Genomic DNA, 143528 nt, shown 5'->3' on the forward strand with positions numbered 1-143528 from the left:
CCCAGTTGGTGTCCTGGCATGTGAGGGGGACCAGTGCACTATGAATCCTGGCCCCTCCCATGACCCAATACTTTGGATTTGTTCATTTTTGAGCTGGGCGCCTTCGGTTTCCATTATCGCTGAAAACTGATAGCGCCCAGCTCAAAAATGCCCAAATCCTAGGCCCATCTTTTTTTGAAAATATGGTTTGTCCCGCCCCTTCGCATGACCGCCCACAAAGATGGGCACCCACTTTCGATTATGCCCCTCCACTATGACGCATATTTTCAAAGCACTTAGCCTTCCAAAGTTCCATAGGTTACGTGCTTTGAAAATGAGCCCCAGTGGCATTCTTTTTATGATTTTAATATTTTTGCTGCTGTAATTGCCTATTGCTCATGTTTGAGTTATTCTTGCTGTACACCGCCTTAAGTGAATTCCTTCAAAAAGGTGGTAAATAAATCCTAATAAATAAATAAAATGATCAAACTTTTGTGAACCTGAAATTAATTTAATTGAGGTGTTTTGTATCATTTGCAAATGCCATAGATTTTTTATTTCTCAAGCCTTGATAAAGCAAGTTACAGTAGTCGAGTTTTGAGATTACTAGTGAATGGACAAGATATTGAGTGCTGAGGAATGTGAAAGTGAGCTAATGGAGCAAATCATGTAATACAATTCAAATTCATGTAACAGAATTCAAACATGCGTGGGATAAACATAAAGGAATCCTGTTCAGAAGAAATGGATCCTCAGGAGCTTAGCCGAAATTGGGTGGCAGAGCCAGTGGTAGGAGGTGGGGCTGGTGGTTGGGAGGCAGGGATAGTGCTGGGCAGACATACGGTCTGTGCCAGAGCTGGTGGTGGGAGGCGGGGCTGGTGGTTGGGAGGAGGGGATAGTGCTGGGCAGACTTTTACGGTCATGACAGTTACAAATCAAGGTAAGATATACACAAAAAAATAACACATGAGTTTGTCTTGTTGGGCAGACTGGATGGACCGTGCAGGTCTTTTTTTGCCGTCATCTACTATGTTACATCAGATTTAATACCTCAGACTAATACATTAAAATTTGTGAAAAGGACATCAAAAGAAAGTTTTCAGTTTCCATTGAAATGGAAGATAGTTTGGCTCAGTTCTAATACATTGGGGGAGATAATTTCATATAATAATGGCATGATAAGAGAAGGATTATGTTTATAGTGGTTTACAGCAAAATAATATATTCCTTAAAATAAGTTTAAACCTAAGTGGTGTGTGCAATACAATCATTTAACAGTAGGAAATCTTTAAAATGTATACTATACCCAAGGTGCAGAAGAAAAATGATTGGAACAAAAGTTGAATTAATAAGATCCAGTGAAGACGTATGTAATATATGAAAAACAATGCAGGCAATTTTAAAATTAATTCAAGCTTTTAAAGGAAGCCAATTGAGCTTGTGAAGCTATCCAGAAAATTAATTGAGCTCAGAGGCGCAGCTAGGTGGGTCGCCAGGGGCGCGGCTGCTCTCCCTTTGATCTTTCATGTTTAAGATACACGCCATCAGCAGTCCGCTCCCCTTGCGCCCTCAACCTGGCTACGCTTCTGCTTGAACTGCTATATTCTGTAACAGCTGGAGCTTTCTTCACAGTACTAAGTTTAATCCCACATGTAGTGAGTTACAATAGTCCAATTGGGAAAAAAAAACAACATTTGGATCAGTAGGGCAAAACAGCGGGATATGATAAAGGTCTATAATAATACGTGGAACGGGTAGCCGTGAAGCGTCTGTTTACGCTTTCCAAAAATACTAGGACTAGGGGGCATGCAATGAAGCTACAAAGTAGTAAATTTAAAATGAATTGGAGAAACATTTTCTTCACTTAATGTGTAATTCAACTCTGGAATTCATTGCCAGAAAATGTGGTAAAGGTGGTTAGCTTAGCAGAGTTTAAAAAAAAGGTTTGGATGGCTTCCTAAAGGAAAATGCAACTGGATTTCTTGAAAGGATTATATAAACTTAGGGTGCATGACAAGGGACATAAACATACACTTATTTATTCAATATCACAATTCCTCATGTACGGCCACAAAACAACCTTTTAGGGTGGACAGTGTTCACAATGAGCTTCTTTTATTATCAACCAGATAGAGATATGAGTTTTCAGTTTTGGCACAGTATAAATCATCACAAGAACAAAATATAAGAAAACCAATGGACTGCATTAGGGGCTTATAGCCCATTTATGTTTAAACAAAAGATCTGCATGAAACAAAATATTTTTATTTTGACTTATAAAACCACTTGACCCTGAAGCATGTTCAAAACAGAATAATCTGTTTGTGTATCTAAAAGGTAAACTTCTACAAAACAGATGAAGATGTGATATTCTATCCTCATCCTTCTTGATCTATCTGCCGCTTTTGACACTTGATCACAGCCTACTCCTTGATACGCTGTCTTCATTTGGATTCCAGGGCTTTGTTCTTTCCTGGTTCTCCTCCTACCTCTCACTTCGCACCTTTAGTGTACATTCTGGTGGATCCTCTTCCACTTCTATCCCTCTACCAATAGGTGTACCTCAGGGTTCTGTTCTCGGTCCTCTCCTGTTCTCCATCTACACTTCTTCCCTTGGCTCTCTGATATCATCCCATGGCTTTCAATACCATCTCAATGCTGAAGACTCCCAAATCTACCTCTCTACCCCTAGAAATCAAACAAAATAAAACATGGAAAAGAAAATAAGATGATACCTTTTTTATTGGACATAACTTAATACATTTCTTGATTAGCTTTCGAAGGTTGCCCTTCTTCGTCAGATCGGAAATAAGCAAATGTGCTAGCTGACAGTGTATATAAGTGAAAACATTCAAGCATTACTATGACAGTCTGACAGGGTGGAAGGATGGGGGTGGGTAGGAGGTATGCATGGGGACATCAAAGCATATCATTGATATTCTAACAGGATGGGTGTGGATAGGTGAGGGGTGGGGTGATCAACAGAGAAACACAACTTTATGGTTTATAATGGGCTAGGAACCCCAGATCCTTGTTAAGTCCTTTTTGTTGGGTGTTAAAATATTCAATCATTCTGACTTCAAAGGTCTTACGTTCTTGTATGGTTTTAAAGTTACCTTTTAGGATTCTCACTGTGAAGTCACTGGTACAGTGTCCTGGTCCTGTAAAATGCTGACCAACAGGGGTGGGAGCCCTACTGGCACCAGTATTGTTCATATGATGTCTATGTAAATTGAATCTTGTCTTAAGCATCTGGCCTGTTTCTCCAATATAGCATCCTTCGTTACATTTTTTACACTGAATGATAAATACCACATTGGAAGATGAGCAAGTGAAAGATTCCTTTATGTTGAATATCTTTCCTTTGTGGATGACTGTGGGGTCCTGTGAAATATTTTGGCATAGTTTGCAACTGGATAAATTACAGGGAAGTGTGCCCTTCTGTTCCTTTTCAGTCTGTGATGGAAGTTTACTTCTGATTAGCTTGTGTTTTAAGTTGGGTGGCTGTCGGAAGGCCAGTACTGGTGGGGATGGGAATATCTCTTTCAGTAATTCATCCTCCTGGAGTATAGGTTGTAGATCTCTTATGATTTTCCTCAGTTTTTCCAGCTCTGGATTGTATGTCACTACAAGGGGGATTCTGTCTGTGGATTTAAAGGGGGGAATGGAGAAGAAGGCGTCCTTCAGATCAATGACACTGTACCACTTGGTCTGGGCTGGCACTTGGGCGAGAATGGAATAAGGGTTCGGTACGAGGGCAACTATGTCGGCTACCTGGTTGTTGACCTTTCTCAAGTCTTGGACGGGCCTATACTCCGACGTTCCTGGCTTCTTCACGGGCAATAATGGGGTGTTCCAAGCAGATCTGACAGGTCTCAGGACCCCGTGCTGAAGGAGTTTCTGTAGGTGTTTTTGCATGCTATGCCGGGCTGCATAAGGGATGTGATATTGTCCTTGGTTGACAACTTGGGCATTTGGTTTGAGTTCGATCCAGAGGGGGATGGCGTTGACGGCTAACCCACCAGGGTTCACCTCCGCCCATACGTTGGGCACCTCTTCCATTAGGTCCCTTCTCTGTTGTGCGAAAGGGGTGTCCTGGTAATAGCGGCCGTCGTCAGGGCCTGCAATAAGGGGGGCATATAGTCTCCATTCCTCCCGCACCGGGCAAAGGAGCGTCACTGGGTGGTCTTCGAAATGGGCTTCCACTTCGCCCGTTGGTTTGAACTTCAGGGTGGCTTGGAGTTTACACAGTAGGTCACGGCCAATCAGGGGAACGGGGCACTCGGGGATATGGATGAACTGGTGAGACACCATCGTCCCACCGATCTGGACTTGGCGTTCCCTGAGGAGGGGGGCTGTAAGCGATTTTCCAGAAGCACCGATAATTGGTATGGTTTCTTTTGTGGCCGGGGCGATGGCTGTGGTGATGACAGAACGTTGGGCCCCCGTATCTAGGAGGGCCTTCATCAATTGCGTCCCCACGCGGATCTCCACCAGAGGGTCAGTGGGGACTCTGCCCTCCCGGTCCCTTCATGCCGTATGGTCCCGGGTGGCGTCCAGAGCCATCTGCCATTCCTGCTGTTCGGCCCGTTCCCGGCCGCGGCCCCGTCCTCGTTGTCCTTGTCTGGGGGCCTTTGGGTGGTCGGTATCTTTTCCCCCTCTCTGTTGGTCACGCGGTTTCTCCGGACAATCCGCCCACCAGTGCCCTTCCTCCCGACAGTTTGCGCATTGGTTGCGTCCTAAGGGGGACCGTGTTCCTCTCCCCCCTCGGCCTCTACCCCTGCCCCGTGGCCTGGACCCTAAACGTTCTTCCAGCACTGTGGCCAACACATCCGCATTCTCGCGCATCCGCCTGGTGGACTCCTTCCGGGCTTCGGCCTTCTCTTCTTGGTCGCGGTATCCGAACACGCGATCAGCTATGGCCTTCAGTTGGCTGATGCCCATCCCTTCAAATCCTTCGGTTCTCTGGAGTTTCCTCCGTATGTCGGGTGCTGACTGGCTAACAAAACTCATGACCACTGTGGAGACGTTTTTAGGGTCCTCGGGGTTTATTGGACTATGTCTCCTGAATGCATCCATAAGGCGCTCAAGGAAGTCCCCCGGACTTTCATTCTTCTGTTGAACTATATTGTGAATTTTTCCCATATTTGTAATCTTCTGTTTTCCCTTCTTAAGGGCCGCCAGGTATGCCTGTTGGTACCGGCGGATAACGGCCTGTCCTTCCTCGGTCCGGTAGTCCCATGCAGGGACCGCGGTAGGGGCTTCTGTATCTAGGATGGCCTGTACGTTAGCATTTCCCGGGTTGGCGTCTCGGATCGCTTGTTCCATATTTTGCTGTAGGAGGCGGCGTTCTTCAGTGGTCAGGATGTGGGCGCTCAACTGCCTGAGGTCGGCCCACGTGGGATTATAACTGTAAATGATGCCTTCGACCAGTTCTATCAGTTGTTCGGGTTTCTGATCATAGGATGGTCCGTGCAGCTTCCAGTTATATAGGTCAGCGCTGGAGAAGGGGACGTGGCTATAGACGGTCGACTGAATGGGCTGGGCATCGGCCACTGGGTTAGGGGTGTAGGTCGTAGACAGCCGGACCGGGTATAGGTTAGTCACTTCTGTCCTCCGGGAAGCCGGAAGTGTACTTCTCGGACTCGACTGGGGGTATCGAGTAACGGCTTTCACTACTCTGTGACTCTTCCTGTTAGTTCTGGGGTCCGGGGTTATAGCGTCTCCAGTATCCGACTCGGACTCGGAGGCCTCAGCGTCATCCGGGCCATCCGACAAGTCCGCGAGGTCGGGGTACAGGGGAACATATGGAGGAGGCGCCACATCATCCTCGTAGGTTTCCGTGGTCACAAGAACTGGGGCCTTAGGGGGCACCTTTTCGGGCGGGCCCTGCGCTTTCCCTCGGCCTTTCATGGGTGGTCTAGGTTTGGGAAGCGCACTGGTAGCACGGGGCGTGGCCTTACTATTCTTGGCGGTAGTACGGGGCGTGGCCTCTAGGGCTCTGACGGAAGGGGCGGTGGGCGTTATAGGGGCGGTTCCCCTGGCCTCCGGAACGGCAGCGACTGCCGGAGTTTGGAGAGCGAAGGCCGGGGTTCGTTTGGCTCCCCGCCCCTTCCTCTGTTTTAGCACCATAAGGGCGGCTTTTTCTACTTTATGTTGGGCCCAATCGGGCGGATCTCGGACAACGCTTAACCACGCTTCAATGTAGGGGATGTCCTCTGGGCACCCGGGGTTTCCCCCAACTATAACAATATTCATGACCGCCGCCACCTTCTCGTACTCAAATGACCCTTCCGGGGGCCATTCGGCAATTCCTAGCCCGGGCCACATAAACTGACATCGCTGTATCATCCCGGCCCTACTGCATTTATCTTGGTCGAACACTTCGCTAAAGTGTTCTGTCATTAAGTCTAGCGGTGTGGAACCACCCCCGCCCATCCTAACCTGAGTGCCAAAGGATAGGAGACAGACGAAGGGGAGAGGGATGGTGGAGGAGTAAGGGGTCTCGATCCACCGGACACAGAAGGTTCAACACTCGGCCTGACCAGGACGTGGTCGCCCAGCCTGGAACTGCAGGCCCAATCACACAACTTTCGCACACAACAAGAAACCCTCCCGTACGGTTTCTTCGCCCAGGCCTAGTGAGGTTTCGGGACCTAGTCCGTATTAGTCACTGGCTAAGAGGGTGATCAATCCTCTTCTTCGGCCCTTTACCGAGCCGGTCACTACGTTGAGTATACTCGCCTGTCCGTCGTCCCAGCAGGCCGCGCCGTCGTACGCGTCTCTCCGGAGAGGAAAAAGAAAAATGAGAAAGCTGCTTTGTCGGAGCCACACAGTCCCACTTTCAGCCGGCCGGAATTGATCGGCCCTCCCGCCGTGAAGTGGACGCTGAAGTCAGCGGTGGCCACTAACCACTTTCCCGGTCGGGGGAGTCGGTGAACCGATCCGCCTGCAGTGGGAAGGGGAAAGAATATAATCCGATTTCCCTTTCTACTCCTGTCCCATCTGGGTCGCCAATGTAACGGGTCCGAAAATCAGGAGGCGAAAGACAAATTGGTTTCCAAAACAAACAGCTTTTTATTGCCAGCAATTTCACACAGCCCCGAGTACAATCTCAGAATACTGTGTGTTGAGCGTCATCTGACACTCGTTCTTATACAGATTACTGGTCATGCGCATAAAACGCATCATACGTCACACACACACATGCGCAGTACAGGCACATGCGCAATACATTAGTAGTTCTGTAGTTCTCACAGAGAAAAGATACGTCAGTTTCATAGCTTTCATAGAAATTGTTACTTTGCAAGAAATGTAACTTATTGCAGTGTTCCAGCACATCTACACAATACAGCCTCTATGCATAGATCACGAGACTGGGCTGGCAGGGCCAGCTGCCTTTCTACATTGCTGACTACTACAATTTGTTATCTAGCTGCTGGTTAACAAATACACACTACTAGTAAAAAAGGTCCAAACTGCACAAGTTTTAGTCTTAGTCTAGGCTCATTATATGTAAGGCACAAAAGGTCCAGTGCATTAATAAAGTATGGCTAAAGGCCAAAAGCAGAGGTAGAGTCCATAAGTATAAGTCCATCAGTAGGCACAAAACATGAAGTTGTTCTGGTGGTCAGTAGTATTAGTAGTATTCACAGTATTCAAGTAGTATCCGGCGTTCCACCCCTTCACTTGTACTGTAGCAGATTCTCCCTGGGTGTTTTGAGGGAGGAGGCAATATTCTTGGAGATTATTTTGGGGTTGTAGCCTTTCTGTTTGAAGGATGCAGTCAGGCTAACACGGCTACCACACTCCTCTCTACCCCTGAAATTTCAACCAGCATCCAGACCAAAGTTTCAGCCTGCCTATCTGACATCGCTGCCTGGATGTCTCAACGTCATCTGAAACTTAACAGCCAAAACTGAGCTTCTCATCTTTCCCCCTAAACCTACTTCTCCTCTCCCCCCCCCCCCCCTTACTCTATTTCTGTTGATTGCACTCTCATTCTCCCTGTATCAGCTGCTCGTAACCTTGGGGTCATCTTTGACTCCTCTCGCTCCATCTCTGCTCACATTCAGCAGATTGCCAAAGCCTGTCGGTTCTTTCTCTATAACATCAGCAAAATCTGTCCCTTCATCTCTGAGCACTTTACCGGAACCCTTATCCACACTCTTGTCGCCTCTCGTCTTGATTATTGTAACCTGCTTCTTACCAGCCTCCCTCTTAGCCATCTCTCTCCTCTTCAATTAATCCAAAACTCTGCTGCGTGACTCATTCTCTGCCAAAGTCGCTATGCTCACATTAGCCCTCTCCTTAAGTCACTTCACTGGCTCCCTATCCGTTTCCGCATTCAATTCAAACTTCTCTTATTGACCTATAAGTGCTTTCACTCTACTGCTCCCCAGTACCTCTCCACTCTTGTCTTTCCCTATGCCCCCTCTCGGGTACTCCGTTCTGTTGATAAATCTCTCTTATCTGTTCCCTTCTCCTCTACTGCTAATTCCAGATTCCATTCCTTTTATCTTGCTGTACCTCACGCCTGAAATAAACTTCCCAAGCCTGTACGTCTAGCCCCCCCCCTCTTTGGCCATTTTCAAGTCTAAACTTAAAGCCCACCTCTTTACCACTGCTTTTGACTCCTAACCACTGCTTACTTGCCCTATCCTTTATCCTCACCTCTTTATTCTCCTACCCTTAATTGTTCTGTCTCATGTCTTATCTAGATTGTAAGCTCTTTGAGCAGGGACTGTCTTTTTGTGTATGGTGTGTAGCGCTGCATATGCCTTGTAGCGCTATAGAAATGATAAGTAGTAGTAGTAGTAGTAGTGATTGCATGTACCTGAATGAAAGGAGAGTTCAATTCTTCTTCCATTATCTTTATAACACTAGGCTTCCCAAGGCAGATTACAACAACAATTAAGATGAACCCATCAGGAAACAGGATATTTTAATTGAAATCTGGCCATCTGTATTGAATAGAAGAACCGTGCTGAAAAATTAGCGCAAACTACAGCCTTTATCATTGCTGTTTCTACCAGCTACAATCATTTTTGAAGCTGTTTTAGTGATATTCAGTTGTTGTTCTTTCTTTTCTCCTCCGCCTTTTAAGGCACTGCCTATCCAACTGAAACAGTTTTAGACTTGTTACAGATGGACCAACAATAAAGAACGACAAAATGGATGCAGAAGGTCTAGGTTTGCTTGCTTTGTTTTGAGTGTATGGCAATGACGGCTGCGCGAGGGAGTGGAAACAGATGAACTAAATTGGCTTCCTTGCTTACAGTGGGCTAGATAGACTCACTTCCACCACTCCTGTCTCTTAAACCTTCTTGGGCGTGACCTGAACGCCATCTATGTTAAAGCGTCCCGTACGTGAGATCGACCGTTCCATGTAACCAATTAATACTCAACACTTCTCTGCGGTCTTTGTGGATTGGCAGCTTTCCGATCCTACCAGAGTGTGAGACAAACGAAGGCGGGGCTTGTGGAGCCGGTCGCAAGCCTGTCACAGATGCTGTAATAAGGTGAACAGTTGACTTGGGAGTGGGACGTGGTTACATGTGTGTGGCTAGCTAGTAGCTGAACCGGTATTTTTAGAGCTGCCAGTGAGTGTCCGATCGGACGTAGCAGGTTGCACAAGGGACTTGTTTATGGTCATTACAGATATAAATTTATTGGGGTTTGATATATCTCCACGCGGAGCACCAGCAAAGTCCACAACAAATGTAATGAGGGTAAAAACCCTGGTTAGTCTCTTGAAAAAAAAAAAAAACAACGGATGACGGAATGGTGCAGTATGTCTGCTCTAACGCTAAGTTCAGAGCACCCTTTCCTTTTACCCAGCCCTCCCCTCCCCTCTCCATCTAGCTCATCCATCGCAATGTCTGCTCTGCGATTGTATGAGATGCAGATGTAGCCTTTATTTTCTTCTTATTTAGACATCTGCGTAATGCTTGCAGTACAGATACATTTAAATTGCCGGCTCAGGCTTTCCTTGTCTGCAGTAATAGTGTCTAGAACAGGTTATACCAAGTGATTGACCAGGGGTAGAGGAACGCTTTTGTGGTTGGTGGGTAGGTCAAAAAACCAATGTGTAGCCTCGCCTCCAAGTACTGTAGGTGAAAATGTGGTGGGCAAAATTTTAGGCTATGACCCTAGCTAGTGACCTCCACCTTTCTGCTGACTTTTTGGAGTGACTTTGCAGGGTTTTCTAATCTGCATTGACCTACAGCTGCCCATCATACACCTTTCATTACTCCAGCTTCTTAAGCAGGTTATTTGTGTTTTCATAAGAATTTCCTTCCAAAATGTCTTTTGTGTAGCGCTCTAGTATTTCTGTCTATCCAGGCTAAAACGGAGAAATTAGTGACATGTTTCCCAAGACTGAATAATTTGGTTAGTCTACAACCGTTCACTTAGTTGCTTCTCTCTTTTGTTTTTGCTGCTTTTTGGAGCAACAAAATTATGCCTCTGGATGTTTTTATCCAAAGTAAATTTCTCATGGCTAAAGGATAGAGGCCTAAATTTCCTTGATGGATTATCTGCCAATTATGTTCAATGTAAAGGCGTATTTTAAATTGAAAAGGTTAAAAATATTGTGGACAGGTTGGAAATTAAGAGCCTGGAACCCTCTCTAGACAGGACAATTAGATTTTCCCTGGAGAAAACATGTAAATATGCTTTGGTTGTTGCAGCAAATGGGAATTTCTTTTGCAGATTAAAAAAAAAAAGGCACAACTCCTTTGCAGTACCCAAGGCAGTGACTGGGCCTGTAGAGTGAGGTGTGCATGTGGACAAGTATCTCTGCCGTTTTTTATAGCTGTGTGAGCTTACTAAGGATAAACTGGGTTTCTGGTTTTGCTCGTTCTTTCTATAATACACAGTTCAAAAGATGTAAGAAACACTATGCCTTTTGTACACTTAAGAAATATTATGCCTGTATCTGTAAATTGCTGGGGGGTCCAGAATAGAATAAACAGTCAGGGATTGCATGACTGGTTATGTATACGTGTTCCTTCTTGCTTTTATTTTTGTTACATTTGTACCCTGTGGTTTCCCACTCATGGCAGGCTCAATGTGGCTTACATATTGTATACAGGTACTTATTTGTACCTGGGGCAATGGAGGGTTAAGTGACTTGCCCAGAGTCACAAGGAGCTGCCTGTGCCTGAAGTGGGAATCAAACTCAGCTCCTCAGTTCCCCAGGACCAAAGTCCACCACCCTAACCACTAGGCCACTCCTCCACTGTTGCTACTATTTGAGATTCTACATGGAATGTTGCTATTCCACTAGCAACATTCCATGTAGAAGTCGGCCCTTGCAGATCACCAATGTGGCCGCGCAGGCTTCTGCTTCTGTGAGTCTGACGTCCTGCACATATGTGCAGGACGTTAGACTCACAGAAACAGAAGCTTGCGCAGCCTTCTACATGGAATGTTGCTAGTGGAATAGCAACATTCCATGTGGAATCTCCAATAATAGCAACATTCCATGTAGAATCTCCAATAGTATCTATTTTACTTTTGTTACATTTGTACCCTGCGCTTTCCCACTCATGGCAGGCTCAATGCGGCTTACATGGGGCAATGGAGGGTTAAGTGACTTGCCCAGAGTCACAAGGAGCTGCCTGTGCCTGAAGTGGGAATCAAACTCAGTTCCTCAGGACCAAAGTCCACCACCCTAACCACTAGGCCACTCCTCGTTCATTAATTTTACTGTTTAAAATAAAAAGTTGTTAAGATACTTCTCTTTTTTTTTTTAATGTACTTTTGAAGAGGAGATATTAATGTTTAAAGATTGAGTGCTTTGCCCATCTCATTTTCCCAACTCTGAACTTTAGTGGGGTGATACGCTGTGTGCTGACCTCTTCATCAGAATGCTAAGCAGAACAGCATCACGCAGATGCATGCCAAGTGTGGATATAGTCTGAACAGCTGAGGAGTGGGCTCGGGTAACAGCGTGTCATTCTAAAAATAGTAGTAAAACATAAGAAATTTAAACAAGGAAGGAATTGAAAACCCATCCATATGTATGGATTGTTTAGGTCTTATCAGTGTTACATGTAAAATGACCTGTCTTTCTTTAGATTCTGGACATCAATAATGTGAATTGTAAGAACATGATGGACCTCCGTTCCCAACCCAAAGGCTGAACCCCATGTCATTTTGCTCAGGTTCAGGATGAGATTTTGAACATTAAGATTTGCAGCCTCAACACAGGGGCTATAAAACTTTTAGCAGTGCTCCCACTGAAAGCCTGGTTACCTTGCCTGACTACCAGCAGCGTGACTGGATCTAGTTACATGCAGGCAGCCTGCTTTTCTTGTGCATAGAGCAGGATTGAGGCACTGGGCAGGGGAACATGAAGACTGCTCCATAGGACAGGGGGTTATCAGAACTCTAATTCAGGTATAAGAATATGTTGCTTGAAAGGAGTGACTGTGCTGTGTAAGAACGTATTGTCTCTCTGTTCACTGTGTGGCAGATCTATTACTCTGTTCCTTCCCCCATATTCTAATGGCTAGCGTATGAAGTTGGAGCTGTGTTGCTAAAATCCCATTTCCCAAGTCTGTATGTGCTGAGCAGTTTCAGAGCCTCAGTTTGAAAGACTGAATTTGGATACACTCAAATAATGACTAGGTTTACCTTATTTACTCATGGTAATATAGGAGACAAATTAAGACTGAAATAGCCCATCTAGCCTGCTAGTAAGGTTCTTAGGGTTCTGGCTGCTGCCTCAGTGCATGTTACCCAACCCCACACCTAGCTTTCTTAATAAGTGCTGTGTTGAACTAAGGTGCTTAACGGCTTGGTTTTCCATCCTTTTGCCTTTTAGGGATCCTCTGTGTATATATCCTCACTTTTTTTTATTTATCATCATTTTTGTCCGCACCACCTTCTAGGAGAGGGCTTTTCAGGCGTCCTTCACCTTTCCTGATGTTTCTCCTGAAGCTTCGTTTCATGTTCTCTAACTCTACAGCTTCCTTTCCTTTGGAGCAGTTACACTAGGAGTGAATATTTGTCAGTCATCCACTCTGAATCCCTCTTGTCTTCCTGATAGCATTTCATGCGGTAAGGGTAGTCCAGAATTTATTTGAGATTTTTACATTTCCTAATTCTTAATGTGATGTACAAAATATATTGTAGAGCACAGAGGAGCTCAGGTGTGTGTTTGTTGTCATTTCAGCTGGTGAAGCAGAGCTGTTATTGCCTAAGATCCAAGTTTCAAAGTGCCTCACGCATTCCATTTAATATTGCAGCTTCGTTCTCTGTGTGCTTTTAGAAATTCTGTGGTGTGTGAGACTTATGTGTAGCACTGAAGTCAGAGTGAGTCACCTCGCTTTGCCACGCCTCTCCCATCCCCTTTCACTCTCCTTTCTGAAACACTGTTCCAGATTTATTCTCGGAAAGTATTGATCCTGTTATGTCCTGTGCTGTCAGGGCTGATCGGAGAATTACTGGGTGTAGTTCTGGGCCTCTCATTGCCTTGCTTAATGCACAAACATTTTTTGTCACAAACTGCCATTTTCTTTCTTGCCACAGGATGAAGAATTTATAACCACAAGAGTTAACTGGATTAATCATTCTCCAAAAAAAAAAACACAACACAGGTGTAAGTGGAATAAGGATAAATAGACTTCAGTAAGGCTCCCAAGTCGGCAAAATTTTGCAGTCCCTGGACAGGATTTCTGCCTGACTGGAGGGGGTTTAGGATTTCCAGCCTGCAGCACTCCAGTGGACAACCTGTATATGCTTCTCTGCACAGTTTACCATTCAGAGTCTGCTGCTGTATTCTAACACCGAGGCTTGGCAGTTGGCATCAATACACACTGAGGATTCTGATCTTTTGTCTTTACCATGGCGAAGAAGGGGTATGGCTATTACCGAACAGTCATCTTCACAGCAATGTTTGTTGGATACACACTTTATTACTTCAACAGAAAAACATTCTCATTTGTCATGCCATCTATTATAAAAGAAATTGAACTAGACAAGGATGATTTGGGTAAGAATGGTGGAGCTGTGTATATGCGCTATGGATTTCTGTGTAGGAAGCAATGTTCTGTCTGTATGCTTTGTGAATTGCTGTGAAGGGGACAGTGGTCTGTGTATTCTCTCAAATCCTTTTCTTAACTTTGATTTTTAATTCTGCCTACACTCTAAAGTAGTGCTATACAGATGCTGACTGAATTTCGGTTTTAGCCCCAGAATTGGCCTGAAATCAAATTCAGCTTTGTTGCGACCAAAAATGCTGGTGCATTTACATCCAAAATCAAAATTCAGTGTGGTGTACCTGTAGCACTTCCACCCCTATAAACAGGAGTGGGCTTGACCCCTCTTCTCTCCTACCCACCTATAGGCCCCCAGGCCTACAGTAGAGTCCCTGGTGGTCTAGTCAGGGCAGGAGCAATCTCCAGTTCTTCATACCCATGCCATCTCTGTTAGCAAAATGGTTGCTGTGAACCTCAGCGGTAGTCTCACGAGACTGCCACTTGAGGTCATGGCAGCCATTTTGAGATTGAAATTGATAAAGGCAGGCGTGATCAGTCACTTCCCGAACATACCACTAGACCATCAGAGACTCCAGAGATAGGTGAGTGGGGGGGGGGAGGGGGATGATGAGGAGGGCATGAAGATTGATACAGCTTAGGGGTAGTGCCACTTTTGGTTTCAGCTGAAAAAGAAACAACAACAAAGAAGTTTTGGTCACCCTCTACTGCTATAATTTTTATATAGCTGCAGAGAGCAAAGACTGTGTTTCTGTAATGTGGAAGAGTTTGTGACGACTTGTAGTTTGCTCTGTTGAACAGTGCTTCTCAACCCTGTCACATAGCCAGTTGGAGTTTCAAGTGTACCACAATGATTGTACATGAAATAGATTTGCACACAGTAGATCTTAGTATATTCAAGTCTATATCATGCATATAGGTAGTGGTAATAGTGAAAACCTGACTGGCTATGTGTGTCTCTAGGAAATGGTTGAGAAGTACAGCTGTAGAGAGTCTTTAGACCCTTGGAAGCATATTTTCAAAGCACTTAGCCTTCCAAAGTTCCATAGGTTTCTATGGAACTTTGGAAGGCTAAGTGCTTTGAAAACATGCCTCTTGGTCTTCACTCCCAGTCCTCAAAGGCTACCAACAGATCAGATTTTCAGAATACCCCCTAATGAATATGCTTAAGGGATCTGCATACAGCAGAGGTTTGGAAGTAAAGATCAAGACTTCAGTTGGAACTCATGAGCTTGGCCACATGGAGTGCTGCTAGAGTGCTACTGATTCACCTCAGAGCTATGTGGAATGGTAGCTGGCTAGTGTTTTATTTCCCAAAAGTAGGTGGTGTATCTGCCCTCATTACTTAAGAGTTGTTCTTGCAACCCTGCCATTACATGGACTTGTCTAACTGACCCTGAGGAATGCTGCTGCCCAAACAATAACTGTGTATCAGTGACACCTGGATAGAAAGGAATGTATTAGAACTGTGGGCCATGGAGGATGCTAGCTGTGTATATTTGAGAAGGTTCATCAGCACACACACGTTCATACAGTATATAGTACTGATTTGACATCAGCGAGTTATGGGAGTTCTTTGTATTTTATTTAATATTTGTTCTGTTGGGATGTGTGTTCCTTAGATTCTTATGCACGAGCCATGTGAATGGACTTATAAACTGCAGGGGGTATGTGGCCGGAGCAGACTAGGGAGAAGCAGCCTAGTTAAGTGCTGTGGGATTTGTTATGAGGGAGGTAATTGGAGGGGGGGGGTGGGGAAAGAAGGGGGTGCCCAAGCAGGTCCATTAGGCAAGACTAGGCAGTTGCCTAGGACAGCAATAAAGAAGCTGCAGATGAAAGAAGAAGTCCTAACAGTTGCACAAATTCAGATAACCAGCAGTTGCACACTTGTACCTGCAAAGAAAAGCTTAATATTTAAAAGTACAATTTCTAGTTATGGACTCCTTTTTTTTTTTTTTTACTAAGGTGCATTACAGATTAGTGTGCGCGAAATGCTAAGACGCTCATTTTATTCCTATGGGCGTCTTAGCATTTAGTGTATGCTAATCATTAGCGCACCTTAGTAAAAAGAACCCTATGCGTTTTTATCGAATTGTAGGATGATCATGACTATAGAGTTTAAGTGTCAAAATTTTTGAGAGGGAAGCCAGCGGTTTAGGTATCTGAGATTTAATGGAGGAGCGTGTAAGACTGTGGTGCTTACAAAAAGGACAAATAATTGAATTAGGGAGTTTAATTTGTTAAGAGAATGATTAAAAACAAACTGTTCATAGTCATGTTAAGACTGAAACTCAACTGGCTATGGATTTCCCAAGACAAAATTGGGAAGCTCTACTTTAAGGACATTTCACCTTCACACACGTTCCCTCTCTGAGAGAGAGTAACTATATCTGCATGAGCCTGCACTCTCTGAGAGCTCAGTTTTATATGCCCCAGTTTTCCAAGGAGAGACACCTGTCCATATTGTGATTAAAAACTGGTTCTGCATACTTGTGTGTTGTCAATAAAATCTATTATGTAGTATGAGTTACTGGTTATGGGATGTTGCATTATTCTGTGCTCTTTCTGTCTTGTGGGGAAGAGTAAATTCTCTGGGTTTTGTACTGTCACAGGTCTGATCACCAGCAGCCAGTCTGCAGCCTATGCCATCAGTAAATTTATCAGCGGTGTTCTCTCGGATCAGATCAGCGCCCGCTGGCTCTTCTCTTCTGGCCTTCTCCTTGTAGGGATCGTCAATGTCATTTTCTCCTGGAGTTCAACTGTGGCAATCTTCTCCTTGCTCTGGTTTTTTAATGGATTGGCACAAGGCTTTGGCTGGCCACCATGTGGGAAAATACTGCGCAAAGTAAATATGTTTTACACTCTCTTCTTTAGCAGCTGGTGAGTTAATGAACTGTTCAAAAATGAGAGTGCCTAGACGTTAACGTGAAAGCTCTGTTTATGGATGAGTTACAAGAAATGGTGCAGAAGGGTTAATTGCAGGAAATGGTGCAGGACTTCAGACTATAGATGGAGCTGTAGGGAATGGTGTTGGAGCATTGGATATGGGGGTGGGGGAATGTAGAGAGTAGCAGAAAAGCATTGGCCTTGGGATGGGAGCTCTTAGATGTGTTAAATTTGTCTCTGTTTGCAGTGGTTTGAACCATCCCAGTTTGGAACATGGTGGGCCGTCCTCTCTACCAGCATGAATTTGGCTGGCAGCGTAGGTCCCATCATTGCCACTATGACTGCCAGTTACAGCTGGCGCAGCACACTGGCTGTCTCTGGATTAATCTGCGTCGGTGCTGCCTTTCTCTGTCTTATCCTCATTCAGAATGAGCCAGCAGATGTTGGGCTCAGCAACATTGAGCCAGAGCCCAAGAAAGAGAAGAAGGGTGAGTATTTTTATATACCACTCCCCATGCTTAGTGTCAAAATGTATCAAGGAGGCCCCAGTAGACCCCAGCCTGAAGGAAACATGCCTTATGTTGCTTGGTGACCTTGGAGTCTTTCATGATCATCCCAGATGTGTCTCTGATATACTGTTCTCCTAAGTTTCTGCTCCTTTGATACATGATGCTGTTCTGTGATATGTGTTGATTTTCCATTGGTTGGGCCTCTACTTTTGCACTATTAGATTATTCCAAGTGTGAGTGGATTGGGGAATCTGACAACATGACAGAACTTCTCTGGTCTGATTAAAGATTAAAGGCTGACCAGCCCTGTACATGGAGAAATAGTAAATCATAGGCCAGCTCTTCTACCTTGCTATACACACTGCGAGTAGCCTGCCTTACATCATCCAACTAATGTCCAACTACTTTACTTTAGTGTACAGTGCCTGGGTGAATACAGAACAGGGAGTAATTGTACAGGCCAAAGTCCAGGGCATGTGTTCTAAATATACAGGAGTTGGAAAACAAGTTCTACGTATCTTTGTCAGGATTTCCAGGTTTGAAAGTAGCAGATTTTCTAGGGGGTGGAACTGAGGCTTGGTCTGTTTGCACTGTTCTGATGTTGCTTTCTGTACTGCTGGTATCAGCACTCCATACTGAGGTCAGTCCACACACACGCACACACTGAGGTGCTGTCCCTCCTCTGGCTAAAGGATGCTGTCTCCTAAGCTGCAGATCAGGGGCACAGTGGACTCTGCCCTTCACCTGGGGATCTGAATATCACTTAGTTAATAAATGTTGAATCAGGTTCAAACCATCAGAAACATTTTTCAGCCCCAAGAGGGAGGCAAAGGGTAAAGAGAGCAGAAAAGGTATGTGTGGAAGGAATATTAAAGTAGATGCATATGGCATATCTTGATTTCCAGTTTAATGTTCCCAGTTGTTCAAGCTAATTTTTGTCATAAATGAAGTTTAGCCTATTACCTTTAGCTCTTATCATAAGACAAACTCCTCCTGTAACCTAACCCAATCTGTCCCTGTACCTCAACTATGTATTTCTCCTATCCGGAACTGGTAATCACCAGTTACGGAACTATGTAAGCCACATTGAGCCTGCAAATAGGTGGGGAAATGTGGGATACAAATGTTATAAATAAATAAATAAATAAATGGTATGTATGTGGAGGAGGACAACTGTAATTTGGAAGTGTATGTTTGTGACACTATGATTGTAGCATCCTCGCATCAAGTTAATTTCACCCCCTCCCTCAACCATTGTGTCTTAGGAGAAAAGCCTTGTTAATTTTATAATCAATTTCTGTAACCTAATAGTCTTCCTGCATTCTGCCTTGTCTTCCTTCCCCTATATGTGTTTGTTCCTTTATTGTACACCACATAGATAATCTTATTTTAAGTGAGATATAAAATAAACCTAACCATAACAGCAAACACAGCATGGGACAAAGGTGCTCTGAGGGATGCAGTGTAGCAATTGATTAGTCATGTCTGGACAGAGGATTCCATACTGTATAATGTGTTTTTCCTTTTCTGACCAATTTTAGGCTCTGCCACAGATGACAGCACACTGAAAGAGTTCCTGTTTTCGCCATATCTCTGGGTCTTGTCTGGGGCATACCTGGTAGTGTTTGGGGTGAAGACATGTTGCACAGACTGGGGTCAGCTCTTTCTGATCCAGGAGAAAGGACAGTCTGCACTTGTGGGTGAGACTTATATTGAGGAAGATTTGACATATCCTTTCAGAAAGATGTACTTTTTTGAGCTGTGTGACTATCTCTGCAGAGAGCTCTTTATTCACTAAAGTAGTCCTGCCTTCAAACATAGAAATATAGAATAGACCAGAACTCTCCAGCGTCTGCAGCCAGCAGCAGTATTTCAGAGCTGCTGCTGTCCCCACCCCTCACCCCTGCCTACCCAGCTTTGACGAATGCATGAAAACCGAACATGCATGGTGGTTGGGGGGGGCGGGGAGGGCAGCAGTGACAGCTCAAGGATACTACCATCAGCTGCAGAGCTTGGGGATTTCTGGCTGCCAGACAGGAAGAGGCAGTCTTCTGTTAGTGGGGCTTGGGAATCTCTGCCAGCTCAGGTATTTATATTTTCCGTTCAGGTGGGAAGAAAATGTGGTGCCTACCCATTTTGGGCTGAAGCCCCCCCCCCCCCCACCCACCATCTGTCTATGCCACTGAATACAGTACAAATACATCTGTGATGCAGGTATCCCAAAGCTAACATATTCCAGTTAATAAAGTTAAAATAACACACTTGTTTTCTATCTTTGTTGTCTGGACATTTTGTTTTTCCATTTCTCTTTCCAGTGTCTATTTTCCTTTTCTCCTCTCATCTCTCTTGTTTCACTCCCTCACTATGCCTGTCTCTAACACATTGAATTTTTCCCTTTCAGCTCTTTCCTCCCTGTTTTCTCTTTTCTGTCTCTGTCCACTCAAATGTCACCCTCTTTCTCACCCTTCTTCTTTTTAATTTTCAGCTACCTTTCAATTCTCCATCTCCTCTTAGTCCGTAGCTCTTCTATTTCCCAGTGTCCTATTTCCTTCCATCTATTCCCCATTACCACATTTTCTACCTCTGTACTTGCTAATCTCTCGCTCAACTTCTTGCCACTCCCACATGGTTCCACCTTTTCCGAATCCTGTCTCCACCCACCTCACTCTCATTGCCTGACATCTCCGTGTCCCTTTCCCTCCACCCCCTAGCATCTTCCTTTCCCACCTCTCTTGCCCACCATGGGTCCATCTCTCCTCCACTCATTTCCCACCCCCCCATGGTTCAACATTACTCCTTCTGTTGTTCTTCTTCCCTCTCCCCTTGATGCAGCATCTCTTTCCTCCTTCCATCCCATTGTTCAGCATTTCTCCCCTTCAGCATTTCTCCATCTCTTCCCTCCATCCCCAGGTCCAACTTCTCTCTTTCTTCCCGACTGACTGCTCTCCCTCCCTTCCATTCCCAGGTCCAACTTCTCTCTTTTCCAGATTGCCCTTCCATCCAGCATATCTCCCTCCCCTCACCCTCAGGTCCACTATCTCTCCCCCCCACCCCAATCTCCAAGTCCACTATCTCTCCTTTTCACAACTGCTGTCCTATCCCATATTCATTCATTCTCATTCTCTCTATATAATATTTCTCTTTGTCCAACTTCTTTCCTTTTCTATTCCCTCCCTCCATCACATTGTCCACCATCTCTCTCCCTCTCCTCTGTTTCTGGGCCTATCATTTCTTCCCCTTTACCTCCCCCCCCATCCTGATCTGGCATTCTCCCTCTCTTTGAGCCCCTCCCCTAGTCTACTTTAAAATCAGCTGCTCCGGGGGACCCCTTGGGCCGGCATGTCCTTTCCCTTCTCTCCACCCCTTTCTGACATCTCCCTCACCTTCCCAGACTACCCTGTGGGCCGGTATCTCTTCCTCCCCATCCAACCTCTCCCTCACCTGCACAGAATACCTTTAAAATGCATTGCACTTCACAGGGAGTTGCTGGCATGGCGGTGATTCAGATATGCTGCTCACAGCCTCCTCACTCTGTACTGGACAGAGGGGGGTGAACCATGGCAGAGGATAAAGGCTGAGGAGGCCATGGGCAGCATATCAGAATTGCTGCAGTGCCAGCAACCTCCTGTGAAGAACAGTGCATTTTAAAGGTATTCTGTGCAGGTGAGGGAGAGGTTGGTTGGAGAGGAAGAGATACCGGCCCACAGGGGGGCCCCCTGGAGCTATGGGGCCCAGGGCAGCTGTCTTGTGCCTCCCCCCCCCCCCCCAATGCTGGCCCTGAAAGGCAGATAAAGACCATGTGGCCCATCTAGTCTGTTCATCCATGCCATCTACTATGCCTTCCTGTCCCTTAGAGATCCTATGTACCTGTCCTAGAAATAACCTGTTCAGTAGATCTTCAGGAGCCAGGAAAAGGCAGGCTGTAACAGTCAAGACTGTACAGTAGGATGTCATGAACATGAATCTGTATTGCTGTATCCCAATTCCATTGCTCAGCCAGCTGACTTGGGGGTAACACAGCTCCTATATGTGTGATGCCAATAAAAGTAGGTGACTGACATATTGGGGCTAGGAAAATGACAATACCATTTCCTGTAGTTACCATAATGCTTTCTTTGCTTCTCTGCTGTAACCCACAGTTATTCTGATGCATTCATGTCCTCTTCTTTTAACAGGCAGCTCTTACATGAGTGCCCTGGAGGTAGGCGGATTGGTGGGCAGCATTGCAGCTGGGTACTTGTCAGATAGAGCAGTGGCACGGGTAAGTCTGTTTTGTTAGTGATGGCACACAGGATCCTCTCAGATCGGCAGGTTCCTTCCAGCTTCTTGCCTGCTGCTGTACTAAGTATGGTTCCAGAGATATTCTATTTTGTGGATACCTGGTAGCATAAGTCGCAGTAACCAGGCTTTGTGGCTGGCATTGGAGTGCCCATGTAGGAAAAGAGAGGGTCCAAAAGTACACAAACAGAAGCAACAAAACAAAAGCACAAATGGGCCTTCAAGATTGGAACAATAAAGAATGCTTTAATTGGATAGACCTAACGCGGGCTGCGTTTGGTGCCAAACTGCACCTGCTTCAGGGACCTTACAAAAAATAACATTAAAAAACAATATAAGAAAATATAAAATAAATCAAAATGTTATACATTAAAATACAATGTATACAAATATAAAACAAAAATGTTATACAGAGGACAAAATGTGCTAGTGTCCATGCAATTAGTGAAAAAACATCAAAGGCTGGTTTATATATCCTAAGGTCTTCCTGCAATATTTTAGTCCGCACGTGTTTTAACGACCTTGAATAGTTTTGTATCATCAGCAAATCTGATCACTCGTCGTTCCGATTTCCATATCATTTATAAATATTTTAAATAGCACCGGTCCCAGTACAGATCCCTGTGGCACTCCACTGTTCACTCCACTCCATTGAGAGAAATGACCATTTAACGCTACCCTCTGTTTTCTGTTCAATAACCAATTCCTAATCCACACCAGAACACTGCCTCCTATCCCATAACTCTTTAATTTTTTCAGGAGTCTCTCATGAGGAACTTTATCAAAAGCTTTCTGAAAATCGAGATTCACTACATCAACTGGCTCACCTTTATCCACATGTTTATTTATGCTTTCAAAGAAATGAAGCAAATTGGTGAGGCAAGACTTCCCTCAGCTGAACCCATGTTGACTTTGTCTGTTTACGTGAGCCCCTAGCATCTCTGGCCTCCCCCGGTGGCCAAGAGATACAGTTGATTCGTCCAATGCCAATATCCCGGGGGATCCGACAGTGTCCAATACTGGAGAATACACTTACGGCCCACCAAGCACAATTTACAAAACAATAGGGTTTCCCCCTTGTCTGACTCCCCTGAATGCCCCTGGTTTATATAGTAAAAGTTGTTCCACTGATCCAAGCACCGCACTGCCCAACAACCCGGGTTAATCTGGATCCAAAATTCTGTATCAGGAGCAAGACCAAAAAAAGTGAAAAAGGACCCAATATCTCACCCACATTTAAGACAAAGGGAGGAGGAACTGCCATCTAAATGACTGAGTTGTTTCTGGGTAAAATAGGCTCTGTGTAAAACTCAAAAATAATATTCCCGAAGTCTCGCACATGGGGTAAGGGTGGTTATATGCTTAATATTAGTCAAAAGCTCTCAGTCTGCCAAAGAGATTTGCAAGATGCCTGCCCACCTCTGTTGAACTGCTCCAAAATCCTTCCCAGGCTCCCATTTAAACAGGGCTTTATGTAGCCCAGAGACTAATAAAGCAGAGTCAGAAATATCCTGGAAGAAATTTTGAATTAAGGCTCCCGTATGTTGGCTCAATTTGCAGCTATCCAAGGAGGCAACATAGTGTTTCACCTGGCAGTATGCAAACTGATTGCCCCAAGCAACACCTATACGGTGTTGTAAAACCTCAGAGGAGAGTAGCGTTCTTAGCTAGAAGATGTTCCAACAAAACTATACCCTTGCGTTCCCATAGGACAAATTCGCTGTTATCCTTCCTGGGCTCAAAAGCCATATTGCCTCAAATGGGGAGTTGATCTGTAAGATATGGGTCACCCCCAAAGTGTGTAACGACCACATTCCACATCTCCCACAGTGGACGAAGCAGAACACTACGTCTAAGGCGCCAAGAAAGGCTAGAATGGCAATAATGCAGCAGGGAGAAAATTTTTTTTAAGGAGTATAAAATGTCTGCTCCATCTCCAAAGGGGTGTAAAAGTGACGGTGAAACATCCAATCGCCAACATGACACAGCAAGCATGCCTGATTATACAGCTTCATGTTAGGCAAAACAAAACCTCCTTGACCCCAACCTCCCAGCAAAAATTGAAATCTTAATTTGGGCTTCTTTTCCGCCCAACAGAATCTAGATATTAGGCGGTTAAGGCTTGTCTGGTCTTTCTACAACAAAGTAAAGGTAGCATTTGTAAAACGTATAACTAACATTTTGTTTTATATTTGCTTACATTGTATTTTAATGTTGTTTTTTTACGTAAAACCCCTGAGGCAGGCGCAGATTGGCGCCGAAACACGGCCCATGTCATGTCTATCCAGTTAAAATACTTTTTGTTTCAGTCTTGAAGGCCCATTTGTTCTTTTGTTTTGTTGCGATGCAGTGCCTATGTGGTACATGCTTGTGAAGGAACAGCACATACATGCGCGTAGCTTTGGAAGGAAAGCACAAGTAACACGTCTTTGAAAAGAGAGCATGAATAGTGCACACAGTACATGCATGTAAAAGGGCAGCACATACATGTATTGTACCCTTGCTTTGAATAGTTCCCAATGGGATCATAGGGAACTCCAGGTATGAAAGGTTGGCATTAAACCAGGGCTACACAATGAATACACATGAAGAGAGACTTGCATGCAGTGCCTCCTTGGTATGCAAATCTCTCTCGTGCATATTCATTGTGGTTATCCTGAAAACCTGGCCTGCCTGTGGACCTTGAGGATCGGGATTGAGTAGTCCTGCATTAAACAGTGTACTGCATGTTAGCAGGCACAAGAAACTGAGCTGCAGTTTGATCGGGCACTGGAGCAGAGAGGTTCCTAGAGAGGGTTATTTCAGAAAAAGGAATCTTCACGTGTGTGGGATTGCCAACCCCATGAGAAGCAATGGACAGAGGATCAGAGCAAGGAAGGGAGAGTATGGGAAGAATTCACATCTAAAGAGCAATGACACACCGAAGGAGACAAAATAGATGATGTCAAAAAACTTCTGCTGGACTCACGAAAGTTTATTGATGAATCCTGGACTCGACACGAGTCGTGTTTTGGCCACTATGGCCTGCCTCAGGAGTCCCTAAAACAGTATATAACATATACATAATAAAGTAATTAAATTGTACATGACTAAAAAATCAAAATAAGACACAAACTTATACGTATATAAAGTAAAAGTATTTAAAAAATGTCTTACATATTTACAAATATGTGCACGATTATGAAATCTGTTTAATGTACAGTTTTAATAAACACAAGTTTTAATTAAAAAAATTTTGTTATAAAACATTAATAAACCCATTAAATTATAAATTTCAAATTAAGAATATCATATTAAAAATATATCAAGGAATGACATGGTTCCTGTTTAGGAATGTACTCTATCTCACATTATGTTGAACCTGAGATGATATGCAAACCCATATGGGATATTTAAAAGGGTATTTAAAATGATATATATTCTTTTGGCATATAAATTTACAGTATTGTTTTAGAAAACGCTTTTCCTTGTTGGTTTCTACATTAATCTCTGAGTATTTCCCTTAAGTTATATCCTCTCTGTTGCACTTTACATTTGCACGTTTTTTCCCCACCGTTTGTTGTCGTTACCTTTCGTCACTGCAGCCGTGATTGCTCTATCACGGGTCCTCCCCGCTATCTCTGTTACAATAGATCACAGACATTTGCGCTCCATTTAGGGAGCTTATTTCAGAATTCCCACTAATATTTATTTAGTTTCTGAATGTATATCGATACCGGCCTTATTTCATCTGGCTGCTTGTACAAAACACAAATGGATACCAGTCTCGTCTAGATTCTCTGTTTTTTATATATAAATATATATATTTTCTTAGATTCATCCATTATTTTATTACTTTTTATCCTCTTATATCTGTTAATTGTTTGGCTTGCTAGTCCTTAGACTTGTTTGGTTTGTCAGTTGTATACTTTGAGAAGTTTGGGTTTTTTGCAAGGAATTACTACATCAATAATATACAGGTACCTTCTCTATATTAAATTATTTTATGGAATTCCTTTACATTTTGTTTTTTTTACAGTTAGTTTTTTACAGTTCCTCACGATACATTTTTTAATAAGCCATTTATAGTTAATCTTTTATATAATATCATTTTGAATATTTGTCTAAATATCATATTGGTATTAACCATGCTTCCTTTTAAATATCCCATGGGTTTACATAATATCTCAGGTTCAACATAATGTGAGCTATAAAGCATGCACTCTTACCATTCCTAAACAGGAACCATAATGTCATTCCTAGATACATTTTTAATATGATATTCTTAATTTCAAATTTATCATTTAATGGGTTTATTTGTTTTATAATTTTTTTAAATTTTTTTAATTAAAACGTTTATTTATTAAAACTAAATTAAACAGATTTCATAATCGTGCACATATTTGTAAATATATATGTAAGACGTTTTTGAAATACTTTTACTTTATATACGTATAAGTTTGTATCTTATTTTGATTTTTATTTAGATTTTTTAGTCATGTATGATTTAATTACTTTATTATGTATATGTTATATACTGTTTTAGGGACGCCTGAGGCAGGCCAGAGTGGCCGAAACACGACTCGTGTCGAGTCCAGGATTCATCAATAAACTTTTGCTATGAACTTTCATGAGTCCAGTAGAAGTTTTTTGACATAATCTATTTTGTCTGCTTCACTGTGACATTGCTCTTTGTTTTGACTAGTGCGAAGGTTTGTTTTCTTCTGTTATTGTCTAAGAATTCACATCTACAATCTGCACTGTCCCTGCTTGCCAGTCTTTTAGATGTGTGCATTTCTTGTATTAACTCATCTCCTCTCTGTCCCTAGGTAGGTCTGAGGATATATGGGAACCCTCGGCATGGACTGTTGATCTCCATGATGGCTGGAATGGCCATGTCCATGTACCTCTTTCGGATCACAGTCACCCCAGATTCTTCAAAGGTAATCCACTTGGCGAGAGAAAAAGAGGAGGTTTAGATTCTGATAAAACCGGATCATTTTGTGTGCAGAAGGGATATAACTAAGCATGGTGATGTGTTTACCTGTGCTCTGTAAAGCAAGACTGCCAGTCTGTGAGAGCTAAAGCAATCTCATGTGACGAGCTAGGTGTTCTTCGTTAATAAGACAGTATTTATGTATGTATTTGGATTTTGCTCGCACTTTTTTAGTAGTAGCTCAAGGTGAGTTACATTTATGTACCCTGAGAGGTTCTCAACCCAGTTTTGAGACACTCTAGCCAGTCAGGATGCTCACAGTGAATATGCATGAGATAGATTTGCATACTGTGGAGGCAGTGCATGCAAATTTATCTCATGCATATTCATTACAGATATTTTGAAAACCAGACTGGCTTGGGGTTCCCGGAGGACTGGGTTGACGAACCTCCTACTAGTGGGCGGCGACCCAAGGAAGCCGAGCCCCAACCTTATTTTTCTCGTGGTCACTCCTTGTAACCTTAGGCGAGTCCTTTGTCTCGCATTGCTTCAGGTACTTGCTCAGTAAACTGATGGGACAGGGACATTCATCGTAATTGCACAGAGGTGCAGACATGTAGCAGCACTGTAATATAGTGCTCTGTCCATTCCCTGCTTCAGCTGGTTCTAGACCTGCGGACCTGGAAGGGGAGGAGAAACGGGTGGGGTGGGGTGAGAAAGCAGGCAAGGGCTTTGCAAGGAACCACTTATATACAGTGATTGATGTTGGAGGAAAAACTTTGCACATGAGAGCTGGTACTGAATGGGAAAGACATGTGCTCACACAGCTTGAACACGGCATTTGCTATGATTCTAGATGAAAAAATAATCCCAGGTTTTCCTTGTTCTTTCTCTTAACTTTCCCTCTCCTCAGGAAGGTGGTCTCTGGACTGTTGCTGTCCACCCTTTTGCTGCTGTCCTCGGGTTACCGGAGCAAGAGGTTCCTATTCTCTTCCTTTCTCCTTTCCGTCTTCTTTCTCTGTCCTTGCTAGTTCCATAGGATTTCTAATATGTCTCTAAAGAATAATGTAAGTTTTTTAAAAGAAATTCATGGCTTTCTCTCAGTTCACTGTCTGCCAGTGTATATCTACCTACTTTGTTCTCACAGGCTGGACTCCATTTCTGGTCTCTTCTCTCCCTCCTCCTGTTGCTAAGATCCTTTTTGTGTCTGTCTTGTGCATGCCTGAATTCTACCACTGTTTTGGATCCCATAAGGCCCTTGATCTCTTGCTATTCCAGGACTGGTGGAAGTGGCACAAAATTGTGACCTTACTGTGGGAGACCATGGGTCAGTTCAAACCAGAGCCCATAGTATAGTCTGTGCTTCTCTGTCCTTCCCAGTCCTGTGCTGATCCCTGTTCTGTAGATGGTGATCAGGGGAGGACAAGGGTGGCTACTCAGGCCAGAATATTTAAACCTCTGCTCCAGGCAGCAGAGGAAAACAACTTAGAACCATGCCACAGTTTTGTTTTTTTTCTGACAACCCAAGCCCAGATAAATTGGGGAGAGTTTCCTCAAGTAGGATGGGAAGAGTGAATTAGCAGTGTGTGTGTGTGTGGGGGGGGGGGGAAATATAAGATTCATGTGTAGGATGATTAAGGGGATTAAAAGGAGGGGGGTGAGAGAGAGAGAGACAGGATTAACATTGGAAGTAAAGCGTGTAAGAGTGGATCCACTCTCTTCCTCTCCTGGAGTCAAGGAGAACACTTGGGCCACTAATGTGATGGGGGTGGGGGTGGGGGGGGGGGAATCTGGAGCTGGGGAGCCCACTAGGGCAGCGGTGTGGGTTGTTTGAATTGTGGGACGGAAAGAAAAGAAGTCTGGAGTCTTTTTTTTTTCTTCTTTTATTTTTGTTTCAATAGATGTTTTGATTAATATTTCAAAAATAAAACAAAATACAAACTTCCATAACTGTGCACAATAAGGCCAATGCAGGTAAATCATGGCCCAACAGCGCAGTATGGTGAGATGAGTCTTAAGCAAAGATTTAAATTTTTTGAATGACATTTTTGCTTAGGCTTTTAATCTGCAGGCCTCAGATGAGGGCACAGTCATCTGCCTAGAATTTATTAGATAGACTGTGTCCTGCATTTTTTAATTTGTGGTTGTTTGCTCCGAGTGTTTGACCTATTTTAATTTTAATTGGTGTTCTTTTCTGATACTATAATTTTGAGTTTTGTACACGATTTTGACCTTGTTTAATATAGGTGGTATATCAAGCATTCATTAAACATAACGAAAACCATAAACCCCCAACTTCCTTACCCCCTCCCCCAACCTGTGGGGTTTATTTCCCTTCCTGCCTGTACATGAGCAGGGATTGGCTCACACATACTGAAAGAAAGAAACATATTTACTCGCAATGCAGCAAAAAGCTGCATATTCTGTGTTTTTTCTAACAGCTTTCACCACAGGAGAATTTGCATGCCAGTAGTTTACTGCAGTGTTTGAGTGTGTGTAGCCGCCACACCCCACCCCCTTACCTTCCTGCTGGTCTTTCACTCTCCTGCTCCTGTGTGTCAGGACCCGGGTTATCATGTTAACGCAATCACCCAGGTTCCGACACACAGGAGCGGGAGAGAGACAGACCCTGGCACCGGCCTGCCCTTGCCCCACCCCACCCCCCTTTTTGGCAGCCCTGAGGCCATGCACTGGAGCTTTTTGGAGCATTCTTACAGCACTTTCTGTATCGAGACTTTTGAGGCGTGCATCATAAGTCATATGGAGGGGCATAATCGAACAGGGCGCCCAAGTTTTCCTGAGGACATCCTCGCAGGACTTTCCCGCGAAAGAGCGGAGAAACCCGTATTATTGAAACAAGAAGATGGGCGGCCATCTTTCGTTTTGATAAGACGGTTGGGGTCGACCTTAGAGATGGTCATCCTTAGAGATGGTCGTCCCCGGTTTTCGGCGATAATGGAAACCGAGGACGCCCATCTCAGAAGTGACCAAATCCAAGCCATTTGGTCGTGGGAGGAGCCAGCATTCATACTGCACTGGTCCCCCTGACATGCCAGGACATCAACCGGGTACCCTAGGGGGCAGTGCAGTGGACTTCAGAAAAAGCTCCCAGATGCATAGCTCCCTTACCTTGTGTGCTGAGCCCCCCAAAACCCACTCCCCACAACTGTACACTACTACCATAGCCCTTAGGATGAAGGGGGGCACCTAGATGTGGGTACAGTGGGTTTGTGGTGGGTTTTGGAGGGCTCACATTTACCACCACAAGTATAACAGGTAGGAGGGGATGGGCCAGGGTCCGCCTGCCTGAAGTACCCACTAAAACTGTTCCAGGGACTTGTATACTGCTGTCATGGAGCTGGGTATGATATTTGAGGCTCGAAAATTTTTTTTTTTTTTTTTTAGGGTGGGAGGGTGTTAGTGACCACTGGGGGAGTAAGGGGAGGTCATCCCTGATTCCCTCCAGTGGTCATCTGGTCATTTAGGGCACATTTTTGTGGCTTGGTCGTAAAAAAAAAAAAAAAAAAAAAGACCAAGTAAAGTCAGCTAAGTGTTCGTCAGGGACGCCCTTCTTTTTTCCATTATCGGACGAGGACGCCCATGTGTTAAGCATGCCCCAGTCCCGCCTTCGCTATGCTTCCGACATGCCCCCGTGAACTTTGGTCGTCCCTGCGACAGAAAGCAGTTGAGGACGCCCAAAATCAGCTTTTGATTATGCCGATTTGGGCGACCCTGGAGAAGGACGCCCATCTCCCGATTTGTGTTGAAAGATGGGTGCCCTTCTCTTTTGAAAATAAGCCTGATGGTTTACTATAGTGCAGCCCATGTACTGCATCTGTAGTGAGATTTAAGAGAGGATGCATATCTTCCGTTCAATGAGTTCACCAGTGAAACTTTTTGTCATTTTTAGGAAAGGCCTGATGCACTGGATCATGAGTAGGGAGAGAAAGTAGTACCTTAAAAAAAAAAAAAAATTAGTCTTACTGCTTTGTAAAATTATACATTTTGTATAGTTTTTTATTCTTCCAAAACCAGTAGAATTTGGAAAGAAATATACAAAAGGGATTGAGAATGTCCTTTGGTCTGGGGGCAAAATAATTCTCCAGAAAGTTAATGGAATGGGATGAAACTTGGCACATCAGAAATGGTTGTGTCTGGAATCTCAATAAAATTTTCTATAAATTAAAAAAAAAAAGGTCAAAATTGGATTGGGGTTCTAGAGACCCCCCCCTCCCAAAAAAAAAAAAAAAAATTACCTAATGCATTTGTGTGGGAGCAGTCGGGGGAACAAAATAATGGAAAAAACTGATTAAAAAACCCTCCAAAAAACTACCTCCTATTCAAAAATGGACTGAGGGTTCAAGAGAAATTTGCGCAGTGTGTTATCTATGGGAGCAGTTCCAGCTTCTGTGGCATAGAAACTCTCATATAGTGAAACATAGCAGTCAGGGAATTCTTCCTTTCAAACTTCTTTCCCTGTTCTCTACTCTCCCAGCACCAAGCATTATCCCTCTGCAACTGCTCCACCACCCTACAAACTGCCCCCCACCACCAAACCTACTCCCTGAAACTTGCTCCAAGCCCTAGAGACTGCTGTTTGCAGCTTTAGCACGATTCTACAAATTATCCACACTAATTCTGTATCACCCCGTAAACTGCCCCACCACCTCCTGCTACCCTGCACAGGTACAGCACATGCAGTGTGTGCGCACACAGGTTGGAAAGGATGTCATGAGCCATGCTTTGCATGCTTTCACCACATGTTTTCATTTAGTAAAACACTTGACCACTCATTTAGTCCTAGTGCTTTCCTGGCTACCTTGGGGAAACTGGTGAGACTGAATCAGCGTAGGAGGTTTAGCATCTGAATATTGCTCTCGTTTCACAGCTTTGGATCTTAACACTCGGAGCCATCTTTGGGTTTTCCTCTTATGGACCAATCGCACTTTTTGGAGTGATAGCCAATGAGAGTGCACCAGCTAACCTCTGTGGCACCTCTCATGCCATTGTTGCACTTTCAGCTAATAGTGAGTATGCCAACCTCTTCCTAATCCGTGTCAGAATTATTCAGTGCTCCCTCTGTGTTACAGTGCCCTGTAAGGCCAATAGAGGTGGGAGGTTAGACTTAATGGGGAACAGAAAAAGGAGGACCAGTCTATTTCTTTCTTTGGACCAGCAGCCTGAGAACCAGGGAAGCCAGGATTCAATCCCGCTTCTCACGCTGATGCTCCTTGGGACTGTCACTTCACTCTCCAAGACCTTAGGTACAACTTAGAATCAAGGCTACTTGGCTGAGGAAAGGGAACTAATTAACAGCCAAATTCAAGTGTGCAGAAGAAGGTTGATGCTTTATTTTCACTTATTTTAGCAACTACATCTATTTATTGGGAGAGATTTATTAAAGCTGGGGGGTAGAGGTTTTCTTTCTAAAATCATTCCAAAGCATTCCTTCAGAGTCACTATTCGGAGCCTACTGTCACATTTGCTGTCTTTGACAGATTTCAGCTACCCAGCCAGTATTTACCTGCATATATATTAAAGCTCTCATTATAGACCTGAAGCTATGCTGTACATAAATTTGATGGTGAAATCAGCCTGAGCAGATGCCTGCGTACACTGTTTTCCCCGAAGTTTCAGTTCAACAGGGGAATCCATCCAAAATACTGAGCCATGAGAGGTGAATATGGCAGATCTCTGCAGTATGAAGGATATGGAGAAATTAGGTCTTGCTTGATAAATGTTCTTTCCATTAGTCCTTCCCACTATTCCAGAACCTGTGGGATAGTTGTGACAATCAACCAGCAGGTGGAGATAGAGAACCGAAAACTGACCTGAGACACATCTGTCTTGGCATCCAGTCCAGCCCCTCAGTATTTACATAGACAAGCAGTAAGGATAAATTCAGGATAAACACAACTTAAAACAACTCGCTAACTAGACTAGCAAACGTGTGGACCTCTCTCATCTCTGGATAACTTATAGAGAACAGGAGCTATGCAAGATGACAGTTATTTGACCCATTACTTTGCACTGATTAAACATCTCAGAAACCTCGGGCGGGCCTCTGGAATAATGGAAAGAAAATGATTAGGTAAGACCTAATTTCTCCTTCTATTATGTAGCTTCCCGCTATTCCAGAACCTGTGTGCGATGTTTAAAAGCAAACCACTAGAGTGAGTGGAATCATGGTGCCACTGTCCTGAGGACCGAAGCCCCAAAACTGGCTTCCAACTGCCGCAACATCCACCCTGTAGTGCTTGGCAAAGGTATGCAGTGTAGACTACGTCACTGCCTTGCAAACATCCGCTGGAGATAGTAAGGTAGTCTCCACCCATGATGTCTCTTTATAGAATGAGCCCGGAACCAATGGGTAGAAGTGAGCCATGGTTCTTTCCACTCTCAGCCCCGTGGTAACCATAAGGTCCTCTAATAATTGACAAAAGGTAGAACTCCTGATGCTGAAGGAGGAGTGGCCTAGTGGTTAGGGTGGTGGACTTTGGTCCTAGGATACTGAGTTTGATTCCCACTTCAGTCACTTAACTCTCCATTGCCGCGTTGAGCCTGCCATGAGTGGGAAAGCGCGGGGTACAAATGTAACAAAAATAAAATAGATACTATTGGAGAATCTACATGGAATGTTGCTATTATTGGAGATTCCACATGGAATGTTGCTATTCCACTAGCAACATTCCATGTAGAAGGCTGCGCAGACTCACAGAAGCAGAAGCCTGCGCGGCCACATTGGTGATCTGCAAGGGCTGACTTCTACATGGAATGTTGCTAGTGGAATAGCAACATTCCATGTAGAATCTCAAATAGTAGCAACAGTGGAGGAGTGGCCTAGTGGTTAGGGTGGTGGACTTTGGTCCTGGGGAACTGAGGAACTGAGGCAGCTCCTTGTGACTCTGGGCAAGTCACTTAACCCTCCATTGTAAGCCGCATTGAGCCTGCCATGAGTGGGAAAGCGCGGGGTACAAATGCAAAAAAAAAAGACTCCTCAATAGAAAGCACCAGTACTGCCTCAGAAATAAGAGTACTGAGCTACTCTTTATGAAACTACCTCAGTACTTTCGGGTCATCTCCCTCCTCTAACAGCTCCTCTGAATAGACCGATGAGGGAGTACAGACCTCCAGGAGCAGACAGATGAGGCTAAATGAGATCTCTTAGAAGTCGGAGGGGCAGCAGTGTGAGATACTGAAGCACCTTGTAGCAGCTCTGATTGTCCCTGCTTCAGCAAATAGGCCTGGTGTCAGAGCAACATAAATGCCAGAGAAAATGAAGATCATGATGCAGCTGAATTCTCTGTCGGGCCCTGAGGTTGTTTAATGGTGGCTGTGATCCACGTGTGATCAGACAGAAGCTGTTCCTCACTGCCAGTTAACTCTAACAAAGTGGCGCCTGTTCTCATGCACTCCTGCATCAAACTGCACACCGGCTTTGCTGGAGAGCTCTAAGTCCCCAGCATATTGGGATGCTGCACCAAATCTGAAGACGTGCTGCTGCTATTTCCCCCCACGTCCCGTGGAATTTCTGACTTGCACACACTGCAATACCCCAACGTCGGCCTGTGGGTTCCACATTGGGAAAACCGCTTAACTGCCTCCACGGGAGTCTGCCCCTCTCAAGCGCAGCACAATACAGTCCTAAGCGGCTAGTCAGGATCCCTCCCCTGAACCGAGTAGAACTTGCAGTCCTCCAAGTGGTTCCGAGTCAAACTTTAATCAGACTTACCAGTGCCAGCTGCTCCCCTTAAGCTCAGTCGCCACAATTCTTACCCCAGATGACAGAGGTTCAGGACTGACGTTTTGTCATATGCTCTCCAGTAAATCTTTCCTTTTTTTTTTTAAAGGTGGTTGTGGTGGAAAAGGAGAGCTCCACAGAACGTAGGGGAGAGGTGAAGGGAGGGAAGAAGTAAATTCATGGGGCCCCTAAGACAGAGATCTGAAGACCTCCAGATATGACTCTGCAAACTCAAGCCACCTGCAAAGCTCAGTTGGGGCCCAGTTAACCAACTGGACCAGGAGCAACTCACTCAGAAGCAGAGGCTGAAAAGAATGTCCATTTACCTGCTAGAGAGAGAAAATACTGAGGAGCTAGAATGAATCCCAAGAGCAATATGTATCAGCTCAGTTTTCAGTTCTCTGTCTCTACTTGCTGGTTGATGAACACAACTGTCCCACAGGTTCTGGAAATAGTGGGAAGCTATGTAATGGAAAGTGCAATTTGTGCTCCATGTGTGGTGATGGGGACTCCCCGCACTGGGTTAGACTGAGGAAGCAAGTCATTGTGGGGGTTGTGGCTGAGCTCCTCTAGGAAGCAGAGCATTGTAAGGGCCACAGCTTGAGCAGGACTGCCCCTGAGCAGTACTGAAAGGTATGGATTTGAGCTGCATCCAAAAGAGACAGGTGGGGGGTGGGGTGGGGGAGAAGCGCTATCTGGAAGTCACTGAAGCAATTGCATCTGACCTGAGCTGGAGCACAGTAGGGCACTCTTAAGATCACAGTGGCCTGAGCTGTCCTATTGCGCAATCAGGGAAGCTGGTTACTTTCAGGAAGTGACTGATGAAACCACAGTTGTCCCAGTTTTAGAACAGACTACTGAAATGTGTGTTTTGTTTTCTCTTTAGTTGGAGGATTCCTGGCTGGATTACCTTTCAGCACCATTGCAAAGTACTACAGCTGGGACATTGCCTTCTGGGTAGCAGAAGTGACATGTGTGATAACCACACTAGTGTTTTTCCTGTGTCGGAACATCTGTACTAAGATGGGACGAGTGCCTAAAAAGGAAGACTGAGATCAGGAGGAAGCGCAAGTGATGGAGAATGATCTGACCTAATTGTGAAATGGCAGAGACATGCAAACTGTTCTAAATCTGGGCTCTCTCTCTGCTACTCATTAGAACCAGTGAAGCGATCATTAGGATCGTGCTTTGGAATCACTGCACAACTTTAAGGCCAGGCTTCTCTGGATGGGCAATGCAGCTAGTTAAGTGGCTTCACGTTGTATGTGCGATAGTTTGCCAGTTTTATTTTTAAAGTGCTAATGCACAATATCCAGATTTTTGCTCCAGGACAGGAAACCTGGGATTGAGGGCCAGAAATAGATTCATTTAGCCCTTTTTTCAGTTAGCCTTCAGCCCTATATGTCCTTTTAATTATGCTTCCCACTCAGGGCGCTGCCCGCATTGTTTTTTTGTAGGTGGCAGTGGGCATTTTCATTTTTGAACATTTGGCTACTGCTGGTTTAATGAAACCTAGGTCTTGGGTTCCAAACTGAATATCCAGGTCTGGGGCAGGCACTGGGAGTTACCCAGGTACCGCTGCTTAAAGTGGAACAGCCTTTTTGCTTTAAGTTAAGCAGGTACCCATCTGAGTACTGGTACCGACTAGTAACAGTGCCTGGATCGTGCCGGACTTTGCCCCTCCACTAACTGGAGAATATGGTAGGGATTGGTGCAGATATTTAGTGGCACTCTCCAGTTAAGTGCAGGTCAATATCTGCTTCGGGCCTGGTTCACCTTCAATTTCCACAGGATACTTATGAGCCCAAATGGCAGCAAATGCAGTACCGTAATTGAATGTTCGAGAGAGTGCGAGTTCTTGCTTTATGCATTTCATTCAATGCACCTAGCTACAGTGTTACCGCTGTTGTTGCTTCCCGTCTGTTCCAGACAGCCTTCAGTTTTGTGTTACTAACTCTGCTATTAGACGATGGTAGATATTCACTACAGCTGCAGGTTTTTTTTTTCTGTGCCTCCAGTCATTCTACCTTCATATCTTACCCCCTCATTGCTGAGGTGTTTTATTGGGGGGAGAGGGAGAAAGAAATCTTGGTGTATCCTGTGGAAATCCCCAAATATTTAAAGCTTTTCTCATCTCTCCCTTTTCCTCTGGCAGAAAAAAAACCCCACATAATTGTATAATAAACCTTCTCAGTAGTGAAAGAGCTGATCCTCAAATACACCTGTTCAGTTATAAGTTAAAGAGATACAGCTGTGTTGCATCTTCTAAGAGATGGGAAAATTAATACAGTAAAAAGTTTTATCTTGCAGGAGTCAAGCTAGAGGTCAGAAAGAGCCAAGCAATGACCTCTTACAAATAAACTGTCATTAAAAAGTTAAAGCTGCAACTTTAGATTCTGTCCTGAGGAGCTGGCAGAAGCTATAGCTCCTTGTATGGGAGGAGAAGCATAGCTAAGAAGTGTCTGCCCATCTAATACCAGAGCCACTGTAGCAGTGCTGAGGTTGCTAATTGCAGCTGTTACTAAGATGATTATACCAAACACTACTAGCAGACAGACTTCCAGAAGGCTGGTCTGCCTTATTCCAGCAAGCTGCCACAGTGTAATTATAGGGAGAGGCTGGGTTATCAGTGTGGATTATAGGTTGCAATTCCCCTTATGTTTATTACTGACCCTGTACTTTATGGGAAAGCTCATTGAACTGTACACAGAGCAAACCCTGTCTGACTATCCTAACCATGTATACCAGGCAAGACTGCACTTAGAAGAGCGAGATGAATATGTACCATAAAACATACATATGTATTGAGTGGGAGGCCCACCCATGTGCACATTGCACTGGTTGTGCCTGTTTGGTTTTTAACCACTGCACGATAGTACTGGAACTGCAGGCTAAGGCTAGTGCCCTGTCCACCATCTTTCTACCTCAGGCACCAGAGCTTGTTTCAGTGTCCCACAGGACTGTTTACGAGGCTGAGCCTATGGAAGCTAAACTTTCATTGTGCTTTGATTCTGGGTTAAAGTATGTGAGCCTGGGCCTGTTTTCTTAAATATAATTTAATTACTGCATTAGATGTAGCATTTAATCTGCACCACTGCTTTGATTACTAAAGTTGATATTAAGCACAGGCCTGCCTGCCTGTTGTGCACTAACCCCTCCTCCCCTACCAGGGTCAGTTGCTACCAGAGCCTAGAAGTCTTCCATTGTTCAGAGAAAGAAGTGAAAATGCCAACCACTGGTAGAGCACATAGCATATCTGCCAAGCTCTAGCAAAGCAAGTAGTTAATATTCATATCCCAGGAACTAGCCAGAGATTAATGGTGCTTTTAATAAGGGGTAAATTAGGTCTTGTTTACAGCCTGTGAAACAATAAAACTGGATAAGACCTAGATCTGACTAATGACTGAGATACCTCCATCAGTGAAGCATGAGATTGTTCCTGGAGTTTGAAAGGTGGCCTGCAGCAGCAACAGATTCTCTGACAGGGTATTGCATGAAAAATGGTGGGTGCTATTTCCTCTCTGCTCGTAAGGCTTCAAATAAAGCCTCACCTTCTGTGTGCATGAGTTGTATTCTTAGTGAACCAGGAGCTGAACCTGGCTGTAGACTTACACAGCACATTCAATACAAGCCCTGCCAGGCTCCCCTGTAATAAATTACACAATGCACTAGAATGTTTAATATTTATAGAACCCTCAAGCAAGAACACAACCTTCATAACTTAAGTATAGATTATATACAATCAGGAAGAAGACGGCCCAGCACATCCTCACTCTTAAGGTGATCCAACTAAGCGAAGCAGCCTGGGTGTGCTATTGCCTTAACTTGCTGTAACAGTGCTTGTGCCCCCCCCCCCCCAAACTCTTCTCATTGTTTCTACTTGTGTCACAACACTGGTCTGTTTGGGGAAAGGAGGGAACAGCCATAGCAGCCTCGAACAGTCAACATGTATCACGTGATTAGATGCACTTCCTGCTGCCACCAGAAGTCCATCAGTGCATTATGATCCCGGTCCAAAAGTTCCAGCTTTCTCAGCCACTTCCAGTGCAAGTTTCAGGTTCTGATCAAAGAGCTCACACCTGCAATCAAGCACAGCTGTCAGTACTTAAGTAACAGAGTAAGTGACAGGAGCAGATCCTGTCTGTCCATCAAGGTGTTTAATGTTATAACTATTTTCAGTGCAGGTGCCCTCCCATGCCTTCTGTTAAGGGGGACCGTAGCATAGTAGCTACTGATTGATTTGGATTTATTAACTGTCTTAATGAAGCGATTCACCCAAGGCAGTGTACAACTGTTTAAACATAAAACTTACAATTTTGTTAACTCCGTAACAATAGTAAAAAGGAATACAGCATAAATACAGTTGAGGTAAACCTGGAACTGGCAAATTGTAACTTAGCAAGAGTACCAACACGATACAGTTTCAGAAATATATACATTTAACAGCACTGTAGAACAATCATATAGAAAACATGATATATGGCAGGAGAATGGCAATCACTGCTGCAAAGTGGAGTGGAGGAGTGGTTAGAGTGGTGGACTTTGGTCCTGGGGAACTGGGTTCGATTCCCACTGCAGGCACAGGCAGCTCCTTGTGACTCTGGGCAAGTCACTTAACCCTCCATTGGCCCAGGTACAAATAAGTACCTGTATATACTATGTATACCCCACAGAAAGGCAGCATATCAAGTCCCAGTTCCCAATTTCAGATTCTACATGGAATGTTGCTACTATTGGAGATTCTAGATGGAATGTTAATGTTGCTATTCCACTAGCAGCATTCCATGTAGAAGCCTGTCCTTGCAGCCTTCTGTTTCTGTGAGTCTGACATCCTGCACGTACGTGCAGGACGTCAGACTCACAGAAACAGAAGCCTGCGCGGCTGCAAGGGCAGGCTTCTACATGGAATGCTGCTAGTGGAGGAGTCGCCTAGTGGTTAGTGTGGTGGACTTTGGTCCTGGGGAACTGGGTTCGATTCCCACTGCAGGCACAGGCAGCTCCTTGTGACTCTGGGCAAGTCACTTAACCCTCCAAACTCACCTCACTTACCAAACCTAAGCAGAGATTATCTTCTTTAGCAAATAATTCCTTACCTGTAACAGCACTTAAAGAAGCTTTTTAAGTCACTGAAAAAAAGGGCACAGCACAGTCTTGAAACAGACTGTATAATTGTTACTTAAGGACATAAAAAGCACAAAGGTTTCAGCCATTTCATATTTACCTGATTGGCATCTCCAAGGAGTAGAAAGGGTTCTTCAGAGCAAAGTCAGAATAAAGCTCATAGATCTTGCGAAGAAGGGAATCGATACCAGCCTGTCGTGGATCTGCCAGTACCACAAACTTGATGCCTGGAAGTGATAATTGCCATTAGATTGTGATGAATAGAAATGTTTTACATAAGTAAAGAAAGAAAGATTGATTTTGGAAGGGTGGGAGGCAGCCAGGGCACACAAGAGTCAGTATTCTGTCTTCTGGAGCAAGAGTAGAAGGGAAATAAAACTGAAAGTGGCACCTTTATTTTAAAATAAACAAAACATTGGGTACTAAAAAAACAAATAAGAGAATCAAGAGACAGCATGAGTGTTTGCTCAATAATTTGAAACTCTAGAGCCAAAAAGGGAAATGGGCAGTGGGCAGAGTGATGGTACAACAGCTTCCAATGAGACTGGGGGAATCATATTTAGGGGGGAGGGGGTATAGATATTTATTTTATTGCATTTGTATCCCACATTTTCCCACCTATTTGGGGGCTCAGTGTGGCTTACAATACATTGTAATGATGGAAGTACAATTTGTTACAACACAATTATGGTTACATTGTGAGGAGTTAAGTTAAAACAAGGTCCCGGTATCGTTAAGGGGAATGAAACAGTGGGGAAGACAACCACCTCAAGTTGTTGGTGACAAAGTGGACTGCAACAGGGCTTGGTAATGGGACATGGAATCAGGGGGCTTTTGGGAATCATAGCAGCGAGAGAGAGAAAAAAAAAAAGTCAACTGACCCATCCAGTCTGTCCATTTGATGCTGTCCATTCTGCCAAGGACAGAACATTACATCACACCTATTCCAAGATGGTTACCATCTTTTTCCCTCTGTACCCCACTATCATGGGTAGATATGCATACAAGATCCTGTCATACTGCTAAATTAAAAAGGGGCCCTCTTAAAAAAAAAAAGCACCAAAATATAGACGTAGAATGTTTTAATGCAGGACTTTCTCACACCGCAGTAGATTGCCCCCCCCCCCCCAAAAAAAAAGTCAATTCCCATGCAAATTTTCCATTAGAGCATGGAACTTCCAAAAAAATAATGCGGGAGCACTTAGTGCCTCCTATCTAGAAAGTGCTAAATGCTCCTGCGTTAAAGCCACATTATTAGTTTGTGTGCGCTAATCAGAATGTGCTGGCTTCCACACCCATTCCTCCCAAAAATTAGAAACAATTATATATTAGCACATGCCACTCCCCCGCCCCTTGTTAACCACATGTTAACTTTTTTACTAAACTGTGTTAAGCGCTAACAAACAAAAAAAAGTGGTGATTTTTCAGATCACTTGGAAACAGTCACAGACCCTGTCTTTTTTTCCTCTAAAATGGGTGCTTGAACAATAAAGTATTTCAGCAGGATGGGTTTACATAAAACAATTTAAAAAAAAGATGATGAGGCCTGCTGCCACTGGTGACCAAGGCTGGATAAGCATTTTCGTATGCTCGCAACAGATGGAGGGAGGCACATGAGAGAAATGGTATTGGTTTGCTTATGAAAATGTGTGTGTTCATCTACCCAAGGTGGTAGACAACCAGAGAGGAAGTTGAAGAAATATATGGTCTTTATCTTCCATAATTCACTACGGTGCCCTTTGTTAATATATGGCCTTTCCCACTGGCAACGTTATCTTGCCTGCCGGAAACGCTACGGTACTTGCAACTACTTCTGTACTTGCCTCCACTCCTGCTCCGCCACCTACTACAGCAACCTACACAAAGCTCCACCAGTACACCCCATACATTTCGATATAGATCAACCCCATTGCCACCAGTCATCCCACCCCCTGGGCAGACACATCTGCCACAACAGACTTTTCAACTGGCAATCCTCCAGAGCCCATTAAAACCTCTGCGACTACTCCTTTTCTCACTGATCCTCCTGTTTTGTATTCTACAATTGTTTCCACTCCTATTAGTAGCTCGGTCCATATTGTCCCCAATCGTACAAGTACTTTTGAGGATAATATTGCCTTGCTTGATTTACGACCCACCCCTTCTCCTTATTCTTTGGTTCCTGCTAGTGACGCTCCTCTTCCCACGAATACTACTGTAGTTACGCCAAACATCACCGTCCCAGTCACTCGTCCTCATAGATAGCTCAACGCCTAACTGACCATCCATATATGTCCCAGATTTTACCAGACACTCTGCCTTCTCCACCAGATTCTCCCCCACCGTCGCCTTTAAATTTAAGTGCACACTTGATCCCTGAACCCCCAGAATATCTAAGAGAATTACTTCATCCTCATTGGGACCCTGCTCCAGAAGACGATCCCAATTGGGACCCCTTCACCCGATACCACATACTGTGTGAGCCTTTGTTTGACAGTTGGACATTAGGTCCTAGCCGTACGGTTATACACACTCAGGTACTGTTTGGAGGCACCTTAGGCTTACACCTTGAACAAACAGACGACCTCCTAATAAGACCACAGACTGGTGACGTCGTAGATTTTTGGGTAATTGCATACACCGTATTGGGCACTGCTGAGATTCCCATCCTGTTCATCAGAGAGGTTGGATTGGAACCCTTGGAAATATATGGTCTTTTCGAAATCCCAGATCCTACTGAAATAGGGGCTATTAGAATTTACCCCCCATACCCATACATCTCTCGCTAAAACACTAGGGATGTCACCTACCAACATGAAGTGCTTAGCCCTCCTGATATGTGTGCTCACCACACCCATGCTACCTGGAACTCAGTACCTAGCAAATTCTCTACCCCAATTTACAACCACTTATGAAATAACATTACCCACAACTAAGGACACAACCACAATCATCCTTGATGTGTGTGCTTACACAACGTGTGGGGAACAACCTGTGCAGCAATATTTGTCTGCTTATGAAGTATACCTGTGTCCCTTCCCCACTTGCGGAAGTTGGGCTCAGGTATGGTGGTACACAGGTTCATGGGTTCCCTACTCCGGTAGTGAGAGCCCAGATCTCAAAAAGAGTATTTCCATCATGAAATTGCGAGTCACTGGCCTTTGCCATATGACCAAATGTAATCAAGTGGCTATCACTTTCAGAGGAGTAACGATTGTTACATACAGAACCTATTCCATAGGAATAGATGCCACAGGTAGAGACCCTATTGGAAAATTCAAAATTGTTCCACCCCCAGCCCAACCTACAGCGACCAATCCCTTGGTCCCAACAAAGATCCCAGAAATAAAAATTCCTTACCAGATTGTACCAATTAATAATTCTAAAGATTTGGTGGCACTAGAAACAGGATTTGGAGAGACAAACTTATGGCTTGAATGGGCACATTATACTACAAAGAGTTTGAACGTCTCTAACTGTTATTTTTGTTCCCATGCCAGAGCAGAACCAACAGTAGTTCCTTTCCCTTTAGATCTCCACAATGATCCAGATGGATTTTGGTGTATGTTACAGTTATTGCAGGTTAAAGACGACATAAATCAGTCTTGTCAACATCTTGACGAGCACCACCCCTACTTACCCCCACGGATGAGGGTTCCACCTGCATTCAGGGTTCCACATCCTGCTACCAAATATCATACATGTCTGGAGCGCCATGGGGTTAAAAAGACACGGTTTTTAGGTAACTTAACCAATTGTAACACAACTTTAGGAAAGGGGACTCTACATAACATGAACCTAACACGGTTCTCACAAGCTAGAGCAGACATATGGTGGTACTGTGGAACCCGTACTATCCTCCATACACTTCCTAACAATTGGACAGGCAGATGTGCCCTAGTCAAATTGGTCATTCCAATTATTATAGCATCCTTGCTTCCCCCTCACAGCAGCTCTTCCTCACGAGTGAGGAGAAATGCAATGCCTGGATCTTTTGATGATCGGGTCTATATAGATGCTATTGGAGTTCCAAGAGGGGTCCCCGATGAGTTTAAAGCCAGAAACCAAATAGCTGCAGGATTTGAATCAGTTTTCTTTTGGTGGGCGACTATCAATAAGAATCTTGACTGGATCAACTATATATATTACAACCAGCAGAGGTTTGTGAACTACACTAGGGATGCAGTTCGAGGCATTGCAACACAATTAGATGCCACTAGCCGGATGACGTTGGAAAATAGATTAGTTCTTGACCAACTTCTAGCAGCCGATGGAGGGGTGTGCCACAAGATCGGTACCCAGTGTTGCACCTTTATCCCCAACAATACCGCTCCGGATGGATCAATTACCAGAGCTTTGGAAGGCTTAACCTCGCTGTCACAAGAATTGGCAGAAAACTCTGGTGTTGATACATCCTGGACAGGTTGGATGGACAGAGCTTTTGGTACATGGAAGACATTTATCATTTCAGCAGCCACGACTATACTCATAGTGGTAGCAATTTTTGTTTTAGTAGGATGTTGCATAATCCCTTGTGCTAGAGGTTTAGTAGAACGCTTAATTGAAACAGCAATAATGAAAAAGACAACAGCAGGACAATATGCCCTGTACGAGAATCTCCTTCCTAACACCACAGGAGCTAACAAATTGGACTATCTCCCTCTGAGAAGGACCAATCCCTATGCAACTGTTAGAAACACTGGAGAGATGTCTACAACTGTATAATTAGATAATAGCACATAGGGAAATAATATAACTATATAAAGCTTTATAAGTGATAAATTGTGCAAATGTATGCAAATGAATAATTAAGATACAATCAGTATATAACCAAAGATTTTTGATTTATAGCAATGTATTTACAATCATATAGATAAGAATAAAATAGAACCTGCATATTAAAAGGTTGAAAAAAATATTGTTGTAGTAACTATAAGTTTTAGTAGGATTGGCATAATAGAAGTACTGCCAAGATGATAATTTCACACCGAAAACGAACCACATTGTGCCAGTTGACCTTAAGACTCAGATAATTTGATGGCCTCATAGAATACCTTCTGGAATGGATGGTACCACGGTATGTTAACCCTGGTGTCACCCTATGGGATAGGGTGAAGAGGGGAATGTTAATATATGGCCTAGCTTTGGATCTACCACTGGAATAGTGGGAGCCAAAGCTATGAAGCCTAAAATAAATGAAGAAGTACCGACTAGGCCAAATAACAAGTACATGATTTAATATTTCAGAATCTGTAAAAAGCAGGTCTGAACCATGAGTTCTGACACAAACTGGTACAACTGTCACTTTAAATCAGATGAACAAAATGGAGTCTATTAGTTTTGTATAGAAGGCTACAGAGGTTATACAGGGTTCTTAAGATGGTGTGAAAAGTATTGCGACACAGACAGATGTGGAACTGTTATCTCAAAGCTTCTCAAAACATGCTGATAAGACTGCATGGGAAAGTATCATCTCAGAAATTGAGAGCTAGGTATCTCACCATTGACTTCTATGGAGAGTTTGTGTATAAAAGAGGGGACAATTTGCCATAGCTTTGGTATCCGCCCCAACGCTTATCTCAGACGGCGAAGCTCTGTCCGGTTGTACCCAGAATCTATCTGCTGAATGTACCTGATTAAAGTCTGATGTCTGTATTTGTACCAACTTGAAGACTTGTCTTTGGGTAAGAAATAAAATGTATCTATCTATTTAAACCTATCTCTGTCTTTATTCTATCTTCTCTTTACCTTACATTTAGCTTACAAGGCAAATCACATACACTCACTCTCTGGAGAAACTTAGACAGAATTTTAATAGGCATTATCTGGGAACATAAATGGCCCAGAGTATACCTAGATCTAGGAAGACAGAAAGCAGTAGTTACGGGAATTAGAATTCGATTACAGCCCCTAATGCAAACCCAGAGCAGACTTCCTTGTGATTGGGTGACAATGGAGGTTGGAGAAACCATACAGAACCTGTTAGGTAAAATAGGTATCTTTAGTCCCCCGTGTGATCTGGAGTCAGAAAGAGGTCCAAGAGGGGGAAAATTAAAACACCTTTATACTAAAGCTTAGCGCAGGCACAAGTGCCATGGCCCATAGGTATAAAATAGAATTCACAGCACTTAGCATGCGCTAAGGTTTTAGTAAAAGGGCCACTGTGTTAAAAAAATTCTAAAACTACCCACATCGATTGATCTGTGTGTGTGTCATATAAGTTCCAGCACTGTGAAAACCTCAAAAGTAAGGCTCAAGAGAGAATTTTCAGTATGAAGGGAGCACTTCAAGGACTGCACAAGCTTGTCCTGGTGACCGACTCCTGCAGTCAGATTCTGTACATGCATGAGATTAATTTGCATATACTAGGTTTCCAAGATACACACTTTTTTTCTGGATATCCTGAAAACCCAATTGCTGTGCGGTTGCAAGGTAAGGTTTGGGAAGCCCCGACTTAGAAGGTAAAATCTTACCTGTGAGAGTCTGGAAACAGTGCAGTTTAAATGTATCTGTTTCTAACATTTCAATGCCAGAACTGCCCAGTTCAGGAGACAGTTGAGACCCAATGGCAAATAACCTTCATAAAACAAAAATATAAATTACACACAGGGCACCTTGCGGTGAACAGAATCTATGCAGCCACCTTCTCAAGGAAAAGACCTCGTCTGCTCTGCACAGGAAGATGCAAATCCTTGAGAAATAGTCTGGGGAGCATCGGAGAGGCAATTTATACACTCCTAATCTTGCATTAGAGTGGAAATGAGGCTTCGTGCACTGCTACAAACCAGCAGCTGTCTTCCAGAATCCATAGAACATTCTCAGCAATTGCATGCTGTGCTGCTAGAGAAGCTTTCACAAGGGGAATGGAAACAAACTCGGAAGCCTTCTTGTTAGGTGGGAAAGGCTACAGCGGCTAGGGCTCTTCAGCTTGGAGAAAAGACAGAGGTCTATAAAATAATGAGTAGAGTGGAATGGGTAGACGTGAATTGCTTGTTTACGCTTTCCAAAAATACTAGGACTAGGGGGCATGAGATGAAGCTACAAAGTAGTAAATTTAAAGGAAATCGGATAGAATATTTCTTCACTCATCATGTAATTAAACTCTGGAATTTGTTGCCAGAGAATGTGGTAAAAGCAATTAGCTTAGCAAAGGTTTGGAAACTTCCTAAAAGAAAAGTCCATAAGCCATTATTAAGATGGACTTGGGGTAAATCTACTGCTTATTTCTAGGATAAGCAGTATGAAATGTATTGTACTACTTTGGGATCTTGTCAGGTACTTGTAACCTGGATTGGCCACTGTTGGAAACAGGATGCTGGGCTTGATGGGCCTTCAGTCTGTCCCAGTATGTCAACGCTTATGTTCTTACATTAGGCAGACTGGATGAAATATGCAGGTCTTTATCTGCCATCATCTACTATGATACATGGAGCACAAGAACACAGCCTTTTTTAAGGGGGCGTGTTCTAGGCATGGTTTGAGTGTATTCTGTTTTTAGACGGCAAATGTGTTCTATAGAAAATTCCCACAACTGTTAGCTAACTTTTCAGCTGGGCCAGGGCTTTGAAGGAGACCTGTGTGTAGCCTCGGGTGTTCAATAAGAACTACCACGAAAAACCTAAAGTTTGCATTTTGGATGTTGGCTCCTTAATTAGCTCTATGCGGAGTTTTTTAAATTTTACATGGGGAAGTACCACTGCTAACACCATAAAGTCCCAAGTGATACTGCTTTTTTTTAACTAGCTTTTTAATAAAGCTTTACACAAAACTGTTGTCTCAGTGTCTCATCTATCTATATAAATGCAGATATACATTCCCCTTGCTACTTTACTATCCTCTTTACAAGCTCTCCAGTGCACAGCTGCCCTTTTCCCAATAACATGTTTGTAAACCGCTTTAATGCATAATTTTTAGGTGAATAGCGGTACATTTACAAATAAAAGACTTTTTAAAGATTTGCTTTTGTAAAATGGCTTCTTCTAATGCAGGTCCTGACAAATACCGTATATACTCTACTATAAGCCAAGATTTATGGGCCCCCCAAAAAAGGCAAAAAATTGGAGTCTTGGCTTATAGTCGAGTCCAGTGCTTTTCAAGCCATCTGTTTAAAAAATGTTTTAATTAAATTTAAAAATTAAATTAAAAATGTTTTAATTAAATTAAAAAAAACAATTTTTTAATGCAGACCTGCCGTGCTTTCTCTGCCTGCGTTTACCTCTAGGCAGGGCTCAGGCTCTGGATTTTTAATTCTTCCTTGACGCAGCCTCAAACTCCTTATCTTCTCCTGCAGGGCAGGACTTGAACCCAGCCATTACATGTCACCCTTAAAAACTACAACACCCCCCAACTATCCTCAGGAGCTCAAACACTACCCTCTGCAGCATCTCAGCCAACCCAGGGTGCTGAAACCCAATTCAAGAATGGAACTGGGGAGCCTCTGCATTACAGTGTATCATGCTACCACTGAGCCATCAGACTGACCCAGCAGTGCCATGTCAAAGTGATTACTTGTAGTGCAGTGGTTCTCAAACCTGGTCCTCAGAGACATTTGCACGTAGTGGGGCACTGCATGCAAATTTCTCTCATGAACATTCATTGTGGATATGCTGAAAAGCTGACTGGCTGGCGTACCTCCAGGACCAGGTTTGGGAATCACTGCTGTAATGTGAAATATGTAGCTCTGAGCAGGGATACTGAATAAAAGACAAATTGACAATGAGTACACTCACGAATGGAACATGGAGGCCAGCATAAGCTTCTCGTTGGAGGTAAGACGAGGCCGCCCAAAGCGGATGGACACAGGGTAATTGGAGGAATTATTCAGATACTCCAGCACCTCCTTCCCATCAGCAGTGTATTTCCCATTCACATCAATGCCATTGATGGACAGCACAGCATGCCCAACTAGATCAATAAGACCACAACAGTTACCCAACAGATGCTGTAAGGACAGTTATTTATCTAAAACCTTACACACTACATTCCTGCATCTCTTAAGAATCTGCCCAAGGAAGCATACAATACAGTGTTGCAATACATTAAAAATACAAATGCACAAGAACAAACGACATAGCAGAAAGCAAATACTGCCACAAAGATGCAGCCATCCACCACCACTCTGTGTCTCAGAACACAGTATAATTATAATAATACTTGGATGGGGAGAACTGTGCAGATGTGACCCTGAAGCATCTATTCCTAGTGTACCATCCCTCAGCCTTACAGTTGCTCACAATAGTTGTCCTAAACAATACTCCTACATAAAGCAGGTTATTGTAACATGTCCCCACTAAAAACCTCTTTAACCTGTACAAGCAGAAAGCAGATTATAAACCCAGAAAACACATTAACAAAGACCAATTTTTCAACAAGTATTTCTCAACTGCTCGAAGAATTACTGACTGTCGGTGCCAGTGATAGTAGGAGCCAACTTTCCAAAATAATTGGGGGTATTAAACCCAAAAGAAGTTACCCTTCCTTGGACGCAGTCAAGGAACTTTTTCAATACTGGGGATGTTCAACCTATGCCAGGGATTATTCCTTTTCCAATTATTAAAAGACCAGTGGTGTGGAAACATCTCAACAGTACCCTGGAGAATTTTCCTACCAGATTCTATTGGGGGAGGGGGGATTATTTGTCCCAGTTCTATCAATTTGCCTCATGTATTTGTAGAGCACCATTACTAAAAATTACTTTACAGTACCACTGGCAGTATGTGCCAGCAGTAGTACAATAGATACTGAACACCCCTAATATTAACGAAGCTACTTCAGTGCGTCCAAGGAGAGTAATTTGTGACACTCGTCTGTGGGTCAAGGATTGACCACATTAGTCTTCACTGGACCCACAGATAAGGGCAATCTTTGAAAGTCAATTAAGTTGCTGCTGAGTATTAATATCGTTTGTATAGTAGTAGTATACAAGACATGACTATACACTGCACGTACAGTTTATATGAAAGCTCTACTACATCTCTCATAGGAGCCAACTTTTCAAAATGATTGGGGGTGTAAACTCCAAACAAATTGCCCCTTATTGATCACTATGTATGCATCTGCTCCATGCTAGGGGTGCTCGAGCGCCCCCAGAGTTGGCTCCTAGGTTCCCTCTCCCTGTCTTTCCTGCAGGTACACAGCTGGGCTGCTCTCACCCACCGCGGATCCCATCCCGTTGTCCGAATGACACCACCACGCGCTCGTCGTGCACCTTCAGCACTAGGTCCAGCGGGAAGCTGAAGGTCTTCTCGGTCTCGGAACGGGGCGAATAACTGTCCAGCTGATAGATGAGTCCGCCCGCCTTATTAACCACATACACACTAAAGATCGCCATCTCGCCCCGCCCTGGCGCCTCACGGGAAGTGTAGTTTGCAGCTGCAGCAGCAGCGGGAGCTACAACTGGCTCTCCCCCCCCCGTTTCATTATGGGTAGTGTAGTCCCTGGGTGTTAAATAAGCAATAAACTACTAGGGCAAACGTGGCTTGAGCGTGCCCAGGGAGGCGTCATGGACCTCCTTGGACGGAAGAATCTGTATTATAACCAAAGGAGGTTTAACAGACCCTCCTTGCTGTAACCCAAAGAGGTAGCGCTTTAGACATGTTAAGTAGTAGTAGTAGTAGTTTAACCTCCTTGGTCTAACCCGGAATGACTTTCAACTGCTTCCTGACGAGCTCCTAAATTAACAAATTTGTTTTCTTCAAACTTCATTGATGCAACACGTGTGATGCATATCCGCTAAAAGGTGTAAAATCGACCGCACGAAAGAGACATCGCTAAGCAATTATTTGAATAAGCTAAACTAAAACGGCCGAGAAAACGACTGTTGCATCCTGGGATTTGTGGTCCTCGATTCCGGAAGCTGTAGTTCTGCGCAGCGGAAACTGCTCGTCGCCGGCACGGGGTTTACTAGTTACAAGCGAAGGGGCTCTTCCTTTCTGTCCGACATCTTGCAGGAGAGGCGGTGATTGCACCATGGTGAGATCCTGGATGGTTGGGTTTGTGGGGGAGTTGTAGTTGCGGAAAGAGCTCGAGGACCGAGAAGGAAGGGAGTGAGGACAGAATGGCCGGGGGGTGGTAGCAGGGCGGTATGGAGGGAGGTAGGGAGCAGCAGCAGCTGTGGTACCTTTGGACCATGTGCATGGTTCTACGTCCTGTATATATGCTGCATGTTCTTTATACTGATCCCATACACGTGCCTTTTCCCTGTTCCTGGTCTCTTATATTCTTGGTTATAGGCCTCTATATTATACCTGGCGTTCCAGGGCACATGACAACACTGTTCTCCTTAAATGTACCTCCTGCCTTTTCTTACTAGTGTAAAGGCGAGTTACATCAAGGTACTTAAAGCATTTTACTAGTCCCTGAAGGGCTTACAATCTAAGTTCCAACCCACGGTAATGCAGGCTGTTTTCAAATCAAAACCCACTTCTTTACCACTGCTTTTGACTCCTAACTTAGTTGCCCTGTCCCTTAGCCTCACCTCTCTATTCCCTTACCCTTAATTGTTCTGTCTGTGTACTGTCTTATCTAGATTGTAAGCTCTTTGAGCAGGGACTGGCTTTGTGTATGGTGTACAGCGCTGCGTATGCCTTGTAGCGCTATATAAATGATAAGTAGTAGTAGAGTTAAGTGACTTACCCACAAGGCTAGTGGAACACCATAAGCCTAAGCGTAGAAGCATAAATTCTTATCTTCCGTTCTAAAAAGCTTAAAAAACTTAACTGTTTAAATAATGTTTCTCCATTAGCTGTTAACTAGAAACTTCCGTCTATTATATGTAAACTGTTATATTATTGTTTGTTGTAAAGCCACATTGAACTGAAACTTGTTTAGGATAATGTGGGATATAAGAATAAATAAAATTGGAGGAATATAGGCGACTGATAAACTTGGGGCCTTGTTTACTAAGCTGCACTTTTTAGCGCGTGCTAGAGAGGTGTGGTAGCTGTGTTAGTCCACTTTTAAAGGTAATCAATAGAAATAAAACAAAATAAAACATGGAAAAGAAAATATACCTTTTTTTTATTGGATATAACTTAATACATTTCTTGATTAGCTTTCGAAGGTTGCCCTTCGTCAGATCAGCAATAAGCAAATGTTGGTAGATGACAGTAATATATGAGCAAAACATCAAAGCATTTCAGTGACAGTCTAACAGGATGGGGGGTGGGTACGTGAGAGTCAGGGAGACAGTGCGTGCTAAAAATTAGCGCACACTAATGATAGAGATACTTATTATATTCCTATATTATATACCAGGAATGTTTCCCAACCCTTCAGGTGCCTTTTCCTGTTGGTGCTTTCTAGCAGCTGTTTCTGTAATATTGCTCTGTGGTCCAAGATCCTGTAGCCATGCTATGGTCGACATGTTGCTTCTCTGCTTGGGTGCCAGCAAACTAAAATTACATTACTGAAAACATGACTCTGCCCACACTGGGGTAATACTCTATCCCTAGGGACCCCCTGTTGCCATCTTTTGATTGGACCATTCAGACTGCCCTGTTCTTCCCTAATCCTTAAACCTCTCCCCTGCTGCCTAGGCTGTACTAATTGACAGCATCAAGGGTTATGTGACCCATTCCATTCACTTAACTGTGCCTTCTTTGGTAAAGGGGAAAGAATCTCATACTCTGGGTATGTAAAACTATCCTGTCCTTTGTGTTCTAAACTCAGCCACCCAAAGATGACAAGAAGAAGAAGGATGCAGGCAAGTCCACCAAGAAGGACAAAGACCCAGTGAACAAATCTGGTGGAAAAGCCAAAAAGAAGGTAAGATACATTTGCTTGTAATGAAGCAATTACTCAGCAGGCTGCATGGCTCATTATGCTGAATGAGACTACTATGAATAAACCTGTTAATGTTTCAGTAGAGATGAATTTTAGGTCAGACGCAGTTCAAAGTGATATTTTTTTTTTTTTTTTGGGGGGGGGGGGGTTGGTTAATATTATGTGAGACTGCTGCTCCCTGAATGTCTCTTGCTGTCACTCCCTCAGTTGATCCTTCATATAGCACAGGGGGTCCCTGTTACTGTTCCTGGGTCACTGCCCCATTTTGAATGTGGGAGCTGACAAGACAATAGAATGGGAATGATTTGCAAGTGTAAATTCTTTAGAAGGCTATGGAGGGTGAGGTACACAGCTTCTTAGATTCTTCCCTCCCCTCCAATATCTCTGCAGTATATTTATAAAGGCCTGTTTAAGTTTGCTGAGCCTGCTCAAACGAACGCAGTATTATGTACTGCTTTCCATTCAGAGACCTGAAATATTTCAGATGAATACAGATAATGTAGATGTAGATATATATCTACATATCCTTTAAGTTTTGGGAGATGTATAAACTAAAAATGTAAAGGTTTATTTTTCTGAACTTGTAATTTGAACCTAAACACGATGCAAATACAATCTTGTTGATTTATTTCTGATTTATTTAAAACTGATGTTAGGGCATGGATATGATACCTATGTGTGTAACTGGGCTTGTCTCCTCATCTTTTTGAGTAGAAGTGGTCCAAGGGGAAAGTGAGGGACAAGCTGAACAACTTGGTCCTCTTTGACAAAGCTACATATGAGAAACTGTGTAAAGAAGTTCCAAACTACAAGCTCATCACACCTGCTGTGGTCTCAGAGAGGCTGAAAATCAGGGGCTCTCTGGCCAGAGCTGCTCTTCAAGAGCTGCTTAACAAAGGTAAGCTGACTTGTGCCTAGCTTTAACGGTTGCATGAAATTCACCGGAGACTGAGATACTGGTATTGACAGAGTTCCAGCTGGAGCAGTTGAATCTAGCTGGGGCAGGTAGTGCCCTGGTCATGTTAGTTACAGGCAGCTACTGTGTTTCTGTGGAGTTGGCACCTGATAATAATCATGAGCGCCAAGAATTGCAGTTTTTTTTTACTAATGGAAAGATGCTGGAAAGGAAACCCAGGCTGTCAGCTGCATATATAAATAATGTTTCTCCATTAGCTGTTAACTAGAAACTTCCGTCTATTATATGTAAACTGTTATATTATTGTTTGTTGTAAAGCCACATTGAACTGAAACTTGTTAATGTGGCCATGTGAAACTATGGCCATTCTGAACAAAGCAGTAAATAGGTCAGAGGTGTAGCCTAGTGGTTAGTGCAGTGGACTGTGAATGAAGAGACTGAGGTTTAAGTCCCAGGTCAACTCTTTCTGTTTAAAAATATCTATATAACTATGACACCTGCAAGCTTGAAGGCTATTGAAGTGGTATACATTCAGGTACAGTAGGTATTTTTCAGGTCTCGGAGGGATCATGTTTACAAAAAATTGTCCCTTGGTTTAGTCTACTGCACTACCCACTAGGCTATTCCACTGTTCTGCAGTCTGATGCCAGACAAGATGTCCATGTTTTTTTGTTAAAAAATTGGATGCCCCTCCGTTTGTCGCATGATCCTTTTGTAGTTCTACCATAGGCGTGTTTGAGCCAATTTTTATTTTATATCCATTTTTTTTTTTACAAAGAAAAATAAAAGGGGTCCCATTTTTTTAAACATGATGTAACTGTATGCAGATGTGAAGCTTGATATGCTTAACTCATTCAGATTCTCCATTTTAGTTCTGCATCAGCATGCGTGGAATATAAATAACTTTTTCCATGAGTTTAAATACATAAGCATATTTAATAAAATGTTTCTCCCTGCCTTTTAGGGTTAATTAAACTAGTATCCAAGCACCGAGCCCAGGTGATTTACACAAGAAACACCAAGGGAGGAGATGCCCCAGCTACTACGGAGGAATCATAGAGGTGAATTTCTCTAGAACACAGCTCTCAACTTAACTCTCCATCACATATTTATGGGAGCGAGTTTGGAAATACTGTATTAATTTTACTTTCACTTGGGTTGTGTAGCTGAACAAGGACCATTGCTTTGTGACACGAGTTAATGGAAGTGTTCTGCTCTGGTGGTAGTTGTAGTTCCATATTGATTATCTGCTATGTCTTCAGCCAGTTTTACCTTTTTGTAAACTCTGCTGCTTGTGGGATATCTGACTAGGGCTGCTGAGAGTCGGGGGGGGGGGGGGGGGGGGGGGGGGGGGGGGCTTGCCCAGTGTTAGCATTACTCTCCTGTTCCTATGCACAGCAGTGCCGCAGAGTACTTCCTTCTTGCCAGTGCTGCGTCCAAACAGCCTCTTTGGACGCAGCAGGAAGGAAGGACTCTGCTCTGTGGCGCTGCCATGAACAGGAGAGCAATGCTAGCACCGGCCCCTGGGGAAGTTTGCTGTGCAGTGACAGCCTGGAGCAAGAGTGCAGGACAAGTAAGCTGAGCGAGTGGTGGGTCCAGAAGGGGGCGGGCCCAGGGGGTGTTTTCCCCAGGCCTGGCTGTCTCTCGGCGGCCCTGTATCTGACTCTTGTACTTTTGCTGGGCAGATAGACCGTGTGGGTCTTTCTTTGTGTGTTGCCTTGCTAATAGGGAAGTGGGTGGTGTAGCTTATTGGTATAATTGATTTTGAGCAAATATTTTCTAACAAATCCTTTCCTTTTTTTTTTTTTTTTTAGGCTCTGCTGGTGTTCACTGATGGCTTTTTTTGTAAACATATGAAAAAATAAAAAACAAAAATGGCTGTATTGTCTGTGATATACTGAGCTGTATAAATATTTTTGGGTAAGGGCTTTAGACAGGGTTTTACTAGTGGTACAGAAAATGTCTTCTATGCTTAGCAGTGAAATATAGGATTTATTAAATGGGTTTGACCTTCCCAGCAGTGAGCTGAGAAACTGGCTCCATGTCTCAACATTGTTTACTGCACCTTACTGACAAACTCACCAATTTCTTAGAGTAGCCAAGTGCCTTTATCAAAACGTGCTAGCGGTCCCCGGTATGGTAATGCTGACAAAGCCTATTCACTTTGCATGAGCTTCGTGGGAACTGCTAGCGTGGCTTGATGGAAGAGGCCCTAAGGTAGTAATTTCAGCAAACTTGGTAGAAAATGCATACGACACTCTCAAGGTCATACTTAAATCCAAGTAAAATTAGTTATTGGGACCTCCTGTAGGATGGGTGTTAGAAGGGGTGTGGACCACATCACCCTGTTTTGTAACCTTCACTGGCTAGCAGTACAATACCAGGCTAAATTTTCAAATTCTAGCTGATCTTCAAGGCCCTTAAAGGAAATGGGCCAGATTACTTGAAAAACAGGCTCTCTAAAGGGCCCTTTGCTTGTGGTGGTGGTGGTTAACTGCAGCAGGTAAAAAGGCCAAAAAAAAAAAAAAAAAAGAAATGGCCATGCATTGTTTGCACTTGCTGTGTGGCCATTTTGGGGAGAGCGGTTACTGCTGCCCAGTGAGATGGTGGTAAGGGCTCCCACATTAACCTGGTGCTGCCTGATTACAGTGAGGTAGCCCTGTGGTATTGTACAAAGATTATGGTGGCATCGGGCATGCTGTGTGTTGGGCCAGCAGTAGTTCCATGTTGCTGTGCTTTAGTAAAAGGGCCCTAAGGTCCTTCCTAAGGAGGATCATTTTTTTTTTGTTACATTTGTACCCCGCGCTTTCCCACTCATGGCAGGCTCAATGCGGCTTACATATTTGAAGGATGTCATTACACAATGTGACAGCTGTCAGCAAGCCTGTTCTGGCATTCACTCCCTGAAAGGCTTTGCTCAAGGAAAATTACTGCAGGAAGCAGGTGAATGCTTGGCTCTTCTTCCAAACCTTTAAGGAACGAGGCAACACTGGTCTGCAGTGCTTTAACTCCTACCCGCTTTATTTTCTAACTCCATATTGCTCGATCTATATGTTCCACATTAACTTACATCTGATGCTGTTAAGATGAAAAAGTGATGCATGTGGGAAAGAGGAACCCAAACTATAGCTATGTGATACAAGGTTCCACATTAGGAGTCACCGACCAGGAAAGGGATCATCATTGATAATACATTGAAACTGCTCAGTGTGCAGCAGGGCGGCTAAGAAAGCAAATCGAATGTTAGGTATTATTAGGAAAGGAATGAAAAACAAACGACGTTATAATGCCTTTGTATTGTGCCATGGTGTGACCACATCTCAAATATGTGCAAATTTGGTCACTGCATCTCAAAAAAGATAGAGTGGAAATAGAAAAGGTACAGAGAAGGGCAACAAAAATGATAAAGGGGATGAGACAACTTCTCTATGAGGAAAGGCTAAAAGCAGCTAGGGCTCTTGAGCTTGGAGAAAAGGCATATGAGGGGAAGATATGATAGAAGGCCATAAAATGTGGAATGGAGTGCACTAGGTAGATGTGAATTGTTTACTCTTTCCAAAAATACTAGGACTAGAGGGCACGCAATGAAGCTCCAAAGTAATAAATTTTAAAATATTTTTTTCACTCAACATGTAATTAAACTTTGGAATTCATAGTAAAAGCAGCAGGGTTTACAAAAAGGCTTGGATAGCTTCCTAAATGAAAAGTCCATAATCCACTGCTTATTTGTAGGATAAGCAGCATAAAATGTATTATACTGTTTTGGGATCTTGCTAGGTATTTGTAACCTGGATTGGCCAGTGTTAGAAACAGGATACTGGGTGTGAAGGACCTTCAGTCTGTCCCAATATGGCAATACTCTTGTAGATTCTTGTGTTGACATAATGAGCACACTGTGCTGTTGAATTTTTTTTTTACTGATGTAACTGTCTCTTGCCTATAATCAACTTGTTCTTGCTGCATACCATCTTAAGTGAATTTCTTAAAAAAAAAAAAAAGCAGTAACCATAACTCCTAAAACAAATATATAGTTCCGTACAATTTTTCCAGAACAGAAAATAGCTACAACTGTAGACCTGTTAATAGGCTGTGCAAATACCTAGGAATGCATCTTTTGAAAATTGCACTTTCTGTGGACTGTAGTTGAGGTAGACATGTTTATCTGTAGCCCCTCTTGAGCCACATTCTAATACAGCTTTTGAGAACATGAGGACAGCTGCATAAAACCCTTTTTTTTTTTTTTGTTACATTTGTACCCCGCGCTTTCCCACTCATGGCAGGCGCAATACGGCTTACATATTGAATACAGGTACTTATTTGTACCTGGGGCAATGTTGGTACCATTTTTAAAATAAATATTTCCATTTGAGAACTGATTAAAAAGACTTAATGGCTAGGTCATAGTATAGTATTTTTAATAATTTTTACAGACTTATGAACAAAAGTATTTAGCAAGTGCTATCTTGGTTAAGCCATCATGGAGGCAACAGCCACAACCCTCCTTAAAGCTACTGGAAAACATTTAAGTTTTTCTTCCACAATACAAATAGTGTTGCATTTGCAATTTCAGGGACACATCAGCATGTGGTAAGGAACAAGCAAACATAGTTCAGAGTTATCATGAGAGAGACTCGAGCTAAACTCCAACTAACAGCTTGGTAGGACACATAGTAAAAGGTTCAGCTGTAGTGAGTTAAAAAAAAAAAAAAAGGGGAGGGGGGAATAGGCAGACTACATGTGGAATGTTTAGCCTTGTACCCAAGGGAATATCAAAATTCAGTAAGGCCTGCACAAAAATCCTTGCGACCTGAAACAACCCAAATTTTTCAAATATGAATAAGGCATTCAAATACTTAGCTAGGTACTTTCAATGCTGAAGCTACAAGCAATTTTCAGAGAATAAGACTTTCAAAAAGATCATTAGAAAGGGAGTAGGCTCAATAATAATCAGAAAATATTACTGGACCATACACAGATGGAACAGCTTTCTGCAGAAAAGGAAGCAAGACATGTTTTTGTTTATATGGGATCCTGATATCAAACTGCTATTGTGTCAGTACAAGTACAGTGGTGGAAATAAGTATTTGATCCCTTGCTGATTTTGTAAGTTTGCCCACTGACAAAGACATGAGCAGCCCATAATTGAAGGGTAGGTTATTGGTAACAGTGAGAGATAGCACATCACAAATTAAATCCGGAAAATCACATTGTGGAAAGTATATGAATTTATTGCATTCTGCAGAGGGAAATAAGTATTTGATCCCCCACCAACCAGTAAGAGATCTGGCCCCTACAGACCAGGTAGATGCTCCAAATCAACTCGTTACCTGTATGACAGACAGCTGTCGGCAATGGTCACCTGTATGAAAGACACCTGTCCACAGACTCAGTGAATCAGTCAGACTCTAACCTCTACAAAATGGCCAAGAGCAAGGAGCTGTCTAAGGATGTCAGGGACAAGATCATACACCTGCACAAGGCTGGAATGGGCTACAAAACCATCAGTAAGACGCTGGGCGAGAAGGAGACAACTGTTGGTGCCATAGTAAGAAAATGGAAGAAGTACAAAATGACTGTCAATCGACAAAGATCTGGGGCTCCACGCAAAATCTCACCTCGTGGGGTATCCTTGATCATGAGGAAGGTTAGAAATCAGCCTACAACTACAAGGGGGGAACTTGTCAATGATCTCAAGGCAGCTGGGACCACTCTCACCACGAAAACCATTGGTAACACATTACGACATAACGGATTGCAATCCTGCAGTGCCCGCAAGGTCCCCCTGCTCCGGAAGGCACATGTGACGGCCCATCTGAAGTTTGCCAGTGAACACCTGGATGATGCCGAGAGTGATTGGGAGAAGGTGCTGTGGTCAGATGAGACAAAAATTGAGCTCTTTGGCATGAACTCAACTCGCCGTGTTTGGAGGAAGAGAAATGCTGCCTATGACCCAAAGAACACCGTCCCCACTGTCAAGCATGGAGGTGGAAATGTTATGTTTTGGGGGTGTTTCTCTGCTAAGGGCACAGGACTACTTCACCGCATCAATGGGAGAATGGATGGGGCCATGTACCGTACAATTCTGAGTGACAACCTCCTTCCCTCCGCCAGGGCCTTAAAAATGGTGGCTGGGTCTTCCAGCATGACAATGACCCAAAACATACAGCCAAGGCAACAAAGGAGTGGCTCAGGAAGAAGCACATTAGGGTCATGGAGTGGCCTAGCCAGTCACCAGACCTTAATCCCATTGAAAACTTATGGAGGGAGCTGAAGCTGCGAGTTGCCAAGCGACAGCCCAGAACTCTTAATGATTTAGAGATGATCTGCAAAGAGGAGTGGACCAAAATTCCTCCTGACATGTGTGCAAACCTCATCATCAACTACAGAAGACGTCTGACCGCTGTGCTTGCCAACAAGGGTTTTGCCACCAAGTATTAGGTCTTGTTTGCCAGAGGGATCAAATACTTATTTCCCTCTGCAGAATGCAAATAAATTCATATACTTTCCACAATGTGATTTTCCGGATTTAATTTGTGATGTGCTATCTCTCACTGTTACCAATAACCTACCCTTCAATTATGGGCTGCTCATGTCTTTGTCAGTGGGCAAACTTACAAAATCAGCAAGGGATCAAATACTTATTTCCCCCACTGTATATGATCTAGGAATCCGAGTAGCAGTACTCAATGCCGCTTAGTAACTTGTCTAGGCATGATGGGAGAGATTTGCACTGTTTGCTTCTCCAACAACATATGAGCCCAAAATGCTGAAATACAAGCAAGAATTTGTAAACTGTCGGTGTATCTAAAATTGAAAAAGTATTTCCAAAACTTCACTATTATAGGTATAAGTGGGTGTCTTGTGCTGGCAGTTGATTCTTGATCCTTTTGCAAAGGGAAGGAGTTTTGTATCCTTAAGGAAGGTCATCCATTCGACTCTTCTTACCCTTTTTCCAGTATTTGCCCCCTTTTCTTCTCACAGCTCTCTTCTCATCATTTTCTCTTCTGAATTGGTGCCTGATTTAGGAACAAAGCATGAAACCTAAGTAAAATGGCCCATTCATCACACAGTCTGGATGCAAGTACCATCTAAAACCCATCAGACGTGTTAGATAAGTGCACAGCATCATGCGAGCACATTGTATGCAAGAATTCTTATCCCAGCAGCTCTCCTGTATGAATTTGTACAGAAAAGACACTATTACAGATCAATCTTCTACAAATTAAAGCACTTCTGTAATACTTTCTATAGCCAGCTTACCCAAACTACCCAGGTCACATCATCTTTCCATCTGGCAGGGAAAACAGCAGTTGCCAACATTGGTAACCAGAAATGTTATCCCTGACATGACTATGTGAATGTAACAGAAAAAGTAAGGGTCAATTTGGACTTACCTTTAAATGTCAGCCTGCCTGTCTCAGCGCCATCTGAAACTAAACATGACCAAGACTGAGCTTCTTATCTTTCCCCCTAAACCAACCTCTCCTCCTCCCCATTCTCTATTTCTGTGGATAACACTCTCATCCTTCCTGTCTCATCAGCTCATAACCTTAGGGTCATCTTCGACTCCTCCCTCTTCTTCTCTGCACATATTCAGCAGACTGCTGTTTCTTTCTCTATATTATCACCAAAATTCACCCTTTCCTTTCTGAGCACACTACCAGAACCCTCTTCCACACTCTTATCACCTCTCGCTTAGACTATTGCAACTTGCTTCTCACAGGTCTCCCACTTAGCCATCTCTCTCCTCTTCACTCTGTTAAATTCTGCTGCACGACTAATATTCCGCCAGTGTCGTTATGCTCATATTAGCCCTCTCCTCAAGTCACTTCACTTGCTTCCTATCCGTTTCCGCATACAGTTCAAACTCCTCTTATCGACCTATAAGTGCATTCACTCTGCAGCTCCTCAGTACCTCTCCACTCTCATCCCTCCCCAGGAACTCCGTTCACTGGGTAAATTTCTCTTATCTGCACCCTTCTCCTCCACTGCTAACTTCAGACTCCGTTCCTTTTATCTTACTGCACCATATGCCTGGAATAGACTGCCTGAGCCGGTACGTCAAGCTCCATCTCTGGCTGTCTTCAAATCTAAGCTAAAAGCCCACCTTTTTGATGCTGCTTTTAACTCCTAACCCTTATTCACTTGTTCAGAACCCTTATCATCCTCACTTTAATATTCCCTTATCTGTTGTTTGTCCTGTCTGTTCTAATTAGATTGTAAGCTCTGTTGAGCAGGGACTGTCTCTTCATGTTCAAGTGTACAGCGCTGCGTATGTTTAAGTAGTAGTTATGGAGTCCTGCAGAATCAGTCCAAACAAATGGATCACACATCAGATTGAGCCAGGGGGAAAAAAAAAGAAGCCCACCTCGAGCTGATTTCATTTGGGTGGGGGTGCTGCTGCTGCTGCTGCCTTCAACTCCTCAGTATCCTATATGAAAGCTAAGACTACTGGTTTGGTGTAGTGAAATCATCCTTTTATGGTCATTAACCCAGAAATTAATTCCATACACTAAGGCAGTGGTTTCCAAACCTGGTCCTGGAGGTACCCCAGTCAGTCAGTTTTTCAGCATATCTGCAATGAATATTCATTGGAGGGATTTGCATGTAGTGGAGGCAGTGTGTGCAAATCTCTCTTGTGGATATCATGAAAACCTGACTGGCTGGGGTGCCTCCAGGAACAGGTTTGGGCTTCCCTGCACTAAGGAAACAACTATCTTCAGAGTGGGCTACAACATACTTTTTGCTAGCTTTCTGAATTCAGACCAAGAATCTTTGACTGTCATGACTTCCACTGGTAGAATTTAGACTGGGCTGGTAGGACTCAAGGAAAATAAATTGAAAGGTTAAGTCTAAATTTCCTCTTATCATCCAAGCCAGACCAGTGGGATGTACCCAAGTTCTACCCAGACTGGGCAGGAAGAAGCCACAATGGCTCACAGAACTCCTACACCTAAATGTGTCAAACCTGCATACCCATTCTTAGGTACTTAAAGAAAGGTGAAATTAGATCTTACCTGCTAATTTTCTTTCCTCTAGACCGGTCAAGACGCGTGGGTTATGTCCTCCTACCAGCAGAGGGAGACTGAGAAAACACTAAGCTTTTGAAGCCTGTATATATAACCTGTGCAGAACCTCCACTAGCCAGTATACCCCTGACAAAGCAGAGAAACAAAAAACACTAACAACAACTAGCAACCCTGTACGTGGTCACAGTAAACTGCAAAAACAAGAAACATCTTCCGCTTGCTCTTACGGAAACATGTTCCTTTGCCTTTGATAAAACAGTTGGGCTTCTACAGGTGGACTATCAAAGAAGAGCCCCACCTGTCCCGGACTCCTATCACAAAACAGAAATAAACAGTCTGCAATTAGAGAAACAACAATTTACAGCAGCCAAGAATTATCCAACAAACACACCTCCTGGCCTCCAATACAGACAGGGCGGGCTCTTGACCGGTCTGGAGGGTCTAGAGGAAAGAAAATTAGCAGGTAAGATCTAATTTCACCTTCCTCAGCGACCCTCCAGACCGGTCAAGACGCGTGGGACGTACCAGAGCAGTAACTAACTTATGGAGGGACCTACTAAGGCCAGAGGTCAAATTGCTGCCCCAAAGCGCACCTCGTCCTTTGCATGCACAGGAATCCTATAATGCTTCACAAAGGAATGCAACGAAAACCAAACCGCAGGCCCGACAAATATCTAACAGAGAAATCATACTATTCTCTGCCCACGAGGCTGCCATTCCCTAGTGGAATGAGCAGACCAGCCCCTAGGCACCACAGGACCCTTCACCAAGTAAGCAGATGCAACCGCCTCCTTCAACCACCGTGCTATGGTCACCTTAGGAGCCGCTGCACCCTTCTTTGGGCCACCATGAAGAACGAACAAACGGTCAGAGGCTCTGAAGTCCTGAGTTCCAGAGAGATAACAACTCAAAACTCTCCTGACATCCAGCTTGGCAATACCACGCTGCTCCGAATCTCCAGCCATATCACCCAACACTGGCAGAGAGATGACCTGATTAACATGGAACTCGGAAACCACCTTGGGCAAAAAAGGAAAGCACCGTCCGCAACGAAACCTTTCCCTCAGAAAGGACAAAAATGGTTCCCTAAAAGACAAAGCCTGAAGCTCTGAAACACTCCGTGCTGAAGTAATCGCCACCAACAAGACCGCCTTTAAAGATAAATCCTTACAAGATGCCGATACCAGAGGCACAAACGGAGGCCTGATCAAAGCATCCAAAACTAGCTTCAAATCCCACGGAGGCACCATCCGTCACTGAGGCGGACGCAGCAACTTAACACCCTTCAAAAAACGCACTACCTCAGGCACAGACGCGAAGGACTTTCACTGAAGCTTCCCACGAAAACATGACAAAGCTGCCACCTGAACTTTCAGTGTAGACAAGGCCAGACCACTATCAACACCATCGTGCAAAAATTCCAAAACTTCCGCCACCGAAGAGTGAAACGGCCGAACTCGATGGTCTTCACACCAGTGCTCAAAGATTCTCCAAACCCGGACATACGCCAAGGAAGTGGATCATCTACGGCAACTCAACATCGTAGCAAAGCCACTGGACGAAAGCCCCTTCTTCTTCAACTTGTGCCGCTCAAGAGCCAAGCCATAGCGAAAACGAGCCGGATCCGGCATGATTATCGGGCCTTGACACAGAACTGATCCCAACAAAGGCAGGGCCGCCGCCCCTGGCAACCGCACCAGGTCTCCATACCATGGTCGACGCTGCCAATCCGAAGCTACCAGAATCACCCGACCGGAGTGATGTTCGATGCGCTATATTACTCGACCGACTAACAGCCACAGAGGAAACACATACAGTCACTCCCGAAGCCAAGGCAACAGAAGAGTGTCGATTCCTCCGCTCAAGGGTCTCTTCAGCGACTGAAAAAAAAAAATCTCTGAACTTGCGCATAGCGAGCCGTTGCCCTAAGATCACCGAAAGTCCCCAGACCGACACAACTCACTGGAACACTGACCGAAGAAAAGACCACTCTCTGGGATCTAGAGTGTGCCTGCTGAGATAATCTGCATCTATGTGACCTACCCCGGCCACATGCGCTGCCAAGAGAGCCTGAAGATGAGTTCAACTGCGCCGCCAAGGCTCTTTGTTCCCCCCTTGACGGTTGACATATGCTACTGCCATGGCATTGTCACAGAGCACTCGGACTGCCTTGTGGCGAACCACCGACGTCAAGGCCTGGAGCGCCACCCGAATGGCCCGAGTTTCCAGCCGGTTGATGGACCACTCTGCTTCTGCCCGAGACCACCGGCCTTGAGCTACCTGACTGAGACAATGTGCCCCCCAACCTTGCAGACTGGCATCCGTGACCATTACCAGCCCCTGTGGGACTCCAACGGCATTCCTTTCCCAAATTGCGCGGACTGAGCCACCAGCGGAGACTGAGACGAGGGGCCACCGACAGCGGACAACACATTTCCAAGTCCTGCGCAGAGGGGACCAACGACTGAGCAGAGCTGACTGTACCTGACGCATGTGCGCCCTGGCCCACGGAACTACCTCTATGGTCGCCGCCATCAGGCCCAGGACCTGACGATAAGTACGGGCCGTCGGCGCCTTCTCTGCAAGGAACCGACGAATCGGACCCTGTAACTTGGAACCAAAAGGCTGCACAAAGGAAAGTGAAGATAAGCTTCCGTCAAATCCAGGGAAGTGAGAAACTCTCCTTTCCTGACCGCACCAGTGACCGACCGCAACGTCTCCATCCGGAAAGAGGGCACCTTGAGTGCCGCATTGACCCTTTTGAGATCTAAAATGTGACGAAAAGTGTCCTCTTTCTTGTGGACCACAAAATAGATCAAATAGCACCCTGAGCGTTGCTGATCTGAAGGAACAGGAACCACGGCTCCCAACGCGAGCAGCCACCGCAGAGTGTCCCTCACTGCTGCCCTCTTGCTCCAAGACCGACAGAGGGATTCCAGAAACACTTCGGGAGAACAGCTTTCGAATTCCAGCGCACATCCGCCTCGAAACACCTTGAGAACCCACTGATCTGACCTGATTTGGGCCCAACTCTGGTAAAACAGACTCAGCCGAGCCCCAACATGCACCAGAGCCTGAGCCCGCACACCTTCATTGGGAATTGTGGCCTGAATACTAACCTCCCGCGGAAAAGCCACGCCCTCCGCGACGACTCTCACGAAAGAACTGTGTGCGCTGGAAAAACCGACCCCTAGAGGTCCTACTACTATTAAACATTTCTATAGCACTACTAGACTTATGCAGCGCTGTACAAATTAACATGAAAAGACAGTCCCTGCTCAACAGAGCTTACAATCTAAATTGGACAAACAGACAGCTAGGGGTAGGTCCCACTCGATCTGCCCGGCCTATACCGCTGAGCCTCCCTAAACCGTCCCCGAGAGGAACTAGTTCTGGCCCCTGCCTTGAACCGAAAATCTGGAAGCCATAGAACCTTGGTATCACTAAGACCTCACACTAACTTGTCCAAATCTTCTCCAAAGAGCATAGCTCCCTTAAGTGGCAGAGACCCACAACCATAGCCATATTTTTGTCTGAAGTAGGCAACAAATCATAAAAGCCTCAGACAAAAAGGATGAACCCATGTCCAAGTCGGCTAACTCCTGACCCCCAGAAGAACCAACATCTACCGAATCATCCAGGAGCTTCTCGGCCCAACGAAAACATGCCCGAGCTACCAGACCCCCACAAACCGAGGCCTGCAGGGCTAGAGCCGACAAAACAAAACTACGCTTGAGAAAAGATCCCAACTTCCTATCCTGAGGATCACGGAGAGCCGTTCCTCCATCAACCGGGATAGCCGTAGCTATAATTACTGCCGTCACTACTGCATCTACCGTGGGAGCCTTAAAGGAATCCATATCATCCTGAGGGAGGGGATAAAGCCCCGCCATTGCCTTTGCCACCTTACACGGCAAATCCCATTCCTGACAAATCATCTCCCGGAGATCCTTGTTCATAGGGAAGGCTCACGCCTGACGCTGAATGCCCTTCACCAACGGATCCTGGACAGTTTCCCCCAACGCCACCTCAGGACCAAACTGAAGGGTGGACGACACCTGATCTATGAGTTCTGACAGCTCATCTCTATGGAAAATCCGCACTACTGAAGGATCCTCTCCAGGAATCCAACAATCCTGCTCCTGAGAGCCGTCAATTCCATCTGACTCCCCCAGATCACTAAGCGCAGCTTCTGCAGCTACAGGAGAAAAACATTGCCTGTCCTCTGACCACTCTAACCGTGGTCTCTCAGCCAAGATGGAAATAGCCCCCTCTTCCAATTGGGGGGGGGGGGGGGGAGGGAGGGGGTCCCGATCTCCAGGCCTGATACCGCGTCCAGACAAAATCTGGAGGAAAGCCCACCATTCCTGGACCGTCATTAGGCCCTTTTGTGCCAAAAACGGAGGCCGCAGGCCCAAAACCAGCCGGCTCCATGGGCCGCGTCAGACTCAAGATGGCGGCTGTTCCCGCCGAAACTGTTCCCGCTGACAGCGGCCCTGCCTACGCTCCCGCTGACCCGGAGACTCCCGACACCATCGATCCCTCCGCGGTCAAGTCGGGGGGTGCCGCAGCCACCTTTATAGGTGCACCGCAAAGCTACACTGAGCGCCCGGCGCCTCTACCCCTCGCCACGAGCACGCGCAACATCGGAGGAGCTGGGCCGCCATAAACCACGAGGGAAGGGAAAAGCTGTTCCGCAAACGCGCCAAACCAAAAACTCACTCACACTGCAAAAGCACTGGAGAAAGCGCTGCTCTCTCGTTCCAGCAAGGAATCAAAACCCCCGTTCGGTCCGCTGAAAATAAAGAAATAAATGCCCTTAAAGGCACAGTACTCCAACTCTGGCAGCTGGAAATTGTAAGGCACTCAAGGCTACAATACTGAGAAAGCAGCCGAGGCACAAAGCTGCCAAGCAAAACGAAATAGAATAACTGACCTTAAAGGCACAGTACTCTAATTCTGGCATCTGGAAATTGTAAGGCACTCAAGGCTACAATACTGAGAAAGCAGCCGAGGCACAAAGCTGCCAAGCTAACAGGGGGAGGGACCCAAACATAGGTGTAACACCCCAGGGGGAAAAACTGGGCCCCACCAGACCCAGGGCCCCAAAGCACTTTTTTTTTTTTTTTTTTTTTTTTTTACACACACGTACAGGGTACTGCAACAGAATAAAGTTTGGAAGGAAAAAATCCTACGACCCAATGACAAACTACCTCACCAGATTATTGGAGACTGCACAGGCTGTCAACTGCTACCTCTGCTGAGACTGAGAAAATACTGGCTAGTGGAGGTTCTGCACAGGTTATATATACAGGCTTCAAAAGCTTAGTGTTTTCTCAGTCTCCCTCTGCTGGTAGGAGGACATAACCCACGCGTCTTGACCGGTCTGGAGGGTCGCTGAGGAATGGTGCAATAAAGTTCAGGGCACTGTCCTACCAGGATCCGCTGGAAGACAGGGTCTAACTGTACCTATGAGGATTCTCATGCTCTCACTGATTTGGCTAGGCAGCCCTCTAGGCCTTGCCAACTCTTGTTGGTGCTGTCCAAAGTAATCAGCTCTGACTCTTTTTGGAATCAATGTCTTAAAAGACCACTGTGCCTTAGTAGGACCTATTTAGCAATGGTGCCTGTAAGTATCTGAAGCTCATCCCATTCACTGATATCAGAGCTAAATTAGTTCTTATTGGCAATATTTCATTCTACACAACTTATAATTTAAGTTTGTCTCTGAAAATGGAAAAATTTGTGGTAAATGTGTTTAATATATTTGGTGACAAGGAACAGTTTTGTGTGTCCCAGAGGGTGAATGGTCACCATTTTCAAATGAGATAAATTACTGCTTGAACAGTGGTGGGGTCCACAGTAATGCCGTTGGTTACTCAGCCTTTAATCTGGTACATTCCCCCAAGCCCAACTGAAGTTCTGACTCAGAAGGATGACAGTCAAACCTTGAGTTTTAGGAAACCCACCAACATGAAATATAGACAGAAAAGAAATCTTAAGCAGATAAAGATAGAATGATAACCCCCAACTTCCTATCTATGCCCCTGCTATTATTTTAATGCCCGATCTGGTCAACAAAGCCGTAGTTATCAGGGATTGGTTGGAGGACCCGGGCTTAGTATTTGTAACAGAGACTTGGTTACACAATTCTGCAAACTGCTGAGAGCCCTTTTATTTGAAAACCACATCTTACGAAACATATGCTAACTAATGATTGCAAATATTTAGTTTATCCAATGATATTTAAGCTTTTTCTCTATTTCTTGTAAACGTCGCTAATTCCAAAGAATGTACTTTTTCTTGATGTAAGTCGCATTGAACTCTTATTAAATGCGATATAAACATAAGGAACTCGATTAGCATGATAGAAGAGCCTAAAACACTCAACCCAAGAATCAGTCACACAACATAAAAACATCATCTTCCATAAAAATTGTATTATGCAGAACAGCTAATATACTCTATCATCATCTTTCAAATTATCAAAAGCCTTATAAAAAAGTTTTCAATAAAATCTTAAACTTAGTAATATTCACTTCCACACAATATAATAATGGCGATGCCAAGGCAGTTCTGTTTTTCAGTTGGCGGAGACAGTACAGAATGGCAGGCTAGATGTCTTTCTACAAAGCTGGCTCAGTTCAGAAGTGTTGTATGCTTCCTCCTTGGCAGATGCTGCAAAAGATAATATCCTACCCAGGCTTAGCTATATTAGTGATGCAAAATAGGCCCTGTTGTCTTCGGTATGCAGGTTCGGTTCTTCTTCAAATGGACAGCTTAGCGCTCCCTGAGAAGGAAGGTTATTCAATAGCCTTGGACAACCTGTCTCCATTTTGTCTTATGGTTCAATTTAAGAGGACACATCTGAGGTGTAAGGGTTACACAGAGGGGTTAATTACAATTCTCTTGCTGGCAAGGAAATCATCTACTTCACTATCTTATGCTGGAGAGTCTGAGGCACGATGTGCAGAGACAGAATGGGCTCTGTTTTGAGAGGAGGAGTGGCCTAGTGGTTAGGGTGGTGGACTCTGGTCCTGGGGAACTGAGTTCGATTCCCACTTCAGGCATAGGCAGCTCCTTGTGACTCTGGGCAAGTCACTTAACCCTCCAATGCCCCAGGTACAAATAAGTACCTGTATATGTAAGCCGCATTGAGCCTGCCACGAGTGGGAAAGCGCGGGGTACAAATGTAACAAAAATAAACTTTTAAACACATTTTGGCCTTTTTACAAGAAGGCCTTTGCCTTCGCTTTCTTGGAAGGTTCAAAAGGTGCAGTGTTGTCTTGCTTTCTCAGTCATTTGGAAGAAACCTCACGGGGTCCATCTGACAGGATGCATTTTATAAAGGCACAGCACATTGGCCCCCTTTGAACTATTCAAGAGAACATCTTAAAGGATTTGACTTTGAAGACAATGTTCTTGGTAGCAATTTGTCCAGCTAGAAGGGTTTCAGAGTTACAAGCCTCTCCTGTGAGGAATCTTTTTTACATTTTATGGCGGTAGGGTTTTTTTTTTTTTTGTTATTTTTGTACCCCGCGCTTTCCCACTCATGGCAGGCTCAATGCGGCTTACATATTATATACAGGTACTTATTTGTACCTGGGGCAATGGAGGGTTAAGTGACTTGCCCAGAGGCACAAGGAGCTGCCTGTGCCTGAAGTGGGAATAGAAATCAGTTCTTCAGTTCCCCAGGACCAGAGTCCACCACCCTAACCACTAGGCCACTCCTCCACTCAAAACAGAGCCTATTCTGTCTCTGCACATCATGCCTCAGACTCTCCAGCATAAGATAGTGAAGTAGATGATTTTCCTGAAGATACCTCTTTTCTCTGCAAGGTGATTTCAGACTACCACGTCAATCAGGAAGTGTTAACTACCAGCCTTCCATCGAGAGGTTTGGGGGCTGCATAGGGCCCTTTGATGTGCAGAGTATGCTCTTGCTTATTTAGAGGTAACAACTGAGTTTTCCTGGTTGGATCATTTATTTGTTCTGTTCAAAGGGAAGTGGCTACCAAGGCAACTGTTGCGTGCTGGTTAAAAGGAAGCAATTGGTTCAAGGGACAAACACCTCCTCAGGGGCTCAGGCCACTTCTTGAGCAGAATAGCAGTTGAGTTCTCTGGTTGAAACATTTGTAGAGTAGCTACGTTGTTGTTTTGTCGCTCCTTCTCCAACATTACATGTCCAGGCTAGGAAGGATGCACTCTTTGGGGGCCACTTAAGTGTCGGAAGAGGTTTCACCTTTCTGCCCGGATTGACTGTTTTGTTATATCTTATGAGTTCTGGACTAGTCTAGTGGACAATAAGGATGGGAAAAAAACTTAGTCTTACCTGCTAATTTTCTTTCTTTGAGTCCAGGCAGCCCAGTCTAGAGCCCCACTCAGTGGTTTCAAAGGTACCATATAAGGTAAAATTATGTATCATACCTGATAATTTTCTTTCCATTAATCATAGCTGATCAATCCATAGACTGGTGGGTTGTGTCCATCTACCAGCAGGTGGAGATAGAGAGCAAACTTTTGCCTCCCTATATGTGGTCATGTGCTGCCGGAAACTCCTCAGTATGTCGATATCAAAGCTCCATCCGCAGGACTCAGCACTTAGAGAATTACACCCACAAAGGGACACTCTGCCCAGCTCACCACCGCCGAAACGGGGGAGGGGAATTAACCCAGCTCATCCCCACACAAGTGGGGGAGGGGAATCCGTCCAGTTCATCCCCGCGGAGCGGGGGAGGGACACCACACCCGCCGATGCGGGGGGATCTGGCTTATCCTGCAACCGCGGGAGGAGCTGACTGACCCTAACATCGCCGAAGCGGGAGGGGTACAAAGCTGCCCTACAGCCGCACGAAGCGGGAGGGAGTGCCGGCAGAATTTTAAGTCTCAATCCAGCCCCGTAAAACGGAGGGGAGAGGAATGCAGCAGCTCACTGTAACACAAACTCGTCTCAACTCTTGAAGAATCCAAGTGAAAAAACTTGAACACGAAGTCTTTCTGAAGTAACTGAAGACTAAACTTGAACCTGAAATGCAACCAGAATAAAAACAGCACAGATATCTGGGAGGGGCTATGGATTGATCAGCTATGATTAATGGAAAGAAAATTATCAGGTATGATACATAATTTTACCTTCCATATCATCATGCTGATCAATCCATAGACTGGTGGGATGTACCGAAGCAGTACTCACCCAGGGCGGGACATTGAAATCCCTGAACTCAACACTGAAGCTCCAAACCGGGCCTCCGCCCGTGCAGCCACAGTCAAGCGGTAATGCTTGGAGAATGTATGGGCCGATGCCCAAGTTGCCCCGCGGCCACATAAGCCGCTGCAATGGCTTCCTTGACCCATCTTGCCACTGTAGGCTTAGCAGCCTGCAGACCCTTATAAGGACCTGCAAACAGGACAAACAGATGATCCGATTTCCGGAAATCATTGGTCACTTCCAAGTATCTGAAGATGACTCGTCTCACATCCAGATATTTAAGAGCAGAGTACTCCTCTGGGTAGTCCTCCCTACGAAAGGAAGGGAGACAGAGCTGCTGATTCACATGGAAGCGAGAAACAATCTTGGGCAGGAAAGAAGGCACTGTGCAAATAGCCACTCCTGCCTCAGTGAACTGCAGAAAAAACTCTCGACATGAGAGTGCCTGGAGCTCGGAAACTCTTCTGGCTGAAGTGATAGCCACCAAAAAGACTGCTTTCAACGTCAGGTCTTTCAGAGATGCCCTCAACAAGGGTTCAAAAGGCGGCTTCTGTAATGCTCTTAGCACCAGGTTGAGATTCCATGCAGGCACCACTGAGTGCAGAGGAGGGCGCAGGTGCTTAACTCCCTTGAGAAAACGCACCACATCTGGCTGCGAAGCCAGGGAAGCACCCTTCAGGCGGCCCCTGAAGCAAGCCAGGGCCGCTACCTGGACTTTAAGGGAACTGAGCGACAGGCCTTTCTCCAGACCTTCTGCAGGAATGCCAACACTGAAGAAATTGGAGCAGTGAATGAAGAAAATGAGCCTGCTTCACCACGCTGCAAAGGTACGCCAAACCCTGGCGTAAGCAGTAAAAGTAGAGCGCTTCCTCGCTCTCAGCATAGTGGCGATGCCTTGTCTGAGAAGCCCTTCTTCCTCAGACGCTGCCGCTCAATAGCCAGGCCGAAAGACCAAAGGGGGAGGGATCCTCCATCACCACGGGACCCTTATGCAACAGGCCCTGCTCCACTGGCAGCCGCAGAGGATGGTCCACTGAGAGCCTGATCAAGTCCGCATACCAGAGACGTCTGGGCCAGACTGGACCCACCAGGATTATCCGGCCTGGATGCTTTGCCACCTGGTCTATCACCCTGCCCAACATGGGCCAGGGCGGGAACACACAGAGAAGCTCTTGTGCCGGCCACTGTTGGAGAAGAGCATCTACTTCCAGGGAGCGAGGGTCCCGTCCTCTGCTGAAAGAGCGCGGCACTTGGCAATTGGCCGATGACGCCATCAGGTCTAGGCTCGGCTGGCCCCAGCGCTTCGTGATGCTCAAGAACGCCTGAGCAAATAGCTGCCACTCTCCGGGCTCCAAGGTATGGCGACTGAGAAAGTCCGCCTTGACATTCATGACTCCGGCAAAGAGAGCCGCTGACAGCTGTTCCAGGTTCACTTCCGCCCACTGGCATAAATTCATGGCCTTCTTGGCTAGAGGGGCGCTCTTGGTACCTCCCTGGTGGTTGACATAGGCCACAGCCGTGGCATTGTCCGACAGGACCCGTACTGGCTTCAATGCCAGTACCGGGATGAACTCCAACAACACCAACCGAATGGCTCTGAGTTCCAGGAGGTTGATAGACCACTTGCCTCTGCAGGAGACCAGAGCCCCTGCGCTGTCCTTCCCAAGCAGTGGGCTCCCCAGCCCATCAAAGAGGCGTCTGTCGTGACGACAATCCACTCCGGGGTCACCAGAGGCATTCCTGCAGACAACTTGTCTGTCTGCGTCCACCAGCTCAGCGCCTTGCGCACTGCTGGGTCCAAGGGAAGGCGCACAGCATAATCCTCCGACATCGGAGTCCAGCGCAGCAGCAGAGATTGTTGTAGTGGTCTCATATGAGCCCTGGCCCAGGGCACTACTTCCATCGTGGCCGTCATAGAGCCCAACAGCTGCACGTAGTCCCAAGCCCGAATAGGAGAGGCTACTAGGAACTAGTCCACCTGAGCCTGAAGCTTGACAATCCGATTGTCTGGCAGGAACACTCTGCCCACTTGGGTGTCGAATCGAACTCCCAGAAACTCCAGGGACTGAGTCGGGCGCAGCTGGCTTTTCTCCCAGTTGATGATCCACCCCAGGGAGCTCAAAAGAGCAACCACCCGGTTCACAGCTTTGCCGCACTCTGCATAAGAGGGGGCTAGGATCAACCAGTCGTCCAGATAAGGATGGACTTGAACTCCTTCCTTCCTCAGGAAGGCCGCGATGACCACCATTACTTTGGAGAAGGTCCGCGGAGCAGTAGCCAACCCGAACGGGAGGGCTCTGAACTGGAAGTGTCGGCCCAGTACTGCAAAACGCAGAAAGCGTTGATGAGGAGGCCAGATGGGAATATGCAAGTAAGCTTCCTTGATGTCCAAGGATGCCAGGAATTCTCCTGCCTTCACTGCCGCTATAAAAGAGCGGAGGGTCTCCATGCGAAAGTGCCGAACTTTCAAGGCCCAATTGACCCCTTTGAGGTCGAGGATAGGCCGTACAGAAACTCCTTTCTTTGGTATCACAAAGAAAAAGGAGTAACGTCCCTTGCCAAGCTGATTTTCTGGCACCGGAACGACCGCCCCCCAGGCGGATCAGATTGTCCAAGGTCTGCTGCACTGCCACAGCTTTGACCGGAGACTTGCAGGGAGAGAGTACAAACCCGTCTTTTAAGGGTCGGCAGAACTCTAGCTTGTAGCCGTCTCTGATGACTTCCAGCACCCAAGCGTCTGAAGTTATTGTGGTCCACTCGCCCATAAACGAGGACAGCCGTCCTCCAATCTGCACTGGGGCGTGGACCAAGGCCCCGTCATTGGGTACGAGACCCTGGGGGAGAACCGGAGGGAGCACCTCCGGGACGGCGGTCTCTGCGAAAGGAATGCTGCTTGGGGGAGAAGTTCCTCTTGAAGGAAGAGGGGGCAGAGGAGCCCGACCTGCCCGGGTGGTACCGACGGGCTTCCTGAAACCGTCCTCTGGAGGTACCAGGGCGAGTACTAGCCCGAGCCCTGACCTCTGGTAACTTCTTGCCCTTATACGTGCCGAGATCGGTCACGATTTTGTCCAGCTCGACCCCAAAGAGCAGCTTGCCTTTAAAAGGCAATCTAGCCAGGCGGGATTTAGAGGCGTGGTCAGCAGACCAATGCTTCAGCCAAAGCCACCGCCGCACAGAGATTGTCTGAGCCATGCCTTTAGCTGAGGCTCTCAAGACGTCATACAGCAAGTCTGTCAAATAGGCTAAGCCCGATTCCAGGGCCGGCCAATCAGCCCTCAAGGAATGATCCGAGGGGGAAGCCCGCTGCACCATAGTCAGGCACGCCCTGGCCACATAGGAGCCGCAAACTGAGGCCTGCAAACTTAAAGCAGCCGCCTCAAATGACGACCTTAAGGCCGCCTCCAATCTTCTGTCTTGGGCGTCCTTTAGGGCCGTGCCACCTTCCACCGGCAATGCCGTTTTCTTAGTCACCGCAGTGATTAAAGAATCCACGGTAGGCCACAGAAAGGCCTCACGTTCACTTACAGGCAAAGGATAGAGGCGGGACATAGCCCTAGCCACTTTAAGGCTCGCTTCCGGGACATCCCATTGAGCCGAAATTAAGGTGTGCATGGCATCATGCACGTGGAAGGTTCTAGGCGGGCGTTTCGTCCCCAGCATAATGGCAGAGCCAACAGGGGCTGAGGGAGAGACGTCCTCCGGAGAGGAAATCTTCAAAATGCCCATGGCCTGCACAAACAGGTTGGGCAAATCCTCTGAGCCAAAGAGTCGCGCTGCAGAGGGGTCATCCGCTCCATCCGAGCGGGGATCCGTCTCCTCCAAGGAATCCGCAAAGGACCGTTGGGAGAACTCAGATACGCTGCCCTCATCTACATCGGAGGAGACAAAGTCCTCCAAGGCCTGGGAATCAACCCGAGGGCGTTTACCTCCGGGGGCCTCAACCTCTTTACCTGACGAGGGAGCAGGGGCAGCGTTCTGCATAAGGAAGGCCTGATGCAGCAGCAAAATAAACTCGGGGGAGAAACCCCCCAGACTGTGCACTTCCGCAGCCTGGGCAACAGCCCTAGACGCACCCTCAACCGGCGCTCGCAAGAGCGGGGGAGAGACATGCTGCGCATCCAAGATGGCGTCCAGCGCGACACTCCGCGAAGGAGCCGCGCGGGAAAAACGGCGCTTAATTTTAGCCGCCTTTGTGCCGTCGCCCAAATTAAGGGCATTCATGGCATTAATGTCTCCTACCTCAAGGGCGGCCCAAGAAGAAGCCATCCGAGCTGCGTGGCCGGCCAAGATGGCGGAGGCGAGGAGCGGGGGATGGGCGTTTATGGCGGGAAAAACCGCCACACCGGAGGAAGGACCGGGACACTCATCGGTCACAAAACTGTCACCCAACAAGGGCGAATCAGACTTTAAGACCCCCGCATCCCCTCTAGAAGCGCCCAAGCGATCCGGGGAGCGACTCTTTATGCCCTCGCCCTCCGACGCCATATGCCACGTGGAGATAAATCGGGGAACCCCCTGCCCGCTATAAAAAGGTAAAAATTACCTGCTTTCCGCTCCGAGCTGTAACGACCTGGTGTCCCAGTGAGTAGCTGCAATGAACGTTTAAATAAACGTCGAAATAAACGCCTTTAAGGACGTTCAAAAAATTTTTTTTTTTTTTAACGGAGCCAGCGGGAGGGGGGAGAAAAGGAGGGACCTGGCACCACCAGGTTTGCACTTGCTCAAAAGAGCCCTCAACCCCAGGCACTCAACAAAACCTAAAAATTAGGCTTGGAGGCCTAGCCAGAGCTGCTGCTGTGTGTGACCACCACCTGCTGAGATAGAGAACATACTGAGGAGTTTCCGGCAGCACATGACCACATATAGGGAGGCAAAAGTTTGCTCTCTATCTCCACCTGCTGGTAGATGGACACAACCCACCAGTCTATGGATTGATCAGCATGATGATATGGAAATTCCAGATTAACACAATGGTTGCCATTTCCATGTTTGTGTAGCTAGTCACAACATTACAAAAAACATTCCTAGCATCCAGGGACTTGGTATGCCATAATTTGCTCATTTCATTTCGGACATGGTCTGAACACTAGCTTACCTGGACTGCCACCTCCTGCCATTATTCCACACCCGTCCAAAAGAAGGAAGCCAGCCTTCATCTGTCTGAGAGCTGTGATCAAAATTGGCACCTACTCGGTTTGGGGGTAGTTTCCTTAGTTTCTCCTTTTCTTCTGTTCACAATAAGACCATTTACAAAGCAAGGTTAAAATATCCATATGAAGCCTACTATGTACATACAAATAGGCCTCCATATTAAACTTCTAGATTTTAGTTACCTTAGCACAGCTGCAGTCTGCTTCAGGCAGAATAAATTCAAATGGGCTTTCATAATGTTAGCCAACATATTCTATGCAGACTGCTCTCAGACAGCCTGCAAGTTTCTACATGCTTTTAGAAATGGCCAACATTCACCCTCTAAAACCATCACTGCTTTCTATCCCCACCCTAAGATTGAATTTCTCATATTTGCTTTAAAAAAAATGTCCAAAGGTCAGGACCTTTTATTTCTGAGTTGAAGCTGCCACCACAAAAAAAAAAAAAAATCACCTCCCAAGCCAATATTATACGTTTCTCCTTGTAGTTCACTGTACAAGAGACTCAAAAGCTACATACGTTGTTTTTGGAATTCCTCAAAAGAAGGGCCAATCTCTTGCAATCTGCTTTCAGTCGCCTCAGCATCATCCTGCATTAACCAAGGAGGGGTTGCTCCTAGAAGTAGTGAGAGAACATTTTGTTTATGCAGTGGCTCTGGCACAAGCACAGACTACCACTACTAAAATGGTGAGACTTGTTAACACTGTTACTTGTGTGATGCTGGGCTCAAAGAAATCTTTGCTGCCTCAAAGCCTTCTTGACCGAGTTCCCAGGCAGAAGACAGTCTTTGAGCTCAAGTACATTGAGTACTATAGAATGCTTCTATAAAGTAACTAACTTCTATGGGACTAATGTTTCATGAATGTCACCTATTACATGACATCAGTATGTAGAGAGCAGTTTTTAGCTTAATCCTCTAGCATGTAACAGAAGCCTCCACATCGAGTTGACTGTGTTTCTCCCCACTCCAATACCTCTTAATCTTTCTACCTGGATGTTACCACCCACTAGTTAGGAATATAATCTGTTTAATCTCACCCAACACTGAATGCTCTTCTGCACTCAAGAGTGCAAGAATGAAAGTCAAGCCCTGAGCTGCAAATGTCTACACAGCAAACAAATACAAGTCTTTTCAAGAAAGTGTCTGGGACCAGAAGAGGCAATTCTTTCTGCCTTTCTTTCTTTTTTTTAATTTATATTCCACACATTCTAAAATTCTAGGTGGATTACAAACTAATGCATGCATAATCATTAATATATCATACTACCTTAAGACAATGAAATGAGAGAAGCAACATCCACATCACTAAACTGTTGCTCTGAGCTTCAGCCCTCAAAGATCATTTACCTGAGTGAACATTTCCATTGACAGATGGTTCCTAATTTCCAGAAAATAAGAAAGTCAGAGTTAAACAAAATTCCATGCCATCAGTAGTCTATAGCAGAGTCTGAGATAACCCTAGCCAGGAAGGAGAGGGAACACTACAACTTGTGGTAAGCTAGGGATCAGAATTGAAGTCTTGTAACCCTGACCTCAGTACCAAGAAAACAAAATTAAAAAATTTTAAAAAGGAGGAGGACAGACACCTCCACATTAAGAGAACCATTTCTTATGCTCCTCCTGCTGATGGAATGATGTACATCAAACATGAACCAATCATCAGCACAGCATAAAATACAAACACTTTCACCAGAACATCCCCAGATACACGTACACATGGATAAGGGAGAGTAGAGAGATTTCAGTCTCTTCTTTCACAAGAGAACTGTTTAATTTCAATAAATTTCTAGATTGGAGTTTGAGAATGAACCATGAACCATAAACACAAATTTTGAGGGGCAAGCTTGCCTCATTAAAAGATAACATTGTAAATCTAGATGGAAAGGTGATGTAAAAAAAAAAAAAAGATCCTTTTTACAGAGAAGACATTTCTGATGACCCCTTGCCACACCTGGTGACCGATAAAGGTCAAGCTCTGCCCAGCTTCCATCCAATCAAGTTCTGGGGCTACGTGAACATCAGCTGCCCAAGGGTCTTCTGGTTCTGCATCAAAAGTTAAGCCACTGGAAATGGAGGAAACAGAACAAAAACTGAAAAGGTTTCAGTAACCAGGAACTCTTTGTTTATACCTAGGAGAATCTGGACAATATCAGAATGTTTTACTAAATTGTTTCTGCCTGAGAAAGAATTCACTTAGGTGTTGTAACAAATCATATATGCAAAAAGATGTGGGACTCAAAACAATGCTACTGTATAAAAGCACGTGGTTTTTACAACTGAGAGAATTTACTGAAATAACCTAGAATTCTCAGTAGTTCCCCTGGCTGAGCTGGTAAGACATCCCCTGTGAATGCAGCTTGGTTGCTTATTTATTTTTCCAAGCATTTCACTGTGTCCCATTGCCTTAGTAGGAAAAATAGAATATGCGATTAAAGTGACAAGTTTCTTACCTTCCTGAGTTTACTGGGACTCCACTTGCAGAAGGTCTTTCACTGTCTTCGATCTCTGACTGTGGCTGAGTTTGATTCAGGAAAAGCATACATCTTTCTGGTTTCCAATAATACAAATTCTCCTAACACACTACGTTTGTGCATATAGACAATTATCAATTTTCAATGGACTGCTCCTGCAGCCATGAGAGCATGTAAGAAGACTGATGAAACATGTCCCTCACTCTTATAGTTTCTTAACCTTAAAGTCAACTCTGTAATTCAGCTCCTTAAGAGGTCCTTGAATAGAAACACTGATCTAATGTCCATGGTGGGAGTCTATCAAAGGCTTCCTGATATCAATTTCAGAATCATACAACACATGAGCTTAAGGAGCTTTAGTACCTTCCATGGGGTGACAGAAGTCCATGGAGATGCACCACCCTCTTAAGAACAGACAGAAGCAGTTCAATTCTACAGGCTTCTCTCTGTCCCTAAAGTGTAAAACCATAAGAATGCTCAGTCTTCTACACACAAATGCTCTTTGCTAATCGCAACAGTTAGCTTTCCAAGTTATTGCAGCATCTGAATAACATGAATCCTCAACTCTATATTGAAATTTGGGCCCTTTTTAATGTTCTCGTTTATTTTTTTTTAAGCTAGTAGATCTGGTTCTAAACCTAGGAAAAATCTATACCATTTTATTAATGTGTCCATATCTCCCTACTTTTTACCTGCAAGCACATTTCTTTTCTAAAGACAAACGTAACAATTTCTAAGGACTGTGAATAAGAGCATGCAGCAAAAACGTTAAAGCTATGGATACTGTTCAGGTGCATCCTGGGAAAACAAACCTCCAAAATGCCCTGCACCATTTCAAGCCTACTCTGCTCCACCTTCCGGATATGGGCTGCCACCTATCAAAACGAATGAAAGCTGTATAAGAACCAACCAGAGGAGAGGCTATGACACATCAATGAGCTTTGTTAGGCTCTTAGTTACCTCTTTAATGTGCACATCCTCCATTTCTTCATAGTTCTCTAAAGCTGTGGTGACTGACAGCTTGAACCTACAACAGATTATTTTAGCCATGTTAGCATTTTACAATGACCAATGTTAATCACACCTGGCACATCACAGAAATTGTCACATACTGTTTACCTTTCATAATCCTCAGACAAAACCAGAAATCTCTGTTTTAATTTGACATCTGCTTTGTTTTCCCACCAAAATTTGTTGGTTTCCTTTCTGTGCTCAGGACTAAAAGGAAAGAAAAATCAAACTTTTAACACCAGCAAAAGCTGCACAAGTGCCAGTCTTTGGAAGAAAGGACCATTCATGCTGATAGCTGAGCAACCTGCATATGCTCATCCATGATCTAAATCTCTCATTCAAACACTGAGCTGTAAATCAGAGCTTAAGCTAACAAGCTAAAATGTGCCATGGCAGGTCACACCAAAGATATAGCAAGTTCAGTAATCAGTTACCAACCTACAATAAGACATTTTCATTTTCTCAAGAGTTTCCCATGAGGAACTTTTGGCAAACGACTTCTGACAATCTAGAACCAACTAGCTCACCTGGATAGAGTGGAGGAGTAGCAGGCTGAGAACCAGGGAAGCCAGGGTTCAAATCTCACCAACTCTCCCTGTGATCTTGGCAAGTCACTTAACCTTCCATTGCATTAGGTACAAACTTAGATTATAAGCCCTCTAGGGACTCAAAAGCCTACTGTATCTAAATGGAACTCAACTTGAGATAATACTGAAAAAGGTGTGAACTAAATCCAAAGCCTGCTCGTCTACATGTTTAGTAACACCTTCAAAAAAACTGAATAAGAGTGGTAAGAAAGGCCTTGCCTTCCCTAAATCCAGTCAGGTTTTCAGGATATCCACAATGAACATTAATGAGAGAAATTTGCATGCTGGAGGCAGTGCATGTAAAAATCTCTCATGAATATTCATTGTGGATATCCTGAAAACCTGACTGGCTGGGGTGCTTCCAAGACCAGGTTTGGGAACCACTGCATTAAGCTATTGTTTTAAAGTAGTTTCTTCCATTTTTGCCTGGAATGGACGTGGGGCTCAATAGGTTTGTTGGCTCCCAGATCCTTGGCGTTACATTGGCTTATCCTCCAGTCCTCTGGTACTGAAGATGATCTAATGATATTCCACAGAATACTAATAAGAGGTCTGAAATTTCAGTGTTTGACCCTTTCAGAATTTTAGGGTAAGTATTATGCAGTCCTGGTGATTCGTTACCCTTTATTTTTTCAATTTGCTATTACATTTTCCCCACTGGCCTCACCTCTGCAGGCAGCAATAGCTGTAGGTATTCCCCTTCTCCCCAATACTCTTCTTTTGGCCAGCAGCTAACTTACGAAGCCAAAAATTGCCTTGGGAACCACCATCAAAGAATATTTCCGTCATAGGTTCTCTCTCATCAAAGACTAAGGCCAAAAAAGTTCTAGAAAAACCTTGGCTTGTAATGCTGAATTTTTTTTTCAATTTTTGGAAATTAGGAACCAGTCCTGCGCTGAACCAGGGTGGGGGGGGGGGGGGAGTCAACCCCTTTTCAAAACAGAGCTCCTCACCTGACCTGATAAGGCAACCCTTTCCCCATCCATCTACATGCAAAAGTCTGGTTGATGAGTGCCATTCTTACCTGGCCAGGTGCTCTAGTAACCCTCCATATATTACAGTCAGGTTGCCATTGCTCATGTGCTTCTTCACCTCCACCTGACAGCAGTAACACCAGATATTCTGTTCATGCTCAATGAAATTATACTTCACAACTTCTGCACTGTTAATCATTTTACAAGCTGCTTCCACCTGCCAAAAAATGCATCAATGATCAGGCACCCAGAACTGTTAGGACTTCCTATGTCTTTAGGCTTTTCTGTAGATGATTCCTTTCATTTGGCTACTCTAATTCATGATGATATCATTAGAAAAATACTGGCTAGTGACAACCCTACAGAAAAGAACATTAACATTTCCATTATAAATGCAAACATTTTTGAGTTTACATCATCTGTGAACAAAATTTCAAATAAAAAAACAAGGTCAGCCTTTTTTTTTTAAAGGCCTTGTGCTATCTGGTATGAGAACCACAAGCATGAAAGTGACAAATTTGTGCTTAATGAATCAAACAAAATAAAACATGGAAAAGAAAATAAGATGATACCTTTTTTATTGGACATAACTTAATACATTTCTTGATTAGCTTTCAAAGGTTGCCCTTCTTCGTCAGATCGGAAATAAGCAATTGTGGTAGATGACAGTATAATTGAAACATCAAAGCATTTCAGTGACAGTCTAACAGGGTGGGGGTGGATAGGTGAGAGGAGGGTGACAAACAGAGCAATACAACTTTATGGTTTATAATGGGCTAGAAAACCCAGATCTTTGTTAAGTCCTGTCTGTTGGGTTTCAAAATATTCAATCATTCTGACTTCAAAGGTCTTACATTCCTGTATTGTTTTAAAGTTACCTTTCAGGATTCTTACTATGAAATTACTGGTACAGTGTTCTGGTTTTGTAAAGTGCTGCCCTGGGACTGTCACTGAAATGCTTTGATGTTTCAGTTATATATACTGTCATCTACCACATTTGCTTATTTCCGATCTGACAAAGAAGGGCAACCTTCGAAAGCTAATCAAGAAATGTATTAAGTTATGTCCAATAAAAAAAGGTATCATCTTATTTTCTTTTCCATGTTTTATTTTGTTTGATTTCTATTGATAACCTTAAGAGTGGACTAACACGGCTACCACACTCCTCTGCTTAATGAAGGAAATCAACAAAGAATGGAGACACCAATAGTTCAAGTTTTTGTAAAAATACAAAGTGGTGAAAAGAATAAAGGGCAGGTTATCTTAGTGCTACTAGTTTGTGACAAGGATTGTTAGACGTTTTGTGCATAGAATACAGCCCCGAAACAGCACAGATACAGTTGTGTCATGTCACTTTCAAAATGATAAGAAAAACTTTAAATCCTTTTTTTTTGGGGGGGGGGGGGGGGGGGAGAGGGGGTTCACTTCTGATAATAGAATGTATTATTCTTTTATTCTTTTTCAGCACACATAATGAAAAGAATACTTGAAATTAAACACTTTTAAAAGCAAAAACAGGAAAAATATCTGAAGACTTTTTTTTCAATGAAATATTTTCCAATGCACACTCCTATGACACATCAGTGAGATGACCTCGAATTACAAGAAACTGGCCAAGCAAACCCTTTTACTAAAGCTTAGTGTGCGTTAAACACTGCGTGTCCTATTTTATACCTACGGGCCACATGGTACTCAGCGAAAGGTAATGTCTGTTATTTATTTAAAACTTAGATTCCACACAATTCAAATGTTCTTGGTGGAGAACAATATTAACAGTCATAAAATTAAACAACTTACAGTAAAACATACATCTTGACATATACACTGATCTCACAAAATAACTATGGCATTAAAACACCTTCACATTTCAGTATGTGCGATATCCTGAATGTATTGCATCTATTTCTTTAACTTTCTTCTCACCATATCCCTGAACAAACAAGTAGGTCTTTAAATCCTTCTTGAACTGCTTTATATTCTGAATTTTTCTCAATCTCAGTGATAACATTTTTCCATATTGAGGGAACTGCTACATAAAAAATTGAGGATCTGAACTCATTTAATCTCACCAAATGGTGTGATAGAGCATCCAGTATAAACTGATCAACAGATCTTAAAGCTCTCAGGGACTGATACACATTTAACTTCATAGCCAACACTGCTGACATTTGGCCCATTTACAATCTTAAAAACTAAACATAAAAACTTAAACTCGATATGATACTCTATAGGAAGCCAATGCAAACTCTTCAGGACCGGTGATTATGTTCATATTGATTGTAACCAGCCAAGACTCTTGCAATAGCATTTTGTGCAATCTGCAAGGCCTTAAATTGGGATTTAGACATTCCTAGCAGCAGACTACTGCAATAGTTAAAGCATGGCACAATCAGATTTTTGACAACTAGTCTAAAATTATGAGGAGTCAATAGACTCTTCAAGTGCCAGACTAATTTCAACTTAAAAAATATATTTTTTGCAATTTTGCGCACTAAGCTTTAGTAAAGGGGCTTCTTAGAGCTAGCTGGTATTTTTGCTTGATATTTCACTACACCGAGGTCGATGTAATAAAGTGTGGTAGGCTTTGCCCACATAAGTTAACTGCACCTAAATTTGGGCTTCTTTTACACAGCCACACTAGCGATTCCTGCATGGTAAATGAGAGGAAGCCCATTCAATTTCTATGGGCTTCCTCTCATTTACCATGTGGGAATCGCTAGTGAGGCTTTGTAAAAGAAGCCCTTTGTGTGCAACTATGGAGACTAAGTTCAAAGCGTGTTGTGCACAAGCTGTGTGCAAATATTCGTGTGGATATCAGTGAATAGGTCATTTTGATTTCATAGTAATGAAGAAAATATTAGCTAAAAAAAGCCTAATGCACAAGACCCAAAGGCTAGGGTAGGATTTATTTATTTATTTATTTATTTTTGGTACATCAGGCTTTAATGCCGGGTCTGAAGAGATGCAAAGGGTTAGCTTGTTCTTCCATGATCAGCATTAGTGAGGATTTCATGCCTGTTTCTTTTCATTGTGAGCATGAAGCACCCGCAACTTTTATTCTGGTTTTGTCAAAGGAGAGCTTAGGAGGAAGTGTGCTGGGACAGACAGTAAGGTGCTGGGCTGCTGACCTTGTAACACAAAACAATATTAATTCTGCACAGAATATTGATGGTTATGCACAGCCATTTCCCATTACCAAGCATAGTTATGCACTAAATAGCATTCCAGCACATACACATATGTACCCTTGAACTCAAGTGAAGATACAATTTTTTTTTGTACGCAAAACATAGCTACTGCTAGCACATGACCCCCCCCCCCAAAAAAAAAAAAAAAAATCTCTGCTTGCTTCCAGCATACTCTGCCATGTTAGCCGAGCTGCCAACTTGCCCAGTTCCAGGAGGGAGTATAGACCAGGACTGGATTTCTGGCAGCCATATCCTGTTGCCTTATTGGATCTGCAGGCCTGATTTCAATGAGTAGATTCAGAGACTACAAATACCACTATGCACTATGATGCAAGTTCAAAACAAGGGATGGCTAAAACATCTCTCTCCTGGGACTGGGTATTGACAGCTCTGCATTAGTTTACATTTTTAACCCACTACGTATCTGCATACTATTTGGCTACTATACTTGGGAGCAAAATTTCTTGTTTACGCTTGCATTAGGAAACCATAAGCTGAGCTACAGCACATGGCTCAGACACAAGGTCACATTAGCCCCAGAATTAACAAAACACAATCACACCACTAGTAGCTGATCAGTAGTTGCTGATGCTCATGATGAACGCATTTTTCTTTAATTAATTTTTCCCAAAAACAAAAATTACACTAGTTACGTTTAGGGCAGGATTAAAGTACTGGCAAACTAGGCAAGTAGCTAAGGACTACATTTTCAGGAGGGGTCCTCTCAAAAGTGCTAATTCAATGGCTCCTACGGCAGATTTTAGTTTGATAAATTAGCTGGTGGCCGAAAGAGTACGTGGGAGTGGTGGTACCTGTATGGGTACAGGTAGAAGGCGGATCCCCCAGAGCATCCGGATCCTCCAAGTACTAACTTAAGAGTGGACCGCTATTCTGTTTTGTCTGTGCTGCTGCTTTCGGAATGCAGTGAGCCCCCACGCTGATAGAGCACGTCAGCAAGGAGGCTTGCCAAAACAGAAGTCCTCTGTTGAGATCGTACTCAGATGGTCCAGAACATAACAGTTGCCATACTGGAACAGACCGAAGGTCCATCAAGCCCAGCATCCTGTTAAAAGTGGCCAATCCAGGTCACAAGTACCTGGCAAGATCCCAGAACAGTACATTTCATGCTGCTTATCCTAGAAATAAGCAGTGGATTTTCCCCAAGTACATGTTAATAATGGCTTATGGACTTTTCTTTAGGAAGCTATCCAAACCATTTTTAAACCTCGCTAAGCTAACTGCTTTTACCACATTCTCTGGCAACAAATTCCAGAATTAATTACATGCTGAGTGAAGAAATATTTTCTCTGATTTGTTTTAAACTTACTACTTTGTAGCTTCATTGCGTGCCCCCTAGTCCTAGCATTTTTGGAAAGAGTAAACAAGCGATTCACATATACCTGTTCCACTCCACTCATTATTTTATAGACCTCTATCATAGCTCCCCTCAGCTGTCTTTCCTCATATGGAAGTCGTCCCATCTCCTTTATCATTTTCATCACCCTTCTGTGTACCTTTTCTAATCCCACTACATCTTTTTGAGATGCGGTGACTAGAATTGCACATAGTATTCAAGGTACGGTCGCACCATAAGCGCGATAGAAAGGCATTATAACATCCTCATTTTTGTTTTCTATTCCTTTCCTAATAATACCTAACATTCTAGGAGTACCAGGAGGATCCAGGGGTCTCCCGAAAGATGCGGAACGGCTACAGCAGTGAAACTTTATGGCTGTCCTCCATATTTAGAGGATTTGAAGGTATTAAAATTAGGATCCGTGAAGATTTAAAACAGCATCGAAGGGATCAGTTCTTTACCTTGTTCCCTTTTTACTTGTTGCTGTCTCTTCTTTTTTACCCCTGCATTTATTTTCCAGGACCCCGTTCATGGGGGAGTGTTAACATATATTTAAATTAAGATGGGGGAGCACCATCTGCTTAGGATCTAATAAATGGCTAATCCCGCCCTGGTTATATATATCTTCATTCTGTCATACAAGATATCTAAGAATACTAATCACACCTAACTCCGGGAAAAACCTTTTTATTTTTTAATATTAATTAAGCCACACTGATAACCTCCTCCCCCCGCTCATCGGTCAACGAGATAAGACTGATCACAACCCTCTGTATTCTACCCTGCGGCTGAACTCCCTTCATTCCCAACAAGCCCTTAGCCACCTTTTTCAGATAGGTGCCCAGCACCGCCTTCAACCGCTGCTGATGTTTCTTCTCATAGCTGTGGCTTTTGCCAGAGAAAAAGGTCTGCCTACAGATTTGGCAATAAAAGACACCCATTATTCAGAAAAGCTCGACATCAACACCGTCCCCAAATCGGCCGCCATCTTACTATACGAGTAAATGAAGAAGGCGAGGCGCCGCATGATCGCGCATGCGCGAAAGCACAGCAGTGCGTCACGACGTACGCACGAATCACTCATAGGCTGATTGCGGACGAATCAGCGCGAGAGCTCAGCTCAGCTAGGACAGGGACGAACCTACCTGAGCTGGAAAATGGGAATAACACGGTTTGGTGTAGGCCGTGCTATATAGCGCCCCTCCCAACCGAATGCCTTCTTACTTAGCCTAAACCAGTGACTCCCAGCCTAATCCTGGGCCTCAGCCAGTCAGATTGTCAGTCTATCCATAATGAGATAGCATTGCAAATCTAGAGTTACCAGTCATCATCTCTGATTTTCAGGGGATGTTTCCAGACTATTCCTTGTTTTGCAACCGTCTGTTCCCAATTTCCACAATGAGGAGAGAGGTGCTTTACTGTGCACATAAAAGTCAACTTTTCAAAATTATTGGGAGTGCTAAGCCCACTGGAAATAACCCTTCCTTGGACACTTACAAAGAATTTTCTCAATATTGGGGGTGCTCAAGCACCCACAGAGTCGGCTCCTATAACTGTGCATATCCCCTCTGACTGCCTTCCCTCTTGCCACCTTGCAGCTGATGTAGCCCCTCCCCTCAAACTGCCCTTTATAGTTCCTTCCCTCTGATGGCAGCATAGAAATACAGCACTACAGTGGGGGAAAGGACCCAGCTGCGATGCACAGTGTGTTTGAGGAAACTTTGTGGTACTTTGTGGTGCAACTGGAAGAAAGGAGCCAGGAGCTGTAAAGGGAGATCTGAGGGGGTGGAGGATGAGAGGAAGAGGAGAGAATTAGATGCTGGGCCAGAAGGGGGAAGAGAGAGGTGGAGATGGATGGACTGGAAAGGGGAGGGGGACAGAGAGAGGTGGCGATGGCTGGACATGATGAGAAGGGTGGAGTTGGCTGGATTGGGAGGGGGGGGCAGATAGAGGTGGAGATGGCTGGACTGGAAAGGGGGGCTGAGAGAGGTGGAGATGGCTGAACTGAAAGGGTGGGGGCAAGAGAGGTTAAGATTATAATTTTTCTGGTGAAAAAATAGCCATTGCAAAGCAACCCCACCCTGCCCATCCTGGCCCTACCTAGGTGTCCCGGATTTGCAAGCCTTAACAAATCTATCTCATGTATATTCATTGTGGATATCCTGAAAACCTCACTGGCTGAGCGTGTCTAGAGGACTCAGTTGAGAACACCTGGTTTAAGCTAGACTAGAGTCAAAATATAGCCATTGTTTCTGCCACTGGCAAATGAAGTTTAACATGGAGGTGAGCATTCCTTCAGGGGTCATTTAGGGCACCTTTTGCTCATGATTGAAACAGATCTAGCCAAAAGTGTCTTAATTCTGTCCCTAGACGTTTCATTTTGTTTCATTACTCCCGAAAAATGTCTAGAGATTCGTGCCATTGTGATGGAGGAGGCGATAGCATTTTTAGTAGACTGGTCCTCCAGACATCCCAGGAGAGCAATGGGACATCCTAGAGGGCACTTCTGTGCATTTCATAAAAATGCTCATGTATACATCTCACCTTTTCTCCCTTATCTTGTCTCCTGAGCCCTCCATTAGAAAATGCTGATCCTTCCCCTGTAAAAATTGCAGCTACCGCATTTTATAGTCTTGTGTTAAGTTGTGGTAGCTACAAATTTTATTACAGTTTAGTAAAATGGCCTCATAACGTGGTATGATTAAAATAATGTGCATCCACAGCCAACCTAGTGACTCAGTAGCAGTGCTGTACACTGCCATAGAAAGTACCTCAGTTCAATTCCTAGGCCTATTCTTCTGCTCCCTTGGCCAATCAGGACTTGGGATGCTCTGGAGACCATCTTAGCATCCCTTGAGAAGGGCATTGCATTCCTGCACTCATGTCTAATGGCTGGATTTAGGAGCCGTGATTGCAGCATGGTAGCCAGCTGTGAACTGTTACTGTAGGATAGGTGAGTTACTACTAATCATTTCTATAGTACTAATAGACATAGGCAGTGCTGTACACCAGAAGCGGAGCCAGGTTGATGGCGTGGGGGGGGGGGGGGGGGGGGGGGGAGCAAAAGCGGACTTCCTCCAGTGCACATTTTCTATGCAACACGATAGGCGCCAGCAGAACTCCGTTTGGAGGAGCGGCCGCTCCCCTGGCGCCCCACCTAGCTACGCCACTGCTGTACACATTATATGCAGGTACTTTCTCTGTCCCTAGAGGGCGCACAATCTAAGTTTTTGTACCTGGGGCAATGAAGGGATAAGTGACTTGCCCAAGGTCACAAGGAGCTGCAGTGGGAATCAAACCCAGGTAGTCAGGATCAAAGCCTACTGCACTAACCATTAGACCACAGTTAGAAGAAGATAGCAACAGGGGGGAAACTCCCCAGGCATTTGTGGATGAAGGCTAATGGCACCAGTTCTGACTGAGCTGGATGCTCAAAGGAGCAGGAATATACATTTGGATAGATTGGCAGTTCTATCCCATCCCCCACAAAAAATAGTTTAGTTTATTTCAATATTTGCTATGTTACCCTTCATAAGGGGAATGTCAAAGTGGTTTATAACATATTTATTTATTTATTTGTGACATTTATATCCCACATTATCCCAAACAAGTTTGAGTTCAATGTGGCTTACAATAAACAGTATAGGACACATAACAAAGAATAATACATAAGAAAATAATTTGTTGTAAGAATCCAGTTGTACAATACAGTATCATAAACATACTGGGATAACTATGGAAGTTTAACATTTAGAAAATCTATTATGAAATTGTACATGAAGCAAAGAGAAAGTTAATGGTAAACAGAGTAATAACCAATTCAGGTAATAATTAATTGTTTGAGATATGGTTGTTCTTTGTTAATATCAATTAACGTATTCTCAACTTTCTTCTTGTTCATTTTTTTAGTATTAATGCCTCTGTTGGCTAGATGGACTGGAAAGTTTTCTTGGTTTTGTGTATGTGGGAAACATGCTTGGTATGTCTGGTCCTGAGTGACCACACTGGAGCATTATCTTGAAGTCTTCAGCAATCCATTGTTTGGGAATTTCTGGTTTTGTAACACAAAAACACAATCTTACATAATCATTCAAGTCAGAGGTGCTGTTCAGACTTTAGAGTTTGTACACATTGCTTCAGTAGCAGTCAGGCAGAGCAGGGGCATAGCTACGTGGGGGCATGGGCCCCCGTAGATTTGGCCCTGGCCTCCCCCCGCTGCCAACCCCTTCGACCCCCCCTCCTGCCGCCAACCCGTCGCCGTCGGGTACCTTTGCTGGCGGGGGTTGGGGACGTGCAGGACGTCAGACTCACAGACACAGAAGCCTTGCAGATCAGCAACGCAGCCACGCCGGAGAAGAGGACTTCGGCTGGCGAGGGTTGGGGACCCCCGCCAGCAAAGGTACCCAACGGCAACGGCGGGAAGGGGACGGTCGAAAGTGTTAGCACCCGGGAGGGGGGATCAAAGGTGGTGCTGGGCAATGGGGGTCAAAATAGCGGGGGGGGGGGGGGGGGTTGGCGGCACTAGGGGGGGCTAAAATGTGCCTCCTCATCTTGGGCTCTGGACCCCCCTCCCGCCACAATTTTCTTTCTGGTTACCATTTCACCCAGGTGTGTATGACCTGTGTATGTAGGTCCTTCAGTGATGATGGCGAGATAATAAAAGCTAACAGCTGTTGTGGGCCAGATGCTGTGAACTTTGTGAAGCAATATCAAAAACATGCATTCACAGTTTTTATTTTATGGTTTTTAACCACTTCCATAAATAAATTGTGTAAAAGGAGGAAAAAGATCTCAGCGGGTCAGTGGCAACTGGATGAAAAAAACACTATTGCAAGCATTTAAACCTCCAGTTATAATCACTGGTCAAAAAACCTCCTCTGTTCTTGTTTTGAAGTTCAAGTGAGCATATGATAGTTGATCTGTGATGCTGATCATTTTTATGAACTGCACATTATGTCAGCCTGCAATACTTGTATGAGCCGAAATTTTGGATTGTAGTCTATGGAGTTAAAATTACGATTATGAAATATGGACATATTTTGAATTTTGTACTGTGAATCCCATACACATATATATTTTTAGAGGAGGTTTTTGACTTAGTGATTATAATTGGGGGTCTAAATACATGCAATAGTGGCCTTTTTGTCCATTTGCCGCTGGCCTGCTGAGGTCCTTTTCCTCCTGTTGCACAATTTATGTACATAAGAACATAAAAGTAGTCATACTGGGTCAGACCAATGGTCCATCTAGCCCAGTATCCTGTTTTCCAAACAGTGGCCAAGCCAGGTCGCAAGTATCTGGCAGAAACCAAAATCATGGCAACACTCCATACTACAAATCCCAGGGTAAGCAGTTGCTTCCCCTGTGTGTCTCAATAGCAGACTATGGACTTTTCCTCCAGGAATTTGTCCAAACCTTTTTTAAACCCAGATACACTAACCGCTGTTACCACATCCTCCAGCAAAGAGTTCCAGAAGTTAACTATTTGTTGAGTAAAAAAAATATTTCCTCCTATTTGTTTTTAAAATATTTCTATGTAACTTCCTCGAGTGTCCCCTAGTCTTTGTACTTTTGGAACAAGTAAAAAAAAATCAATTTACTTCTACTCGTTCTACACCACTCAGGATTTTGTAGATCTTAATCATATCGCCCCTCATCAAATCATAAAATAAAAACTACGCGTATTTTTTATATTGTTTGGCAATATTGATCCACTTTTAGTTAATTTTGTGTTACACATCTTTTGGAGTTAGTGGAGATTTTTCTACTGCCTTTTGTTTTCTGTGTACTTTTGTGAGCCATGATCGTGCCTATGTGCCTTTCGGTCACTGTACTGTATTATTTCTCTTTGGTCACGCTCCCATCCCGGAATGCCTAGAGTTTGTCATTTTAGATAACAGTATTGAAAATGATTTCCTTAGCCTCAGTTAGTGCTTTGGACACAGATGTGACATGGGTGGGTTGGCAGATCCAGAATGGGTCAGTGGGGCATTGTGCCAGAAATGCATAGTTGCCGAGACGGTGCATCTGTTACATCATCGCAATAACTGCACTTTGTCAGTTGAGCTTCTAAAGCTCTCACAGTGCCAGTTTTAAGACCGAAGCAAATATGCATTAATTGTGAAATGTCTTCCGTTTCTTTATAAAGCTGTTGCAGTTGCTGCAGCACACTGACAAGGTGAAGGAGAACAGAGATTAAACAAAATGAAAAGGAAACTGCCTATTGACGAGAAAGAGACTTTTGAAGGCTGCAAGTAACTAATACATTTTCAAGTCAGTCAGGAATTATGCCTCTTTTGAGAAACTATAAACTGTTGTTCATTGGCGCTTGTTCATCACTAGTGTGACAATGAGCCCAACAGTGAGGACGGCCATGGCGATTGACAACAGGACAGTAATGACCACCATTCCCCCACTGCGTGCCATTGACGTGTTGATAGATTGGTATGATGTAGCTGAGAAGAAAACACAGGAAATTAAGCATAAGCTAAAGTATTTAAGTAAATACACTTTCCCTTGGTCCATGCAGCTTCTCCTTCCTCTGACTCTGCAGGCAGCAGCACTTCCAAGCACTGCCTGTTTGTCAGGGCTGGCCCAAGGGTAAATGATGCCCTAGTAACATAGTAGATGATGGCAGATAAAGACCTGTATGGTCCATCCAGCCTGCCCAACAAGACAAACTGATGGCTAACCTTTAGCTGTGCCTGCACCCCCTTCCCCAAGGTGGATCAATCCTCTTCCCCCTCCCCCTCCCCCAGGGTGGGTCAAGGCCCTATCCTGCAGCCCAGCATCTTCCCCTTGTTATCACTCCATCTAGGTGGCCAGCATATCCCTTTACCATCCCTATTCCCCATTCTCCTTCCTACACCCTCCAGGTGGCCAGCATCTCCCCTTCCCCTCCCCCAGATGGCCAGCATCTCCTCTTCCTAACCCTTCCTCCCACTCAGGTGTCTAGAAACCCAGCTCTTCTCCTCCTTCCCTTTCCCCTGCCAATGCCGATGTAGCCATCCTTGGCTGCTGCCCTGATAAAACTCAGCATGGGGCAGGGCCTTGGAACACAGGCCCACAACTGCTGCCACATCCCACCCCTTGAGATGCAGACTTCCTGTCAGAGGGGACCAGGACCTGGCTGTACTTGAGTGCAGCGGGCCTGTGCTTAAAGGCCCTGCACCAGACTGAGAGCAGCTGTAAAGTCCTGCTGTCCTTCTGCTCAAGAGCCATGCTTCTGTCCCCAAATTCTGCCAGTCCTGCCCTCTTTGCAAGTTAGGTTACAGGCTGGTATGAAGTAAGCTACCAGTGTTATCTCTTGTTCAGAGACTATACAAAAGATGACATTCACAACTTTGTCCCCATTTGAACAGTTTAGGGCAATAGTTGTTAAGGATTGTTCAGGAAAATGTTTTAAGGATGGACCAGTACATTTTTTTTCTCCAAATCCTTAAGACATGTTTGTTGTTAAAATTCAAACATAATATGAAATTATACATGCATACAGTTCAGATATGTTAAACCTTCGCTTTCAAGAATATCTATCCCTGTGGCATTTACTTATCATGGAAAGCATACATAGAAAAATGTTTATAGCCAGCATTCTACAAGTTCTGCTAAGGGTTGCCAACTGGCCAGTTTTCAGACCCTTAAAACTAGCAATAGAAAAGCCTGTTTTTTTCTCCCTGCTCCCGCAGTCCAGCAGCTCTCTCTCCCTTCCATTCCTATCTTCCTGTGAGTCCAGCATCTCTCCCTCTACCTCTTCCCGAGCTTCCACGAGTCCAATATCTCTCCCTGTACTTTTCCCCTCCCCTCAGAATCCTGTGGGTCCAGCGCCTCTTCTCCACCCTTCTCTCATCCTGGCTCTCCCTTTTATGGTAGTGAAGCCCTGCCCAGTGCATCCCAGGATACAATGGGCAGGGCGCCACCATTTTGAAGGCAGCGCTTGCAGAGGGAGGGAGTGCTACTCCCTTCTCCTGCTTCAAAGTACGCGGGGGATTTGGGAGGGCACTAGAGTACTAGGCGGGGGGACAGCTATTGGGGGTCCCACTGGACCACCAGGTATATTTTGAGTGCTTGGAGGGGAGGCCTTACTGTGTGGGGGCTGGCGGCCGGGGGGTGTGTGGGAGTGAGGGACTAGAGGATCCTTATGGGGGGTTTGGGGGTCCACTGGACCCTCAGCACTGATGGTAGCAGCCCAGGCTGCCTGGCCTGGATTGGGGGGGGGGGGGGGAGAAAATGGGGAGCCTTAACCCTAACACCAGCCTCAAGCAGGTGTAGGGTTAATCAGTAGGAGCACTGTACGATCAGAGCGCAGTGGTCTGATCTTGTGGGCGGAATACTGAAGAGCTCATTAAAAATATTTAAATGAGTTCTGCGGTATTCCTTGGCGTGCTCATTGTTTACTGCTCCAGACTCCACTGATCATTTGGTGCAGGTACATGCGGATGCTAGTGTCCTCTAGCACCCGCATTTACCTTTGATCATTGGCCTGCTGATGCAGACAGTTGTAGAGGAGTGGGACTGCAAAGGGTGCAGCAGTAGGTGTGGCAAAGGACTTGGGGTGGAGCATGGGGATGGGACAAGGGAGGTGTATGGAGCAGGGCAGATGTAGAGTTTTTCATTGTTAAAAAGTTGGCAACCCCTAGTTCTGCTATGATGGAATATTTCCCTTAGCCACAGGGAAAGAAAGGAAATATAATTAGAGGCCATTAAGCAATCTTTTTGCAGCAAGAAAAATGTTACTTACGATTCAAAGTTGTAGCATGTAAGTTATTGCTTGATGCATTATCAACTTTATAGGTAATGCTGCAAAGGGGGAAAAAAAACTAAAGGTTTATGTGTTTCCTGAGTCTCTCCCCCCAAAATAAACAAGTATCTTTACCATTTTCTAGAGGAAAACATTTGTCATCCCTTATCAGCAATATCAGGGCAGGATTAATCCTTTAGGGTGTAATTTTAGAAAACCTGTCCTTCCTGTAAAGCCTGACTTACATACAAAAATGAGTTTAATTTAATTGGGACATTTATATTCTGCTTAACCATTCAAGGCGGAGTACAAAAAAGAGGCACCCAATCAACAATCAGAACAGTAATCTAACAATTCCATACATTCCCATAAATTACAGCATCAATGAACAACATACCCCCATTTTTCACTGCTGAGAGTAATTCCCAAAATCCAATATGATAACATAACAACATTCAAACGCCCAAGTTTTTAAGGCTGTATGATACAGGCCTATGAAGACTCAACCCCCCCCCCCCCCCCCCCACAATTCAAAGGGATTTAAACAGACAGGAGAGGCTCTTGCCCACTTAAATTCCCTGGGGCCACCTAACTCCTGATATTCAGTGGCACTAAACTGGGCAATGGCACTGAATATCGCTTCTGACTGCCCCCCCCCCCCCCCCCACACACACACAAAAAATAAACTGTGGGACGGTCAGGGGCAGTACAGGGGGTGGCGTTGGGAAGGAGCTCAGGGTTATGCGGGTGCCGGCATTATTCAGTGCCGGTACCTGAATAGCTAAGCGGCCTAATATAGGTCAGCTGAAAGGCTGAGTAGAGGAGGGCTGGGAGCAATTTTTAGTCCTCTTTGTATTTGTGTCCGTATGGCACTGCCCACTGTTCCTTCTAAGCTTAGCGGGAGTCCTCCAATTTCATTGCTGCCAATGGGGGATGGTGCTTCAATATTGTGTCTGCAATCGCTAGAGACAGGCAGGTTCCCTGGAGACCTGCAGAGCTTGACTGTCCCTCACTATTGAAAATGTGATAGTGAAACAGCTCCCCCCACTGGCAGAACTGTAGGCGGAGGACTACTGATCAGCTTAGAAAGAAAGTGCTGTCCCTTTGAGCAGGTATAAAATGTGCATGCCTACTTTGTGGCAGGGTAGGTGCATACATTCCAGCCCTGGATTAACCATTAAGCAAAATAAGCATGTGCTTAGGGCACCAAGGGAAGGGGGGCACCACAGAGTGTTTGCCCTAGCTATCATGCCCTTAACTCTTTCACTGCCGTCTGTCCACCCATTATCCAACATGAATTTCAGTGTTTTTCTAATCATTACAAATATATGTTATATTTTGTTTCATACAATGAAATTGCTCAGCACTTATTGAGTCTTAATGTCTTGTCAATTAAGCAATGGAAGCGCCGAGGGGCACCATTGTCGGTCTGTGTTTAGAGCATTAGTTGGCCTTAATCCGGCCCTGATTCATTCCCTTTTTAAAATAGGCACACCATAAGCATCTGTGTGCCTTGACATCCTAAGTGCCCTGTTACAGAATTATCCTGTATGTGTATTTGTGTTGCTGGTTACCTGTAAGATGTGTTGGGTGACAGGTTGGTAATTTGGTATCCAATGTTCTTAGTGACTGTGAAACTACTGCCGCTGTCCACCACATTGATCACATCACGCCTAAGCCTGCATGCGGGGACATCAAAGGTGCCTGTAGGTGAGAAACAGAAATGGTGACTTACATTTTAAAATTAAGTCTGTGCTCCTTACCACTCTTTGCTACCAACAAGGACTCCTTACAGAACCTTACAAAACGGTTCCAGGAAGCCTTCAGCCACCAGACAGTACTGGATTCTCACACCTCTTCTCTTTTGTATCTTATAGAGGAAACCACCCCACTACCAAATAACACTGAACTATTGAGACTGTAGAATATAAAATATAGAGCAGTAAAATTGTTTTCACCCGTTATGCCAAATACTTTATAAAACAGGACTAGGCAGGTTTTCGGGATATCCACAGTAAGGGGTCCTTTTACCAAGCTGTGTTAAGCACCTTTGCATGCTTACTGCATCTTAAAAGGGCTTACAGTGGGGCTTGCTCTGGTGTCCTGCGGTAAGTTCCTGGTTAGCACATGCATACCATACGCTAAAAAAATGATTGCATTTTTACCATGAAGGGAGCATGTCTGTGGCTGAGAGGGTCAAATACAAGAAGATCTTCACTTCGTCTTTCCAATACTCCTGTGCCAAGAATTGGAATGTTTTGCCGAAATACTTAAAACTGCAAATGGATCACCAACTGTTCAAGAGGCTGCTGAAAACCCACCTATTTGGAATGGTCTACTCCCCTCACACTCTTACCGATCAATAGTCCCACTTACTTACCCCTGAAACTGTTATGCCCCCTTCCTGCCTAATTTTTGTCTTTTACCATTTCTCTTATTGTATTGTCATTTTTACTTATCCCTTGTTAGCCACCTTGTGCCTGCATGTGTGGGAAAATGTGGGGTAGAAATGTACTATAAATAAATCAGCGCAGCTACTCTGCCGCGCACTGACTGATAGCGTGTGATTAGCACATGAGTCCTTAATGCCTACAAAATATGTGGCAGGTCAGGGTTCACGTACTAATGGCAACATCAGCGCATGGTCATTAATACAGAAATCTGAAAATTGACCAGTTTACTGCTGTGTAAAAACTGGCCTTAGCTTGCCGGAGAGACTCTCATAAGGGCTTGCTAAGGCCACTTTTTGCACTGCTTTTTTAGAAGGCCTCCTAAATATGGCATGACATAAATTTGCATATATTGGAGATCCAGTATATCTAATCTAATCTGAGGCTTTTAGACTACACTAGTCCATGGCAGTTAACTTAATCCAGAACTCTTAACAACGCAAGGAGCTACAAAAAAAAAAACCAATACAAAAAAGAACAAACAATCAAATTTATCACATTAAAAAGTTTTTTATTTTTTTATGCAGGTGCATATAACTAGCCTCAGACTGAATTGATAAAGAAAGCACATTCCAAATTGTAATAGCTCAAGAGGAAAAACTTCACCAGAAAATGATGTTTCAAGCGAACACTGTTAAATGCGGGAAATTTTAATATGAAATTTTCTCCCAACCGAGAAGAAAAGAGAAAAAGATCAGAAAAACATATGATTAACAACTCAAAGGTACTACCATTTAGAACATGGAAAATCATAGAAACTGATTTAAAAATAATACATGCCCTTAAAGGGAAATGGGACTTGATATACCACCTTTCTGAGGTTTTTGCAACTACATTCAAAGTGGTTAACATATATTCAGGTGCTTATTTTGTACCAGGGGCAATGGAGGGTTAAGTGACTTGCCCAGAGTCACAAGGAGCTGCAGTGGGAATTGAACTTAGTTCCCCAGGATCAAAGTCCACTGCACTAACCACTAGGCTACTCCTTAAAGAAAGCCAATGTAATTTTCTAGCATATTGAGAAACAGTGTCATATTTTTTCAGCCGAAAAACCAGACTTACAGCTGTGTTTTGGATCATCCGTAACTTATATAAAAGTTTAGCACTCAACCCCACACAGAGAGAATCGCAGAGGTCCAAGTGGGACAAAACCAACATTTGGACTGATACTGCAAAATGTGAACCAGAAAAATAAGACCTGATTAATCACAATGATCTCATTCGGAAAAAAAAAATGTTAGTTTCCATAAATTCTTTTGAGATTTGTAAGTAAGCAAAGAATCCAGAATTAATCCTAAAGCCCTAGACTCTCTTTTTCCACTTTTAAATTCTTATCATCCGACAGTGGTATGGATCAGGAATATGGAACTGTATCTCATTCATATTCCTTTTGCATATTTTGAAAACCTGATTGGCTATGAGGTAACCAGGAGAGATTTGGGAAGCAGGATTCTAAAATGTTTTTCCAGAATTTGGAGCTATTGATTAATGAGGCAGTAACAGTTGAACATAGAAAGTGACTATTTTGGTTAAACGTAGCAGTCAGTATATATGTACTCTTTCCTAGTCAAAATAATTTATTGTCTTCTGCTATTTATTATGATTCATTAATCACCATTATGAAGAGATTCACCCAAGACCATGTACCACAGGTGAAGCTGGACTTAAACATCTTAAATTATAGTAAGTGTTAGCACAATTTAGGGGGTTGTTATCAAGCTGCACTACGGTTATAACATGCAATATTTGTCTCAACACGTGTCAAAGGGTACTAGTGCAAATTATATTACCACTAGGAAAAAATGCCCGTTTCTGAGGGCAATGAAACGGGCGCTAGCAAGGGGCCCCCACCCTCCGTCCGTCCGAGCTACTTGCCTTGTTAGTTCGCTGTGGCGTTTCAGTTTCGGGCCTCGAGTGTCATAGCTCCATCCTCGACGTCATGACTTTTTGACGCGAGGGTGGTGCAGACACTCCAGGGCACACCGGATATCTCAGGCGCCTCAACTTCCGTGGAGGCTTCAGAACGTTGGGGTTGCCTTTTATATAGAGAGATATGCAGTGTATTTAATGTTACTGTGGGTTACGTGAAGGGGCATAATCGAACGGAAACGTCTATCTCCATGGGCGTTTATCTCCGAGAACGGGTCCGTGAAGGGGCGGATCGAAGCGTATTTTCAAAAAACATGGACGTTTATCTTTTTTTGAGCTGGGCGTTTTTGTTTTTCAGCGATAATGGAAACCAAAAGCGCCCAGCTCAAAAACGAATAACTCCAAGACATTTATTCGTGGGAGGGGCCAGGATTCGTAGTGCACTGGTCCCCCTCACATGTCAGGACACCAACCGGGCACTCTAGGGGGCACTTTTACAAAAAAAAAAAAACAAGGTAAAACAGCTCCTAGGTGCATAGCACCCTTCCCTTGGGTGTTGAGCCCCCCAAATCCCCCTCAAAACCCACTGCCCACAAGTCTACACCATTACTATAGCCCTAAGGGGTGAAGGGGGGCACCTACATGTGGGTACAGTGGGTTTGGGGGGCGGTTTGGAGGGCTCCCATTTACCAGCACGTATAACAGGTGGGGGTGGGGGGGTGGGCCTGGGTCCACCTGCCTGAAGTCCACTGCACCCCCTAATAACTGCTCCAGTGACCTGCATACTGCTGCAAGGGAGGTGGGTATGACATTTGAGGGTGAAAATAAAAAGTTGTGAAACGGCATATTTTGTGGTGGGAGGGGGTTTGTGACCACTGGGGGAGTCAGGGGAGGTCATCCCCGATTCCCTCCAGTGGTCATCTGGTCATTTAGGGCACTTTTTGGGGCCTTATTCATGGAAAAACAGGGTCCAGGAAAAGTGCCCTAAATTCTTGCTAAAAACGCATATTTTTTTTCCATTATCGGCGAAAGGCGCCCATCTCTGATCGCCCGATAACCACGCCCCAGTTCTGCCTTCACCACGCCTTCGACACGCCCCCATCAACTTTGTCCGCATCCGCGACGGAGTGCAGTTGAAAACGTCCAAATTCGGCTTTCGATTATACCGCTTTATTCGTTTTTGTGAGATAAACGTCTATCTCCCGATTTGGGTCACAATATAGGCGTTTTTCTATTTCGATTATAAGCAGGATAGTGAATCGCTGGTATTATGGTTCTCATTCACAACTTCCTGGTGTTTTTTCCCCTTATTTTATATCCACTACCCCCAAGGTACTCAGTGATTGTAGCGATATCCTGGGCTGGAGACCATGTACCAACCCTGGATCCCTGCAATTTTGGCCTCTATATCTGGCTATTAGGGGTCACCCTTTGGTAGTGACCTCAGCTCCCTCACCTGGGGGTTTGGGGCTGTGAATTGCATGTGGACATAACCTGGTCCCCATCACCACCTGTTCCCAGTCAGTTTTGGATCCATCTCCACCCCATTCCTGGCATTGATGGACCTTTTGTCACCAATACCGTGGATTCCTGCAGATTTCCCATGGTCACCTCTACTGCTTCACAACATCCCCAGTCTGACTCAGGGATCAATCCACATTAAATTTTCAATACCATACAAAAGGCCGTTTGCTTACTGGTCTGTGCTCTGTCGGCATTTGCACTAGGTGTAGCTGTTAGACTGGCTTTCTTCCCAATATATTCACATGATGGCAAGGTGACAACCACACTTTTGGAAAATATGCTGGTAACCAGGTTGGAAGCCAGACTGACATTGAAATCTGGAGGCAAAATAAATGCAGTTAAGAGAGTACAACAAAAAGCATCCAGTAAAAGCACGTACATACACAGTTATCATCCCTGTTCTATGCACTTGGTTAATACAGAATGCAATACGTGCAAATCTCATGTTATCACATGATAATGAATAGTCACTAGTCTGGTGTTGTGAATGGGGAGAAAAAAGCCTTCTGGTCAGTATTCAGGCCATGGAAGTCAACGTTTTTTTTTTAAATGTTGACTGCCATGGGCAGAATTATTCCCAGATATACAGTGCAAGGCATCATCCGGGCACCGGAACTGAGTATCTGGGGCTACTTTCTACTGAGTTGGCTGTAAGACCTTATGCGGATCCCGGCTGATATTCAGCTGAGACTCATATAAGACAGTTATGTGGGCTCTGACTGAATATTGGCCAAGACTCACATAGCTGGAAAGAGGTTCCTCAGCCCCTCTGATCCCCTCCTTTCCTCCTTCCCAATCCTGATCCCCCTCCTTTAGAAGCAAACGTTAGACTTAGCCCCCATCCCTCCCAACCCCCTCATGTCAGTAGGTCTCCCTGGACCTACCTTGAAGCTCCCTAGTAGTCTAGGGGGTCATATGAGCAGGACCGTTTGATTCAGGGGTGAGAGGGGAATCAGGAGGGGGCATCTGAAACACATCTGGTGTTCCCTGGAGGTTAACCGGACACCGGTCAATATTCATATGAGTACCCAGTTACCTCTGCAGCTATAGTCAGGTCAACCTTTGTGCTGGCCTAAATATAACCACTTATTTAACTGGCTAGCTGTGTGAATATCGCTGCTAACTGGTTAAGTACCGGCTTTTCCCAAGCGCCGCCCACAGACCACCCTGGCATCAACTGGACAGTGCAGGGGCAGCTGGTGATGATACTCAGTGTCTGGTTAAGTGTCGCTGAATATCAACACTTAGGTGGACACAAGCGATTTATCTTCTCCTGCCGGTTAAATCAAGGCAGGAAATAGACTATGATGTTACCAGGGACTGTTCCTAGACCCAAACTGGGAAAAAAAAAAAATCTGGAATCTTGCAATGAACATGTCAGTTCTGGTGCTTGACCACTGGGTGGCAGATGTGAGCTGACCTGATCCAGGCACACTAGAGGAGATGCTTTCTGTGAACAAGTCAACAGTGAAACTTTTCATAGTGAATTGTGCTACCTACGAAGTAATGAGATGCAAAAATATTGTGTTGTAGTTTTTACTATATTTTGTGATATGATAGGTGGCCTTATGTAATAATTTATCTTAATGTAAAAGAAAAAAATACTACCCATGTTTTGACCAAGCAAGACTTACAAATTATTATCAACTCCTCCTCCTCAAAACAAAACATACAAGCCAGACCTTCTCAGCAACATTCCCTCTAAGCCAGTGGTTCTCAACCTTTTTCTATTGTGACACACCTGATAGAAAATGTTCTTGTATACGACACACCGAACACTAAAATTCACAGCTGAATAAAACAAGCCTAAATATTTAATTAATTACAAGATTAGTATGAATTTGCTAACCCCATATCAAAAAGCTATATGCAACACACCAGTCCCAGTTTTCTCATTTGTTATACAACAGACCAAAATATATATTCAAATACTAGTGTCACCTCTGTAACAGCAACACAAAATCACTCTACTGCCGTACTGTGAAGCAACACAAAAACCTGCAAATATGCTACTCAGAAATTATATAGCAAACAGAGCATATGGATAGGAGACCTGCAATGCATTCAATTGGGTTGAAGGCAGCAGTTATTGTTGGGGATTGTAGGGAAGCAGAAATAGGGACCAGTTACAGGGACTTCAAGAACCTGACTCTAAAGATTGCTGGTCTTCCCCGCTTGCAGGCAGTGATAGTTGTAAAGGAAACATAGGCTTGCTGTGTATGCCAAATGTTCTGTGATACATCTCCCATCTGTTGGGGACACACGGAGAACAACTGGTCTAAGCTAAGAAGGAGTTGCTGTCCCATTCCTACCATTAGGGGTGGTGTTGCAATCTTGCAGTTTCAATCACTTGGGGGCAGACAGATCCCTGGAGGGGTCCTGCAGAACTTGCCTGTCTCACACAATTGAAACCTCAAGATTGCTGCACCATCCCTGACAGTTGGATCACATTGAGGGCGGGGGTGGAAGGAGGCAGTTGCACTCTTGCATAGCTTAGAAGGAATGTTGCTTCAACAGACACTCCATGTTGTGAGGAAGCTGCTGAAACTGTTGGAGCCAGACTTTGAGGATAGGTTCCTCTTTATAAAGAGAGGGAGAGGAAATGTCATATTCTGACTGTGCTGTTCTTAATGTGTGCTTATTACGCGACTAAACTGATAGCAGAGTCATGTGTGACGTGCAAAGCTTCAAGATCACCAGGCAGACTGTGAGTGGACATGCATTCACATTATGTTCCATGGTTTGCTTGGCCCCACAAGGGCATTGTGAATCACCACTGAAGTCCCAATGGCATTCGTTGAATGTGCACTAGCCATAGCCTGACCAAAATCAGTTTAGCTATGACTACAATCAGTGTGCAAGGTTGAAACCCATATCTTGTACAAGCTCAGAGTTGTGTGTGTTCATTAATGACCATCTCTTGCACCATAAACTCTCTGCAGTCAGATCAGGGAGTGGAAGGTGAGCCCAGATCAGATGCCTCAACAACAGGTGTCATGGAGGGGGGTTATAAATGTCACGGTGAAGTGGAAGTTCTGGGATTTCTTGGGTTTGTGCTGCTCCAACAATAAAGGTTTGGTAAAACAATATTGCTCAGCACTGCCACCAGTGGATCAGTATATCACAGAGTGCCACTACTGATCCACATTATAGAATTTAGCCTTGTGTCCACCAGGGCTATATAGAATCAGAGTCAGAGATGGAAGCAATTTTGGGTGGTCGGTAAAAATGTATCGACTCCGACTCCAGCTTCAAAATAAAAACAAAACATGATAAATGGTAAATTTATCATTTTATACTTTTATAAACATATCTTTGCCATGGTTCTAAAGTCATATTTACCAGTACTTTAGATCCAGAACAAAAAAGTTAAAGCCTAATATCAGTCAGAGTCAGACAGTAGAAAAATAGAGGAGTCATAGTTGAAGGTTTGGTTTACCAACTCCACAGCTCTGGTGTCCACCAAATGCACATGTGTAAATTGGTTCCAGGCTGGCCAGAGTACACACCATTTGCATGCTAAGATTGTAGAACACTAGCACTTACATGCGTGAATACTATAAGTTACATGTTAAAAGTGCAACATGGCCTAGGTGATAGCACCTAAATGTTGACATGCAAATGACAACTTATGCTCTATTCTATAATGGAATCTGGATGCCCTATATTTTAGCGCCCAAATTTGGTTACCTTTAAAGAATTGTCCAACCACCCCAAGTATGCTGTGTACGCTTTGTCTGCTCCTTTATTGTTTCCTTTCCTTTTGTCCTGACTTTGTAGGTTGTTGTGCTTGAGTGTGTGAAAATCTCTTGGTTTGTCTTCATCTGTCTCGATGGCCTTTTTTTGCCTTTGAGGATGTGTGCTAGAATGGAGTGTGTGTATATATATATATAGCTGGTGTAAGAATGGAGCATGAGAGTGTACTTGAAAGAAGTTGGAGGGGGGGGGGGAATGAGGATCACCGAAGCAGTGTATGAAGAGGGAGTGCAGGAATGAGGAGAGGTAGAAGAGATGGAGACGAGCAAGAGGCAAGACTGAGGGAGAGCAGAAGAAGATGGAGTAGAAGGGGGGAACTAAACTAAAATGGGGGGGGAAAGCTGACAATTGCCCAGGAGTGCATAGTTCAGTGTGGAATATCCTCAAAGGATATATTGAAACAGGATCTTTAGGGAATCCCAACGGAGAGGTTTCAATAATGGTGAAAGAAAGCCAGGAGTGTTTAATGGGAGAACAGAGTAAAGGATGCAAATTATCCCCATCAATTTCAAAGCAGCTTGTAGATGCTAGGAAAAAACACAATTTGAAGTGTCTATATACAATGATAGAAGCCTAAAAAAATAAGATGGGAGAGTTGGAATATATAGCACTAAATGAAGAGGTAGATATAAGCATCTCAGAGACCTGGTGGAAGGAGGACAATCAATGGGACACTTTGTTATCAAAGTACAAATTATATCGCAATGATAAAGTGCATCAAATTGGAGAGGAGGTTGCGATAAATGTTAAAGAGGGAATTGAGTCAAACAAAATAAATATTCTGTGTGAAACAGATAGCAGCGTGGAATCCTTGTGTGAAGGGAAAGAGTATTCTTGTAGGACTGCATTACCGTCCACCAGGACAGAACGAGACAGATGAACAAATGTTTACAGAAATTAGGAAAGCTGGCAAATTGAGCAATATTATAATAATGGGTGATTTCAGTTATCCCAATATTGACTGGATAAATGCTACATCAGGGAGCACTAGGAAGGTAAAATCCTTAGATGTAAGAAATGACTGCTTCTTGGATCTTGGAGCAACTGCTCCAAGAACTGACAGGTGGGGGAGATATTTTGGATCTAGTCCTTAGTAGATTGCAGGGTATCGTATGAGAGGTAACGGTGTTGGATCTGCTGGGAAAAAGCGATCATAACATGGTGCAGCGAAGGGCGACTAAAATGATAGCGGGGATGGGACGACTTCCCTATGAAGAAAGACTAAGGAGGCTAGGGCTATTCAGCTTGGAGAAGAGACAGCTGAGGGGAGACATGATAGAGGTATATAAAATAATGAGTGGAGTGGAACAGGTGGATGTGAAGCGTCTGTTCACGCTTTCCAAAAATACTAGGACTAGGAGGCATGCGATTAAACTACAGTGTAGTAAATTTAAAACAAATCAGAGAAACTTTTTTTCACCCAACGTGTAATTAAACTCTGGAATTCGTTGCCGGAGAAAGTGGTGAAGGCGGTTAGCTTAGCAGAGTTTAAAAAGGGGTTGGACGGTTTCCTAAAGGACAAGTCCATAAACCGCTACTAAACGGACTTGGGAAAAATCCAAAATTCCAGGAATAACATGTATAGAATGTTTGTATGTTTGGGAAGCTTGCCAGGTGCCCTTGGCCTGGATTGGCCGCTGTCGTGGACAGGATGCTGGGCTCGATGGACCCTTGGTCTTTTCCCAGTATGGCATTACTTATGTACTTATGTACTTATGATCAAATTTGAGCTGATATCTGTAACGAAGTCACTAAAGAAATCTACTGTAGCAGCATTTAATTTTCAAAAGGGTGACTATGACAAAATGAGGAAAATGGTTACAAAGAAGCTGAAAGGGTCAGCAGCAAAGGTTAGGACTTTAAATCAGGCATAGACTTGGACATTGTTTAAAAATACCATCGTAGAAGCCCAGACCAGATGTATTCCATATATTAACAAAGGCAGAAAGAAGAGCAAATGACAGCTAGCATGGTTAAAAGGTAAGTGAAAAGGATCCAAATGAAGAAAATAAGAAGCAACATAAGCAGTGTCGAGCTAGATCTAAATCATTGATAAAGAAAGCTAAAAGAGAATATGAAGAAAAACTTGCTGGGGAGACAAAAACTCACAGTAATGCCTTTATCAGTGTTTGATTAAGGAGAGTGAATGGCCTCACATTCCCTGTTATTGCTTTGTACCATGATGGCAGAAAAATGTCCAAGTTTGGGGAACGCTCAAATCCCACCCCTAACACGCCCCTAACACTCCTCCTTGTGATTTGCATACAGTGCAGAAAAAAAAAGTCTCAAATCCAAGTTTTGAAAAAACGTCCAAAGACAACTTTGTGTCGTTTTTGAGACATTTTTCACTTTGGAAATGAGCCCCTTAATACGGTACCTCAGAAGAAGCTGAGTTTAGAATTAAGAAACATCTACAGTAAATTAAGATTAGCATTTGCAAGTAAGTTAAGAGCTGGGAGATTGCAGATGGTCACATGTAATTGCATATTTTCTATTTGGAATAAGGGGCAATTGGGGTTCCAGAGCATTTTGTGCTGTGGAGCCATCGTTAGTATTTATTATGCTTATCAGTGATCTAAATTTAGGATTAAACTTCAGTATGGCCATTTTTGCAGGTTAGCACCAATCTCTGTTACATTGTAAATGCCCAAGATTCCCTGATTTTATAGGACATACTTCTGTTAAATGAGATGCAGTGTGGACAAGTGGAGGGTAATATTTCTAGGATACAAGAACTTTAAACATGGCAGTACTTGCTAACACTAACCAGAAAGGAGATTTGGGGATATTAGGGTTCATGCAGAATCAGGGCTGGGGTCTGCTGCCATAACTTTCTATTCGGATTTCTGAGACTTCCACTTTTGCGGATCATTTCCCTCGCTTCTGCCAGGGAGCCAGGATCTCCCGCTGAACATCCTTTCTTTCCAGTGACTGCAGGAAATGCCTTCATAAAATGCCATGTCCTGCTTCTGGTCTCAACGGCAGATGATGTTTTACGAAGGCGTCTCCTGCTGCCACTGGAAAGGGAGGCTACTTCTGGTGCCCCGGCCCAGCTGTGGGCAGGGCTGGGAAGAGCTATGGGCGGGTTGGGTGGACCTATAAGCAGAGTAGAGCGGAGCTATGGGAGGGTCCTACATCTCCCATTCGGAAGGTCGGCCCCCTTGACAGCTCTAGATCTGCTAGGTTCTTCCAAGCAGCCCAGATTGGTCACTGTCAGAGGCATGATGTCTCTGCCCAGACTACCAAATAAGGGAAAAATTCCATTGTTTGGCAGACTGACCCTGCTCAGTGTGTCCCAGGATGCACTCCACTGGTGGCACAGATGCAGGAGCAAATGGGCATTACTCCTACCTCTTCAAGGTATACCCTGTGGGGGGGGGGGGGGTGCTGATAGACACCAGGGATTTTTAAAGTTGGGGACGGAAGTCACATGGAGGGTTTTGCTAGACACCAGAAAATTTTAAGCTAGCGGGTGAGGGTTGGCAGTTTGGAGTATTCCTCATTTTTGACAGGCTGTTCGTATATGGTTGTTACTCCCTCTTCCACATCTGCTGTCTATGACCTTCATTGCGGTGCCCCTCAAGGGTCTGTTCTTTCACCTGTCTTGTTTAACATTTACCTTAGTCCTATGGCGGCTATGGCTCAGAATTTTGTGGTTGGTGCCTTTTTCTATGTGGATTACATCCTTTTGTTTTTTCTGGTCAACGAAAGTGCTCCAAACCTTCAACCCTTGCAAATCTGTGTTGATTCAGTGGCATTGTGGCTGGTTGACAATAGATTAGTCTTAACCACGATAAAATGGTGACGTGTTGGATAACTGGCAGTTCTGTTCAGCCTTCTCTGGTTCCTGATTTGTTTAATGTTCCACTTCCTGCATTTGGGTCTTTTCATTATTTGGGGGTAATTTTCGACACTGCGCTTTTATTTCATTCTGAGGTCTCCAAGGTAGAATTTCGTTTAAACTCTTGTTTTTGGTATATAGGGTAATTCACACTGGGTACCTAGCTATCTGTCTTTATTGGTTTCATTATACACTCCGTATGGCATTGAGGCTTAAGTGCATTGCCTATTGGAGTTATTAGCCCACTATGTTCCAGACTGTATTCTCTTTTCATTGTGTGCGTGCTTTCCTCTACTGCAGCTCCTTGTGACTCTGGGTAAGTCACTTAACCCTTCATTGCCCCATGTACAAAATAAGTACTTGTATATAATATGTTAAACTACTTTGATTGTAACCACAGAAAAGCAGTATATCAAACCCCCACCCCCTTTCCCTTTGATGGCGATGATACAGCTATCAGTGGATTCTACAGGGAATCTTTTTGCCAACAGGAGCAATAAATGAAAAAGGGCCATCCTTTAAAGTTTTACTGTTTTCAAAGGATGGGATTATTTGCTCTTATTCATACAGAACTTCTCTCCATGCATGGGAAAATCTTCATTAAATAAGGACAAGAGTAATGAAATTGCCAAATATTTTACAGAAGTGCTTATACAGGACACCCTCAATTATCCGACAGATCCTCCGGCGATGTTACCTCATTTATTTCTATTAAAAATCTTTGTTTTAGAGCAATTTTTGAAAATTGAGAACACTGTGCCTTTGTTTATGCATTGTTTTCTATATTATCTGACTTTTCTCTTACCCAACAACGGGTCGGTCCCATTTACGTCAGATAAGACTGTACCGTAGTTACAATGTTCGATAGATCTTGGTGAGTGTGGTGATATAGCTCCCTGCTAGGAGAAAGTGCTACGCCAATGACTCTTTGAGCCAAGCACCAGCTTTGGGATTCAGGGAAGCATTTTTTTCATTGCCAAAGAATACGATATAGATCCACAGTGCTTTGAACTACAAAGAAGTTTGTATTAGACCAGTACTTCCCAATCTTTTTGTGGCTGTGACCCCATGATTGCAGCCAAATAAAATTGTGTGACATCTTGGAGGTGCAGAATAGTGATACACCTATGGAGAGCCCACCTAAGTCATGACCCCATGTCGGGTCCCGACCCACAGTTTGGGAATCTCTGTATTAGACAGTCTTCTAGTCTCCATAGAAGCCAGCCAACTTGTATGTATCTCTGGCATATGCTTTTAAGGATAGAAAACATTGTCTTCAGCTGCTGTTTAATTTTCCTTTACTATCTGCTGACCAACTTTTCAAAATGATTGGGGGGGGGGGTTCTAAACATAACCAAATTACCCCTCCCTGGACTCAGCAGAGGAGCTTGCCCAACACTGGAGTTGCTGACATACTCATTTGGCATAGAGCTAGGATAGTCACTGTTCAGTGTTGTCAGACAGCATCTGATGTTGTCAGCTTCAGAAAGAATCATCTTGAGCTTTGTACTCTGAATGCACTCACTGTGCGGTCAACACAGCAGGTGTGAGTAAGTCTGGAGCAGTCATACAGAGCTCACCTAGAGGCTTCAGGTTTGCAAAGTGTATGCTATTAAAGGAGGGTCTTGAACATGATTAGATCACAAGAAACCTTTCCAGCCCCCAACTATTTTTGTCCTAAGTTTCAGCAGTTACGTACCTTGAGCATTGTTGCTGGAGGGAAGCAGAAGAATTAGTAGAAATGCCAAAAGCTGCATGATCCCGGGCCAGACCAAGCAATAGCAGCCCTAGATGGGGAAAGATATGACACAGACACTGCCCAAACTCAGAATGCCCACACTGCTGAGATTACCTTTTCAAAGGTAAGTTTCACCTATCCTAAGGCCGACCAATGGGAGAGAGAGAGCAGCTAATGTGGAATCCTGCTCCACTAGAAATTCCAGTTCTAAAAAGAATCTTAATAACCCACCTGCCCCCCCCCCCCCAACAAGACAATGGCATGGTTAAGGCGGTTTTATAAAGGATTCTCAGAACATAAACAGACTAATGAGTTGGACTCCAAGCCCAATGGTTCAGCCTCTGAGCTTTTTTGAAGTTTGCTGCACTCTCTGCACCTGGAGGCTTTACAGTATAGAGTGGCACTGTATTTGGGCAAGTCCTGCCCCCTCTACTGCCAGTGGCTCTTTTTTTGTGCTGTTTTCTTCCCTGTGTTCCTGCAGTACTTTCAGTGAGCTGCACTCAGCAGTCCCCCCCCCCCCCCTTCTCTTCTATGCCAGAGCTCTGTGCAGTTCTGCTGTGTTCACAAAGGTTCGCCTCTGTATTTCCAGTAGTTCTGCCCCTGGGCTGCATTCCCAGTGGCTTTCATGCATTCTCTTCCACTGAACCCCTACTCTCATCAATGACAGAACTCACCTAGGGTATAGGAACCAGATCTGTGGGAGCTTGAGCAGAGCACCCCCAATATTAAGGAAACTCCTTAACTGTGTCCAGAGAGGGCTAATTTCAGTTAGGTTTAACATCCCCAATCATTTTTGAAAAATTGGCTCCTATTACCTAGGACAGTGTTCCCCAAGTCCAGTCCTGGAGAACTCCTTGCCGGTCAGGTTTTCAGGATATCCACAATGAATATGCATAAACTTGATTTGCATACACTGCCTCCATTATATGTAAATCTCTTTCATGCATATTCATTGCGGGTATCCTGAAAACTTGACTGGCAAGGGGTACTCCAAGACCGGATTTGGGAAACACTGACTTAGGGGACAGGGGGAGAAAACACAGTGAAAGAGCCAGTGTGACTGTAGCACAGGGGCAGAACTGCTGGAAATGCAATGGCAGATGTTTATTTATTTTATATATTGCATATATTTGATATACAGTACAGTCAAAGGCCTGCACATCTAGCTCTTCTTGGCCCTACTTTGATGTGGATTGGATTCCAAACAATAACGTTATTAGGTGAAATATGTGTGTGCCTTGTTGTGCACGCAAGTGTATGTGAATTGGGGGGGGGGGGAACCCCTCATAGTCCTCATCGGCCACGTGACATCTGAGAATTTTGTATGGATCAGATGCAAAACCAAAAAGTTATTAGGTGTCATAATTACACCTATATTTGTGGAATACATAGATGCAGCCTCCTTCCCCCACTGAAAAAAATACCTTCATGATTCTCATGCATCCCTTCACATTGTAAAATTGTGTGCAAAATGGCTGAAAATTCGTAGGGCCTTATTTACTAAGCCAAGCTGTAAGTGTGCTAACTTTGTTAGCATGCGCTAAAAAAAGTGCGCCTACAGCACAACTTAGTAAACAAGACTCTAAATGTTATAAGGCAGTGACAGATGTACATAGGTATTTGAGGAGTATGAAATCATGTTTGACTCTTCTGAGATCCATTGACATTCCCTGAGAATTTAGTGTTAGGAAAGTTATTAATGGGCCCTTATTGCATTCGCTATTTAATATGGGAATCAACACACTCAACAGCATGGGCTAAATCCAGTCTTAAAGAGTTAATGCAAAAACAAAAATGCTATTTGGGGGCAAGGACTGCATCTCACATCTAACATGAAGGCACAGGCGGACCTACGGTGATCTGGGTCCCTGGGCACTAAGGGTCATGGACCCCTAACCACCTATCAAAATGATTAAAATAGATGAAAGCTATGGGAGAATGGGCCTCTACTGTTGTGGGCCCTCGGGCACTGCCCTGTCGTCTCAATAGTTTAGTCTGCCTCTGCATGGAGGTCGTTATCGTGCATTAACTGCTAATGTGTGCAGATAAAATGGAGCAGTTAGCGTTATCACCAGTGGTGATCCTAGGTTGGCTGCCACCCGGGGCGCATCGCCGCTGCGCACCCCTCCCCCCCCGGGTGCAGCAGCATCCATCCACTCAGGGTGCAGCATGACACCCCACCTCGGCGCAATGACACCCCCCTCCCCAGCATATGAAGCCCCCCCCTGGAGCAATGACACCCCCCTCCCTGGTGCATCAAGCCCCCCCCCCGGGTGCATTCTTGGCTGCTGGAGGGTGCAGAGGGCAGCCGCGTGCCTGTCGGCTCCACTGTCTCCCTGCTCCCTCTGTTCCGGGGCAGAGGGAGCAGGGAACCAGCAGAGCCGACAGGCATGCAGCTGCTCTCTGCACCCTCCGGCAGCGTGCACCCGGGGTGGACCGCCCCCACCGCCCCGCCCTTCCTACGCCACTGGTCATCACAAGAAACATAGGTAACTGCATCACACCTTATCTGCTGTGCAATTGATGTGTGGTTGTTTGAACTTTGCCCTGATTCGCCAATGACTTGCTGATGATAGCAGAATATAAAATCTGGACCAATGATTATCCATAGCTTGTGTCATATGATCTATGATGTAAATGTGTTGACCTGTTAACTTATTACATTACTTTAAGGACTCTGTTTACTAAGGTGCGCTAGTGTTTTTAGCTAGAGACAGCCATATATATTCCTATGGGTATCTCTAGTACATGCTCATTTTTAGTGCATGCTAAAAATGCTAGCGCACCTATAGTGCAGCTTAGTAAACAGGGCCCTAAATTTCTAGACCGCCTAACCCATAAATTCTAGGCAATTTACAATAATTTTTTAAAAACCCTATAAACCGAAACAAACCTCCGGAATTACAATTATACCATATTGTTAAGTAAGAAGAAAAAGTTAGCAAACATATCTTTAAAAAAGAATGGTCTTCAGATGTTTCTGAAAGTGATCATAACTCTTCAAATCTGGTTTTAAAGCAAGGGCTTTCCAGTCTTCTGCTCAAACAAGCTAAAACTTTTTATCCCCTTAGGAGAGGGAACTGCAAAAGGTGAAGAATAATACAATCTTCTATGACTTAATGCTTTTTTAATAAAAGGGCAAAGATGCCTGAGTGGGCTGAGCCAGGCAGGAGTATTTCCGCTGAGGTTAAGCAAAGGCCATGACTAGCTCCCAAAAGCTTTTGCCATTTTCTAGTAATTTGTGTGTCAGTTATTCTTCCCATTGGCCTCATTCAGGGACAGGAAGTAAGAGCCAGGTGGGGTCTCAAGTAAGCATCACACCTTATCTGCTTGTGTGGTTGTGAACTTTTCTCTGCATTAGGTGCGCAGAAGCCATCCCAAAAATGCCAGGAAATGCTCTCCAACAGTTAACACAAAGGTTTTGCAGTTATCGCATGTCAACTTTGGACATCACTACATGGTAACTGCAAATCTTTAGCACACTTTACTATGCAGAAACCAACAGAGTAATCACACGAGGTTGGAAAATGACTATACTTTTATAAACAATAAATAGTAATATAAAATAAAATTAGGTTTGCTTGTATGAAGTAGGCTGTGAAAACTGTAGGGTTGTTTATAGCTATTCTGCATGGTTTTAGATTCTTTAGGCCCCACTTACTAAGGTGGGCTAGCATTTTTATTGCACGCTAAAAATGGGTGTCTCTAGCATTAGTGCATGCTAAATTTTAGCGTGCAGTAAAAACGCTAGCACGCCTACATCGTGGCTTAGTAAACAGGGCCCTTAATGTGTAATTTGTCACTTTGTATTTTGTATTTCTTATCTTTTCATTACTTTTCATTCTTTAATGTTTTTAGAGCTGCATTTTGATTAAAATTTGTAATCGCAATTAATCATGTGATTATAGGTATGTTATTTATTTTATTTTTTCCCTCTCACTGCAGGTCCTTGTGACTCTGGGAAATGGAGGGTTAAGTACCCAGATACCTCCCAGCACTGCTATCTGGGTATTCCTTGCCTGCCAGCATTTATCCAGGTACTGGTAATGGTCAGACTGGTAACTGGATAAAGTTAGGATCCTGCTGATTGTCTTGTATTGGAGGTGAGAGAGAAAGAAAGAAAGAATTACAACAAGAGAAGAAAACTAAATATAGGAGAGCAGGAAGATCCCTCCACAACAGACTGGAAAGGAAATGGGTGGGGATGGCAGTTAGGGGTGGCCGCATATGCTCAGAAAAGCCTAGAAAAAGACTCTTCTGAGCTTTATGAGAGCTAATCCGTTCTCCATCTTCCGGCCATCCCAGCACTGCCCAGACAGTGCAGAGGTGGTCTGCTTGGATTTTCAGTTGTATTATCTGGAAAATGCTTTAAAAAGATGCACATTTATGCACTGCTCTGTAGAATTGCTGCAAGATTTGAGATTTTTAATGCAGAATTTACCACTGACACTGATTTACCACAGGAAACTAGGGACTCTGCTTATGACTTGTTTTTTTCTTTGTGTAACTCTAGTTTTTATGAACATATGCCACAAAGAAACTCCACAAACATAGGTACAGAAACAGCTATAACTGTTTTCTCAAAGTACTTCTCCCACCTACCCACTCCAACCCACCCCATGAACCTGCAGCATACCACACTCCATCAGATATCCTACATTTCAGTGCACATGATAAATTGGTCTCTGTAAAGCTCCAATCCACAGTTCACTCATCCATCACATACTGATCCTATATCACAACCCCAAAACACCACCTTTTTCTCTTCTCAGCCTTCTGCCACCAATACTTCAGGTCCAGGGATTAGTTTGCTTGGCTCCTCCAACTGAAAGGGTGTTCCACTTCTCCTGGCTATTACAGACTTCCTGTAGTCCTTATGACTTGTATATCAGTTCTGGGTAGTTGTATGTGCAGTCTTACCGCTAATTACTTATGCTTCTTGCCTGAGCATTATAGAGGTAATTCTATATAGAGGCCAACCGAATTTCCCCCAGAACTGGCCTGAAATCCGAGTTCAGATTTTGACCAAAAATGCAAGTACATTATTGGCTGAAACTGAAACTTCTCTCCCCCTTCCACTACCAGACCGAGTTCTCCCAGCCCCAGGCCCTGCCTCCCTGACCAGGTCCTGACAGGCTGCCTGTATGTCTAGTAGCGCTAAAGAAATGATAAGTAGTAATAGTAGTAGGTGCCGCCAAGCCGATCTGTCTGGGCCTATCTTTAACAGCCTTCGTGGTCTAGTGGCTTCTTCAGGGCAGGAGCTATCCCAGTTGCTCCTGCCGCTGCCAGTTTCTCCATAAAAATGACTGCCAAGAGTTCCCGTGGCAGCCTCATGAGATCTGCGGTAGTCTCATGAGGCTGCTGAGAGAACTCTCAGCAGCCATTTTTATGAAGGAACCGACAGAGGCAAGAAAGACTTGGATAGCTCCTGCCCCAAAGAGGCCACTAGACCACTAGGGCAGTCAAAGGTAGGCCCGGGGAGGGCCTTCAGTGGTTAAGGGGCCAGCTCGGTGGGGGTGGGTAGTGGTGGCAGCAGCCTGGCAGAACCCGGTTTCTGCTGGGGTGGTGGGGGAGTAGTAGTGCTGGCTCCCAAGAGGACCCGCTCTCTGCTGGAGGGGGAGAGGAGGTGCCATTTTCAGTTTTGGCCAAAACCGATCAGCAAATTTTGGCTGCAGAATCGTTTTCACTCAAAACCAAGAATCCCAGTTTCGGTCAGCCTCTAATTATATAACTGTTTGCCTATCTATAGGTGCCCAGAGGGTGCATATTTTATAAATGAAAGTAGGCCCCAACTTTCCTTTCTAGAATACTAGCATAACTGGGTATATATATGCATAAGTACTTAGGTGCAAGCATTTATGGCAGCCATAGAGCAGGTGTGAATGTGTGCACCTAGGTTCCGGAGATATGCGCATAGCATAGTTTTCTATAAATTACATGTGTAAGTTATTGTGCCCCGCCCACACTCTGTTCTGACTCCACCCATGTGTATGCTTACCTGCAAACTATGCACTGTTAGAGATACAGAGCACGTATATGTCACCACCTACTTTATAGAATTACCCTTATAGACTATTCTGCTACCGTTATTCATGCAGTATGTCTGGGCACTGACCCATGTACAGAAGTCTCTTTGGATGCCAGTAAAATCGCTGAAGAGTGGTTTGTCTAACAATGACTTATGCTGGTCATGCAAGAAAGAAAGAAAGAGGCTGTCCTGTCCATTTATTATTTGAATTAATCATTTTCTGGGCTGATTTTTGGTCTAAAATTCTGGATGTATTAAAATTCAAGGCATCTTTATCTATTAAATATATTATTTGGAAAGCAATCTCTAGATCATTTTCTTTTGGATGATGATATATCATTATTTAATTTTATGATTTCAGTTGCACTAAAATGAGTGATCTACCATTGGAAAGATAATTCTAATTTATTTATTTACACAGTGGCGTACCAAGGGGGGGACGGTGGGGGCGGTCCGCCCCGGGTGCACGCCGCTGGGCGGGTGCCGCGCGCGCCTGTCCTTCGTTCGTTCCATGCTCCCTCTGCCCTGGAACAGGTCCTATTCCGGGGCAGAGGGAGCATGGAACGAACGAAGGACAGGCGTGCGCGGCACCCCCCCAGCGGCATGCGCAGCACCCCCCCCCCAGTGGCATGCACCCGGGGGGGGGTTCTTTCGCGGGGGGGTGTCCTTTAGCTGGGGGGGTCACGCTGCATCCGGGGGGGGGGCGGGGTGCATCGGCGATCCGCCCCGGGTGTCAGCCCCCCTGGGAACGCCACTGTATTTACATTTGGTGGAATCGGTCATTCATGTGCAGGAAATATGAAAGCATTACTGTTAACAAACTTTCTCCTAATTGTAAATGTAACCATAAATGGCAAACATTTGACGAATATCTTTCTAATCCTTTAAATTGAATGATTCTTTTAAATTCCCTATTCTTCTGCATTGCTCATATGCTATGTTGTTTTTTGTTATCTCTTCATATTGTTACCTCAAGTTTTTGTAAAGACATGTTTCTAAATTAATTATTACTTATTACTGTTTTAATCACTTAACATAAAACCTCAATTAAAAATATATTTAAAAAGTATAACATTGGCTGTTATTCTCCGTGGGGCCCTTTTACTAAGCTACGGTAAAAGTGGCCTGCGCTAGTTTTAGCATGTGAAATTGGCATGCGCTGGGCCATTTTTTACCACGGTGGGAAAAAGGCGTTTTTAAAAATGGGACAGTAAATGGCCATGCGCTAATATTAGAATTAGTGCGTGACTATTTACTGCCTGAGCCCTTACTGCCATCTATTTAGAAGACAGCAAGTGCTCACAAGCTACTTGCGTGGTAATCATAGGCGCCGACTCCGTGGGTAATGTGGGTGCTCGAACACCCCCAATATTGCACCCACTGGAAGTTCTCTTCGCCAGCCCAGAATTTTAAAAGTCCCTCCCTTCGAGTTCCAGGCCCCCTCCCTCCGAATTTTAAAAGTCATCTTACCTCGTCGGGGTTATGGCGGCAGCAGCAGTGAAAAGCCTGCAGGCACGGCGCTTCAGCCTTCCCTTCGCTCTCTCTCAGCTCTGGTCCTGCCCTCATTTCCTGTTTCCGCAAGGGCGGGACCAGAGCTAAGAGAGAGAGAAGGGAAGGCTGAAGCGCTGAGCCTGCACGCTTTTCACTGCTGCTGCCGCCATAAGCCTGACGAGGTAAGATGACTTTTAAAATTCGGATGGAGGGGGCCTGGAACTCGGAGGGAGGAGGAGGGGGCCCTGGAACTCGGAGGGACTGGAACTGGGAGGGAGGAGGGCCTGGAACTGGGAGGAAGGGGGCCCTGGAACTCGGAGGGACTGGAACTTGGAGGGAGGGGGGCCTGGAACTCAAAGGGAGGGAGATGGGCCTGGAACTGGGAGGGACTGGAACTCAGAGGGAGGGAGGGAGGAGGGGTCTGGAACTCGGAGGGAGGGGTACGGGGGAGGGAGGGGGGACTGCACCACCTGTAAAAAAAAAAAAAAGTCAGCACCCCCAATTATTTTGAAAAGTTGGCTCCTATGGTGGTAATCAGGCAGCGTGCGGCAATGTAACCACGCTGCTGATTACTGCCGGGAACGTCCCCCCCCCCCCCCCCCCCCCATGGTAGAAAATAGAAAATTATTTCTACCATGGGAATCTGTGCACGCCAACTTTGGAACTACCACCGGGCGCCCACACTACCCTGGTGGTAGGGTCAATTTGGTGCATGCTAACTGCATGGTAGCCCTACCGCGGCTTAGTAAAAGGGCCCCTGTATTATTATCGTTAATACTGTTGTATTTTATCAGGGTATAATTACTTTAACTATTACTGACGGTGCCATTTAAAAATAAAAGTGGCGAAAGGTATCAAAAACAAGCTAAAAATAAAATATCTGAGTGTTCAAACTAATCATTTATGGGGGGAAAAAAGAAACAAAGACCATTAATGCTTTAAAAATTATGGGCCCTGTTTACAAAAGCGCGATAGCATTTTTAGTGCATGCTAAAAATTAGCGCATGCTAACCATGTTGATGCCCATAATATTCCTATAGTCGTCTACATGGTTAGCACGTACTAATTTTTAGCGCAGGCTAAAAACGCTAGCGTACCTTTGTAAACAGGGCCTTATAATTTTCATATAATAATCCAGAGAAAACAAATAACAAATAGCTCTCTGTTTTTTTTTTTTTCAAGGTGTGTACAGTCACCTGCTCACCCACCGTCAAATATTATTTCTAGTGCTTAAGAAGTTGTTTTTCTGGTTCTTGCAGGTGTGCACATTTGATTCAAGCAGACAGGAGGGACTCAACAACACAAAATGCATCAAACCAAGAAAACAGTGAAGTGGCCCTCAGATGAAACAGCAGCCAAAGGCAAAAGTAGTAGATGCAGTGGCGTAGCCAGACTGCCAATTTTGGGTGGGCCTGAACCTAAAGTGGGTGGGCACAACATTTTCTCTCTATCCCCCTTCCCCAGCAAAATTTAGTCACACTAATCAGATGCATTTGTCACATAGGGGTAAAATGCTGCTTTTCAGTGCATCAGGTTTCAGAAAATTTATTTAAAAGCCTAACACCCTTTTCAATGAGCTTTCAGAGGCCAAAACCTCCTGCCTCAGGTCAGCATAACGCTGTTATGGTATCCTCTCCTGACCTAAGGAAGGAAGTATTGGTCTCTGAAACTTTATTAACACAGGTACCATATTACTTTATCCTAAATTAAAATAAAATTATTTTCTTTACCTTTGTTGTATGGCCATTTACTTTTTCTCATTGTGTTGCTCCCAGTTTCTAGATTCTGCTTTCCTTCGTCTTTCTCTTGCCAGGGTTTCCTGTCCGTTCATCACCTATGGCTTTTCATCTTTTCCTCACCCTTGTTCTCCACATGCCCCTTCCTCTTATTCTCCAGTCTTTCCCTACTCTGTCCTCTCCCTCTTTCCATCCAGCAGCTCCCCTCTTTCTTTTGCATCCAGCGTCTCCTTTTTCTCCCTACCCTTCCATCCAGTGTCTTCCCTCTTTCTCTCTTCATCCTTCCACCCATCTACCCTCTCTCCTGATCCTTCCATCTAGTGTCTCTATCTCTCTACCCTTTTCTGTTCAGTCTCCCCTCTCTCTCTCTCCACATCCTTCCAGTCTCTCGCCTTTCTCTCTGCATCCTTCCATCCATCTCCCCTCTTTCTCTCCCTATCCTCCCATGTCCAGCAGCTCTCCCTTCCCTCCAGTCCCTTCTTCCTCCTCCTCCCATGTCCCAGTGGCTCTCTCCCTTCCCTCCAGTCTCTTCTTCCTCTCCCTCCCATGTCCCAGCAGCTCTCTCCCTTCCCTCCAGTCCCTTCTTCCTCTTCCTCCCATGTCCAGTAGCTCTCTCCCTTCCCTCCAGTCCCTTCTTCCTCTCCCTCCCATGTCCCAGTAACTCTCTCTCTCTTCCCTCCAGTCCCTTCTTCCTCTCCCTCCCATATCCAGTAGCTCTCTCCCTTCCTTCCAGTCCCTTCCTCCTCTTCCTCCCATGTCCAGTAGCTCTCTCCCTTCCCTCCAGTCCCTTCTTCCTCTCCCTCCCACTGTCCCAGTAACTCTCTCTCTTCCCTCCAGTCCCTTCTCCTCTCCCTCTCATATCCAGTAGCTCTCTCCCTTCCTTCCAGTCCCTTCTTCCTCTCCCTCCATGTCCAGCAGCTCTCTCCCTTCCCTCGAGCCCCTTCCTCCTCTCCCTCCCATGTCCCAGCAGCTCAGTCATTTTTCCTCCAGGTCCGCCCATCCGCATCCTTCGCGCGCTGTCTCTATCCCTTTTGTCCCATGGAGGCAGCGCTTCCTTCCTGCCCTGTCTTCTACCCAAGCTCCGCTGCATCGGTCCCTCCCTGCAAATGGAATCCTCCTTTGCCGGTCGCGCTGCGCTGCCATGCACACGCAGCTACGCTCCTCCCCCTGCCGCGTTCATCTGGCCCTAAACAGGAAGTGCATTATAGAGGGCCAGATAGACGCGGCAGGGGGAGGAGCGTAGCTGCATGTGCATGGCAGCGCAGCGCGACTGGCGAAGGAGGATTCCACTTGCAGGGAGGGACCGATGCAGCGGAGCTTGGGTAGAAAACAGGGCAGGAAGGAAGCGCTGCCTCCGTGGGACAAAAGGGATAGAGACAGCACGCGAAAGATGCGGATGGGCGGGTCTGGAGGGAAAATGGGTGGGCCTGGGCCCGTCCAGGCCCACCTGTGGCTACGCCCCTAAGTAGAAGTCAAAATTGTATTCAAGAACCCAACACAGCCTGTGCTTTGGCGTTCTTGCCTGCATCAGGGGTCTAGATCCATAAAAACAAATACCATAAAAACATATTTTAAGTTCTCAAAGGTACATTTTACATATGTAAAATGTACCTTTGATTGAATCCCATCTCCTGAGTTTGTAACAGCTCCTACTCCTTAACTGTGGTGGTCTAATACAAGTTGTATGAATATTTCTGTTTTAAGGTTAAATAGATTTTTCTTCTTTGAAGCTTTTTGAAACTGTTTTTCCTTTTCAAGAGATAATGTTCTGTAAATATTTGAAAATGACAATAAAGAATCAAACATATAAACGGCAAGTGACCGTACTCACTTGCAAATGCGCAGTACAGACTTCCCTCTCTGTCCTGCCCTCGCGTCAAGACGTCATGATGTTAGAGGGCGGAACAGAGAGGGAAACGGAGTCAAATTGTCGGACGTGGCCGCTGCCGTCTGGAAAGGAACATCGCGCAAAACAACCTCCACCCTCCCCCCATCCCCACCGTCGCTCCCGTCCCCCTCTGTATCGGGCCCCATGCATGACCTGACAGCGCCTCTCACCTCTGTGTGGAAGCGCTGCAGGCAGCAGCAGAGCGATCTGCTGCTGCCTGTAGCACTTTCACACAGAGGTGAGAGGTGCTGTCAGGTCAGTGCAGGGGGCCCGGCACGGAGGGGGGAGGGAGCGGCAGCGATGAGGGTAGCTGGACATGGGGGGAGGGCAGGTGAGAGGGGCCATTGTTGCTGGACGGGGTGAGAGCAGGGCACAGAGGAGGGTTGCTGGACATGGGGAGAGGGGGGGAGGCCAAGGGAAAAAGGAAGGTCGCTGGATATGGGGGGGGGGGGAGGATCGGTGGACGGGGTGAGGCCAGGGGAGAGAGGAGGGCTGCAATACTTGCCCGTTTTTACAGGCTTAACGGCTAGTTGATAAATAAATAAATAAATGTACCTTTGAGAACTTAAAATGTGTTTTTAAGGTATTTGTTTTTATTAATCTAGACCCCAACGCAGGCAAGAACACCGAAACACGGGCCATGTTGAGTCCTTGTGCGAATTTGGTTGCCTATCCTATTCAGGAGGTCAGAACGCAACTCCAAGCTGCTTAACTTTATTCAAATACTCGTCATATTCCTGATAAAGGAATGAAGAAAGTGAACCTGAATTACACAAGAGATGGCGTGAGACATCACAGAAGACAAACAGCAAGAGAGGGAGAAGATCACTGAGGACCCCTTCTGCTAAAGCGTGCTAGCGGATTTAGCGTGCGCTAAACGCTAAGACGCATCCTAGCATTTAGCGCACATTAATTTTTAGTGTGCACTAAATCCGCTAGCATGCCTTAGAAAAAAGGTCCTGAGTGAGGAAGGGAGAGCAAATCAAGAATGGACACAGGAAAGGACTGACAGAAGAGTGATGGAGACAGAGCATGAGATGTGAAAGAAAGAGCAAATGACAGAGGCAAAGGAAGGTTGGTACAGTGAGAGTGAATGAGTGAATATCTTATAATAAGCTACAGAGAAAAAAATATAAACAATTGGAAACAGTGAGCAATATGAGACAGAAATGTAGGTTTTTCCTATCTTCTATTTTTATTTATTTATTTGTTTATTTAAAATTTTTTATTCCCCAATATCCTACAATTCTAGGCAGATTACAATTATGCATGCATAATAAAATATTCAAATAAACATACAAAAACAAGCAAACATACACGTGGACCTCATCAGCTCATATTACTTTCTAACTCCTCTTACTCTCTTCTCTTATCTATCTATGGGGCCCTTTTCCAGAGCGATGGTAAACCCAATGCGGGCTTACCGCTCGCTCTTTCGGGACTACCGCTGGCCCAATGTGGCCGCTGGCGGTAGTCCAACCCCCGAGCATGCGCCATTTCTGGGGGAAAAAGAAACCCCCCCCCAGAAATGGCTTGCATGACAATGAACCGGTGATAATCGAGCATCGCCATACGTTGCCCGGTTACCGCTGGGTTAGTGCGGGAGCCCTTATCACCACCTCAATGGGTGGGGGTAAGGGCATCCCTTCACATAGGCTGGGGTCTTTTTACCTGCTATTTATTTATTGCATTTGTATCCCACATTTTCCCACACATTTGCAGGTTCAATGTGGCTTACATTACTCCGTCGTGGGGTCACCACGACAGAATGGCATATACAGTAAAAGGGCCCTGGCGCACGGGAAAAATGGCCCCCAGCGCCAGCGCAAGGCCCTTTTTCCCACAGCTTGGTAAAAGGACCCCTATATGTTTCATCTTTGCTTATACCCTACACTTTCAATTAAAATGTTATATTACGTATTGTGTTGGCATTGTAAGTAGTATACTATGCCATACTTTGTATTGTTATTTGAATGTTTTTACTGCTGTAATTGTCTATTACTCATGATTGATTTATTCTTATTGCACACCGCCTTGAGTGAATTCCTTCAAAAAGGCGGTAAATCAATCCTAATAAATAAAAATATTATGAAGACAGTGGTTGTAGCCAGACAGTTGTCTTCGGCATCTTAGAAGCAGATAAATGTACAGCTGCTAAGCATCTATAGAGGCTTGATTAAAAAGTGTGCTTTTAGGTATTTACAACATTGAAGAAATGATACATTTCATAGTTTACGTGGAGGAGTGTGGTAGCTGTGTTAGTCCACTCTTAAGGTTATCAATAGAAATCAAACAAAATAAAACATGGAAAAGAAAATAAGATGATACCTTTTTTATTGGACATAATGTATTAAGTTATGTCCAAAAAAAAAGGTATCATCTTATTTTCTTTTCCATGTTTTATTTTGTTTGATTTCTATAGATTCTACATGGAATGTTGCTATTCCACTAGCAGCATTCCATGTAGAAGTCGGGCCTTGCGGATCACCAATGTGGCCGCGCAGGCTTCTGCTTCTGTGAGTCTGACGTCCTGCACGTACGTGCAGGACGTCAGACTCACAGAAACAGAAGCCTGCGCAGCCTTCTACATGGAATGTTGCTAGTGGAATAGCAACATTCCATGTAGAATCTCCAATAGTAGCAACATTCCATGTAGAATCTCCAATGGTATCTATTTTACTGTCATAGTAATGCTTGAATGTTTTCACTTATATACACTGTCAGCTAGCACATTTGCTTATTTCCGATCTGAGGAAGAAGGGCAACCTTCGAAAGCTAATCAAGAAATGTATTAAGTTATGTCCAATAAAAAAGGTATCATCTTATTTTCCTTTCCATATTTTATTTTGTTTGATAGTTTACGTGGCAAGTCTTCTGATATAGAATGTCTTCTTCCAGTCACCTGATATATAAAAGATCTTTTGGGATAGGCGGGGGAGAAACCTTCATTTTGTGAAATACACCTTCAGAACTTTCCTTCCGTGAAAGACTTCCCTGCCACTCCTCACAGCCTGTGGATGTAGAGATAACATTTCTTCTCGATTTGTCATTCACCTATTCAGCTGTTTTCCACTGAACAAGGAGTATCATGCCCAGGTTTCAGGTTTCACCAGATGCTTTCTATATCCGTATAACACAGTGGAAATGGGCTTCTATGACATTAGCTGCCCAGTATCCCCCGAATTCTGTAGAGGTCGCCCAAATTTGGAAGCCCAGATCCACGCATAAACTAATTAGTCAATTAGGAGTTAACGCTCAATTACTGAAGTTAACAAGCACTTAATTGGAAGTAATTAGAAGTTACATGCGGATCTGCCCTACATCCTGTTCTATAACATGTGTACCTAACTTTCATAGCACGCAACTCCAAGGGAGGCAAGGTCATGGGCAAGTCAGGGTTTTTTTTTCCCTGAATTTAGGCCCAATGTTATAGAATATTTGGATTTGCGCACCTAACTGCCATTACTTGGGTGACAGCATTTACACCAGTAGGAGTATATTATAAAGAAATGCAGTGGCGGCCCTACCATTAGGCCATCTGAGGCAGGGGCCTCAGGTAGCAGGGCTGGTGGTTGGGAGGTGGGGATAGTGCTGGGCAGACTTATACGGTCTGTGCCAGAGCCGGTGGTGGGAGGCGGGGCTGGTGGTTGGGAGGCGGAGATAGTGCTGGGCAGACTTATACGGTCTGTGCCAGAGCCGGTGGTGGGAGGCGGGGCTGGTGGTTGGGAGGCGGGGATAGTGCTGGGCAGACTTATACGGTCTGTGCCAGAGCCGGTGGTGGGAGGCGGGGCGGGTGGTTGGGGGCGGGGATAGTGCTGGGCAGACTTACATGGTCTGTGCCCTGAAAAAGACAGGTACAAATCAAGGTAAGGTGTACACAAAAAATGGCACATGTGAGTTTATCTTGTTGGGCAGACTGGATGGACCGTGCAGGTCTTTTTCTGCTGTCATCTACTATGTTACTATGTTCTGAGGTGGCATTACCCCATGCCATTCCTTCCCCAACCCCTATCCTCAACCTTACCTTTTCTTTTCTTGTTTTTTAAAAGGCGGCAGCAGCGATTACCATAGGCTGCCCTGCTGCCGGTCCCAGACCCTTCTCTCTTCTGTGGCCTGCCTCTCTGATGTAACTTCCTGTTTCCTCTGAGGCGGGCTGTGGCAGAGAGAAGGGACTGGGAGCGGTGGCAGGGCAGCTTATGGGAATCGCTGCTACTGCCTCTGCCTTTTGAAAAACAAGAAAAGAAAAGGTAAATTCAGGGAAGGGGGTTAGGGAAGGAAGTGGGGGAGATGTCAAATCATGACGAGGGCAGTGGAGGAGAAGCCAGGGCAGCAGCTCATTCCTTTCCTCAGGCGGCAGATTGTCTTAGGCTGCCCCTGAAGAAACATATTCCTTCATAGAATTCTAGCATATCTACCTAAATAAACGTTAAGCCTAGAGCTGGGCTAAGCATTAGTGCCTAAATGCTGGAGATATGCGCATAACTTATAGTATTCTATACGTGGCATACATGTGAGTCTCCCCCTTGCTCTGTCCAAACTGTGTCCATGGGTACTCCCCTTTGCAAATATGTGTTATGTATATTAAACTGAATTGTAATATATCACAAAAGAGAAAGAAAGCAATACTACCAAGTAATCAAAAAAAGAAAAAAAGTTCTCAAAATAGCTGTGGCACAGAAAAAAGTACTTGAATCTATCCCACTAAAGATTCTGTGGAGTGTATCTGTTCTAATTTTGAAAATACAACAAGGGAAAAGCCTCAGAATTCCCCAACCTCCAGCCTATATATATACAAGGCTTCACATTGAGAGCCGTAGTGCTCTTCTAACATCGGAGGGGGTTCTCATCACAGACAGAAAAACCCTTGTGTTTCAAAAGGTAAAGGATACTAGAAGAATCCACAAAATCAAAAAAAGGAGGGGATCCATATCTTTTTTTGATTACTTGTTAAACCGAATTTACAGAATAGCGCTTAGGTGACGCTCTGGTGCATGTGTAACTTTTTTTCTAAACCTGGACCCATGTAATCAGCATGTAGATGTTAGCATCTATGCTCTAGAATTACCCCCAATAGGCATGGATTCCAGGGCTCTGTCCTTTCCTGGTTCTCTTCCTACCTCTCCCTCCGCACCTTTAGTGTTCACTCTGGTGGATCCTCTTCTACTTCTATCCCTCTGCCTGTCGGCGTACCTCAGGGTTCTGTTCTTGGTCCCCTCCTCTTTTCTATCTACACTTCTTCCCTTGGTTCATTAATCTCATCTCATGGCTTTTTCTACCATCTCTATGCTGATGACTCCCAAATCTACCTACCCCTGATATCTCACCTTGCATCCAAACCAAAGTTTCAGCGTGCTTGTCTGACATTGCTGTCTGGATGTCTCAACACCACCTGAAATTAAATATGACCAAAACCGAGCTTCTCATTTCCCCCCCAAACCCACCTCCCCGCTCCCCCCGTTTTCTATTTCTGTTGATGGCTCTCTCATTCTCCCTGTCTCCTCAGCTCGAAACCTTGGGTCATCTTTGACTCTTCTCTCTCCTTCTCTGCTCATATCCAGCAGATTGCCAAGACCTGTCATTTCTTTCTTTACAACATCCGTAAAATCCGCCCCTTTCTTTCCGAGCACTCTACCAAAACCCTCATCCACACCCTTGTCACCTCTCGTTTAGACTACTGCAATCTGCTTCTTGCTGGCCTCCCACTTAGTCACCTCTCCCCTCTCCAGTCGGTTCAAAACTCTGCTGCCCGTCTCATCTTCCGCCAGGGTCGCTTTACTCATACTACCCCTCTCCTCAAGACCCTTCACTGGCTCCCTATCCGTTTTCGCATCCTGTTCAAACTTCTTCTACTAACCTATAAATGTACTCACTCTGCTGCTCCCTAGTATCTCTCCACACTCGTCCATCCCTACACCCCTTCCCGTGCACTCCGCTCCATGGATAAATCCTTCTTATCTGTTCCCTTCTCCACTACTGCCAACTCCAGACTTTGCGCCTTTTGTCTCGCTGCACCCTACGCCTGGAATAAACTTCCTGAGCCCCTACGTCTTGCCCCATCCTTGGCCACCTTTAAATCTAGACTGAAAGCCCACCTCTTTAACATTGCTTTTGACTCGTAACCACTTGTAACCACTCGCCTCCACCTACCCTCCTCTCTTCCTTCCCGTTCACATTAATTGATTTGATTTGCTTACTTTATTTATTTTTTGTCTATTAGATTGTAAGCTCTTTGAGCAGGGACTGTCTTTCTTCTATGTTTGTGCAGCGCTGCGTACGCTTTGTAGCGCTATAGAAATGCTAAATAGTAGTAGTAGTAGTAGTAGTAGCATGGGTGATCCTGAAGGCAAGAACAGGTGGAGCAGCGGCCGAGTCGGTGTTATGTGCACATTTTATTTAGTATAAACATGTACACACACACACAGTTACTGACTCTGATGTGGTGTAAATGTGTGTACCCACTTCCTAAAATAGAAGAAATCTTACTCCACAATACGTAATAGCAGCTTATACAATATTATAATATTACTGGATCTGTCAGAATTCCATATTTCAACCCTCAGGCAACAACTTAGCCATTAGCAATAGGGAGAATACGTAATTGTCATCGATCCAAACTTATATGATAAAATTATCAAGAAAACTTAGCTTTATTTAGAACTCATCTTTTTCTTTTTTTCTTTATTCTTCAAATAAGCAAATAGGCAGGAGACATATCACACTGACATGAATTCACGTTTCGCCAAAAGGCTGTTTCAAGTTCTGTCTCCTAGAAATAAAAAGGTAATTATAAACAGATCTTCATAGACTCATAGTATCCAATCATAAAAACACCAACCATTATAGTGCAATCAGCGGTGCATCAAAGATGGCTGTGGCGGTTTTCTTCAAACTATATATGCAATAAGGAACAGTCACATGACAGAGGAAGCACCAATCAGAACAAGAAGTCAGATCAACTTCATCCATTCGATTTCACGATTCAGTCCTTTAGGTTCCACAGAGTTCAACGAGAAGATCCAATATTGTTCTCTATAATTAAGACAATTTTCCAAATTTCAACCCACCCACCCAGCTGACAAATGATCAATAATTCGCCAACAAATATCTTCAATACGATGATTCATTTGCATCCAGTGTTGAACCAATAGGGCTTCAATCTTACCCATTAGGATTCTAGATTTATATTCTGTCAGACGAAGTTTAACAGGACGCTTACTTCTACCAACACAAATCTTATCACAAGGGCACTGGATCACATAAACAACCATAGAAGTGGAGCAAACTGATGTTATGTGAGATTTAACATTTCTTTGAGTTTGGGGATCCATCCGTAGGGATGTTATCCCCAAGAATTTTGGAATGAGATTATCCACCAGCTGTTGTATAAAAAATGTATATAAGAGCTTGTTTTGCACAACGTGAATTGCTGCTTGATTATAAAGATCAAGAGGAGAAGGAGAACCTTGTATGTATTCTTCCTTACTCATCGTTGGCAGGTTCGAATGTGCATTCTATTATGTCTCACTGGCATATTTTGCAAATGGAAGATGTTTTCCATGAGAAGCCTATCATTGCATTCCAGTGATCTAAAAATACTGGGGAACTGTTAATTAAAAAAGAAAAAAAATTGTTTTGCCCCACTTCACTACCTGTGCCATCTCATGACATATATGGCCACTGCCAGGGGTGTGCTGGATCCATGGATGTTATGAGTCTTTGAAGATCTGTTTGTAATTTTTTATATTCTAGGAGACAGCCTTTTGGCAAAACGCAGTGGCGTAGCAAGGGGGGACGGGAGGGGCGGTCCGCCCCGGGTGTCAGCTCAGGGGGGGTGCTTCCCTGACAGCCCCCCCCTCGGCGCATCAACACCCCCCCACCCTACCTTTAAAAAGAATATCGGAATCCGAGGCGAGGCGCAGCACCTCGCACCTGCCCTGCACGTAAAAGAAATGTGGACTGTTGGGCCTTCCCTCGCTCTATCTGTCCCGCCCTTGCAGAAATAGGAAGTTGCGTCAGCGGAGGGCGGGACAGATAGAGCGAGGGAAGGCCTGACGGTCCATATTTCTTTTACATGCAGGGCAGGCGCGAGGCGCTGCGCCTCGGATTCCGATATTCTTTTTAAAGGTAGGGTGCAGGACTGGTCGGGGGGGAGGGGGGTGTCAATGCACCGAGGGGGGGGATGTCATCGTGCTGCACCCGGGGGGGGGGTGCAATGGCGAACCGCCCCACCCCGGGTGGCAGCCCCCCTGCTACGCCACTGGCAAAACATGAATTCAATTCAGTGTGATATGTCTCCTGTCTATGTATTTATGCACATAAATAGCAGGCACACGCATAGATTGTGCCTACTTTTATATGATCTGCATATGGGCATTCACAGGGGCAGTTCCCTCTAAGCTGTGTGGCAGACCTCCACCTACAGGTCCTGCCAGTAGGTGGTGGTGTTTCAATATTGTGTTTTCAATTACTAAAGACATATAGATTCCCTGGAGTTGAAAAGGGGCATGGTTATGGGCGGGTGGTGGGTGTTTTGAAAATCTATGCACATTATTACAGAATACACTCAATCTGCACCTAATTTAGGCATCAGGATTTAGGCCAAGTAAAACATGGCCTAAATGGATATGACCAAATTTGGTCATATGAAGAGGCGCTCGGCGTATTCTATGTACTGCATGGGAATTTAAGCTGATTCTATAAAATTTAGGCGTACTTTAGAGAATACTTTTTTACCGTGTGGATTTTTCAGGTGCCGTATGTAGAATCTAGTCCAAAGTCCCTAATAAAGTTTTTTTAAAAATCAAGCTGCAATCATGATGGCACCTGGAGCCAGCCACATGGACTTGGCATAAGCCATGAGATGTCCCTTCTGAGACTGCCACAGTGCCAGAAAACGAGATCAGAGAGTTGCACGGGGACAGGAATTTCACCTTTCCCCGCCCGTCCCCACTAGAATCTTCTCCATCCCCAAACCTCCCCTGTGCTAAAATAGCTTGATTTGTGATAAAATAACTCAATTTAAATGTAGCCCATGTTGATAACTTCCCGTCTCAGTCCTTATGGAGATTTCTATGCTATCAACCATAACCATTAATTTTTTTAGTGCTATTTTAATTGCCATGGCACAAGGAAAGCATAGGTAGTCTGGACTGACATTAAATTTCTGTGGGACCCCTTCAGAAACTGCGTCCATCCCCATGAGATCCCCACAAGACCTGTGTTCATCCCCGAAGGAGTCCCGTCGACTTGGAGGAGATCCCTGCAGGAACCACAGAATTCCCGCTAACCCCATCCCCATGCAGCTCTCTAATGGAGATTCATAAAAAAGCAAAGCAGAAACACTGCACCCTTAAAGAGATGGTAGCTCAAATCCCCAGCCCTGGTGTTGTCACCTCTACAGCTAAAAGAACCAGTACTGAAAAAGTTTCCCCAACAGAGAGTCCATCTTGAGCCAAATGCCTAACTTCTCAGGCTATATATCAGTGCCGTGTGCCCAGGCTTCTGTCAGGGAACACAGCACAAGTCCTTCCTAACAATTCGACAGATACAAATACCCTCTTACTGCAACGTTTATACAGATGGCTCCAGGACAGCACAGTGTTTCTACGCCCCACTACACTCTCATCATGAACGTCTCACCAGGATCAGCTGCAGGCTTCCATGCTTGAGCCTTCAGCCCCTTGCTCCAGTCTTATCATATGCAGTATTCCCCTGCCCACTCAAACTATGACTGAGAATCCCTATAGGAGTAGCTGGAGATGGCCTCACAGACTGTGAAGAGAACTTGTTATCATTTCCCAGATTCCAAGAGCCAAGATAGACAGAATGATAGACTAGTCTCAATGCAGACTCAAGAACCATAGATCAAGAGACAAATAGAGGACAGTTCCTACCCCAAAGTTTGACAAAAACCTTCTAGTAGTCTAAAAAAAATCTAGACTGCCTCAATTTGACTGCCCCTATTTGACTGACTGTACATTTGTCCTTTAGATTGTAAGCTCCTTGAGCAGGGACTGTCCTTCTATGTTAAATTGTACAGCGCTGCGTAACCCTAGTAGCGCTTTAGAAATGTCAAGTAGTAGTAGTAGTAGTAGTGGCCAGTCACTCACATCTCCTGGCATCAGGAAGACAAAAAGGGGTTTTCATGCTAAATGCTGTCAGTACCCCAAGAGAACTAATTGTCCACCTACCCATCAAGTTTTCCAGGACCTCCAGCTAACACTAGCAAACCCTGGCCTCTATACCACGGAAGTCCATCCAGCCCCAGGGCATATGCAGCCCAGATACCTCACCAATAAGCTGTAGTGGAAGCAGAGCTAAAAAAGGGAAAGGGAGCAAAGTCCCATGCCAAAACCCCAGTAGACAAAGACCCAAAGATTCTGGATATTATAAAGCTCCATGCTTAGTTCCAAGATTGCAGCTCTTTGTTCTGAAGAGCAATTTGACAAAAGCGTTTTGAATGATCTGGAGTCTATGAAGTTGCCATTGAAGTAAGACATGCAGCAGTGAATTACAGTAATCTAAACATGATAGGACTAGGGGACGAAGAGGAAGACATAACGCATTTCTCGCTATCAGTCATTAATGTGCATACGTACTTGGAATACTACCATTTATGAGCCTTCTTCTACCTTTTGTTGTGTGAGCCTTGTTTTTTAATTAATATGTTGGTACTGTTTTTTTAAGCCTTCGCTCAGTGTCTTCCTTTTTTCCATTTTCCTCAAACTCCTTTTCTTTTTCTTTTTCTATTTCGTCTCCCTCCTCTTGTTTACTTCACTTCCTTGCATCTGTCTCTGGCATTGATCTTTCCTTTTCAACTCATTTTTTTTTTTGCCCCTTCTAATTTCTTTGCCTCAGCTATTCATCTCCTCAATGTACCCCTCCACTGTTCCCCTCAGTCCTCCATGTGGCCTCTTGTCCTTACTAAGTGCTGCCTCACTTTTTGATCTTTTACCCTAACTCCTCCCCCAACCATTCCCAGCTGTCTCTCTCTAAATCCATTCCCTTTAAGTTCCCTTTAAGCTCTTTCATCCCCATCTCTTTTTCTCTACTTGTCATTTCACCAACATCTTTTATTGCCTTGTACCTGCCTTCTCCTCATCCTACTTCAATTTCTTATTCCCATTGTCCCTCTTGGTCCTCACAATTTTCCACCTATCTACTAGCTTTCTATCTCCTACTCACCCCATCCCAGCCTATCTTCCCCTTTCTCTCATCTCTTTCCCAGTCCCTCCTATCCATCCCATCTTCCCCTCCCTCTCAACTCATTCTCAGTCCTCCCATCCCCTATTCTCATTCCCCAGCCTACTGTTTCTTCCTGTCTTTTATTCACTTCCTAGTCCCCTATTTCAACCCTTTGTACTTACTTCCTCCATAGTCCCCCTCTACTGCCTTTCATCTTCACCTGCTCAAGCTCCATCTTTGTCATTCACTTTTTTCCCTGGTTAAAGTCCCTCTCTTCTCTTCTCTTTCTTACCTCTTACCAAGTTTCCCATTCCTTATCACTTTTACCTCCTGCCCAGGCCATTCCCATGCTGTCTCAGCCTGTCCCCTTCCGCTCTTACCTGCTTCCTAGGCCTCCAGATCCTTCATCTCTTCTCCTACCCTCTTCCCATTTTCAGTTCCCATCTCACATCCCTAGCCTTACCTTATACCTCACTGCTAATACTTCCTACCTTGTCTTTCAGATCTCCATTCATATACCATATCCCCCACTCACATTACCAGTTCTTTGTTCCATATTCTCAACTGATACTCATATCTTGCAGCATCACACCTTCCAGACTCATACTGTGGTCCCATAAAACTCCAGTTGACTCTGCCCTCCAATCCCCAGTACCTGCTTTCTTCACCATCTATCCCCCCTCAACTGTCCATACCCCAATTTCCATTCATTACAATTCCCCATTCAATGCTGCCCCACCAATTACCCAGTTGCTGTTCTCCCTGTCCACCCATGTCCAGTCTCCCAGTCCTTGTTCAATCCCAGTCCACACTAAGTTTCATCTTCTAATTGTTGCTTTCCCCAATCACCCAATCAATCCATGCTTCCCAACCTCACCCTTATCCACCCCTCAAATCACAACCAGATGCTGTTCTACTCCAACCCCCGTTCACATCAGTGGTATAAGGGCTGCTACTCTTCCTTACCCCCCCCCCCCCCCCAGGGTTCAACACTGGAAAAAGAGAAGATCTAAGGTTTTTGCAGCCTTTCTATGTGATTCAAACATTTTTCAAGACTGAATATTTGATCTGCAGGGAAGGAAAGAAAATACCGATGGCAGAAGGCACAGAATGGGTGTACACAGCTGTCACACTCATTGGGCTGCATGCTCACTTGGGGCCCCAATCACTTCACTGCTGTGGGAACCATGTGGAGGAGACCGAGAGCAGAGAGAAAGGCCAGCAGGGGGTTGGAACAATCAAAAGAAGGACAGAAGCACAAAAGGACACTGGCTGTTGTGGCTGGTGATCCTCCACTATGGTAAATAACAGTTTCAGCTTGTTTCATTTGGGGAGTTTGCAGTCAGGGCTGGGAAGGCTTAGCCTTCTCAAGTCTCTTATATGGTTTGCCTTTGATAAGCCACAATAGTGAGATAGGCAGAGAGATCATAGCTAGCTGGATTTAAGTAAATTTGCTAAAAATAAGCCAAGCTATAATGTAGCCTGCTAAAGGTACATTTGCTATTTCTGTGCGTTGACAGAAGTAACTAGTACTGAAACTTGAGTTAACGGGTTAGGTTTCTCACTTGGCCAAAGCACACCCCTGGGAACACCTAATATTGTACTGGCCAATATTTAGTGTGAGTTAACCTGTTGAGTATGGCTGCCAACTGGTTAACTTGCATCTTGGTGGATAACTGGTCATTTTCAGTGGCATTTAACCAGTTATCACTGTCGAAAATGCCCGGTTAGTGCCGAAAATAAAGCTAGTGATGTTGAGGGCATTCCGGGGGCGTGACTGGTTAAGTCCCAATATTCGGAACTTAACCAGCCAGGCTTAGTGCCAAATAAGGCCACATGAAAAGCAGGCCTATCTTTTCCCACTAAGCCATGGCCGGTTAAGTCTAAATATTGACTTAACCGGTCATGTACTAGCCAGCATTCAAAAATCCGGATATTCAATTCTAGTCTCGGAAACAGCCAAGCATTGAATATTTATTTGTTTATTTGTTACATTTGTACCCCACATTTTCCCACCTATTTGCAGGCTCAATGTGGCTTACATAGTACCGTCAAAGGCATTTGCCCAGTCGATAGATAACAAATACAAAATTGTATAGTGATCATATGAGGTATAAGTGGAGGGTCGGAATGGATGAAGATTGCGTGATGTCCTGTTCGATCATACTCATGCTGTGTTGGTAGGTGAAGAGGGTTGGGGTAGGCCTTTTTGAAGAGGTTGGTTTTTAGTGATTTCCTGAAGTTCAAGTGGTTGTGGATTGTTTTCACAGCTTTTGGGAGCCCATTCCATAGTTGTGCGCTTATGTAGGAGAAGCCGGCTGCGTAAGTTGTTTTGTATTTCAGTCCTTTGCAATTTGGGTAGTGTAGGTTTAGGTAGGATCTTGACGATCTGACTTTGTTTCTTATTATATCTGGGTTGAATGCCAGCAGTGGACAGTCACAGCGCTGCACGCCACCAGCGGAATATCGGGCAGGAAGTGGCTAAATATAGCACCTAGAGGAAACAGACAGCTATCACTTAGCTGCTCTGCAGGGGAAAATGTTCAGCCAGTTCAAATTCTGTAGTTAGGCACCTGGGCTAAATATTCAGCTGGCTGCGGTGAATATTCTTTTATTTATTTATTGGGATTTATTAACTGCCTTTATGAAGAGATTCACCACCAGCACCAGCGCCGACATTAAGCATCCAGGTTTATGCGGCCGACTATCTCTTATGTGGTTCAGTGCAATATTCAGTACTTAACCACATAATTGATACTGCATAAAGATAGGATTGATTTTTATGTGGTCCAGTTTGGCTGCTTCATTTAGGTGGTTAAATGCTGAATATCGGCATTTAACCGCATAAGCATCTGTTCACGCTTTCCAAAAATACTAGGACTAGGGGGCATGCGATGAAGCTACAATGTAGTAAATTTAAAACAAATCAGAGAAAATGTTTCTTTACGCAACGTGTAATTAAACTCTGGAATTCGTTGCCAGAGAATGTGGTAAAGGCGGTTAGCTTAGCGGAGTTTAAAAAAGGTTTGGACGGCTTCCTAAAGGAAAAGTCCATAGACCGTTATTAAATGGACTGGGGAAAATCCACTATTTCTGGGATAAGCAGTATAAAATGTTTTATACATTTTTGGGATCTTGCCAGGTATTTGTGACCTGGATTGGCCACTGTTGGAAACAGGATGCTGGGCTCGATGGACCTTTGGTCTTTCCCAGTATGGCAATACTTATGTACTTATGTACCCCAAGACCACCCACATAATAGCCAGCTTTCAGATTAGCAGTCTGTGGTGATATTCAGTGAAGTACTGCTGAACATCAGCAAATAGCTTCGCACAAGCGATTTAACCATTTCTGGCCAGTTAAATCACTTTGAATATCAACCCCCTAGTGATGCGTGAGAGAAGCATAACATATTAACAATCAGTTTATGTCAGTGTGTAGCAAACTTACCTGAGAATACTCTGATTTTACTGCTGTCTCCTAAAGCCGTGAACCAGAAGAAAGCCCTGCTTCATTTTCACAACTGCCTTTTGCACCTGGCCAGCTTGTATAATGTTAGCCCCTAACCCTGAGAGAAAAAGGGGAAGAAAGCATTCGATTTATGATCAATACATTTTATCAAGAATTTATAAGGAAAACTCAGTTAAAAAAAAAACAGATTCTGATGGCTTCCTGAACGGTTGCAATCTCTGTCAGGCCAGCAGAGGGCACCCGGAGCTACGGAATGGCCAGTGGGCTGGGTGCAGATGCAGTGTGCCTCACTTGTAACTGCATGTAAATGTTAGGGAAGGGGAAGAAGTTACTGTACCTTCCCAGCATTTTCCCACATTGCCCCAGTTAAGGTGAATTGATGCTGCACATAGTAACCACTAATTAAATATGATTAGCCAGTGTTAACAGGCAGAGAACCTTCCTTAGTATATAAAGCTGTGGCAGTGCTGTGAGGAGGAAGATGAAAGGTGAGTCACTCAGGCATTTCTTGGGTGGGACAAGGCATGTTCAGAAACTTCAAACCCATCCCCCCAATGGTATGTGCGTCGTAAAGAATGATCTTACAAAATTACAAACGCCAAACAAAGGAGTTAGCAAATAAGCTCAACTGATCTCTAGCTACACCTTACGTTTCATTCGTTATTTCACATCTACAGCGCATCTTGGTTCAATTTGGTTTTGATTCTCGCTCAGACTGAAATTTGGTGCTGTGCAAGACAATAGAAACAAAATTATGCAGTCAGACCTACTGTTTTGTGTGTTCAAGAGGTTATGTATCACCAATCTACAGAGCTGCTTCCACCGAACAGTTTCATTTATTAAATATATCATTGTGACATTGCCTATTGCTTCAGTACAGGCCTACCAAAGCACTGAAATAGCAGTGTATGGATAGAAGTGTCTACTGTGTACATACTGCTCAAGGGAAGCGAGCCAAGCAAGGATAAAAACAAACAAGACTGAAGCGAGATTGTGAAAAATTGCAGGAAGACTGGGCATCCAAATGGCAGATGAAATTTGGTGAACAAATGCAGTGGTGCACATTGAGAAGAATAATCCGAATCATAGTTACCTGATGCTAGGATCCACCTTAGGAGTCAGCACCCAAGAAAAAGATCTAGGTGTCATTGTAGACAATATGCTGAAAAATCTTCTGCCCAATGTGTGGCAGCGGCCAACAAGGCAAACAGGATGCTAGGAATTATTAGGAAAAGAATGGTAAATAAGACCAAGAATATGGAGTGGAGGAGTGGCCTAGTGGCTAGAGTGGTGGACTTTGGTCCTGGGGAACTGGGTTTGATTCCCACTGCAGGCACAGGCAGCTCCTTGTGACTCTGGGCAAGTCACTTAACCCTCCATTGCCCCATGTACAAATAAGTACCTGCATACAATATGTAAACCCCACAGAAAGGCAGCATATCAAGTCCCACTTCCCTTTCCCTATTTCAGATTCTACATGGAATGTTGCTAGTATTGGAGAGTCTAGATGGAATGTTGCTACCATTGAGATTCTATTGCAACTATTTGAGATTCTACATGGAATGTTAATGTTGCTATTCCACTAGCAACATTCCATGTAGAAGCCTGCCCTTGCAGCCGCGCAGGCTTCTGTTTCTGTGAGTCTGACATCCTGCACGTATGTGCAGGACGTCAGACTCACAGAAACAGAAGCCTGCGCGGCTGCAAGGGCAGGCTTCTACATGGAATGTTGCTAGTGGAGGAGTGGCCTAGTGGCTAGAGTGGTGGACTTTGGAACTGGGTTCGATTCCCACTGTAGGCACAGGCAGTTCCTTGTGACTCTGGGCAAGTCACTTAACCCTCCATTGCCCCAGGTACAAATAAGTACCTAAGCCGCATTGAGCCTGCCAAGAGTGGGAAAGCGCGGGGTACAAATAAAAAAAAAATATTATAATATCTCTGTATAGCTCCATGGGATGCAACCTCACTTTGAATATTGCATTCAGTTCTGGTTGCTGTATCTCAAAAATGATATAATGGAATTCAAAAAGAGTGACTAAAATGATAAAGGGGATGGAACTGTTCTCATATGAGGAAAGGCTAAAGAGGTTAGGGCTCTTCAGCTTGGAAAAGAGATGATTTGGGGGGGGGGGGATATGACTGAGGTCTATAAAATCCTAAGTGGTGTAGAATGGGTAAAAATGAATCAATTTTTCACTCTTTCCAAAAGTACAAAGACTAGGGGACACTCAATGAAAGTTCATGGAAATACTTTTCAAACAAGAATAGTTAAACTCTGGTAATCTTTGCCAGGGGATGTGGTAATAACAGTTAGCATGTCTGGGTTTAAAAAAGGTTTACATAAGTTCATGGGGAGAAGTCTGTAGTCTGTTATTGAGATATACATGGGGGAAGCCACTGCTTGCCCTGGGATCAGTAGCATGGAATGTTGCCAATATTTGGGTTTCTGCCAGGTACTTGTGACATGGATTGGCCACTGTTGGAAGCGTGATACTGGGCTAGATGGACCATTGGTCTGACCCAGTATGGCTATTCATATGTTCTTACACAATGGGTGAAATTTATTATGGGGAAAATGCTTAGTAAATAGAACTGATGTCTGTCACCAATGATTTTATTGAGTTTTCTCTGTGTAAACTGGTTCCTGACACACACCCCTAACATCAGCCTCCCATCTTTGACAACCTGCCCCCCCCCCCCCCCCCCCCCCGCAGCACCTGCTGCTTTTCCAGCAGGCCAATGCACCTTACTCCTCTGCAGCACCTCCTGCTGTTCCAGCCCTGCTACTGCCAGTGCCCAAGCACACATACAGACAGCTCAGCTAATGCACCTCACTCCTTCTCTGCAGTACCCTCTGTTATTCTAGTACTGAGACCCACACAAACAGCTCAGCCAATGCACCTCATTTCTTCTTTGCAGCATCCCCCTGCTGTTCCAGTACTGGGATCCACATACACAGCTGTACTAATTCACCTTGCTCTTGTGCATCACCCCCTGCAGTTTCAATACTTAGAGCCACACACACTGCGCTTGCCAATGTAACCTCAGTCCTGCCCTGCAGCATCCCTTGCTATTCCAGTACTAAGATCCCCACGTAGAGCTCCATGAATGTGCCTGAGTCTTGAACTGTTAACACCACTGGCTGCTATAGCTGTACATCTCAGCCGAGGAAAAGCTACCAATCAAGCCAATGCAATTTTATGATGCAGGTGAATTTTACGCAAAATCACCAGACTCATTTCACTTGTTGCCAAGGAAAGGATACACCCTAACTCAAAGCTCGGAGTCCTGACTTAGGGCCATGAGCTAGTTGGGAATAAACTGTCATGGGCATAGGAGCCAACTCTGTGAGTGCTGTGGGTGCTTCAGCTTGAGCACCACCAATATTGAGAAAATTCCTTGTACGTGTCCAAGGAAGGGTTATTTCCACCGGGCTTAGCACTCCCAATAATTTTGAAAAGTTGGCTCCTATGGTCATGGGCCTGTCAAAATAAACAAGTTGAAAAGTGCACACCTAGAGTGTGACATAATGATACATTCCCCCCTTTCCCTCCATTCAGGGCATGTCTGTGTGTGTGGGGGACTCCGTTGAAACACCCATGGTAAAGAGTCCCTCATAAGGTAGCACGGGATGCGAGGGATCGGTAGGGATGGTGGGTATGGGGTGTGAGTTGTAGTGACTGATGTGTGAGATCCATCTGTCTCAGTGTATATTTCTCCACACAGAGCAAGTTTAGCTGGGGTTATGCAGGTTGGATGTCAGTTCAACGTTAATTGTTCATTTCATGCCATTATAATAACGTTATCTCCATGCTGTGTGGAGATGTCGTCTGATCTTGTGCCTTTAAGATGTCTCTTCGCACGCTCTATGAAACCTTGAGTGCTTACGAGCCAGAGCTTCAGTTTAAGACGTTTCCCCCTGCCCTACCGCACTGCTCACTTATTGCTCCAAAGACTGTGCTTTGTTGTTTCCGTGGAAACCATTAGTTGCCAGGCAACTGGAGCATCATCTGTGCCGAACCTCGCATCTAATTATCCCATCACAGTGGCTGAGAGAGAGCAGAGAGGGAAATGGGGGGGGGGGGGGGGGTGGAATAAGATGCAGGGGATTAACCCTTTTAGCATGTCACATTCATAGGCAGCATGTTAGTAATACCAAAAGGTGTGCATCTTTTTTTCCCCCTCACTCATCTGCCTTCCTATGTGACCCCCCCCCCCCCCATTGGCATTAATCGTCAATTAATTATAATCCTCCCAGATATATACTTATTTTTCTTCTTGCTGATATTAGCTGGAGCCCCTCCCTATTTTTTTCAAGGAGTTTTCTCTGTGTTTTTTCTTGTTCTAGTGGAACAAGAGTTTAGAAAAAACACGTCATACTACTACTGACAGAGGAAACCTGTCTGTGGGGATGTAATGAGGCCTTACCCCCGCTGTACGCTTTGTTATTTTCAGATTCACCCACACAGAAATCAAGCTTCTGATGCATACTGCTTCTGTGTAAAATTTCCCAGATTTAAATATATAGACATACCCTGTTTGCAACATACTTGTCTTTGGAGGGAGGGGGGTAGCATGTGAGTTATCCAGTTCTCATAAGAATCCCCACCACTGGGTGCGCGTAATTCTATAAGGAGGCGTGTACTTAAAGAGGTAAAGTATGTACTCACTTGGGGGTATTTTATTCATTTGCATGTGGATGTGGCCACTTACCCATGTAAATGACCTGTTCTAAAATAGTGACTAATGGAAGTGTGTGTGCCATGACATAATGGTACATATATTGCTGGTGGGTGTGCAAAGGGATGGAGTTTGGGCAGAGCATGAAAGGACACTTGCAGGGGTCAATATTCAGAGCAATTTAACCAGCTAGAAATGGCTCCTGGCAGTATTAATCACCCAATCAGAGGTAACTGCTAATTTTTAGAGACTGTCGAGACCCACAAGACTACCAAGGGAAGCCTCGGCCACCATTTTGAAAACACGGTGGTGCCAGAAGGTAGAATAGCGGCAGCGCAGCAGGCAGGACAACCAGACGACCAGGGCCCTTCAGGCAGGACCAGGGCAGCAGGGGTGTCGGCTGTGGAGGTAGGGGGGGACAGCAGTGTGGAGGTGTGGAGGGGGTGTTGGGCAGCAGCTGGGTAGGGGACCCAGACCACCATCAGTGCCCAGGGGCCCAGAGCACTCTCAATCTGCCCCTGATTCAAGAACGCTTAGGTCAAGTACATAGGATCAGTAAGGGATTGAAATGGAGAGCAGATGGCATGGATGGATAGACTGGATATCTGCATTCATTTTCTGTTTCTATAGCTGGTGTAAATGTTCGCACATCGAGCCTAACTTCTCACGGAATTCTATAACCTTAGTGTGTAAGTGCTGAGCAGGACCCTGACCTGCCCAGGCCCCTCCCACATCCACATACCCCTAGCTATTGTGCACGAAAGAAATTACACTCTAAGGGTATAGAATCTCCAATTATAGCCTATTATTCTATAACCTGTATGCACAAATTTTCACGCTAACTCCCAAATTCCATAAAAAGCACTAAAAATTGCATATGCAATTTAATTGAATAATGAGCTAATTAGTGCCAATAATTGGCTTTTTAAAAGCAATTATTGGCATTAATTAGAATTAATTAAAATGTGCACACAAAAAAGGGGGCATGCAAATAGCCGGGTCATGGGTGGTTCATGGGCGGATCAGGGACATTCTTTTAAGTTACGTGCATAATTATAGAATAAGAGCATCTACGCCTAAGTTTATATGTGGGCATTTGCACTTCATTTTATTTGATGCAAATGGCTGTGCCTAAAGTTAGGTGTGATTCCCGGGCATAAGCGTTTTTCTATAAACTTTAAGCGTGGTTTCTAGAATAGTGCTTTTTTTTGTGTCAATTTTTTTGGTGCCATATATAAAGTTTAGTCTTAAAGGCAAAAATGTGTAAGCAAGATTATAGAATTAGTGGGATAAGGGGTCCTTTGACTAAGCCATGTGGAGGGCCATAATCGAACGGGGCCGGCCATCTATAAGGGTGGCCATCTCTAATGCCGGCCCCGTCAAGCGGCGTACCTGACTGTATTATTGAAACAAGATGGCCGGCCATCTTGCGTTTCAATAATACGGTCGGGGCCGGCCAAATCTCTTAGAGATCGCCGGTGTTAGAGATGGCCGCCATTGGTTTTCGCCAATAATGGAAACTAATGGCGGCCATCTCAAACCCAGCCAAATCCAAGGCATTTGGTCATGGGAGGAGCCAGAATTTGTAGTGCACTGGTCCCCCTCACATGCCAGGACACCAACTGGACACCCTAGGGGGCACTGCACTGGACTTCACAAAATGATCCCAGGTACATAGCTCCCTTACCTTGTGTGCTGAGCCCCCCAAGTCTCCCCCAAACCCACTCCCCACAGCTGTACACCACTACCATAGCCCTTAGGGATGAAGGGGGGCACCTACATGTGGGTACAGTGGGTTTGGGGGAGGGGGTTGGAGGGCTCCCATTTACCACCACAAGTGTAACAGGTAGGGGGGAATGGGCCTGGGTCCGCCTGCCTGAAGTGCACTGCACCCCCTAAAACTGCTCCAGGGACCTGCATACTGCTGTCATGGAGCTGGGTATGACATTTGAGGCTGGCATACAGGCTGGCAAAAAAATGATTTTTTTTGGGTGGGAGGGGGTTGGTGACCACTGGGGGAGTAAGGGGAGGTCATCCCCCGTTCCCTCCGGTGGTCATCTAGTCAGTTGGGGCAGCTTTTTAAGGCTTGGCCGTGAACAAAAAGGGACCAAGTAAAGTGGGCCAAATGCTCGTCAGGGCCAGCTTTCTTTTTTCCATTATCGGCCGAAGCCGGCCATGTCGTAACCACGCCCCTGTCCCGCCTTCAGTACCCTGCCGACATACCCCCTTGAACTTTGGCCGGCCCTGCGATGGAACGCAGTTCAAGCCGGCCAAAATCAGCTTTCGATTATACTGATTTGGCAGGTTGTAGGAGAAGGCCGGCCATCTCCTGATTTGTGTCGGAAGATGGCCGGCCTCGTTCGAAAATAAGCAGGATAGGCACCTATGAGCGCCCAATGCACATCAATTTGGAGTTACTGCCTGGCTACCGCGAGGCCCAGGTGGTAATTTCATTTTTTATACACACTGGAAAATAATGTTTATTTTCCTGCACACGGCGTAAACCAGGCGGTAATCATCATTCTACACGTGTAGATGATTATTGCACGATTAACGTGTGAGAACTTGCTGCTAAGTCAATGGCTGGCGGTAAGATCTCAGACCCAAAATGGACGTGTGGCAACATGTCCATTTTCAGCAAAAATAAAAAAAAGGCCTTTTTTACAGGTGCGCTGAAAAATGGATCTGCATGTGCCGAAAACATACGCGCCACACTAGCACAGCCCATTTTTCGGCGCACCTTAGTAAAAGGACCCCTAGGTTTGTAAAATGGACCACGTGTATATTTGCAAAATTGCCACTCCATTGTGTGTGCTGGAAAAAACATGTGCACTCCTGCATATTCTTAGACCTTATTTATTTATACATTCTTGTGTCCCACTTTTATCCAAAAACAAGTTTTGGTTCAAAATGGCTTACAATTTACATTTTGGTGCAGTTACAATAACGTCCAGTGTTGAGAGGGCATCTATAGCTCGTGTGGTTGTTCATACAGTTTTTGAAGAGACAGATTTGAAGAGGAAAAGGTAGTGGTAGCTTTTGTGT

The 143528-nt window shown here is 44.6% G+C and overlaps 5 protein-coding genes and 1 long non-coding RNA gene across 11 annotated transcripts; 2 read left to right on the forward strand and 4 right to left on the reverse strand.

The window, feature by feature from the left end:
- Positions 1 to 9475: 9475 nt before the first annotated feature.
- LOC115481925 (glucose-6-phosphate exchanger SLC37A4-like) lies at positions 9476 to 37875 on the forward strand. 6 transcript variants are annotated; one of them, XM_030221397.1, is made up of 10 exons: positions 9476 to 9500; positions 13519 to 13981; positions 16598 to 16830; positions 17119 to 17359; positions 18922 to 19080; positions 21556 to 21641; positions 26467 to 26580; positions 27487 to 27552; positions 31462 to 31600; positions 35201 to 37875. In XM_030221397.1, the coding sequence occupies exons 2-10, from the start codon at positions 13834 to 13836 to the stop codon at positions 35365 to 35367; spliced, it is 1353 nt and encodes a 450-aa protein (XP_030077257.1). In that variant the 5' UTR covers positions 9476 to 9500; positions 13519 to 13833; the 3' UTR covers positions 35368 to 37875. The 6 variants fall into 6 exon arrangements, with proteins under 6 accessions (XP_030077257.1, XP_030077254.1, XP_030077255.1 ...); XM_030221394.1 differs by lacking the exon at positions 9476 to 9500 and adding an exon at positions 9525 to 9581; XM_030221395.1 differs by lacking the exon at positions 9476 to 9500 and adding an exon at positions 12325 to 12384.
- A 110-nt stretch (positions 37876 to 37985) lies between these two features.
- LOC115481927 (trafficking protein particle complex subunit 4) lies at positions 37986 to 49920 on the reverse strand. Its single transcript, XM_030221399.1, has 5 exons — positions 49570 to 49920; positions 48144 to 48318; positions 45888 to 45991; positions 39536 to 39662; positions 37986 to 38393 (listed from the first exon to the last, which is right to left on the reverse strand). The coding sequence occupies exons 1-5, from the start codon at positions 49742 to 49744 to the stop codon at positions 38315 to 38317; spliced, it is 660 nt and encodes a 219-aa protein (XP_030077259.1). The 5' UTR covers positions 49745 to 49920; the 3' UTR covers positions 37986 to 38314.
- Positions 40900 to 45516, reverse strand: LOC115481929. The gene is made up of 2 exons (XR_003944015.1): positions 45475 to 45516; positions 40900 to 41172 (listed from the first exon to the last, which is right to left on the reverse strand). It is a non-coding gene; the product is annotated as an uncharacterized LOC115481929 (long non-coding RNA).
- Positions 49921 to 50278: 358 nt separating the features above from the next.
- LOC115481928 (40S ribosomal protein S25) lies at positions 50279 to 55006 on the forward strand. The gene is made up of 5 exons (XM_030221400.1): positions 50279 to 50385; positions 52084 to 52179; positions 52912 to 53095; positions 54078 to 54174; positions 54928 to 55006. Exons 1-4 carry the CDS (start codon positions 50383 to 50385, stop codon positions 54170 to 54172), a joined length of 378 nt encoding a protein of 125 aa, XP_030077260.1. The 5' UTR covers positions 50279 to 50382; the 3' UTR covers positions 54173 to 54174; positions 54928 to 55006.
- Positions 55007 to 59771: 4765 nt separating this feature from the next.
- LOC115481488 (coiled-coil domain-containing protein 84-like) lies at positions 59772 to 87081 on the reverse strand. The gene is made up of 11 exons (XM_030220649.1): positions 86915 to 87081; positions 81596 to 81762; positions 80093 to 80191; positions 79934 to 80000; positions 79786 to 79848; positions 78953 to 79017; positions 78454 to 78565; positions 77850 to 77880; positions 77021 to 77116; positions 76446 to 76578; positions 59772 to 60129 (listed from the first exon to the last, which is right to left on the reverse strand). The coding sequence occupies exons 1-11, from the start codon at positions 87029 to 87031 to the stop codon at positions 60027 to 60029; spliced, it is 1053 nt and encodes a 350-aa protein (XP_030076509.1). The 5' UTR covers positions 87032 to 87081; the 3' UTR covers positions 59772 to 60026.
- Positions 87082 to 91715: 4634 nt separating this feature from the next.
- On the reverse strand, positions 91716 to 110090 carry UPK2 (uroplakin 2). Its single transcript, XM_030220650.1, has 5 exons — positions 109967 to 110090; positions 100844 to 100987; positions 96402 to 96531; positions 94828 to 94886; positions 91716 to 92545 (listed from the first exon to the last, which is right to left on the reverse strand). The coding sequence occupies exons 1-5, from the start codon at positions 110022 to 110024 to the stop codon at positions 92409 to 92411; spliced, it is 528 nt and encodes a 175-aa protein (XP_030076510.1). The 5' UTR covers positions 110025 to 110090; the 3' UTR covers positions 91716 to 92408.
- Positions 110091 to 143528: the final 33438 nt, after the last annotated feature.

Source organism: Microcaecilia unicolor, chromosome 12, assembly GCF_901765095.1.
Source record: "Microcaecilia unicolor chromosome 12, aMicUni1.1, whole genome shotgun sequence".
Classification (NCBI taxonomy): domain Eukaryota; kingdom Metazoa; phylum Chordata; class Amphibia; order Gymnophiona; family Siphonopidae; genus Microcaecilia; species Microcaecilia unicolor.

Coding starts and splice junctions, on each gene's coding strand:
- LOC115481925 (XM_030221397.1), top strand. CDS start 13,834: ATGGCGAAGAAGGGGTATGGCTATTACCGAACAGTCATCTTCACAGCA. Junction 19,081..21,555: donor AGGACAGTCTGCACTTGTGG/GTGAGACTTATA, acceptor TTCTTTTAACAG/GCAGCTCTTACATGAGTGCC. Junction 26,581..27,486: donor TCACCCCAGATTCTTCAAAG/GTAATCCACTTG, acceptor CCCTCTCCTCAG/GAAGGTGGTCTCTGGACTGT.
- LOC115481927 (XM_030221399.1), bottom strand. CDS start 49,744: ATGGCGATCTTTAGTGTGTATGTGGTTAATAAGGCGGGCGGACTCATC. Junction 48,319..49,569: donor ACAACGGGATGGGATCCGCG/GTGGGTGAGAGC, acceptor TTATTGATCTAG/TTGGGCATGCTGTGCTGTCC. Junction 38,394..39,535: donor TCCTTGGAGATGCCAATCAG/GTAAATATGAAA, acceptor GCTTGATTGCAG/GTGTGAGCTCTTTGATCAGA.
- LOC115481928 (XM_030221400.1), top strand. Junction 52,180..52,911: donor GTGGAAAAGCCAAAAAGAAG/GTAAGATACATT, acceptor CTTTTTGAGTAG/AAGTGGTCCAAGGGGAAAGT. Junction 53,096..54,077: donor TCAAGAGCTGCTTAACAAAG/GTAAGCTGACTT, acceptor CCTGCCTTTTAG/GGTTAATTAAACTAGTATCC.
- LOC115481488 (XM_030220649.1), bottom strand. CDS start 87,031: ATGGGTGTCTTTTATTGCCAAATCTGTAGGCAGACCTTTTTCTCTGGC. Junction 79,018..79,785: donor TGGTGCAGGGCATTTTGGAG/GTTTGTTTTCCC, acceptor AATCAAACTCAG/CCACAGTCAGAGATCGAAGA. Junction 76,579..77,020: donor TGAGGAATTCCAAAAACAAC/GTATGTAGCTTT, acceptor TATTGTGAACAG/AAGAAAAGGAGAAACTAAGG.
- UPK2 (XM_030220650.1), bottom strand. CDS start 110,024: ATGCAGCTTTTGGCATTTCTACTAATTCTTCTGCTTCCCTCCAGCAAC. Junction 100,988..109,966: donor CTCCAGCAACAATGCTCAAG/GTACGTAACTGC, acceptor TTTTGCCTCCAG/ATTTCAATGTCAGTCTGGCT. Junction 96,532..100,843: donor TGCCGACAGAGCACAGACCA/GTAAGCAAACGG, acceptor TCTCACCTACAG/GCACCTTTGATGTCCCCGCA.